Source organism: Eublepharis macularius, chromosome 6, assembly GCF_028583425.1.
Source record: "Eublepharis macularius isolate TG4126 chromosome 6, MPM_Emac_v1.0, whole genome shotgun sequence".
Taxonomy (NCBI): Eukaryota; Metazoa; Chordata; class Lepidosauria; order Squamata; family Eublepharidae; genus Eublepharis; species Eublepharis macularius.
Genome location: NC_072795.1, coordinates 140,865,014 through 141,006,445, shown reverse-complemented (window position 1 = coordinate 141,006,445; position 141,432 = coordinate 140,865,014). Strand labels below are relative to the sequence as shown.

The 141,432-nt window shown below is 47.9% G+C and overlaps 2 protein-coding genes and 1 long non-coding RNA gene across 3 annotated transcripts; 1 reads left to right on the top strand and 2 right to left on the bottom strand.

Moving 5' to 3' along the window:
- Positions 1–7,628: 7,628 nt before the first annotated feature.
- On the top strand, positions 7,629–8,591 carry LOC129332748 (uncharacterized). The gene has a single exon (XM_054983975.1). The coding sequence runs from the start codon at positions 7,629–7,631 to the stop codon at positions 8,589–8,591; it is 963 nt and encodes a 320-aa protein (XP_054839950.1).
- An 11,174-nt stretch (positions 8,592–19,765) lies between these two features.
- LOC129332521 (uncharacterized) lies at positions 19,766–28,371 on the bottom strand. Its single transcript, XR_008597332.1, has 3 exons — positions 28,259–28,371; positions 21,677–21,742; positions 19,766–21,182 (listed from the first exon to the last, which is right to left on the bottom strand). It is a non-coding gene; the product is annotated as an uncharacterized LOC129332521 (long non-coding RNA).
- A 4,338-nt stretch (positions 28,372–32,709) lies between these two features.
- GHITM (growth hormone inducible transmembrane protein) lies at positions 32,710–64,859 on the bottom strand. Its single transcript, XM_054983587.1, has 9 exons — positions 64,761–64,859; positions 61,441–61,593; positions 58,315–58,414; positions 47,469–47,580; positions 45,103–45,244; positions 38,813–38,921; positions 36,381–36,569; positions 35,199–35,376; positions 32,710–33,873 (listed from the first exon to the last, which is right to left on the bottom strand). The coding sequence occupies exons 2-9, from the start codon at positions 61,567–61,569 to the stop codon at positions 33,786–33,788; spliced, it is 1,047 nt and encodes a 348-aa protein (XP_054839562.1). The 5' UTR covers positions 61,570–61,593; positions 64,761–64,859; the 3' UTR covers positions 32,710–33,785.
- Between the last annotated feature and the right edge of the window lie 76,573 nt (positions 64,860–141,432).

Sequence of the window (141,432 nt, the reverse complement as noted above, 5' to 3'; positions counted from 1 at the left end):
GGTGGACTGGACATTTAAGGGCAACTGCCTGGTGTGCCACTCCCTTAGAGGGCTACTGGGTGGCTGAAAGCAAACATAAACGAGCTCTGGCCAGTTCCCTGTGGGTGAATTGGCTCAGCCTCTTCATCAGTAATGGCAACTGCTGTCCGTTCAACAGCTGTGAATGATGGAGCTACAAAACCTCACCATCCTGTCCCCTATGTACCACTGGAGTACTGCGTGCTAGAATGTATCATTCTATTGTGAGATCAAATTCATATCACATTTCGTTAGGTATTAAAAACCCATGCACGCTTTCCCCAATTTTCCCAACAATACTGAATGTGTCATGTCTCCAGTGTCAGCTTTCTGGATGGTGTGGAAATACTTCAAGCAAAGCAGGATACAATTTTGAAGGTCTCGTGTTGAGATGTATTAGTAAGTTGCAAGTTTGGGGATATGGAAGTATAACATTTCAGGGGGTTTGTTCCTCAGAGGTTTCCATGGCAACTTTGATGCCCCCCCCCTCGCCCCCGCCGCTGTGTATATCAGTGAAGAGCGCAGCAAATCTGACAGGGTCATATCCAATCAGACCACTGCTGGTTTTTTTTTTCTGAAATGATCGAAATGCAGCACAGATTTGGGAAGCTGAACAGATCCTGCTCCCCTGCATTTTAGCTTGGAGACTGCAGTGATCCAAAAATTATCATTGCTGAGAAAATACCAGGAAGGAGAGCCACAGCCAGAACTTAAGGGGAGGGAGGCCTGAAGTTGGGGAGGCTCTGGGGAGGCATTTTAAGTTCATGCGAAACAGGAAAAACAGGTATATGTTTAAAATTACTTTATACATTTAAGCACAATTCAGTTTTAAATACCAGCTGGCCAAGCAATCAGCTATCCCCCAGATTTTAGGGTGAGTTATATTCTGTTGAATACAGAGAGGTTATATATCTGTCCAACAAAGCATTATCTAGCCAATTTTTTTACTTCACAAACATAACACCCCAAGGTCATAGATCCAGAGGAGTTAGCCATGTTAGTCTGTAGTAGCAAAATAAAAAAGAGTCCAGTAGCACATTTAAGACTAACCAATTTTACTGTAGCATAAGCTTTCGAGAATCAAGTTCTCTTCGTCAGATGCATGGTACAGAAACTGGTCAAATATAGAAGAGGAGAGGGGAGGAGGGAGAAGATGCAGTCAGGGGGGGAGAGGGATGGTCTAGCTGTTTTACTGCTGCAAACTAACAGTGCAAACTCCCTTGAAGCCTCACCCAAGCCAACTGACCCCAAAAGGACACCAAAAGGAGATGTTTACATTTGCTAGCAAAGGAATGTTCTGATTGCACCCTCCCTCTCTCCCCCCCTAACTGCATCTTCTCTCTCCTCCCCTCCTCTTCTATATTTGACCAGTTTCTGTACCATGCATCTGACAAAGAGAACTTGATTCTCGAAAGCTTATGCTACAATAAAATTGGTTAGTCTTAAAGGTGCTACTGGACTCTTTTTGATAACACCCCAACTGTCTTAGAGCCGAAACAGACGTGACGCATTTCACGTGCCGTCCACGCGATTGCACTTACACGTGTCTCCAGCGGGTTTTGCTGTTCACGTGCTGCCCGTGTGTTTCGGCACCCCCCCTACACGCGTTCGCGGTCGACCGTCCACGGGTTCTCGGCTGTACTTCTGTGACGCGCTTCCCTTGGCGCATGCTCACAGGAAAATGGCCGAGAAATAGGCCATCAGTTGCTGCACCTGAAGTGGCCGGCAGGTGGCGTCATGCATTGATCGTCACTATAAGTTGGCATCGCGTCATAGCACTCTATGCGCGCTGTCCGGGTTTGCCGACGCTTGTTGGGGTTTGCTGAAAGGGCTGTTCGAAGTGACGCGGGGTGCCAGCCCCAAGAGCAGCGGGCAGGTCCTGCACCCGGCATGACCAGAGCCCGCCACACGCTGACTGGCCGCATGTGTGCAGGACCCACGGCTGTGCAGACACCTGTTGGCGTCTCTGGCCTGAAGGACTGGGCTCCCCGGTCCTGTGCCCGCCGATTCTGTTACGTCTTGAGGGCCGGCTCCCCGCCTGCATGTCCGCCCAATGAACATTTTGCTGACATTCAATTCCCTGGATGGTCCAATCCACCTTTCTTTGTGGTGGGGGCGGATCTTGGGGTTGCCGAATCGGGGCGCCTCGTGATGATTGATGTGTTCCGCATCCCCTCGGGGTGCGTGGAGTGTGGCTGTGGACCGTTCGCCGAGGGGATATAACAGTCCTTCCAGACGCGAGCGCGCCGCACAGCGTGGAGCGATGCCGCCTCGTGTCCGAGCGCGCAGCCCCTGGCGTCGGTTCGAGGTCCACATGCTGCTCACAGCGATCCTGCGCATGGGCTACGCGGGGGAGCTCATGCGCGGGGCGCGGGCACGTGCACCGCACGCCTGGGAGGCGCTCTCCCGCGGCCTGGCGGTGTCGGGCGTCGCGCGCTCGCCACAGGAATGCCGTGGGAAGTTCCGCCAGCTCCGGGACCGCTTCCTGCGCTGGCGCCAGGGGGGTCAGCTCCGACCACCGCCACACCACCGCGCAATGGAGCGCCTTCAGGAGGAGTCTGAACGGTTGGCGGCGGCGGGACAGCAGCCGAGAGGTGAGCAGCTTTTCCGCTTTGCGCGCTTTGCGCCGGCCCTGACTTTCTTCGCACGCCCCCTTTGCCGGTGGGGGACAAAAAAGTGCGCGGTGCGCCGGCTTGGCGGGCCAGGGGAGCGCGGCGCTGGAGCTCTGTGTCTTGACTGTTTGCTCTTCTGCAGGGGAGGAGCACGGGGCAGAGATCATATCCGTGACCAGTGGAGAGGAGGCGGAGGAGGTGCCGGGCGCGGTTGTCCTCCGTGCGCCGCCATCATCGCCCACCGGAGTGGTGGCGGATAGCCCGATCCGCCCTGAGTCCGCCACAACCATGGAGCAAGGTGGGTCTGCAGGTGTGACACGGATGTGCGGATGAGGGCGGGGGAGGGCTCCCCCCCTGCCGCGGCCAGGGCGCTTGATGGGCCTGGCGTTGGCAGAAGTGAATCTTTTGCCCGCCCTTGAAATCCCTGAACACATAACGTTTTGTACCGGCACAGACTCATCCGGTTCCAGCGCGGGGACTTCGCGGGAGGAGGGGCGCAGGGCAGAGCTGGAGCGGGAGGCTGTGCCCATAGCAGTGCGTGGGCAGGTCACGGTGGAGGCCTGCCTCAGAGTGTGTAAGCGGGGTGCCATTTCTGCTTCGAGAGGCGGGTGGGCCATCAGGGTTTTGGGCCACTGGCGACGGCGAAGATCTGTGGCTATGTGGTGGCCGCGGTATTGATCACCGTGCCGGCAAGATCCATTGTCCTATGTTTCCCCAATGGAGACAGGTGGGGGGGGAGGGAACCCATTACTGGAGATGGGGTGAGCTGCCGGGATGGCGGGTGCGTGGCTCTCATTGTGCTCTCTCCTGCAGTGAACCGAACCGAGGCGGCGGTGACCAGGATGGCGGAGGAGATCACGGCTATTGGTCAAGCGGTCCAGGACATGCGCCGGGACATGGCCACACTGCTGGGGAGGGGGGGGGCGGGTGACGGTGCACACTCATAAAGAGAGCCTGCTGTGATTGGGGTTTGTTCAAGCACGGTTGCGTTGTAAATAAATGTTTCTTGTATCCCTGTTTACAGTCGTTTCGTGAGGAGACCCCCCCCCACCCCCCACCTCCAGGGGCCACACTACCCTGCGCGTGCCTGGACATGTCCCGAGCTGAGAGGGACAAGGGGCTGGGGAAGCCTTCAGGTGGCTCTTGCCAGGCAGAGGGGGCACACATAGCACCCATCTTTGGCATGCAGGCTTGCTCCCTTCTCCTTTGAGGCCTACTGGCTCTTGCCAGGCAGAGAGGGCACACATAGCACCCATCTTTGGCATGCAGGCTTGCTCCCTTCTCCTTTGAGGCCTACTGGGTGGGTGCCTGGCGTGGGACGGGCGAGAAGCGTGCCTGGACATGTCCCAAGCTGAGAGGGACAAGGGGCTGGGGAAGCCTTCAGGTGGCTCTTGCCAGGCAGAGGGGGCACACATAGCACCCATCTTTGGCATGCAGGCTTGCTCCCTTCTCCTTTGAGGCCTACTGGCTCTTGCCAGGCAGAGAGGGCACACATAGCACCCATCTTTGGCATGCAGGCTTGCTCCCTTCTCCTTTGAGGCCTACTGGGTGGGTGCCTGGCAGAGGGGGCACACATAGCACCCATAGCGAGGGGTGCGGCAATGCAGCCTGCATGTTTGTGGAACGGGACACGCGGCTTGCAAGCTTGCTCTTTTCTCCTCTAGGGCCAAGCTGGGCACCAGGGGGGGGGCATGGGTGGACCTCCGTCAGGAAAGGGGGGGCTCGTGGGACTGGGTGGGTGCCTGGGTGGGGAAAAGGACAAAATGCGCATGCGCGGTCGGTTGATCAGTACTCCAATCGCCCACGTATGCGCACACCGGGTTCGAACGCGGGGTGCCATAGGCAGTGGGCGAGCGCCGTGCGCACTGCCCGTGGGGCCCCGCTAAGGGTAGCTGGTGCTATTCGGGCTTATCTCTCGCCCTGTAAGGGGGGGGCGGCCTCGGCCAACAGAGACCCCGGGGAATGGGGGGGCGTGGCCTCGGGGGGAAAGGTCCAATCGGTTTGGGGGGGTGGGAGGGTCTGCAAAACATTTGTTTGGATTGCCGGGAATTTGGGGGCGGGAATGAAGTGAACCAAAAATGTTTCCTGCAGCTTAAAAGTGGCAACCATTGGGCAAATAAACGGGAAAGGAGCCAATGGGCAATGAGCCCGAGGAAGCCATCACATCACCCCGTGATGGGGCTTTTGGGGGTCGGTGTGTGTGCTTGCTCTTTATTCTCCCAACCGCGTTCCCTCACTGGCCCGGGGGGGGGGGCCGTCACGGTGCAGGGTGGCGACTGATAAAAGTGCACACGCGTGGATGACTGCTTGAATGTTGCGATCATCCACGTGTGTGCACTGCGGATTCGAACGCGGAGCACCGATGACAGTGAGCGGGCGACTTGTTCACTGGCCGCGGTGCCCCGCCAAGGGCAACGGGTCTATTCGGGCTTATGTCATGGCCGGGAAGGGGGCCGTTCCCTCGGCGAAGTAGGAAACATAACTTTACATGTATTGTTTTCTGATAAAATGGGCAGGGAATGGGGGGGGGAGGGCGCGCTTCCTTGCAGAAGGAGGTGAGGCAGCGTAGTTTGGGGTGGGGCGAAGTGAATGTAAAAGGGAGGAAAAACTTGTTCCCCTTTACCAATCCCCAGTGTTTGCTAAAAAGACAAGCAAAGCGGTCGTGAAAGTGTCTTTATTCAGGAAAAAAAACATGGTGCACTCAATTCAAGCGAACATTAGAAGTGCTGGAGCACAAGTCAACGAGGGTGGTGCTGGATAACAAGCAACCGCCCCCCAACCAACCCCCGTGGACCGTGACCGGCACAACTGGCCGCCACCCCTCCCCGGCCGGATCTCTCGAAAGGCCGGCGTCTCCCACCGCCCAAGCTCCCACCCTTATGCGTCCGAAATCCGCCCCACAGCCGACACCGGTTAGAAACAAAAAGTAACCCCCCCAACATTGGGAAAACACATTAATAGGAATGCCCGATCAGACGATTAGACCCCGGTGCAGAGGGGCCTCATACACCCTACAGCCGGTAGCGTCGTGGTGGGCAGCGCTGCCTTTTTGCAAACAGGTAGCCCCTAGGAAGGGGTTCGGGGTCGGCCCGGACACGGAACCTCTTTGGGCGTGGAGCGGGCGGCTCCGGCGGCCGGTTCTCATCTGCGGCGGGATCCGCCGTGGGAGCGTGGTCGGGAGCGTCGGCTGTGGGGGCCTCACCGTCTGCGGAGTCCCTGGGGCCGGCAGTGCTTGATGGTGGGGCAGCGGGGGCCTCAACCGCGGAGACCATCCTCTCCAGGAGGCGCACCATGTCGCGCATGCAGCTTTCTGCCGTGGCTGCTTGGCGCTCTGCCGCTTCAACCGCCCGGCTAAACAGTTCTTTTTGCTCGCCTCGGTCAGCAGCCTCACTCTGCCGCGCCTCCTTCTCCACTGCGCAGGAGTCGGTCAGCTCCGACGATATTTTCTCCACCGCACGCCGAGTCGCCTCCATGCACACGATCGCCTCGTTGCGCGGGCGCTCCCGGCGCCGAAGTCGGAGGTTCGACATTCGCTCCGCCGGAGACAGACGGCGTGTCCCGGCGGCCGTGGTGTCGGCTGGGTAGCGTGTGAAGAACGAGGGAGACGGTGTTAGATGGGGGCCTCCCTCCCGCAGGCACCCCGCATTCCCGACCGCACAACTGCCCACGGGACATTACTCACCGACGGTCTCTGCCGCGGAGTGGTCGCCGGCCGCTGCTGCCACAGATCGTTCTGGGAGGCAATTGCCGGCGGGCTCCTCGAAGGTGTCCTCGGTGTCCTCCGTTCCAACGCCGGCCACATTGTCGGTATCCCCCTCCGGTTCCCCCTCAGTGGCTCTGGCCGAACGTCGACGCCGGTCAACGACGGTTGGGGGGACGCCAGTGCCCATCACCCGTGGCACCACCAGATCCTGCTCCAGCCGCAGGAACCGGTTCAGTTCCTCAAAGAAGGGCCAAACCCTCCGCCCGTGTCCCGAACGACTGTTCCCGTCCACACACTCCTTGTAGCCCCTTCTCAGAGTCTTCGCCCGCTCACGACACTGCTCCCAGTCCCTGGGGAAACCCCTGGCCGCCATCTCGTTCGCGATCCACTGGAACTGGCTCACATTCCTGTAGCTTGCGGAAAGCCTGCTCTGCACAGCGTCGTCCCCCCAAATCTGGATGAGGGCTCTCGTTTCCTCGTCAGACCAGGGGGCGGCCTTTGCCTTCTTGCCTCGGGCCGCCGGGACCACCGAGAGTCCGGCACCGGTGCAGGACGTGGGGCTGGTGCTGAGGGTGATCAAGAGAGGCAGACTGCTTGCGGGTTCGGGAGGCGCGGTGGAGTCCATGTTGCGGTTGGCCGTTCTGGGTGTCCTTTGCTGGGCTCGGGAGCAACAAACGATCGTCAACGGCTGTCTTCGCGGTCAGTTTCGGGCTGCCTTTACAGTAAGTTGGAGGGGGGCGCGACGCTGACGTGGCCGGCAGGGGACCAATCGCCTGTCGACTCGCTGCAAGAGACGGCTGCTCGAGAGCGTCTGGGCGTCACACTCGCGCGGCATTGGACAGTGTCGGCCACGTCACGAGGGGGCGGGGGGGCGGACGTCTAAGGAGAAGGGGCCGTTGTGGGGCGGGAACCGTTGCGGTCGCCGTCACGCCATGGCGCCCGCTCACGGGAAGAGGAGCAGCAGGGGCCAGCCGCCGAGAGAAACACTCCGTGCCTTTGCGGTCGCGCTCTCCTTGTTCGCGCGGTCGGTCATCCGCTCTACGGCTGCCACAGCTGACACTGTGGCCCTGCTCGGGAGGCGGCTGGGAGAGGAAGTTAACGGCCGCCGCGCGCGACAAAGAAGAAGACTGCGGCAGTTGGTGGCAACACTTGCGTCCGTGGAGGAGATGGCGCAGTGCTTCATTGTTGCTTTCCCGCCGAGGAAGGCATGGGTGCTTCCCCGGGCATGCCCTCACTGGTGGCCGTGGTGGGAGCGCTACGAGTTCAGTGACGGGCAGTGGCTGCAGCAGTTCAGAATGCGACGTGCCACGTTCGAGTACATTGTTGGGGAGCTTCGCGAAGATCTCGTCCGCGAGACGACCCACATGCGCGACCCAGTCCCTCCCGAGGAGATGATCGCCATCACCATCTGGAAGCTTGCCACGGGAACCACAAACTCCGCGACACTGCCCGCATTTGGCCGTGGCGTCTCTACCGTCTGCGGGATATTCGACGAGGTCTGCGAGCTCATCGCTGCAAAGCTGACCGAGAAGTGGATCTGCATCGATTACCTCGAGGACATTATCTCCGGGTTCGAGGAGAGGGGATTCCCCAATGCCTGGGGCGCCGTGGACGGGACACACATCGAGATCCGTTCTCCGCCTTTCTCTGGGGACAAGTACATCAACCGCAAGGGATACTGCTCCATGATTCTCCAGGCGGTGGTGGACAGCGATGCACGATTCCTGGACATTTTTGTGGGCTTCCCGGGAAGGGCGCACGACGCGCGTGTGCTCCGTAACTCGCCCCTTTTCAAGAGACTCGAGGATGGCGCCCGTCGCCCGAAGCGGCCGGTCACTCTGGAGGGGGTCACATTCGACCCGGTAATCATCGGGGACCCCGCCTATCCTCTTCGGCCCTGGCTCATGAAGCCCTATCCGGCGCCATCAACGCGCGCCCAGGAGCGCTTTAACTACAGACTGAGCCGGGCGCGCATGAGTGTGGAACGCTCGTTCGGAATTCTGAAAAATCGCTGGCTTTATTTACAGCGGCCCCTACTTGTCAGCGAGCGCCTCATGGTCGCGGTAATCACCACCTGCTGCATCCTTCACAACATTTGCCTCTCGCGCGGGGACATCGTTTACGGGCCGTTCCCGCGCGAGCCGCTGATGGAGCCCGCGGATGAGCGGCCGCAGATTCCCTGGTCCGAGGCCGCTCTTACCGCGCGGGCAGTATCGATTCGTGCCGCCATAAGTGCGCACTTCCAGCATGGCCGATAATCCAATAAAGCTGTGACCGGTACAGCCGGTTTCAGACTGTGTGTCTCTATCCAGGGCGGGGGGGTGGGATGGTGGTGAGGCGGGCGGAGGGACAGCATCTGTGTGTTTGGGCGAGCACGGGGGAGGGGGGCCGCGTCGAAGGTGGTGGTGGGCGGGGGGCGGGCGGGCGGAGGAACAGCATCTGTGTGTTTGGGCGAGCACGGGGGAGGGTGGCCGGGTCGAAGGACTGCTCTTTGGTGCCGTTCGGTGCCGTTTTAGGCAGAGGACCCCATGGGCACGAGGATAGAACGACGGTTTTGTGCTCATGGGGATCCTCGCTCGATCCTGGGCGACCCATCACGTTCGCGGTTTTTTTGTTTATTGCCGGGGAGGGGCCTCTAGAGGCTTGGCTGGTGCTTGGACCGCCCGCCTGACCGGAGTTAGGGCAACCCTCTACATGCTCTGACTTTTATTTTTCAAGAGATCGTGCTGTTGCAGCCTGGCGGTTGCTCTGGCCTGGGGGCGGGAACCGCTTCGAGTTGGGGCTCACACGGCATACCCCGGGTTTGGTTTGCTGTGTGTTCCCTATCCCCAGGTCCCATTCCGACCGGTGCATACAAATGGAAAGAGGCACACAAAAAAAAAACCATCATGGAAGACTTCACCCCAAAATGTGTCTCAACCTATAATGATGTTTAAAATCGTCTCTTGCTAAGCAAAGTCCAGCTCCTGGGTAGCCGTTCTTAAAATTACCCCACCCCAAAATTGCTTCTAGTCTGGCTTTCACTAGATTCCAACAATTTCCTGAAACTTTATATACCATTGATAAATATCTAGCAGTCACTCTTTATAACACCTAATGAGTTCATTGCGCTGTTTGGTCACCTGAATTGAACATGACCCCCTCATAGGGTTGCGGCAAACTGTTGTGTGTGTGTGTGTGTGTGTGTGTGTGTGTGCGCGTGCATGTGACATTTTGGTTTAATAAAACAACTATAAAGAATTGGCTCAACTGCATGAGGAAATCATATTTTCTTTGGGCAGAATCTCCCACATTTGGTGACATGGAAAACCAGCAGACTCCTCACTAAAGGCAAATCTGGAAGCTGCTTGCAGGGAGAGTTTTCACAGGAAGGGCCCGGGGGGAGCCTTGACTGTGCTCTGGGCCGGGAGCGGGAGCACACGCCTGGGATATTTTCCGGGGAATAATACAGAGGGGACCCTGGTTGGCAGGCCTGGGAGCAGGGACACAGAGCTGGGATTACTGGGGGTGGCACATACAGCCTACTGGGCTTCGCTTTGTGTGCGCCTTTCAGGATGCCTGGTGCTCTGCTAATGTCCTTTACCAAGAGATCGGGAGGGTTGCGTGAGGGCCCTCCCTTATTCAGAGCCAAATTCGAAGGCCAGGCTATTGGATCTTTAGTCTAATCCGGCCTGGTCCGGGCATTGCCGCACACAATTTAACCACAAAGGAGTGCAATGGTGAGAGTCCCGGTTCCACGTGGAATCGGGGCCCTCCACCACCCTGCCGGCCACAGTGTGGCAGCAGGGCCATGTGGGATTTCGGCGGCGCCCATGGAGATGTGGCGACTACGCCGCCAGCACACCACGCAGCGATCGTGACGTTTCAGTCATGGTGGGCGCCAAGGCAAACCGCAATCCAGCCTCTCCGCAGCCTTGCGAAAGCCCAGGTGTGCTTGCAGCGGGGAAAGAATGTGCTGACTGTGCCTGCTCCTGCCCGGCGCCCGCCCAACCATTGCAGCTACTCTGCTCCCATGCTCTCTGCTCTCAATTTACATACGAATAAGCGGGTTGGCCAGCCAGTCATCCAGGCTCCGCTCCACCCACAGGACTTCCCCACCCAGGCCTACTCATGGTGATGGCTTGCCCATTGTCTGCGCCCTTCCTTTTGTCACTGTTTTGTCGGGCCCCCGCGGGGGCCCTAAGTGTTGTATCGTCTCAGCAGAAGCTGAGTTCATGGGTGGGCATATGACCGCAAGCATTTTTCGAGCTCGCGAGAAACCCTGCTCCACGTGGAAACGGGGCTCTCACCAAACCGCCACATTGCGCGGCGGTCGAACTTGGCTCTGAATAAAGAAGTCGCCCTCATATTCCCGGTTTTATCGCCCACAGGCTCCATCCCAGCCCTCTTGCGGTCAGGTCACGGGTGCTCGACGCTGCGTGGCGGATGCCAAGTTTCAGCATCGGGCGAAGACGAGGGGATGGTGCTTGGTCGGTTATGGGCTGAAAAGCCTTACTTTTCGGGGCGCACACCGGTTAAATACCGGCAGTACCGGGCGGATAGGCGTGCACAATAGGAAAAATCTGCATATTCCTTCCCAGCCTGCCGTTTCTCGGGGCAGGGGGAGGACTTTCCCCACCACTGTTCCAACGGAGCAGGTTTCGTTCGGGGGATCAAATGGGCGCGCGGCAAGAGGGATGGCTTTGAGTCCATTGTGATCCCCGTTCGATCCTTGCCTGGCCCGCGTTGCCTACTTCTTTTTTTCTGGGGCCCAAGTTGCTGTGCAGGCAGTGTGATTTGCACATGTTTCCGCGACAGGCATGCCCTGGCCGCGCCCCGGGGACCTCTCTTTTGTCCTTCAGATCACTCCTGCGAGAAAACACTAGCCTCTCATTGAATTTGAACGACTGGCCAGCCGCGGCCTCTGTTCTCCAAATCTTCCTTGTGTCCTGTCCTGCTTCTCCCTCCCTGCCCCCCCCCCGATCTCAACATGGAGGACACAGGCCACTTCGGGGAGACTTGGCGAAGGACTCCCCAAACCCCCCTGCCGTTTCTGTTCTCCTGACTTTGTGTTTGAGGCACAATTATAGGACTTGCAGGAGAGATTTGCCTTGTGCCAAGAGTGGCGGAGGGTTTCCGGTGAGGCCTGCCGCGGGGCTCCACCATGAATAAGCGACCTGGCACCTGGTTCCAACAGAGCAGGTTTCGTTTGTGGGATTCAATGGGCGCGCGGCAGGCCCCGTGGGGGCAGGTTTTGCATGTTCTCCTCTCAGGGCCCCAAGTTGGTTTGCGGGCCGTTTCATTTGCACATGTTTGCGCGACAGGCATGTATTCGACGCGCCCCAAGCGCCACTCCTTTGTCCTTCATATTTCCCTTTTGTGCGATGCAAGGGTGAAGTCATCCGATGTTAAGATGCGCTCTGCCTCCCCCCCCCTGAATTCCCTCCCCGAAGGTCGCAGCCGAAATATGCATGCTATCAGAGGGGGCTGCCGCACAGGAGTCCCGTAGAGCAACAAGCAGGAAGGCCTGCTTAGTGCCCTGGGACTCCTTGTTCGAGCCCCGCATCGCCGCCCGCCCGGCCCGCCTCCCTTTTTCGCGTCTGCTGAGACCGACGGGTGGGAACCGCGCTGGCGGCCGCCGGTGTCCCCATGAATTTTTCACCGACCGGGGGGGGGGGCGCGACCTGCGAGATCACTCCTGCGAGAAAACACTAGCCTCTCATTGAATTTGTACGACTGGCCAGCCGCGGCCTCTGTTCTCCAAATCTTCCTTGTGTCCTGTCCTGCTTCTCCCTCCCTGCCCCCCCCCCCGATCTCAACATGGAGGACACAGGCCACTTCGGGGAGACTTGGCTAAGGAGTCCCCAAACCCCCCTGCCCCCCCTCATGTGTCAATATTGAGCCAGAAAAGGGTTTGCTCCAGGCCTCCCCTGCCTGTGGAGACACGGCAGGGCCGTGCATGGCTCTTCCCAGCCATGGCCCAGCGGAGAAAGGAGCAGCCCTGCCAGATCTGTGTTCCTTCCCCCCCCCCCCGCCCAAATCCAGGGTGCTGGTTCCAGGCCCTTTGGCCAGATCACCCCCCAGGTGTGCCCTGGACCTCATGTGTCAATATTGAGCCAGAAAGGGGTTTGCTCCAGGCCTCCCCTGCCTGGGGAGACACGGCAGGGCCTTGCATGGCTCTTCCCAGCCATGGGCCGGAGGAGAAAGGAGCAACCCTGCCAGATCTGTGTTCCTTCCCACCCCCCGCCCAAATCCAGGGTGCTGGTTCCAGGCCCTTTGGCCAGATTTGCACGTTTCCGCGACAGGCATGCCCTGGCCGCGCCCTGGGGACCTCTCTTTTGTCCTTCAGATCACTCCTGCGAGAAAACACTAGCCTCTCATTGAATTTGTACGACTGGCCAGCCGCGGCCTCTGTTCTCCAAATCTTCCTTGTGTCCTGTCCTGCTTCTCCCTCCCTGCCCCCCCCCCGATCTCAACATGGAGGACACAGGCCACTTCGGGGAGACTTGGCTAAGGAGTCCCCAAACCCCCCTGCCCCCCCTCATGTGTCAATATTGAGCCAGAAAAGGGTTTGCTCCAGGCCTCCCCTGCCTGTGGAGACACGGCAGGGCCGTGCATGGCTCTTCCCAGCCATGGCCCAGCGGAGAAAGGAGCAGCCCTGCCAGATCTGTGTTCCTTCCCCCCCCCCGCCCAAATCCAGGGTGCTGGTTCCAGGCCCTTTGGCCAGATCACCCCCCAGGTGTGCCCTGGACCTCATGTGTCAATATTGAGCCAGAAAGGGGTTTGCTCCAGGCCTCCCCTGCCTGTGGAGACACGGCAGGGCCGTGCATGGCTCTTCCCAGCCATGGCCCAGCGGAGAAAGGAGCAGCCCTGCCAGATCTGTGTTCCTTCCCCCCCCCCCCCGCCCAAATCCAGGGTGCTGGTTCCAGGCCCTTTGGCCAGATCACCCCCCAGGTGTGCCCTGGACCTCATGTGTCAATATTGAGCCAGAAAGGGGTTTGCTCCAGGCCTCCCCTGCCTGGGGAGACACGGCAGGGCCTTGCATGGCTCTTCCCAGCCATGGGCCGGAGGAGAAAGGAGCAACCCTGCCAGATCTGTGTTCCTTCCCACCCCCCGCCCAAATCCAGGGTGCTGGTTCCAGGCCCTTTGGCCAGATTTGCACATGTTTCCGCGACAGGCATGCCCTGGCCGCGCCCTGGGGACCTCTCTTTTGTCCTTCAGATCACTCCTGCGAGAAAACACTAGCCTCTCATTGAATTTGTACGACTGGCCAGCCGCGGCCTCTGTTCTCCAAATCTTCCTTGTGTCCTGTCCTGCTTCTCCCTCCCTGCCCCCCCCCCGATCTCAACATGGAGGACACAGGCCACTTCGGGGAGACTTGGCTAAGGAGTCCCCAAACCCCCCTGCCCCCCCTCATGTGTCAATATTGAGCCAGAAAAGGGTTTGCTCCAGGCCTCCCCTGCCTGTGGAGACACGGCAGGGCCGTGCATGGCTCTTCCCAGCCATGGCCCAGCGGAGAAAGGAGCAGCCCTGCCAGATCTGTGTTCCTTCCCCCCCCCCCCCCGCCCAAATCCAGGGTGCTGGTTCCAGGCCCTTTGGCCAGATCACCCCCCAGGTGTGCCCTGGACCTCATGTGTCAATATTGAGCCAGAAAACGTTATACCTCAGCCTCCCTTCCCCCCAAATCCAAGTTGTGTGTGTGTTCCAGCCCCCCGGCAAGAGCACCCTCCAGGCTTCCCCAGCACCTTCTGTTTAAAGACTATCCCAGAAAATGGGTTCCCAAAACATGCAGACCTGCTCAAAGCGCAACCCGTTTCCGGATCCAGGACATGTGTATTCAGTGTGCGGAGCCTGTTAAGTTTAAACAAAGCTTTATTTTGCCGACAGACAGGGCTCACCATGGCAGGCGGGAACCCCAGGCCCCCTGTGTCCATTCACTCAACTGTCCATCGAGCCAGACGGCCCCCCCCTTCGACGGCCAAGCACCTGGGCAAAGCTCGGGACACGCGAGAATGCCCTCACTCTTTTTGGCGAGGGTGGACGCGGGGTCGAAGTCCCAGGCTCTTCGCGGAGTTGCTCGGGTGCGTGCGGTCTTCCACGCTGAGTTGCCGTGAGAAAGGCGGCAGGAGACATCCCACCATCCAGCAGGTCAATCTCCTCCTCCTCCTCCTCCTCTTCCTTCCCCGCAGTGGGGCCTGCTGGCGGGAAACCAATTGGAATGCAATAAGCAGTCTTTGCCCCGACCAACCATACTACTGAGCATTGTGGAAACACCGACCAAAGCCCCCATCTAGGCGCCCTCTGTCGACCCAACAGTGACCTCGCAGCGCCCAGTGGGCCGCCATTAGCCACTTACTCCAAAACTGGTCCCGGCGTGCCTGGATTCTCTCATGGGCCAACCCCACAGCCTCCATCCGTCGCTCGGTGTCACTGGCTGAAAGACAGGCGGTGTAACGATTAAGGAATTTCAATCGATTGGTGATGCCCATCCCCAAACCTGCAAGCCGTGTGTCCCTTCTCCCTGGCAATCGCCACCCCCAGCCTTCCCCAGCACCTCTTCTGTCATATTGGGGGATGACCGGGCCCGCTTCTCTACTGACCGTAAAATTGTCTGGACACGCTTCTCGCCCGACCTATGCCGAGTGCAAAAGTGGAACTTGCCCGGGCATGCTGCCGGCCAAGCCCATGCTCCGCTTTAGCCAGCTAGGCCTAGAGAGGAGAAAGGAGCAAGCCTGCAAGCTATGTGGACCCTCCCCAACCATGAGTGCTATGTGCGTCCCATCTCCCTGACAGTTCCCCGCTCCAGGCTGCACCAGGACACACAGCGTGCATATCCGCTGGACTCTTGTTGGTCATATTGGGACGTGTCCGCGCACGCTGCTGGCCCAGCCCATGCTCCCCTTTAGCCAGCTAGGCCTCAAAGGAGAAGGGAGCAAGCCCGCAAGCTGTGCAGCCCCTCCCCAAACATGCGAGCCGTGTGTCCCTTCTCCCTGGCAAGAGCCACCAGTAGCCTTCGCCAGCACCTTTTGTTGACCTATCCCCAGCACCCAGAGTATAGAAGTGGAACTTGCCCGGGCACGCTGCGAGGCCGCAGGCCAATGTCCCCCTTTGGCCAGCTAGGCCTCAGTGGAGAACAGAGCAAGCCTTCCAGCTGTGCGTACCATCCTCAAACATGAGCGCTGTGTTTCCCAGCTCTCTGGCAGCTCGGCCTGCGCCTGGCGCCACACAATCGGCTGTACAGTCGGTTTGTTGATGTAATATTGCCTCTGACAAGCAGAGCTGCAACCTTTTGTTTATGTTCACTTCTGTATCACCATCAATTGCTGACCATAATCATTATAACCATTAGATATCATTTTAATATTTCACAGTTTATTCAATCCTGTTAAGAGCAAGCACAAAAAAATCAGCTCTTTAAAAGTTCTCCTTTTGGAGGTTGGGTGTATAAAAAACATATAAAACCTGCATTGGTACTGCTGCATAGTCCTTTACCTAACCTCTTTCCAAAGTGCAGAATCTTGTGATCTCAATCACATTCTTCAGATGGTAGATGCTAAAATAGCATGCCACACTCCAGAACTTCCTATATAGCAAAATGCACACAAAAGGTTGAACACTGGAAGCTCTCTATCTTGCTTCAGGAGGTAGAACCATGCAGGCAATGTACTGTGCACTGAGCCCGGCTTCTACTGAAATCAATAGAAATGCTTTTCTAGGTTGTGGGACACTTGGGTGCAGACAGGATTTCTAGAACTCAGAGGAGAACCTAACTTTGGAGTGCTGACCAGCCAAATACCAGCTGGTAGAGCTGTGACTGACCCAAGGCCATGCAGCTGGCTTCAAGTGGAGGGGTGGGGATTCAAACCTGGTTCTCCAGATTAGAATCCCGTGGCTCCTAACCGCGCTGTGCGGCCGTAGGCCAATGTCCCCCTTTGGCCAGCTAGGCGTCAGAGGAGAACAGAGCCGGCTTGCAAGCCGCTAGGCTAGGCCTCAGAGGAGAATAGAGCAATAGAGCTTGGGCCGCCCAACAGAGAATATAGTTTGGGCGGCCCAAGCTCCTGGAGTTCAAAGGTGGAACATTCCTGGGCCCGCTGCAGAACACTGCACCCATCGAGGAACAGCTTCCGGGGGCCGCCGCCCACTCGTTTCTTGACAAGACTTACTTCGTGGTCGCTCGCCCAGAAACTCCTTCTCCACCATGTCGACCTCGATGTCCTCCACAACAGCGGTCAAGTTCCTGCGGACCGTGTGGGCGAGATCGACACGGTCAGGGAACAGCGACTCCAGGCGGAACGGCACCATGGTCTCCTCCGCCGCCTCCCGCTCGTGCTCCGTCAGCCCCTTTTCCTCCATGGCCGCGGCCGCCTGCTCCGCCCACTCCTCACGCCAGTTGCTTGGCACCCACTCCGCCATGCTTTGCGACGATGGCGGAGGCACGTCTGGTCGGCAGGGGAAGCCTCACGAGTTTGCGGGGGTTTGCGCGGGCAAACCAACTGCACAGCCAATTGCGTTGCACCACGCGGAGGCCGAAAGCTGGTTGGTCGTAGCCGAAAAAGCGGGAATCGGAGACACCGACCGGGTCAATGCGGCAGGTCAAGAGCTGATCAAGCCCCCCCTAATTCCTGGGGCCTCTGAACGGAAAACCAGACGCAGCCGTGATGGGGTCCACCCGGAGGCACCAGGGGCAGTGCGCCCCTGGATTTTTGGCAAGAAAATTTTTTTTGACAGACATGTCTTAGACCTCGCCCGTGCACTCCCCCCAAGCCCTGGGCGGGCCCTGGGATTTCGGACAGTCCCGTGTGTGTTTCTCACAAACATGTTCCCCCCTCCCCAAGTGAAGACATGTCTGTGTTTGCCTGTGTTTGTCAAAGGCATGCCCTCCCCCAGTGGACAAGCACCAACCAACGGACAGGGCCCCCCGCCCCGCTTCGAAGCCCTCAGGCAGCCGGGCAAGATCCCGGAGTGCGGGGGGGGAGCCAGGGGGGCCATCTCTGACACGAAGCCAAACAGTCATCCAATCTTTTGAGGCCCGCGTTGGAGGCCCCCGGACCAGTCCATTGCGCGTCACCTGCTCGCTCGCAAGCTGCAGGCAATAGCGCCATCTAGCAGTCATTGAGAGGTCCACAGCCCCCGGGATGGTAAAAATAGCCGCTCTGTTCTGGGAACTCGCTGGTCGTCAGGAGGGGCACGTGCAGACGCGGACACACAATCACAGGTCTGGTGCGGGCAGGACACGCGCCGAAATTCTGAAACAGCCACGGGCGGGCCGAAACAGACGGGAGCGCGGACACGTGCGCAACCACGTGTAGTTCTTAACGTGTGTTTTGGCTCTTAATTGCAAAAATAATGTGATGATCCATAGCAATAATGTAATGTTTAGAGGCAGAAATAAAGAAATAATCCAATACATGGTAGGTAACTGTGAGGCCATTAAACTGCTAGCGGAACGACAATAATGTTGAAATGGAAATGCCTTGTTCTGAATTCTTTCTCAAAAGGAGAAAGATGGGGGATGGAGATGAATGAGTCATACAGCTATACCTTATTCAGTGAACCTTGGGAAATTGCTTAACTGATGTCTTGATGTTTAAATTTCTAAAGCAGTATTTGTTTGGGGTGCAGTACCGTGAGACCACAAAGTGTATTGGTGGCCAGAAACCTGAGTTGGTGTGTTGTATATAGCATTCAAGGTATGTTGGGAAAGGGTTGTGTGTGTTATGTGTAGGAGCAGGGCTTTTTTCCTGGGGAAAGAGGTGGTGGAACTCAGTGGGTTGCCCTCGGAGAAAGTGGTCACATGGTTGGTGGCCCCGCCCCCTGATCTCCAGACAGAGGGGAGTTGAGATGAGGCCATCTCAACTCCCCTCTGTCTGGAGATCAGTGGGCGGGGCCAACAGCCATGTGACCATTTTCAAGAGGTTCCGGAACTCTGTTCCACCACGTTCCTGCTGAAAAAAAGCCCTGTGTAGGAGATAGTTAATAATCAGTTTTTAATGACTAAAATGAAAGACAGCAGAGTTGTCTTCTGATCCCACGATATCAGATAGGTGTGAGGTTACTTTGTTGTAAGGGGAAGTACTTGGCATGTACTCACCATCATCCAATCGCATGTCAAGTGGCAGGAAGATTAGGCCTTCCATTTACCCACCCAAGGCAGGGAATTGCCAGCCCCCAGCCCCAATTTCCTGCCCATGAGGAGCTGAGGAGCAGGAGGAAAAATGGCCTCCACACAGCAACACTTTAGGCAGCCTAGAGCATCACCTGGAAGTGACATCATACTCTCCCCAAACTCCTCCCTCCCCAGCCACTGCTCTCTAAATGCCCTGCCATTTGCCGACACAAGTGTTGCAACCCGTAAGGAAGGTACACTTGGTAAACGTGAACCCAGTGGACCAAAGTTGACTTGCTCTTCCATATCTTATCAAAGCCATCAACATGTCAGATAGTAGAAAAAACCCCCAAAGAGCATTGCAAAGTCCAGTGGGTTCCACAGCATGAAAAAAACCCCAATGTAATGATTTACAGCAGTATAACAGCATAGGGACTTTAACAAACCAGCAATCACTCTGCATTCAGGGCAGCAATGTCAATTCTTCTTTCTTACGATTAATGTATAAATTGTACAAAACGAAGCTTTGATACGTGCAAGATTGCCACACAGCTACACACCGGGTTCAAGCTGGATTCCCCCAATCTTGTCCCTGAATAGCTGGAACGGCTGCCCTCTGCTGGTTTGTTTTTGAAGTTTTTATTTTTGCTTCCACTTACGGATGGAAAAAAGCTTAACCATGCCTGACTCACAATTAAAGGGAGGGGAGTTAAACAAAGAGATAAGTGACTCAATTCCATTTATTTCAATCGGACTTATAACTCACTCCTGAACAGCTTACGTTAAAAGTGATTGAATCCTTAGACAGCCAGCATGGTATAATGCTCTTTGTCAGGTTTTGGAAAGGGATACCTGGTTCACATCTCCATTTACCAGGAAACGTGCTTGGTGGTTTTGAACCAGTCACTTTCACTCACCCTAGCTTACTTCAAAGAGCCGTGGTGGAAATTAAATGGAGTAACCCACCTGTGTGCCATCTAGAGCACTTTAGAAGGGAAACATAGATGTAAGAACAATAATCCATTGACTACGCTTTCTTCCCGGTAAGTGTTAAGTGTTGCTAGCTTTGCCCCACCCCCACCCCCACACACAGTGGGGGCAGAAGGCAGAGAACCTGATAGACTTGGGGGGGGGGAGTCAGGAAGGCCCAAAGCAAAGGAAAATAGCAAACATTGTTGACTATGCAAAGTTCTAGACATTCGGCCCTCACTTCTTGTTCCCGTCTGAAAGCCTCCATGTCAAGGAAAATTGTGACGAAAGCAGAGAGAGATATGCTACCTTCACCCCCCTTGGAAGCCAGGCCTATTTGCCTCCCAGGGTCTCCACACCAATAGCTGTATTCAAAACCAGGAGTGCTAATCAAGTTGCACTGAGACAGGGAGACCTGCTCAGATCAGGAAAACACTGGCCAGCTAGCATCCCCTTGACATGCGCTTCGAATTGCAGCCTTAGATGTGGCCGACTTCCCCTTGGCTGAATCCAACAGCAAGTAGAAAATCAAAACGCACGGCGTCTTCTTCACCTCCACCAGGATGATTTGAGAGCGCACAACTGCACCAGCCCAAGGGGCCATCTGGGATCCTTCACGCGGCCTCGTCTTTAAGAAGGGCTCCAGATGGAAAGCTGTCGTGTTGTGGGAGAGCTTGTGGGAGAGAGCTCCGTACCCTGTATTATTTGGCTTGTAGGGCGAGGCTACATAAACAATGAGACTCCTCAAGTCCCACTGTTGGTCACCACGTGCTCAATTCAAAACAGGAGTTGCTATTGCTAATGCAGTTGCTCTATTCCCTCCCCATCTGCTGCGCAGTGGACAGCAAGGTCAAATCCACATTACTCGTTCTAAGTCGCATTGGATTTATTGATTATGCTGTTTCTGAATCAAATCTGGTAGTTTGAAAAATCATTTTGGGGTGAATCCACCCTCAGAATGGACTCGCAAAACTTCCTTTTTAACTTTTTTTATTTTATATTACTGTAATATCGAAATTATGAAATATCAAAATAATGACACTCCAAGGAAGTGAAACGTCAGTAAAATTCAGACACTGAACTGTCCTGCATAGGAAATGTCCACGAAAGCTTCCCACATGCTTCCAAATTTCCAAAAAAGAAACGGGAGAGAGCCATCAGTGCTGTCAGTGGGGGAAAGAGAGGCATCATTATATTCAATGATGTTTCTTTATAAGGCAAGATCGAAATAACGGAAAAGTGCGCTAAAAATTTTTTTAAGAAATGGGCGGGGAAAAAAGGTCCCGCCCAAAAAAGCGGTTTTCGAGCGGCCGTGTGACCGGAGGGACGCACGAGAAAGACGAATTGGAAGCAGGAATGTGAACGAAGAGGAAAAAATTGCGGATTGGAGGCAAACGGAAGATATCCGATAAACATGCGGGTAATGGGTAAATGTGGATTCGACCCCGGGCTCCTGTCTGGGGAAATATTTATCTGCCATACTTGAAGGTCAGCAGTGGGGAACAAATGCCAACCAACAGCCTGAAGTCTCTGGAACCCTTGCTGGAAAAATCAGGCATACGCTATGAACGAACGGGTTTTAGTGAGTCAGGATCATTTGAGAGACAAAAGAGAGGATCTCAGAGCATGGGCATTTCTTCTGGAACACGTGTCAACTTTCCTAGGTCATTTGAGGAAGAGGTCCTGGAAGGAATTTTACTTCAAATTTGAGGAAGTGGTCCTGGAAGGAATCTGTGTGAATCTCTCTTCTTGTTGCAAGGCCTACAACTGTATCTCTTGAAACGTCCAATATTTTCTGTAAGACAGAATGCAAGGTAAGGTGGGAGATAGGGTTCAACTCTGAGAATATGAGAGACATTAATCTTTACCAACTGGTACATTTCAAGGATGATCCTAGAGAAAGGCATCCTGTTTCATACAGTGGCCAACAAACAGGACACAGAGGCCAAGCCTTCTTCCCCCTATTGGTACCTCCTAGCACCAGTATTCTGAGGTGTACTGCCTCTAGATGTGAAGGTTCATTTAATTATCATGGCTAATAGCAGTTGATGGACCGCTTGTCCACAAATCTTTAAACTCTGGCTATGTATATTGTGGATGATCATTGCATCAGTTCAAGGTGTCTGCTACCACAAAATACACAATAAGGAATTGTCCAGAGTTTCAAGTTCTGTTTTCCCAGAGCAGACTCTCAATGAGATTTGCATTAAGAAACACCAGCATTAAGAAACGGACCATCTTCAATCCACCTTCACCTACTGATAATGAAAGGAAAAGTAGGAAGCGTACTTTTTTCCATCACCCAAATGCTTGACCTCTTCATCTTGCGGCAGCAACGTCTTCTAACTTTGTGACCTAAAGGGTTATAAACAAAATGTCATTGATAAAGTAGAAGGGGAAATAAATCTTATTTAAAATAATGCAATTGTGAAAACGACGTGCCAACTTGAACAAATATTATCCCAACTGAATCAAGAGACAGAAGGTGTGAACCGTTACAACGTGGTGAGGGGTTTTTGTGTGTCAATGAAGCTGAGAGCATTAGCATCAGAAGTTAGACTTGGTCAAGAGTCTACTCCTAGCAGAGTCACTCAAGGTGGAATGGTCAAAGCTGAGACACCAGACCAAGATGCATTCACCACCATCAGGAATCAATGTTCACATCATCAGAAGAGAATTGACCATTTCATTGGTGATGGAATGGAGAAATCCTTGAAGGCTAGCTACTGGACAGTTGCAGCAGTGGAAGATGATACCAGTGGAGGATCTTTCACAAACAATGGCAGCGACACTTCAGCTAACCTTGGTTAGTACTACAAAGAAGAAGGCAATAGTAAACCACTTCTGATAATATCTTACCTTAAAAACCCTACAAAGGATAATCCAAAATGAAAGAAGATATAATGCTGGAAGACAGGACCCTCAGGCTGGAAGGCACTAATTGGCTACTGGGGAAGAGCAGAAGACAAGTACAAATAGTGCAGTTTTTATTAATGGGACTGGATTAAAGCTGAAAGGCCGTCCAGTTCCTGATGTGATGCAAAAGGGACGTCCAAAAGCTGTGTGACACATCTAATAGGAACATGGAAAGGGAGTAGTATGAAGCCTGGAAAGCTCAAAATTGTAAAACAAGAAATGGAACATTTAAACATTGTAATACCGGGTGTGAGTGAACTGAAGTGGACTAGATTAGGACATTTTCAAATCAGAAAGTTACAAAATGTTTTACTCTGGAAATGACATACACAGAAGAAATGATGTTGTTTTAATGGTGAGGCGAGACATAGCTCAGGACAACGAGGAGTTGTAATGCAAAATCTGACCTAATGATATCAATCAAAGTTCAGGGAAGGCCTACCAACATAACCACCATTCAAGTTTATACCCCAACTATTGATGCTGAAAAAGAAGAAATTGAAAGCTTTTAGGCAAATGTCCAGGAAGAAATTGATCACACGCCTAAACAAGATGCACTGAGGTGACTGGTAGGAAAACAAAGGTAAGAAACAAAGCAGAATCAAACATTGTTGGAAAATTTGGACTAGGATTACAAAATGAAGCAGGAGAGTGACCCATAGAACTTTTTGAAGCCTACAGTTAGTTCACTGCAAACACATGCTTCAGGCGACTGACTAGAAGATTGTATATGTGGACATCACTGGATGGCAAATACAGGTAACAAATAGATTACCTAATCGGAAGCAGAAGATGGAGAAGGTCTGGTCTCTTAAGCAGGAGAAAATAAAGAAGAGATGGAAACAAAACATTGAAGAAATATAAAGAAGAGATGAAAGGATGACCGATTCCTTCGAAGAAGAATCTTTTGATGAATATCCTACAACAGAGGTCCCCAACCCTTTTCAGCCTGCAGGCACAGTTGGAATTTTAACAGAGTGTGGTGGGTGCAGCAACAATATGGCTGCCACAAAATGGCTGCTACAGCTTACTTTTGGTCACACAATGAAGATCCTTGTACTGTGGAAAAAATGGGCACAGGTAATCAGCACTCCAGTAGCCAATCAGAAGCCCTGCTGGGCAGAAGCTTCACCTGGCCACACCCACTTTCTAAAAATACTTGATGGGCACCAGGAAAGGTGTCAGAGGGCCAAGCTACAAGTGACGAATGACACTTGAACGGCAAGTGTATTTCTCCCTGTTCACCTGCCCTCCACTAAAACCACTTGACGTTCAAGTGTCATTCGTCACTTGTAGCTTGGCCCTGAGGGCACAATTTGCTCACAGGCACCACATTGGGGACCCCTGCTCTACAATTTGAGAAAGTGAAGTGAAAGCTGCACGCAAAGCAATTGGGAGAAACAAGTCACCTAAAACACATGGGATATCAATAGAGTTATTTCATTCTCTAGAAACTGAGCCCATCAGAATCTTAACAATAATATGACAACAAATATGGAAAACAAAAAAAGGAAGTTAATAGGATTTTAAATTGAAATGAATAAAACATTATTTACAGAGAAATGAGAAATGAGGCAGAGGCACACACACAGACACTCACTATACTATAGTACATCCTTAAGAGTTAAGACCTTCCCCTTCCCATAGCACAAAATGGATATAGATGCAAACAGGGCTTTTTTTCAGCTGGAACGTGGTGGAACGAAGTTCTGGCACCTCTTGAAAATGGTCACATGGCTGGTGGCCCCGCCCTCTGATCTCCAGACAGAGGGGAGTTGATCTAAACTCCCCTCTGTCTGGAGATCAGGGGGCGGGGCCACCAGCCATGTGACCATTTTCACCAAGAGCAATTTAAACTTTAAAAAACTCCCCCCTTGTTCCAGCTGACCCAAAGTGATGTCATTGTGCGGTCCTGAGTTCCACCACTGAGTTCCACCACCTCTTTTCCCAGAAAAAAGCGCTGGATGCAAACCTTACAACTCCCTAAGATCTATATCAAAAGAACATACAGAAACAGGAGAACAGAGCCAGAGAGCAAATTAGAATAAACTACAATGAAGAAAACATCGGCAAATATAGGGAGGGGTTTGACCTGCACATATTCTATAACACAAGCAATTACAGATTTAGTTCCTCCATACACCAGTGATTTTGCAGTCAGTACAGGCTGTAAATTGTGAATCTCCTAGTGTATGTTTAGATGTGGATGCAAAAGAGAAATCACAGGACCTGTACCGAAGCAGGAGCAGACGGGATACTCTCCGTAGGAACTCCAACGGAACTTATCAGGATGGAAGGGAGGGATCCCAAAAGGGGAAGAGGGTAGTGAGCAAAGAAGGGCCCATCAGCTAAAAGAATCTGCCGCAGCAGAAAAGTGGAATAGAGCCTAGAAAGTACATGAAACACAGGAAAACATGAACGAAGGGAGAAAGGGATGGAAAGAAGCTTAGAGAAAACAATTGCAACTTAAGGATAAAGAGAAAGAGCACACACAAGAGGGAGGCTAGTGAACTGTCTCCAAAACCTGTTTGGGGGGTTCCCTATATACTAGGTTTCCCTACACCCAGTGTAAATGAGGCTAATTAATATGAGCACTTGGTACACACCTCAGTTCCAATTGGACACTTAGACTTAATTTGGACTGAGATTGGAAGTTGGAGTGTTTGAGATTGCTGCGGAAAAACAAGCCGTAAAAGATGGATTGACTATAGGAGTTCCAGGAAGACAGATCTGGACATCAGGAGATCAGGGTTGAAAGATCTCTTTAATGTAGCATTTTAGGTGTGAGTAACAGGATTCTGAGGGGGTGCAGTATCTTGAGTTCTCAGAAGAAGTCTGTACCCGGGTAGCTTTGATGTACAGGAGAAATCAGAGCGATGTAGAGTTCATCGGTGCAAATCACTAGGACTGCGTGACCTAATCATGTTTACACTGACACCTCTCCCCTTTGGCATGTTTGCAAGAGGGGATGCTATAAATGCAAAGACCTTTCTTTCCTCTGTGGCTTTGGGAAAGTGGATTACCTTTGACATCCATGTACTAGTAAAGTAGGGAGAACTGTGATCTGCCTAGACCAAGGCAGAACCACCAGTTTATTTTGGCATGGGATCTGGCATAGAAACCATTAAATCTTACAGAGTAATGTCAGCTATCTATTTCTAAGAGACTGATTTTTGCGCCCCGGTGCAGAAAGGATGGCTGTGGACAACGGAGTAGGTGGGCGGGTGAGTGACGGCATCCTTGGCTTACAGGCCTGGAAGCAATTCTCCTCCTGCAAAAGCAAAGGTGGGAGGGCAGAAGCCCCTGCACTTGTCTCTACAGTGCTGAATTCCACTGTGGATGTTAATAGGGTTGCTCGATGGGGTCTGGAGAAATACGGTTCCCGGAGAAGTGGGTCGTGGTGGAACTCACCTTTTAAAAAAATGTAGCATGCATGCAAAGTGCAAGTGGCCCCGCCCTGGCATGGTGACATCACTTCAGAATGACATCACGCCACCCCATTTCCAGGTGGGTGGCCAACCAGCCACTCCGGGGTGGCACCTCAGAGGAGACCAGGTAGCTGGCCAGCCACTCCCCAGTGGCGCTGCCCAGGCACTAGGGTGAGTGGCTGGACACTCCCTAGCCGTACAATGCAGCCACAGAGTCTGGCCAGGCACCCAGGCTGGCCACTCTTGCTGGTGCTGCACAGCCACAGGAGGTTGCCTGGGCTGACTGGCTGTTTGTCCAGGCTGGCGGCAGCACTGTGCAGTCTCAGGAGGCTGCCTGAGTGTTTGGGTTGACTGGCCGCTTCTCCAGTCCGGTGGAGCTGCTGTGTGGCCAGAGAAAGGAAGAGGGGAGGGGATAGGGGAGGGGATAGGTGTCCGGTTTGGGTGGAACGTTTTCCCCGGACAGTCATCCGAGATACTGGACTGTCTGGGTGAAAACCAGATACCTGGCAACACTAGATATTAACGAGCAGGGCTTTTTTTCAGCAGGAACGCGGGGGAACAGAGTTCCGGAACCTCTTGAAAATGGTCACATGGCTGGTAGCCCCGCCCCCTGATCTCCAGGCAGAGGGGAGCTTAGATTGCCCTCCGTGCCACTTGGAGATCGCCCTCCGCGCCGCTTGGAGATTGCCCTCCGCGTCTGGAGATCAGGGGGCAGGGCCACTAGCCAAGTGACCATTTTCTCTGAGGGTGACCCACTGAGTTCCACCACCTCTTTCCCCAGAAAAAAGCCCTGTTAACGAGTACATTTGGGGGTCCTCTGGTCTTAAGCTTGTAAATCTCTGGGTTAAGGCGACACAGAATGGCCTGTCTCTCTACAGCCCCGCGACTGCATTGTGGACAGGGTTATGCTCTGAAGGTGTCAGCTTCTCAGTGGCATCTTTGTATAAAAATGGCTGCTGCGCAGTGACAAGACTTCTGAGGATGATCAAATATTACAACGTGGTTTGGAATTCAAATATCCCCAAACAGACGTGGACAAACTACAGCTCAAATTCTCCAACCGTCTTAGGAAAGGGCTCACGCCCTGAAGACTGTTGGGAGAAGTCCTGCCTAAGACACGCGAAATGCCGGGGCTGTCCTTAGTGCCTGCTTCCTTTCCCCTCTCTCTCTTGCATATTCTATTCAAGACGAGAATGTCAACCAAGGCTAATTAAAAAAAAGGACGGATTCATAGCCATCATGGGCAGCATGGTCAGGGGTAATTTAATGATTAATTAAAATATCCAATCATGCGTTTTTTGCACCACATCTCTCACTCGCTTTGATTTAAAAGATCTGGGCACAGCCCAATTACTAGGATTAAAAATCATAATTAATAGAACAACATGCTGATGGATGGGAGCCCACAGAGCATTTCTTTCCATGCTACGTAGGGTCTTTTAAAAACTAGTTTCTCCCCTCCCAGACCTATTCCTCCCAGAAAGAGCATTTCAAGGGGCATTTTGGGCCACAACAGGAGGGGGAAAGCAGAGAAGTAGTTGTCTGCAGACGGAAATCCTTCCATCGGCAGAGAGTCTGGGTTGGATCCAAGCCTATATCTGTAAAGCTGAGTCCAAAAAACAACTTCTCATAAAGTTGTCATAAGAGAAAAAGCTAACCTCCTTCAAACGTCCTCTTGGAAAATTCAGCTCTGCAGCATTTTCTCAAAATTGCCAAGATTTTCTTCAGGAAAAGATGATCTTTCTTTGGTGATGATCTAGAGACAGCGGGGCAGAGCTGAGCACCTGCAAATGGAAGACTGACTTACTCTGCTTCCAACCATGTGGAGTTGCTCGACAGCCAGTTATTAGGAGGCAGTTTTTCAAAAGCTGCTTTTCAACTACACCACCTTTATTTATTTCATATTTATATCCTGCCTTATCTCCTTAGACACAAGGTGGCGGAGAAAGCAGAAACACGCTGCAAGAATGTAAACACAACAGTCTGCTCACAAAGTGAAAAACACTTTTGCCGTTTAATCGAAAGCTGCTTAAAAAGCTGGCATTCGAGCTTTGCTGTGAATCTCATCAGCTCATCGTGACTGGTCTTTTGGGGCCTGAGGGGGTGGGACACGGACACATTTCACTCTAGTTGCCTACCACACTGGTGGGAAGTCCTAGTCAGGGCTTTTTTTCAGCAGGAACGTGGTGGAACGGAGTTCCGGAATCTCTTGAGAATGGTCACATGGCTGGTGGCCCCACCCCCTGATCTCCAGACAGAGGGGAGTTTAGATTGCCCTCCGCGCCGCTGAGCGGCGCGGAGGGCAATCTCAAGCCCCCTCTGTCTGGAGATCAGGGAGCGGGGCCACCAGCCATGTGTCCATTTTCTCCAAGGGCAACTCACTGAGTTCCACCACCTCTTTTCCCAGAAAAAAGGCCCTGGTCCTAGTAACAGAATGTTAGATTAGTTGGATCCTTGGCCTGAAGAAATTCTCACGCCGATGAAACTATCTTGAGTAATTTCAGTCCCAGCTGGGCCGATCGCTTACCTGTCCCTTCAGCAGAAAAGACTGCAAGGCAGAGGATCAAGACGAACAGCAAACTGAAAAGGTTCGAGAGCTTCATGGTTTCGCTGAGCTGGTTGTATACTGTCTAAGAAGTCTGAGCAACAGATTCCCTTTACCTCCAATAAAAGCCTCATTATATAGCATATCAAGGGTGGGAGTGGGAGGAAATTTGGCCTTTGTACTGTTTCACAGTGTAAGTAAAGAGCTAACAGGCACTCCCATTTCAAAAAGCTGGCTGACTGCCCAAAAAACAAAACCACCGACCTACCGGATATTTGTACTTGGCAAAATCAGGACCTGCCTTTATGGCCTGCGTAACTTAGTACTATTCAATTTTGTGAGCTCCCATCATGGGGAAGGGGACCGGGGGCTGCGAGGGCAGTTCTACTGTTCAGAACAAGGAAGCCTGTCCCCGAAACTTAGGCGTGGGTCCTCCTCACCTGTAGCAACCTGGCCTCTGATGCACGGAGACTTTCTTGGTGGCTCTCTCTTTTGTTTCTGCTGTTCTGCCAAGTATTGCCAACTTGTACATGGCGCAGTGGGAAGCCCTGCATACAGTTAATATTACGAACCCCTACTACGCAACATTTGCGTCTTTAAAAGATTATAAATGACTTGTTCTTTTTGCTGGGAGCACCAATCCGAGTGGTTGATTTCTGTGAATGGATTAATTCAAGGGATGAGAACATTCAGTTCACCTGGCAGTATAGTGTTAAAGAGGTACAGTATTTAGATGTGACAGTGTATACGAATGATGGTGGTGAATTGTCTATCCGGCCCTACAGGAAGGCAACTGATAGGAACTCATATCTTTGATTCCTTCCATCCGGCGCATTTAAGGGAAAATATGCCCTTCGGACAACTGCTTGAGATTGAAACGCAGCTCCTCTAATGTAGATGAATACAATCAAGGGAGGGAGGGAGATGTGCATGATGTTTTCTCAAAGAGGATATCCGGAGAGGGTCATCAAAAGGGCAATTCAGTGAGCAGAGGAAACCTCGAGGGATCGTTTATTTGGGCAAAAGTCTCGGGTTCAAATTGAGAGAGTGCATTGGGCACTGGACTTCACCCCTCTATCGAGATCATTGAGTAGGATTATTTGTAAACATTGGCCATTAGTGACTGATATTAGAGGATGTGCATCCCCACCCTCCGTGGGATACAGGCGCACTAAGAATATAAAGGATGTTTTGGTGCACTCTGATACCGGGAGGCCAGAGACCTTGGGAGTAAGGGCCAGAGGTAACCATAGATGTGGGCACTGCTCTATTTGCAACTTAATTTGGGAGGGAGATCATATAGCTATACTTGGGAGAACTGAGATAAAAATTGATCATTTCTCCACATGCCAGACGGGAGGTGTGGTGTATTTAACTATGTGTCCATGCCTGAAAATATATGTGGGCAACACTTCCAGACCCCTCCAAGTACGTGTGTTAGAACATATATCCAGGGTAAGGAATAGGACCATGGAAGCTCCACCTATGGAGCATTTCCTGGAGCTGGACGAGGGTGAAGGAGAATTTAAAGTGGCAGTCTTATTTGTGGCACAGAAAAGCAACAGTCAACAAATGCAGAAGATGTTACTTAGGAAGGAGGCATGGTGGATATATAAACTTGGGAGCATGAAACCCCGTGGACTTAACAGTGAATTATGGCTTAATTGCTTCTTGGAGTGAAAAAACAGTTTGCGTTTCCTTTAATTAGCCACAGCAAGTCCCAGCACACTAAGATAAGAGACTCATGCGGTTAACTTGCTTCAGTTATGTGGAGTCATGTCTTTATTTATGTAAGAGTGAGCATTTGTTACTTTGAAAAAGAAAAAAACTTTTTGACCCAGCTGGGGTGTCCCCTTTCTATTGTTACAACCTTCAGGTGGTGGCTGGAGATCTCCCGGAATTACAGCTGATCTTCAGGCCATAGAGATCACTTCCCCTGGAGAAAACGGTGACTTTGGAGGGTGGACTGTATGGCATTATAGCCTGCTGAGGTCCCTCTCCAGGCTCCACCCCTCAGATCTCGAGGAATTTCCCAACTAGGAGCTGGCAACCACCTGGAGAAGTTTCAAGTGATCGATTCAAAACCTACAGCTATTTGAGGTCAGTTTGTATTGCCCGTCTGGAGATCTGCTCATACGGCTGTCTGTAAGGACAGTCACTTTCTGCATGCCTCCGTGTCATTTGATCTGCCCATTTCAACAGCAGTCGTCACCTGGGGGCAAAAATGGGTGTCTGGATTCATGGTGCACACATGCACATGCATACATATCCAGGCAAACAGCACTGTGTGAATGGATGACAATCTCTTTGTCAGTACTCACATGGCATATGCAGATCCAATCCAGAGGAGTGATTTGAGCACAGAAATTTAATCCAAGCCAAGATTGCCTTGCGGGATCAGATAATTATCAGTTCTAAATAAGTAATGTTGAGATTTATGATTAACTTCCTCACACCTTCAGAACTGAGTCATTGCAAACATTTTTGTGGAATACCGGCTAAGCTAAGAAGTAGAAGTCAAGGTAGTGACACGGTCCACATATAAAATACAGTGAATCCTGCTATGTTTTTAGGCAGGAATTAACTGTGCTTTGCACTACACTTTATTCAAGGAGCTTAAGAAGACCCATCCAGAAAAGGATGCCAGAGACCTGAGTATAATGCTCAACCAAAGAAAGCCATAGACTTTACATCTATGTAGCTGTTAAACCACATGCATATTATTGGTGTTGTATGTGTAAGTAAAGCAAACTGTAAAAAAAATTAGTACCATCAGAAGTAGTATTTCCCACACATCTAGCGGCATGCGGAAACACACACAATCATAGCAGAATGTCTGAACCAAACTGGGGGAGTGAATTAAGGTAACATTATTGGGATCCTCTGATTGGCATGGGCCTTCCCGTCTTTCCCATCCCATCCAGCAGCCACAGCCATACGAAAATGGGCTGCTTTGGAGGGTAGACCATATAGGATTATACCACACTGAGGTCCCGTCCCTTTTCAAACCCCACCCTTCCCAGGATCCACTTCCAAATCTCCGGGAATTTCCCAACCCAGAGTTGGCAATTGTAACTGCAGCAACGAAGGGTGAAATCGCTCCTTCTTCCTTCCATGTGTGAGCATTGCTCCACTGATCAGAGAGGCAAAGAGTCATTTCATCTTCTCCCCTCTTCCCACTGCAACTGACCATGCCTGTAACTCTACGGGGGCTCCGCAACTCATTGGATGGGTGGGTTTTGGACAATGTAGTTTTGGGTTAAGTGTGAATAGAGCCTCATTTCCCCCATTCCCCTCCTGAAAAGAATAGTGTGTGCGTGCGTGGCTGCCCAATACTCGCCTGGATGCTCACCTTCCCCAAGCATTCCTCAGGGACCATAAACAGAACACTGTTGCTGCCTGCTCTCCAACTTGGTGGGTTGACGATTTAGAGGGAGGATGTTGTGCGTGATTTTGGCGCCACTGAACGCAAAAACAGCCACACCAAAGCCTTGTCTTTCTACCCCGACCCCCGAAAAGAATAATGTGCATTTGTGCATGTGCGGCTAACACCCACATGTGCAAAGGGCCCAAACTCATGAAAATGAAAAAAACAACAACCCTCAAACGGATCAGATCTGAGCTGGCATTGCTCAAGCCAGAACAAACAGTAATGGAATGGAATTATTCTGGAACGCCCCAGAACCAAAACTGAAATGGGAATTTCTCGGAAATTTGAAAACCCTGGGGAGAGCCAACCCCATTCCCTTATAGGTAAAGGAGTGTGGGCATACATAGAACCAACAGGAAAAACCTGCCTCCAAAAAGCATAGGGCTCAGAGGTGCAGGTTTATCATCTCTGTTAAAACAGAGATGATATTTAAAAAAATTCTGATTGTTATGGATTTTTAGTTGAGCATTGTTTGTGTCATTATTGTAACCCACCTTGAGGCTAGGTTCCAGAGAAAAGGAAGTTAGAAGCGCCCCCAAATCAGGGATAGTTAGTGTCTTGAAAGCCACACGTGGCTTCTCTGGTACCGTTCCCAAATGCCGTGCCTATTTTCATGCCCCAGGAGAGCAAGCAAGGCCACTGCCCTCCAGGGCTTGTGGTTGGCAGGTGGTTCCCACTGTGAAACAGTCACTGATGCAGGGATTGGGAGGCATGTAAGATGTGAGCTGCAGGCTTCATGCCGGTGACGAAGGGCCCGTTCTCTCCCAAAGGCCTCTGCCTGCACCACCTCTGCACTCATTCTAGTCCTCAGGGAATGGTCAGGAGAGCGAGATGGCTGCAAAGAGACAGCAACTGCTGCCAATGCTACTTCTCGCTGTTGCATTCTGGATTTTAACCTGAACACAAGTCGCCATGAAGCCCTTTCTCAGGTACCATGGAACCCCTGGATGCCACACTGGGAATCCGCAACTCTAGCATGTCAGAGAAAACAAGCGCCGCCAAGTGCTGGGCTAGGACTTTATTGTTTTAGAACTGATACAAACATAGTAAAAATTAGCCAAGTTAAAGGAAAAATGAAGGAGCTGAACAGCTTCATCCCAACAGGTCAGTACTACACTGCCTCAGTAAGTTCCCAAATCACTTTCATTGTGTATCTGATAAATTCACAACCCTCTATTTCCTTAGCCTATAAGATACTGCAAATCCCTCAATATGTTCTCAAAAATAAAGGCGATTATGCTTAAACTCCAGTTTTAAAAAGCAGATGTTCAGGTAAGGAAAGCCAAATCAAGATTCCGTCATACTTGACCTTTGAGGGGGGAAAAGGTTTGGAATTCCCAAGTAAGTCTATTTCCCCTTTGTGTTGTTAATTTCAGGACAAAAACACTGTTAGCAGCTTGTCCCCACCACTTCTCATTTAGTGAGATTTTGGCATTGTTTCTGGAATGTTAGGAGCTAGCTGCTCTTATTAAAGCTGATGGTGTAACACCAACTAAAAAACTGCCTTGCTTGCTAACCCCCATACTTTTTGCTACAGCACAGAGGATTCTATCAATTATCCATTTTTAGTCCTAATTTTTAAGACCAATTTATTTTGTCTCAAGTCGTACGAGTAGCTTTGTTGCTACTTACACATTTCAGCACAAATCAGTTGCCTGCTCTGTATAACAAGCTCCTGAACTCACAATCCTTGCTGCTGGAACTCAGGCTGTCTTAAACACAGCAGGCCTCCCTCTGTGGCTGCTGTTAAAAAGATTATAGTACACTCTCAAGCTTCCTTTTTTGGAAAAAAAAAAGGGTACAGCTATACACATACTGAAATGAGCTTCTTCCCCATATCAAAAATCCCAGACTGGGGAGAAGCAGTTGTATGGTAACACAACCATTCAGTTTCCATTTATTTATTTTAAGTTAACTGGAAACTACGATTCCAATCACATTACACTGAAGCTGTCTTGATGATCATGTTGAAGTGTTTGGAAGATCCGACTTCTCCACGATGGCTGCTGCAATATTTTTATTCGATATTATGCTCTAAGCAGATAAACCAAAGCATCGAATGATCTGCCAAGTCACCAGTTACTTCCTCCGGCCGCTGCCGCCAGTGGCAAGCATGGTGGCCACTCTGATAAAGATGTTGAGGGTGTCCATGTAAATACCCATGCACCTAGAAGGCAAGGAAAAGCCATTTAACGGATGGTTGAAGCCAACAGCTACTTCGGGATTTTCTGCATTCACTCCAGGTCATCAAGCAAAGATGACAACACTGGAAAGTTGACATGGAATTGTACCAGCAGAGAGTCAATTCACAACAGCCTTGCAAATTAGTCCTCAAAAGTTACTCATCCACTTGACTGTGCCAGTCCAAAAGAATTTTTATAAATTTCCTTGACTGATTGCCGGGAACGATTCCCCCCCACCCACCCCCCACACAGACACAACCAGGTGAGTGGCTACTGAAAGGCCTGCAACACACAGTGGTGTTTCACAGGTGACCAATTACAGTTGGGATTCACGCGTGACATTTAAGTCTTCCACTTAAGTATGTTCCACCCAGCTTCTGACAATTAAAAGCACAAACAATGGGGATAATGAAACACAAATCAGGAAGGACTGGATCTTCCCTGTACGACGGGGGATTTGACTGAATGGCCTGTTGAATGAAGTTGGTGACTTTTGAGGAGCCAGACCTCAGGCACAGAGGAGAAACGGTCCACCCTCCCTTCCTCTTGCCTGAGGGGTGGACACACAGCAGATATTGGTCCTCTTAGTCTTCTGAAACCAAAGTGTTCCTTTTCTTCAGCTACATACCCGCACCAAGGGAGGAAGTGCCTGGGGCAACGGCGCACCTCCAAGGCCTTAATAATGTGGATAATAAATGTTTGGGGGAGGGGGCGGGGGAAGGATAAGCCTGGTAACAGGGACAAGTGTTGTGGCTTTTAATGCACGTGCATGGATTCCTAGAGATGGGGGGTGGGGGGCAGCATAAAGCTAGTCTCCCGCTACAAAAAGCTTCTCCAGTCGTGGAGCTTCCTAATGTGCATTTCTGCATGAAGTTGCAGACTCTGGGCAAACACCTGTAAACGTATCATCTGGATGACTGGATCTCAGCACAAGTGTAGCGGGCAGGCTTTTGCGTAAGCGCAAGGGCTCTCAAAGTCCCCTTCCCACGGCATCCTCCACACTTTCCAAGAAGCTGCTCTCCAAATACGAGAAGCCCCCCCCCCCCAGTAATATTTCCTTATGGAGAAGAGGTTGTCTCCAGAAAAGGCAGGACGGAACAGGCAACCACGCGGAGGGTTATGTGGAACTGCACCTGGGCCCTTCAAGATACCAGAAAAGGTTCTTAGAAGATGACATACAAATTCTGAAATATATCCATAGCTCATTTTCTTGTACTCCAGAACACTGGGATTCTTCTGATGCTATTCTACGCGTTAATGTCAATACACTGTTAACTCAGAGTTATGGTTCCCACAGAAAAATACTTACGAGTTTATAGGATCATACTTCCTTACACCTATGCCGTACAATGGTTGAGTTTCTGCACGCTTTATAACCTTCTGGGTATCATAGAGCAGGAACAGGCTAAACAGTACCAATCCACCATAAACAGCGACAGAATACAGGCCAGCCCCAAAGGCAGACGTTGGAGGAAAGAACATTGATCCTGGAAGAAAGACAACATGGCGATTAAAAGGACTGCACACACACATGCACAGCACTTTCAAATACTTTATAGACACAACAGCCCGCCTAAACACCATGGGTTTCTGGGAAACACTCAATGAGACATGGTACTTGTGCCAACCACCCTTTTGATCTCTCTTAATCTGAAGTCATAGATGCAGGGGAGTGAGCCGTGTTAGTCTGTAGTAGCAAACTCAAAAAGAGTCCAGTAGTACCTTTAAGACTAACCAACTTTATTATAGCATAAGCTTTCGAGAATCACAGTTCTCTTCGTCAGATGCATAATCTGAAAGATCAGATGTTATGACTTCACTGGAAAGGGGTGGCAAAGTTACATGTGAAACTGGGCAGTTCCAATTGCTGCCTACATTTATCTAATAGGATGAGAACCACACACAGGCAACTGGTAGTTTGTGACAGATAAGCGGAGCCTAGCAGAGTGCATTTTTATGCTTTCAACTTTTAGAACAGTTTACATATATTCTAGAGGAGAATCAAGCCAGTTTGATTCTAAGCACTGCTGTTAAAGAGTCCCCAACTGTTTTGCGCCGGTGGGCACCTTCAGAATTCTGACAGAGTGGTGGGTGAAGCCACAAAATGGTTGCCTCGGGAGACAAGAGTTGCCACAGAATGCGTGAGTGAGGTCAAGCATAACTAATAGTAACTCCAACATTTCAGGCAGAAGCACTGTTTAACAAGAGGTTTTAAAAGAACATACTGTTTCAAACTATTTCCTTGCATACACACAGCCCTTCAGTCATGCAGTAAAGATCTTTGTCTTTGTGGTTGCAGCTGCTGCCAAAGCAACTTTTAAAAATTTCTGTACAGCCAATTAGCTCTCCAAGGGCTCGTTGGAAGACCTGCTGGGCAAAAGCCCCACTTTGCTCCAATCACTTTCTAAGAACACTGGGTGGGTGCCAGGAAAGGTGCTGGCAGGCACCACGTTGGGGAAGCCCTGTTCTAACAGCACTTCATTCCACTTACCCACAGAAGAGGCGAGCACAAGACCGAAGCCGACTCCCAAGGGTGCGCCCATGTTCAGAAACTTCTCGCTCGGCGCGCACATGGCGACGGTTGAGAGACCACCTACGATTCCTGCTGTGTACCAAGCCGCTCGGATGAGCAGGGGGCCGCCCAAGAGAGTCAGGGGAGCCACCACCGCACCCATAACGCCTACGTGAAGAGAGAGAGGGTGAGGCCTGGAGAAGGAACGGGGTGCTTAAAAATCTCGTGCTACTATGCAGCAGTTTCTTAAGCACTAAGACTAGCTCATACACGTTAACGATTAAGTTAGTTTGTGCAAGAACGGGTAAGGTAGTTCCATACGACTCCCCTATTACAGATGAGGGTGGGTTGAGATGGGCTCACTGCCAGAGGAAAAGTTTCTTTTTTTAAAAAAAAAATTTTATTGGTGAGTACATACAATGTTATTCAATACACAAATTCCCCGTCTTATCTAAATTATATCAGCCCCCACCCTTCCCCCCCTCCTTACTGACTTCCAACAGCTTTCCAACCCCAAACCCCTCTTATTACTCAAATTACTCTTAACCATAATTTTTCTAAATCCTATATATGTTATATCACTTATTCTAAGCATGTTCAAATTCTTCTATATCTCCAATTTTCTAATATATCAATCTACATTTCACTGTTTAAACTATCTATTTTTTAATACAATCTCCTTATTACTAATGTTAGCTTAGATTAATTAATAGCTAAGTTTCCCCATTAATGGTAAAGTTACTTCTCTCTCCCCTTTGTAAAATCACATATTAATAATTCTCAAACTGCCACAATCCTCCTTTCACATCCCATTTTTTGCTAGATATTGTTTCAATTTCTCCCAGTCTGCAATATATTCTCCTGGATCAAGATCTTTCAGTTTTCTTGTCATTTTGTCCATCTCAGCCATGTACAGCAATTTGTAAATCCAATCTTCTATAGTTGGTATTTCTTGCACTTTCCATTTCTGCGCATACAAAAGTCTTGCTGCTGTAGTCATGTAAAACAGCAATGTTCTGTACTGCCTTGGAACTTCTTCCATTCCCAAGTTCAGTAGCAACAACTCTGGGTTCTTATTTATTTGGGTTTGCAAAACCTCATTAATTATTTCTATTATATCTCCCCAGTATTGCTTAGCTACCTCACAAGTCCACCACATATGATAAAATGATCCTTCATGCTTTTTACATTTCCAGCATTTATCTGACATATTTGCATTTCCATGCGCAATCTTCTTAGGCGTTAAATACCACCTATACATCATTTTGTATACATTCTCTTTAATGTTGGTACAAGTTGAAATCTTCAAAGTATTTTTCCACAAATCAGAGGAAAAGTTTCAAATAGGGGCATTCCCATAATTGGATGGGATCCAAAAACATTTGTGGGCTTCTGCACAGGTAACAGCAAATGATTTTTACTCCTGGGAGCAGTCTCTCGTCCCTTCAGTAATTTTGCTCTAGATGGCCTTCGTTCTTGGGAGGGAGGCTGCATTCTGGATAGGGGGAAAAGCCAAACTGACCCCGCGTGCCAGCAGAACTGAGGTGGTATGTTCTGGATCCTGGCCATTGTGTATTCAACACCCCAACCCCCCCCCCACCTCTAGGGCAGCTTTTCTCAAACCCTTTCAAACCTGGGACTCTTTTCCAAACTTATTCTGCCTCCCGGGTCCTCCTAGCTGAGCAGCCTCCCTTCACCCCATAGCAGAGAGGGTGAAGATCCTGGTCCACAGTCCGCTACTATATGAGATGTTATGGAATAGACTACTAACCCACAGAGGGGAAATGGGGAAAAAAGGAGGCATCCATTCTTAAAACCACAGAGGGAAAAACTCTCAAAGCAGTAGCTTTTTCCAAAACCCATCTGTGGTAACAGGACAAAATGGGAGCGGTCATCTCCACAAATTTAGTGTCACTTTTGCTAGCGGATCCAACCCATCACAACATGGGCGGTAAAGGTAGAAATCCTAAGACAGGCAGAGCCTGAAAAGGTCTCATGAGAGTCCAGGAAGCACCCAGCTGGCCCTGCTGATTTCCAAGAGGCTTAGGGGAGTGGAGGGGTGGTAAGCGTTAGTGCTTCTAGTTCCCAGGCTTCAGCAAGGGAGGGAGGGAGGGCAGATCACCTTGTCTCCCAGATGAGCCAGCCTGCAGGAAACCACTGCTCCCACAGATAACGTATTAACTGAAAGCTTGCCACGATGTTACATTTGATCCCAAACGTCATGTTTGTTTTAAAACTTTTTTTTTTTACCACAATGGGTTTTAAATTAGAAGTCAGCTTCCTTGAGTGATTCAAAGCATATATATTCCAGTGAGCTGTCCAGACTACCTTCTCAGTGATTTCTTGTTTGTAAAATATATATATATATATATATATATATATATTGCACAGGAAAACTAAAAGCCCCATACCTGCATGCAGCATCCAAGCCAGATGTTTTGAGCCAGGGCTGTGTTCATAATCGATCGATCTAACCAACATCCCAGCCCCAATCATCGCTGCAAAGGTGGCACCAATTGCCTGTATAAGGACAGAATTATTACTGTCAGCAAGTTGTTCTTCTACCTGTTGCTCTGTTAGGTTCTTATACAGTGCAGTCCAAAGCAGAACTACAGCCTTTGAAGTCAACGGGTTTAGAATGGTAAAACTATTTAGGACTGCACTGCTGGTTATCCAAGGTGAACTTATTATATTCTCTTGGGGCCTTTCCACACTTTCCGTGGTAGCAGACTTGGTGACCGAGGGGTATACGTGACATGGAACAGCATACAGTTCAGCTTCTCAAACCTGCATGATGCGTGCATTTCCAAACCAGTGCTCTGCTCAGTCACGTGCTACACTTTTCTACTGAAAAAGTGGATTCATGTTAAAGGTTATACAAATACCTAATTTTCACTGAAGTAGTTCTCATATCAATAATGTAACACAAGCTTATAAATCAATAGATGATTGTCAGACGCTTGAAACACATGGCCACCAGAGTGGAAAAAATATTTTAAAAATGGATTTTTAAAATTTTAATTAGAATCTATCTAAAGATAGTTTTCTATTTAAGATACATTATAGCCCAAAGGTTTTTCATCATGAAATAAGGATTAATTTGTAATTATGTTTAAAAGTTGTTGTAAGTGAATTCCATTAATCCACTCATTAGGGTCCCAACGCCATGCTCTTCTGGAAGATTCTTTGGGGTAATTTTTCTATCTAGAAGATACCATCACAGATGCTAGGTTCTGCATTTCTCAACACCGAATTTGTGTTTGCAGAGATGATGTGCCTCTTCTTAACTGCAAAAATATTTTAAAAATAAATATATAGAGTTAAGAAAGAGACCTCAACCCTACTCTTCTTCTGGAAATCTACGTACACAGAATCAACCCTTTACCTCTTAAGTGCTAAGTTTCAAGAAGTTCAATGAACAGAAGATTGTTTGGGGTGGAATAGATCCGGAGCAGGAGACGTTAAGAGCTAAGTGTGAGGAGAGGAGCAACCAGCACAAATGAAAAGCGGAGCTTTTTGAGTAGAATGCTCCAGAAATCTCGAGATTTCGTATTATTCTCACCCTTGAAGAGAAAACCTGTAACGGCAGCAGGCCGTAAAAGAGATTCCGTTTGGGAACATTTTTGTTTAACCATGTTAGTTAACTAACAAACATGGATGTTTAACCAAAGACAAGAATATGTATGCTATATAATGTTATTGCTTTAGTAAAATAAAACAATTTAAACGGTTATTGTTAGTGATTATTTTTCTCCTTCCAATAAAGTCCAGCAGAAAAGTTGTCCAGATATGAATAATTAACCTATTAAACTGGAGATGGATAATTATGAAACGATTGCCAGGTGAACTATTTCAAACGGTAAGTAACCAATCATTAGTTTTCTGATATAACTGTAAAACTAACCTGAAAACTTACTGTCCTAAAAATGAAACCATCTGAGTTGCAAATATTAAGGTTTTAACAACCAGCCATAATGAGCCTTTATGTAGAAAACCGTGATTTAAATCGTGTCTTACTGACTAGTGATTTATAATGTGATTTTAAACCAAATCCACCCTGCATGTTACATTCAAAAAGCATTCATCCTAAAATTATTGAGTGTGAACCACTCCAAAGAATACGCCTCCGGGCAAGTTCCATGGCAAAAACCCGAATGCAGGAGGAACTTAAGGCCCCAAATGGGCTCAGCGTTCTGATGGCTTGCGAGTGACGTGAGCTGGATCTGGCAGAGCCTTACCCAGGATTATTCAGACACAAGTTCAACGGGACTCGGTCTCAAATAAACAGGCACCGCTTTGCAGCCCTAAGAGAGGCATTCCAGAGAGGAAAGACCAGGCAGCACCCAAAACCGTATCCTTGATCTTTGCTCAGTGCTCCCTACTGGGGGGGGGGGGTACTACAAGAAGAAGAAAAAATGGGGGGGGGGTTGAGTATCTGAAATCCCATATATATTTGGTATTGCCAATATGTGCATCCAAAATACTGGCACAATATTCAGATTCAGAGTTTACTTGGAGTTTCAAATATATTTGGTCAAGGAGAGGCCAAATTACACAACTATTAGTAGTAGTTGTTGCTAGAATTTGGTCAAGGAGTCCAAATTACTGTTAATTATTTCCTATAGGGGAAAAACATTATCTAATTCTCCATGTCAAAGACAGCAACCTAAAAAAGAGCCGTAACTAAACACCCAAGAGCAACCACACTGGCCAAGCCTTCCAATGCAAACAAGAACAACGTAACCCACCAGAACCTCCATTAGGCCAGAAAATCCCAGCAGAACCAAATGAAGCAGGGGACTCTGTTACAAGCCCAACAGAACCTGCACCACTCACAGGTGTCAAGCAGAACCCAGGGCCAATGCAAGCCCACAGAACCAGCGTTAGACCAGAGAATCCCACCACCCCGACTGGCATAGTAGCAAGGCAGCCGGTCAGACCTGGCAATGGCATACGGTAAGCAAGCAACAGTGGTAAGCATAGGACATATGGTAACACTGCCTCCCTTCCCCCTTGTAACGTTTCGCATAAAATCAGGCTGAGTGTTTTATTTCTATTTGCTAACGTGTGTTTCTTTTAAATTGCTGCTGTAAGTTTAAATGTAGGCCTCTGAGGAAAGAAAGAAGGGGGCTGGATGGGTGAGCAGAATAGAACCTGACTGGACAGTTGCTGTACCCTAGGGGGTGGAGGGAACTGCAGTTTTGGTCAGAGAGCTGAAAGAAAAGTGTTCATGCTGATCAAAACAGGCAAACTGTGTGGAAGCCTGACCGGGGTCTCCTCTCCTGTCAAATTCAATGAACTGGCGTGGGGTTCTGAGAAATTCTAAGTCAGGCTAGCTGGGCACCCCAAGGGCAGTCTCTGTGCATCTCAGAGGCAAACTGCTCTATTTAGGTCAGACAAGCTGTGTTGAAAGGCCTTAGTGAATCCATGTCTGTGTGGACGAGAAGAGAGTTCGGCCTGCTAGAGGAGATCTGTGTGGGAAACCAGCGTGGCCGAGTCTTTGAATAGACCTTTAATAAGGTAATTATTTGTGAAACCACCAAGCTTAAGAATGATTCTGAGACCAACATACTTATCAAAACTCTGCAACGATCACGCTTTTCTTATAAATAAATTCTGTAAATAAATAAATAAAAGGAAAGATCCTTTTTTTTAACCTCAAAACTATCCTCACATGTTGACTGTTCTGTCAAACTACCATCTATAACAAGCCTTCCTATATTACCATTTAAACTGAGGAGTTCTAAGGCATAAGTCTTTTGAGGGAATCAGGGAGGCAGCAACATAAAGGTCACACTCCCCCCAAAGGGAAGGTATTCTCGAGGTAAAAACTTGAGTAAAGTAGAGAACACCTGGAGCTCTGCACGGATGGAAATAAAGACTATCGGTTGTGGCCAGAGCTCCCATGAGGAATACGTTTAAGGCTAAGTAAGGAGCTGAACCATAGGTCCAAAGGCAAAGGCTTACAAAAAGGTTATAAATATAAAAAAAGTTTTAAAAGGTTATCAAACTAAGGAATTATACCCCTCCTCCCGTAGCCTGGGAAACCTGCAAAATGGGGGAAAAAACAACGTGCTGCAACCTTAAAATGAGACTCCCGGATATTCCTAGATGATTTGGGAATGTAAATACCAGTTTATCAGAATATACCTCAATAAAACACCTAATAGCCCAGGCAACCCGGATCTTGTCAGATCTCAGAAGCTAAGCAGGGTCGGCCTTGGTTGGCAAAGACCAGGGTTGCAGAGACAGGCAATGGCAAACCACCTCTGATGGCCATGAAGACCCCATCAGGGGTTGCCGTAAGTCAGCTATGACTTGACAGCACTCTCCACCACCAAGACAGTTATATCTGGATGTACCCAAATAACAGGCATTTTTTAGGTTTATTTTTAAACCAGATATACCAAATTGCACATCCCAGCTCTCTACACTTCCTCAATTTCCCACCTACCATAGCGTCGCGGAGGGGGCTGAAAAAATACACGAAATAGGGCATGCACTCATTTTGGGATGTAGATTTAAAGCAGAATCCTAGTGTGGGAAGAGGCTCTGTCATCCAATTAAAATCTAGAGCATCCTCACAGATCGATGCTCAGCCACTGCTTGAGAACTGACAGTGAAGGGAACCCCGAAGTGATTCCATAACTAAGAAGGGTTGCAAAGTTTTAATTAAAAAAACACCAGCCCCTCAAAATTATACAGAGGACAGACTGAACCAGTTCAGAATCTGGTGAATGAGGGAGATGCCATTTACAGGAAGACCGTGAGCCACGGGCAAAGCTTAACAGAATGGAACATTTACAGGCTTTTATCGCGCAGGTTGCCTGACAGTTTTACAGGCTGGATCAGAAAAACAGAATAGAAAGAATTATCCAGCCTGAAAAGGACAGAAAGAATTACCAAACCTTAAAACTGATATATTGTTTAGATCTAATGTGTTAATTCTTATAAAGTGGGGCAAGCTATTCCAGGACTTTGACATGATCTTAAAGGCTCCCATGTGACAAGCAACAGACGTTGCAGCCTCTAGTGGCCAATACTGGAACTTCTCATGACTTGTTATGTGCCAGCAAAGCTTTGCATAAAGGCAGCATTTCATTAAATGTTAGTAAGAGCTCCCTCTAGTGGGCACAGCAGACCTTCAGCAATATTTCTGGTAAAACGGCCAACATTTTAGCTTCAGAAGAGACAGAGCAAGCTAATTCTCGCTTTTCTCCCTGCCAAGACATACCAGCATTCAGCTTGCAATATAGTTTAAAGTAAGAGGTATTAGAAACATCTTCAAAAAGCCGTGTTAGTCTGTAGTAGCAAAATCAAAAAGAGTCCAGTAGCACCTTTAAGACTAACCAATTTTATTGCAGCATAAGCTTTCGAGAATCAAGTACGAAGAGAACAGTGATTCTCGAAAGCTTATGCCGCAAGAAAATTGGTTAGTCTTAAAGGTGCTACTGGACTCTTTTTGATCTTCAAAAAGGACACAAACATTGTTTTGAACTTTGACCTCCTTGTAGTTCTTCCACCATAAATGGAATCTGCACATTTAAATGAAGCTATATATATCATCTATATATTTCTGCAGGCATTTAAGTAGTAAGACCAAAGACTTGACATACGAGTTTTTTTATGGACATCCAAGAGGAACTGCAGGGGATCGAGTCCCCTCCCTGTACCTGAGGGAGTTTCTAATCTTTAAAGAGAAGCCTTTAAATAGCTTAAATGGTTGCTTTTCAAAAACAAATTTTACATTCCTACAAATTTTCTATCTGTAGAGAACACTCCTCACCATTACAGGACCAGCCTCAACTTTTACGGTGCCAATGCAGGCGTTACAGGGGTGTGATAGAACTGGGGAGGGGAAAACGGGGGCCATGGTGGAACATGATGGGATTTCCCCAACACAATGAGAAGAAAGCACCAGGAAATAAGCTCTAGACAGGATGTGTGCGTCGGTATGGAACTGACTCACAGGCCCTTTGCTTACTAGCCCTAATGACACAGCCCCTATTTAATACAATACAAAGTCCATTGCTAATTGGAGTACAGCAAGCCCATGTGAAGATAATCCAGCTGCACCTACCACCCACAGATCACCAACGAGAGAAAAATAAATACACTGATTTTGCTATCAGCAAAGCTGCTGAACCAACATATGGGAGAACTGTGTTAGGTCTGTTCAGCTAGAATCTGTATAAAGTTCTAATGTTTATTGGGCTGTAATTATCTTCCAGAGAGTTAGTCAAAGGTATGCAAAGAGCATGTACTGGGAGAAGAGTAACGTGTGACTTTGAAGGGTACATAGTTTGTTCGCCACTTAACAAGTAAAGGAAGACGAGGCTACAGGACGTATCTGTGCTGTTGTTGCGAGGTTCCTTGAGGGAAGCCGTACCACTCAGGTTAACAGCGCCAGGTTGGATCCAACAAACCATTCCCACTCAACCTCACCAAACTTCCCTCCTTATTACAGCCTGGGTCTCGCATGGCTTTTGTGCAGGCAGGTCCCAGGATTCCCAGCAAAGCCTTTTTGGTAGCGAGAGAGGACCCCCCCCCCCTTTTCACCAATAATAAAACTGGCTGGATCTAACCCACTGCCTCTCTCAGCTATCATTTAGGGACCCATGGAAGATTATGAGTCAAGGTGATGTTGAGGATTTCTCAAGAAACGTTCTGGCAAATTTGAGAGAGAAAAGAAGGATCTTACCAGCCAAGAGCCCCTCATCATTAGACTCATGAGGGCAGGCGTCCTACTGACTGCTACTGCAGACAATGCAGTCAAGCCAACGCTTCCTGCAAAATACATGTAGGTGGAATGGATTCTGTCTTTCACATACTGTGGCCAAATGCTGGAAGCAAGAACAAAGAACATAATATGAATGCATCAGAGTACAACTCGCCAGACAAGTGGTTCACTGCTTGACTGAATCAGATCTGCTCTCCATTGTTCTGTATTTTTTCTTACTGTGAGCAGCCTTCAGCGCTTTATGAAAAGTGGTACACAAGATATCTACAGACAACGAATCCCAAAATGTAGGTTTCTAACATTCCAAGACTTGGGCCCCCATTTTGTGGAAAGCATGGACACTGGCTTTCTGAGGATAGGGAATGGGGTGCCGCCACAAAATGGCTGCCATGAAGTACTGGGGCCAATCAGAAAATGCTGGGAGACTGCAAGCCAAGCTTCCTCCTCTGACGGAGGCAGCTCTTTCAGAATGGGTGATCCCCGCAGACACAAAGCTTCGCAGACTTCAGGGAAGGAACAAATGGGCGCTAGTACACTAGTGGGTACCACGCTGGAAATCACTGCTTTAAGATCATGATGAACACAGTTGTAGGCTGATTTCTTAACTATGCACATTTTGCTACTGTCTAACTTATTAGAGCAGAGCCCCCCCCCCCCAAAGTGGCACCCATAGGCACCTTGGTACCCACTGGTACCTTTCTTGGTGGCAATCAAGTGTTTTTAGAAAGTAGCCAGGGCCACGAGGAGCTCAGCAAGGCTGCCGATTGGCATCTGGACACCTGACTGTCTGAGCAGGTTTTTTAAAAGGTTGCTTCCACAGCAGCTGCCAGTACACCACAGGTAGCTCATTGCATGCCTGAAGACAGGCTTTGTGGACATAAGGAAATATTTCTAAACAATATGATCCATTTAAAAAGGTATCCTGTTAAGCCCAGCTTCTGCCTGAAATGTAAGATTCAAGTTCAACTGCATGGTAAAGGCCAACAAGATCAATGTGTGAGCTTTCAAGACTCAAGCTCCCTTTGACAGACAGAAAGGAAAGCGTTAAGGCATGACTGGACTTCTGATCTTGATGTTCTACTGCATACCAACATAGCTATCCACCTGAAACTGCCTGAAATGTGGAACTTATTATTAGAATTATGCACGACCTCACTACCTAACCTTTTGTGACTGGTTCCGCCTCCTGCGGCAGCCATTTTGCAGCTCACTCGGCTTCCTGCGGCAGCCATTTTGCGGCTCACTCGGCTTCCTGTGGCAGCCATTTTGCAGCTGCTCCTACCACCCTGTGTCAGAATTCCAGAGGTGCCCACAGGCTCAAAAGGCTGGGGTCCCACATACAAGAGGACTGTCAACAATATTTATTTAGGGAATTTCAATGCTGCTTGTCAGAGATCTTTCAAGTTCTCACAAAGGAGCCCTACTGTTCCTAGTAGGAGCTGCACCCTGAGGTTTGTTTAAGTTTTTCATTCAACTCAAGAAGTTTAGTTGACCCAAGTGCCTTCTTTTACACAAGTAAACCTAAATATTTATTTCTGAATACAGTTTTCTAACATATTGAAGTAGTCAGTAAATATTGGCTGGCCAGAGGAAAGACCCTCTCTAATATTTTCTCATTACCCATCACAGTTATAACAGATGTTAAAAATATGCTGCAGCAATAATGATTAAAATTATTTGAGTTATTTGATTTATTGGTTTTATAGTTTGTGCTCCCCCAAAATGGGCTCAGACTGGATAGACATCAATATTAAATTAACATTAAAGCCATAAATAAGCATAACATTCGGTAAAAAAGAATTTGAGGTGGCAGCCTGTATTACTCAACCCCAACCAACATATCCCCATGGGGTGTGAGATGGAAAGTAAGGTGAACCAATAGGTGGGAAAACCAGAGGGGGGTTATAAAACTCCCCCAACAGGAGACTGACAAGAAAGCTCGCTCATAGTCGCTTCCCAAGGCCACTGTATGTCTCCCTGTAGTATCTCAAATTGACAATAAGGTTAGTACAACCATTTCAAACATTTGATTTTTTTCCCATCTGACTTGAAAAATTCAAAATCAATTATTATGATTGTAGTCACAATTTGTTTCCCCAGAGTTCTGTTTTAGTTATTGCTTTCCCTCCTCCAATCCTCAAGATAAATGTAGACAACAGAGGTTAAAAAATAGGACAGAAATACGTGCTCACTACTGACTCACAACCCAGAAGGGATAAGTACATTTAAAATAATCCTATAAAAACAAGACTAGTGAGGCTCCTTGTGTGTTTCACCCCCTCCCCATGAAATGTAAGGTTAGAAAACGTTTTAGGTATCTTGCTTACACCGCTTTGTCAATGGCTCCAATCTCGTTCGACAGTCCCAAACCATAGTAACAGAGAGCTCCAAGACCGACAGCAGCGCCTCCAGCAACAATCCATCTTCCCATCTGATCAACTGGCAAAGAAGAACCAACAATTATATTCCTTAAATGGATTTCCCACTCCCGTTGGCTTAAGGATCAAATGAATACAATTTTTTATTTTCACATTTTTTCCTGCCTCACACACATGACTAAGTAATGTAGCGATGCATTTATTCATAGCTTCTACTCTGAGACAATCAAAGTTCAGGTGATCACAACGAAGAGAAAACAATTGAAGATGGCCTTTAGGATTCCTCAGGCAGAAACCAATGCCTACTGTAACGTTCAAAATGATGCAACCAGGAGGAGGTGAACATCTGGGCTGCCTAAGAACAAGCCCTCCTTTCTCGATTCTAAAGGATTTAATATTTTGATGAAATACAACAAATTTTAGGCTTAGTATTTTGAATTGTCCTACTATATAAAAGGCTAACCGTGTTCCAGACAACTCACTTCCTACCTGGTGCTCCTCCAGAGGGTGCTGCCGTGGAGGGAAGCCCAGAGCAGCAGCCAGTCCCTCTGAGAGAGCCCCATGGAGGGAAGCCCAGGCCGGAATCAGGCATGGAGCAAGCAGCAATGCCCGCCCCTGCCTTCACCCAGCTGGTATCAGGAGTGGAGCAGGTGGCAATGCCCGCCCCCCCTTCACCCAGCTGAGATCAGGAGTAGAGCAGGTGGCAATGCCCGCCCCTGCCTTCACTCAGCGGGGATCAGGAGTGGAGCAGGTGGCAATGCCCGCCCCTGCCTTCACCCAGCTGAGATCAGGAGTGGAGCAGGTGGCAATGCCCGCCCCTGCCTTCACTCAGCGGGGATCAGGAGTGGAGCAGGTGGCAATGCCCACCCCTGCCTTCACCCAGCTGGGATCAGGAGTGGAGCAGGTGGCAATGCCCGCCCCCCCTTCACCCAGCTGAGATCAGGAGTGGAGCAGGTGGCAATGCTCGCCCCTGCCTTCACTCAGCGGGGATGAGGAGTGGAGCAGGTGGCAATGCCCGCCCCTGCCTTCACCCAGTGGGGATCAGGAGTGGAGCAGGTGGCAATGCCCGCCCCCCCTTCACCCAGCTGAGATCAGGAGTGGAACAAAAGAGGAACCTTCCACCAGAGGCTAATTAGTCACGAATGTGGCATATACAAGCTTATAATAATTCTCAAAGAATATAACAAGGCAGGTACACCAATGGTATGTCTAACAAAACATGAGCTTTATCTCTTAATTACAAAGTTCAGTCTTTTGCAACATAAACTTAATCTCTTTATACAACAATGTTGTCTCATGGGTAAATTGCAAAATCAAAAGGAGAGTTCCCCCGAGGGAGGGGGGACCAGGAGGGTTGAAGCAAACCGAGAATGTCCATTAATAAATATTTATAAGGGCGCACAGTCCCAATTCTTATGGACCATCCCTCGTTTGTGCAGACGTGTAGTTTCAGGTTAGCCCGAAGAGACGTTGTTGGCCAGATGATGCAGTCAACTTTTCATTCAAAACTTCCTCAGGGGCAACCGTCTGGACTACAGTACAAGATAAATCATATGCACCTAACAATCATTCCTTCATTTATCACACAACAGATTTTCCAAAAGCACTTCTCACATAACTGGAACAGCAACAGACTCTTACCCATACGTGCAAGCTTTAGGCTTCTCAACCTGCTCCCAATTCCGACGCCGATGCTATCTGACGTACTCCAAGAGGGGCTGATCTACCTAAATGTGAATCTCATCTAACAAAACTGTAACAGCTGTGTCCAAACCACCCCTGTAAGGTTAATCCAGAAAACACTTAAGAGCAATCTCGTTGTTAAGACCCTTAGGAGGCAAGGTGTCAAGGGTGTGGATCCAAAAGGCTTCCTTACGTAACAGTTCCTTTTGCGAGCCCTCACCTTTACTGGCCTGGAACAGCCCGATGACACTGATGGCCTCTGCACCATGACTGTGTTCCAAAAACTGAAGAGTGAGGGGAGCGTCCAGCACCTTATTGCGAGTCCTAGATACATGCTCTAAAATAATTAATGACCAATGTTTCTGGACAATCCTGCTGATCTGTTTAGAAAATGGAGTGTAGTCAATGGCCCATCTGACAGCTTCCCTCTGTCCTCGCTCCGTCCTGAGTAACAGTTCCTCCCTTGATCTTAATAATGCCCTGGATTCTGCCCTATAAATAATATTCGGGGGGTAGCCTCTGCTGCGAAAGGCAGCCAGCATGGAAAGGCTCTCTCGTCTGTAGTCATTGTAACTTGAAGAGTTCCTCCTCAACCGCAATAATTGACCATATGGGATATTTTGCTTTAATTGTGGTGGATGGAAAGACTGATATGCCAGATATGAATTACGATCAGTGGCTTTATGAAACGGTCTAACACTCAAGCTGTTCTCACTATTTTTATACACCGTGACATCTAAGTAATCTATACTGGTGGATGCCACCCTCCACGTGAATTTAATATTGGGATTACGGGTGTTAAGCCATTCACAAAAGCTATTGGCACTGCCTCCATCGTAATACAAAAAAAATAAATCGTCAATATAGCAACAAAATTTGCCTATTTTCAATCTGTACGGGTTCGCCTCTCCCCTAATATGAATAGCCTCCCATTTGGCCATAAAAAGATTTGCCACACTTGGTGCTGCCGCGCACCCCATGGCCACCCCTTTTGTTTGTAAATAAAAGTCATCCAGGAACTGAAAAAAGTTATGTTCCAGCATTAAATCCACTAGCTGAAGCAAAAATCCTGTAGGTAGGTCATTAGTCTCCCTTAGTTGTAAGTTATGCTCTATGACCATCCGAGCTTCATCTAAGGAGATGGATGTGTACAAGGAGGCCACGTCCATGGTAATAAGGGCGTGGCTATCTTCTATTGCCATTCCCTCAATTGTTTTTATAAACATACCCGTATCCCTAATATAAGAAGGAATCTTAAACACCTCTGGCTGCAAAAACGAATCAATGAAAATAGACAAGGGTTCAAGAATGGACCCACACCCTGAAATGATGGGATGGCCCGGTGGTGGTGACACATCCTTGTGTATTTTTGGTAAATGATAGAAAACTGGAGTGCGTGGTGTCTGGACTGTGAGTGCCATCCTCAAATCCTCACTCATCTCCCCCATTGCGCTGGCCTCATTAAGAATTGTCTTAATGATGTTCTGAATATGTGCTGTAGGGTCGCCCGCCAATTTGCGGTAACTGCTCTCATCTTGCAGTTGTCTAAGGGCCTCATTAACATATGTATGATGATCCATTATTACAATTCCTCCCCCTTTGTCCGCTGGCTTGATGACAATGGAGGGGTCAACAGATAACCCATGCAATGCATTCCTTTCCACCCTACTCAAATTATTCCATTGGTTGCAGCCCTTGGTTTCCATAGTAGACAAGTCCTGCAGGACCATGCCTTCAAACGTGTCTATTCTATGACCACTCACATTAGGGATAAAGGACGATTTTTTCTTAAGTTTTTTGGGGATCAGGTCTGTGGCAGGACTCAGCTGTTTCCCAGTTTCTGCAAAGTATTTTCTCAATTTTATCAACCTAATGAGTTTATAGTTATCTATCCTCGTCTGAAAGGAACTGTAACGGGGTGTGGGGACATAACCTAAGCCCATATTCAACACCCTCTCCTCTATGGGTGTGAGAAACCGTGAGGAGATATTAAACACTAAACTTTGTTTTTGCGCTTCTGGTAGGGGCGGCGGCGGTCTCTGCCTAAAAAATCCCGCTGACTTAAAGGCACAGTTCTGTTTCTTAAGTATCGGCTGCTGGTGCCTTCATCCCCCGAGCTCTTGGCCCCCGAAGGTTCTGATGTCTCAAGGTCAGACATAGTTTCCAGTGGCTTAGACCACGAGAATCTCTTCCTTCTAAGTCCCTGTTGGTTCTGATCCCACCAAAGATACACCCTACCTGAAGAATAATCTGCGCGGTCCCTATGAAACTTTCTAATCTTTACTTCCTTAGCTTTTTTCTCAAAGGCAGCCACCTCCTCCCCTATTTCCTTCAGACGAGTTTGAAAAGCGTCTGCAGGGAGCGCGGTTTGGATGGAATTGCTCACCCACTCCATTTCCTTTGTTAGAGTCTCAACTTCTTGTTTGCAGCGTTTAATGGCGGGGCCCCCCTTCACCCAGCTGAGATCAGGAGTGGAGCAGGTGGCAATGCCCGCCCCTGCCTTCACTCAGCAGGGATCAGGAGTGGAGCAGGTGGCAATGCCCGCCCCTGCCTTCACCCAGCAGGGATCAGGAGTGGAGCAGGTGGCAATGCCCACCCCTCCTTCACCCAGCTGAGATCAGGAGTGGAGCAGGTGGCAATGCCCGCCCCTGCCTTCACCCAGCAGGGATCAGGAGTGGAGCAGGTGGCAATGCCCACCCCTGCCTTCACCCAGCTGGGATCAGATGCAGAACAAGTGGCAATGCCCACCCCCCCTTCACCCAGCTGAGATCAGGAGTGGAGCAGGTGGCAATGCCCGCCCCTGCCTTCACTTAGCAGGGATCAGGAGTGGAGCAGTTGGCGATGCCCACCCCCTGACTTCACCCAGCTGGGATCAGGTGCGGAGCAGGAGGCAATGTCCAACTGCTCTTTACCTGGCCGGGATCAGGAGCGAAGCAGGCAGCAATGCCTCCCTGCCCCCACCCCCACCTGGCTAGGATGAAGTGCAGAGCAGGAGGTAATGTCTGCCCCCCCTTCACATGGTCAGATCAGGTGCAGAGCAGGCGGCAATGCCCCCCCTCCCTTCACCAACGCAGGATCAGGAGTGGAGCAGGTGGTAATGCCCGCCCACTTCACCCTGCTGGAATCAGACGTGGAGCAGGATGCAATGTCTGCCCCCCATAACTCGACCAGGATCAGGCCACGGAGCAGGTGGCAATTCCCACCCACCCCCTTCACCCGGCTGGAATCAGGCACAGAGCCAGAGGCAATGTCCATCCTTCTTCATCTGGCTGGGATCAGTAGCGAAGCAGGTAGCAATTCCCACCCACCCCCCTTCACCTGGCTGGGATCAGGAGTGGAGCAGGTTGAAATTTCTGCCCTCCACCTTCACCCGGCCGGGATCAGTCACAGAGGAGGAGGCAATGCCTGCCTGCCTGCCCTCCCCTTTCTAGAGCCTGATGTATTTTCCCCACAACAGGCTTTGTCACTAGTGCTTCATAATACTCTTTCTAGAGATAAGATGTCTTGTTTAATATTATATTGTGGCTGCATTCAAAGTCACAACAAACAGAATTCTGTCTCTAACAGGTACCCGTAAAACTCACTGTTGTGCTCAGATACTTCCCCGCCTCCGGTGTCTGAAGGTTTCTGATTCTGGGACCTTGAATGAAACTTCAAGCTGTTGGAGGTGCCTGGATAAACTGGAGATGCCTGGATAAACTGGTGTTTGTTTTCCTCAAAGCAGGATTCTATAGTTTACTACTGTAACTCTGTGTAGGGCTGCTCTAACTCAGAAGCTTCAGTTGGGGACCCCTGCAGTGGCACATCTGATAACTAGAACATCCTAGTCTGAACATATTGCATCTATTCTGAAACTGGTTAATTAGTGACTAGGGGTGTGCAATTCGGGTATATGATACCCGAAAAAAACCCGAAACAACCTGTTTCTGGTTGTTTCGGGTTTTCCCAAAACGTTTCAGAAAACCTGAAACGTTTCAGGTAATCCAAAACAGCGATTTCCGAAACGTTTCGGGTTGTTTCAGGTTTCTTTTCAATGGGAAAAAGCCTCCCCCAGGCTTCCCGGACGCCTGGCGGAGGCATTTTCCCACCGAATCAAGCCAAAATTGGTGGGGACCTTCATCTAACTCCTCTCTAACAAACCCCCACGTTTCAGACCGATTGGACTTTGGGGGGCCATGTTATGGCCCCCCAAACCAGGTCCCCCTATCCTTGCCTAAAAGGGAAAGGTTTTTGTTTGCTGCTGCTGATCTCTTACGTTGTGGATGCTGCTGCTGATCTCCATGTTTCCTATGGGGGGAAAATGAAGAGGCAGGCTTGTCTTGCCAGGGGTGGCATTCTGCATGCAAAATGCCCCCAACCCTCAAGGGCCCTTCTCCTACCTTTCCTCCCACCCCCCAACAAAGCTCAGCCTGCTCCCACTTGGGGGGGGGGCATTTCATGGCCTCCCAAAGTAGGTGCTCCCCCCCCTTTCTGCACTATTTCCAGCTGGGAAATAACAGAGGCTTGTCTTGCCAGGGGTGGCATTTTGCATGCAAAATGCCTCCAACCCTCAGGGGCCCTTCTCCTACCTTTCCTCCCACCCCCCACCAAGGCTCAGCCCCAAGGCTCAGCCTGCTCCCACTTGGGGGACATTTCATGGCCTCCCAAAGTAGGTGCTCTCAGCCCCCAAAGTCCACCCCCTACAGCCCCACACATACCCAATTCTCCCCCAGCTGCCACACACAGATCCAAATCCCCACAGTAGCTCCTCACAGGCCCAAATCCAGCCCCAGCAGCCCCACACAATCCCAGGAACAGGCTGGCCAGCCTTCTCCCTTTGTTTCCTATGCTGTGAACTATAACACTCTGTTTTCGAGAGCAAATGTGCACAGCCCAGGGATGCCACAATGGTGGACACACTTCTGAGTACCAGCTTGTCCCTGTGAAAGAGCACCTGAACCACAGCAACCTAACCACAGACACCCTCCCTCAAATTCCCCCACCACCTACAGAGATGGCTGGCCAGCCAGCCCCATTGTTCTCTATGGTGGGAACCAACTGGACAACAAAGAATAAAACACGAACAACACAAAGTTATTAAAAAAACATTTCTCACTTTCAAAGTACAAGTAGGCAAAGCATTATGACACATTACACCAGCAATCCCCCACACAGAAAAATAACATGACTCACTTAAGATCAGAGAATCACAAAAACACAATTCCTGTCAAAAACACTTTATTTCTTGAACAGCTTTATGTTACACAGCAGGGGGGCACACCAAAGGGCATTCCAGCATTCCACCTCACAAAAATAACACAACTCACTTAACATCAGAGAATCACAAAAACACAATTCCTGTCAAAAACACTTTATTTCTTGAACAGCTTTAGGTTACACAGCAGGGGGGCACACCAAAGGGCATGGCTACAGTATCTTACACAAAAATAACACAACTCACTTCACATTAAAGAATCACCCCAAAAATTGCTGTCAAAAGCACTTTATTTCTTTAACTGCTTTAGGTTACACAGTAGGAAGGCACAACAGGGCGTAAAAGCAGTGTACTACACAAAAATAACACAACTCACTTCACATCAGAGAATCACTCAAACACAATTGCTGTCAAAAAAGGTGAAGTGGGCTGTACTATTTTGTGTAGTACGCTGCTTTCATGCCTTGTTGTGCCCTCCTACTGTGTAACCTAAAACAGTTAAAGAAATAAAGTGTTTTTGAAAGCAATTGTGTTTTCGGGTGATTCTTTTTTTTTTTATAATATTTTTTATTTTTCAATATCTAACATGCAACTACTACATACGTACATAACCTACAAAACAGTAACTATAAAAGACTACAATAACACAAGGGATGGGAAAAAAGGGAGAAAAAAGAGAAAGGGAGGGAGGGGTGGAAAAAAGGGGAAGGTGACCTACAAACACTAAACACTACATTTCAATGCTTTCCCTTCATACTGCCATAGTAAAAAAAAATAGCTTAATAAAATAGTGACGGAGTGGTTGATCATACAAATTACAAATTACAGTTCAAATTAAATCTTTTTCCCTCCCCTGGGCCTCGGGCACAATTCCCTCTGCGCAGCTACCGTCAGAGCGCCCATTGCCTCCCCCCTCCCTTCAGGCTTCAAATCCTCTTCTTTTTGCTTGGTGTCTGGTCCCAATTCTGAATTTTTATCCACAAAATCCCTTAGCTGATCTTCCGAATTAATCTTGTAAGCTTTATCTTTATAACTAAACCCGATTCCTTCCGGGAGTAGCCATTTGTACTTTATGTCCCGTTCCCTCAAAAGAGCTGCCAACATCTTGTACTTAAATCTTTTCTTCCGCGCTAGAAATGGAACGTCCTTCAATATCTTGACTTTATTTCCCAGAAAGTCCAATTCCGCATTGTATGAATTATATAGGATACTGTCCCGGACCCTCCTAGATGAAAACTCGATAACAATCTCGCGAGGCAGCTGCCGCTTCGTTGCATATTTTGAAGATGCCCGATGGACTCCCAAAATGGCGCTTTTCACTTCTTCTTTAGTTGCCCTCGCGGGTGTCGCTAAAAGTTCCGAGGCGAGATCCCATAAATCCTCTTTTTCCTTCTCTTTAACATTCTGGAGACGCAAAATGGTTTGTGTTCGCTCCACTTGCAGTCCGATCAGCTGCTTTTCCACCAACTTTAATTCCCTGTTCGTTGCTCTCGTAAGTGACGCACTTTCCCGGGCAGACTTCTCTGCCCCCCCCCGCTGCTTCTTTAATGGCTTTCACCTCACTTTCAATTAAGCCCACCCTTTGATCTGTTTCATTCAGCTTGTCAACAAAGGGTTTTATGGCTTCCATAACCGCTCTTTTAACCAGTTCCTCAAGCATCTTGCCCCTCTGCAAGGCCGCCGTAACTGACTTGCCAAGAGGACTCTGCTTTTTTGCTGCCATTTTAGGGGGGGGGGAAACCGCCAATCTTCCGAGACTCTATGAGGGGGGAAAAATCCGAGTCTTCTAACCTTCAGACCCCACCACTCCTCACATACGCTTGTAGTAACAGAAGGGATTCGCTTACTTGCAGGCTTTCGCCTAATCCTGCTCCTTGCTGTTTTCCATAGCCCGGCAGCACACTAGGTGCCGCGCTCGTCTGCCGGCCTCCATGGGGACAAACGGGTGATTTACCCCCTGCCTCGATCTGTCAGAGGGCTCTTCCCGCCGCGTCCCGGACTCAGACTCCCTGCCTGAGAGTCTGGGGGCTAACCTTTGCAGATCAGCCGCCCGGCCAGGCGGCTCGGCCGCTTCCTCTCGGACCTGCCGAGAGGAGCGTCCGACATGGCTGCGAAAACGAAACCGAATCGTGTTTTCGGGTGATTCTTTAATGTGAAGTGAGTTGTGTTATTTTTGTGTAAGATACTTCTGGCATACCCTTTGGTGTGCCCCACTGCTGTGTAACCTAAAGCTGTTCAAGAAATAAAGTGTTTTTGACAGGAATTGTGGTTTTGTGATTCTCTGATGTTAAGTGAGTCGTGTTATTTTTCTGTGTGAGGGACTGCTGGTGTAATGTGTCATAATGCTTTGCCTACTTGTACTTTGAAAGTGAGAAATTTTTTAGAAAAATTTATTTTGTGTTGTTCGTGTTTTATTATTTGATGTGCAGTTGGTTCCCATCATAGGAAACAGTATGGCAGGCTGGCCAGGCTTCTCTGTAGGTGGTGGGGGTGTCAGGGGGTGGTTGTCTGTGTGTCAGGTCAGGTGCTCTTTCCCAGGGACAAGTTGGCACTCAGAAGTTTGCCCACCATTGTGGCACACCTGGGCTGTGCGAAATTGCCCTGGGAAAGAGAGTTTAGAAGTTCTCAGCATAGGGAACAAAGGGGGAGGGCTGGCCTTTGCCAGCCTGTTCCTGGGGTTATGGGTGTAGGGCTGCTGGGGGTGGATTTGGGTCTGTGAGGGGCTAATGTGGGGAATCGGGATTTGAGTCTGTGTGTGGCTGCTGGGGGGGAATTGGGTTTGTGTGGGGCTGTGGGGGTGGACTTTGGGGGCTGAGAGCACCTACTTGGGGAGGCCATGAAATGCCCCCCCAAGTGGCAGCAGGCTGAGCCTTGGTGGGGAGTGGGAGTAGAGGTGGGAGAAGGGCCCCAGAGGGTTGGGGGGCATTTTGCATGCAAAATGCCACCCCTGGCAAGACAAGCCTCCCCCAGGTGGAATTGGTGGAGAAAAGAGCACCTACTTGGGGAGGCCATGAAATGCCCCCCCCAAGTGGGAGCAGGCTGAGCCTTGGTGGGGGGTGGGAGAAAAGGTGGGAGAAGGGCCCTTGAGGGTTGGGGGGCATTTTGCATGCAGAATGCCACCCCTGGCAAGACAAGCCTGCCTCTTCATTTTTTCCCCATAGGAAATAATGAAGATTAGCAGCAGCAAGCTAAAAAGACGTTCACGTTTCCCTTTTTTAGGCGAGGATAGGGGGACCTGGTTTGGGGGGCCATAACATGGCCCCCCAAAGTCCAATCGGTCTGAAACATGGGGGTTTGTTAGAGAGGAGTTAGATGAAGGTCCCCACCAATTTTGGCTTGATTCGGTGGGAAAATGCCTCCCCCAGGCGTCTGGGAAGACGGAGGCATTTTCTCATCGAAAAGAAACCCGAAACAACCTGAAACGATACCCGAACCACTAAACCCGAAACGGCTTGCCATTTCGGATTTAGCTGTTGCCGAAACAGATTCTCATTTCAGGTATACCCGAAACGAGAATCCCGAAACAGTGTGCCTTTGCACACCCCTATTAGTGACCCATTTGCTACTGGGTTAAATATTCAAGATTCTGGTTCTTACTCTTAACATGCTTCATAACCACAGATCCGAAGGACCATTTTACCCTATATGAACATGCCATTTTTGCCACGATTCAGGCATTTCCTGCCCCTTCCTAGGGATTTGCACGCCATGAAGGGAACCACCACAGAGGAGAGGCCCAGGCCACAAGCTACTACCAGGGATTTACAAGCCATTTCATCTTGAAGAAATATGATTTTGTTATTTTACATTTCTCCCTTAATTTTTAACCTCCCTGACGTTTGTTCTGCCCGATATGTGCCCATGACATAACACTTAGCGGGTGTCAGAGAACATACATATATAGAGAGACAAGCATACCTTTGAAGGCCCTTTCCGCTGCAGGTTCAAAAGCGGCTTCCTTAATTTCTTGACCACTTTTCCCCCGGCGTAAACCCATTCTGGCTTTGGTGGCATATCCCTGATGCAACCAAAAATCAAAGGAAGAACAGTGAATTCTAATGTTGTTGTCAAGTAAACAGCATGTGAAAAGACAGGTGGAAACAGAACTTGTTACATATGTAGTAAGCAGTAAAGTACACCAACAAAAAGACATGAAATTCTAAGGGTTGGCTCCAAAGTTACTGTATAGGGGAACCCAGCACCTCACCTCCCAGTTCTGGGCACCGATCACAGCCACTCCAGCAATCAGGCAGGCAGGACACATTTCCTTTTTGTTTTGTGAGACTGAAAGCTCTTCCTTTCCCAAGGCCAGGCTTTACAATCTCAGTGTACCCAGGCACAAGATAAGAATTCCAGACTCAATTTAACAAAAGATACGTTTATTAGTTGTCTGCAAGAGCATGGAGCACTCTTACACAAATTAAAATAAAACTTGCTAGATAATAAAACTGCCTATCTAAAACCTGAGAGCTAGCTACCTAAGCATCTTTGAATGGTTTCCATTTGTAATATCTTACACACTCGTTAGAATGTGAATTCTCTCTCATGCCTAGTAGGTTTGGCATAAGGACATGCTGAGGTAATGAAAAGCATATAGCTTTCAGCTTCTCTCTGGCATACTTGCATCATGGTGAAAGCTAGTCGAACTTGGTGAGCTGAGAAGCCATCTTTTCAGGACTCAGTGAATCACCTGGCAACTCAAGCACCAATCAGGGCTAAGCTGTCAATTGGCATTTCAGCTGTGTGAAAAACTAGGGAGTTAACACAGAGCTCTGAGAAACGTCTCTCCAAGGTTGAATCTCTGGGGAACTCAGAGACTGTTTCTAATCAGCTCAGTAACCACATAACTGAGCTAGGCCACAACCTGACAAAACTTAACAGTCTGGAACCTAAGTTCAGCCATGGATGAAAACAGGAGGGAGTGGAAAAGAGCAGACCTTCATTTATTATTCTTTAGTTTCAGCCCCAACTGAATAATTTACTTTTACATCTCTCTCCAAAACTCTCTGCAAAAGCCTCACTATCTTAAGGAATATGGAAGTCCATCCTATCAAGAAAATGATTTCAAAAAATGCACAGGACATACAGGCAGGCTACTTTAAGAAACCCACAGAGGCAAACAAGCAATTTTCCTGTGGTCTAATCCATCATGATTGCAACAGGCACATAAGTAATACCATCTATGGAGGAGATCAATCATATAGGTAGAGATCTGGAGATAGGTAGGGATATGAAGGCTCAGAGAGAGCACAACGGAAAACCACAAATGTTACCCTCCCCCACACACCCTCTTGGACCCCCCCTCCTCATTTTTTCCATGGGGAAGTTTGGGGAAGCATTGAAAAAAATGCAATCAAATGTTTCCGTTTTGGAATGAATGAAATACTTCAAGACTATATTTAAGCTCTAATTTTTTTAGCATAATTTTTTATGTGAGATCATCTACAACGTTAATGATAATTCCTATAGTCACTATAGACATACATGTTTTCAAATATATTTTCAAATATTCTGAACATATTTATTGTTTAAATGTGAATAAGACTGGTAACAATTACAACACTAGGTGTTTTAAATACTGACCAGTTCATTTTTTCCGATGATATAAGCAGGGGTCATTTTGTAGAAAAAGAGCTGCAGGAACTCATTAGCACAACTCATTAGCACAACTCATTTGCGTATGCCATGCCCCTTGACATCACGGGAAGTGTGTCATTAGCATAACTTATTTGCATATGCCACACCCCCTGACATCACCTATCCTGGCTGCTTTGGACCCAACCCTGGCCATTCAGGGCCGAAATTGGGCCCAAAATGGCAAAAGGGGGCTGAAAATGGTCGAAAAGGGGCCCAAGATGGTCAGGATTGGGCTGCTGCTGAGTGGGAGAGTGATCCACCACCCGTCAGAGGCCCGATTTTGGCCGTTTCGGGACTAATCCTGGCTGTTTTTGGCCTGATCCTGGCCATTTTGGGCCTGAATTGGGCCCTTTCGGCCCCAATCCTGGGCGAAATGGGCCCCAAATGGCCAAAAATCAGGTAGGCGGGGCCACCTGACATGTGCCCTTTTTGGAGAACTACCGGAACCGCGTTCCTGCGCATTCCCCCTCAAAATGAGCCCTGGTTATAAGTATCCTGCTAGACTGCAGGAAATGCATCCTTGTGTTGACTGCAATGTTTGTGTTTCCTATTTTCAACTTTTATTTTTTCCTACCTCACATGTATCAAAAATTGAAATGCATCTGTGGGACTAAGGTACCACAAGATGCAGCAATTTGCAGTTCACTTGCAAGTACTAGATGTATTTGAAATGTTACTTGTTGAAAACTAAAACATTTTAACTTTTCAGTTCTATAAGTGTGCCAAATAGTACCATTTTATCTCTTAATTAAGTTAGCAACAATGCATTTTATATTGTTAAAACAGTAAAGTAAGATTATGTTTGATAAGAAAGGACTGCATATATGCAACTGCCTTCAAAATTCCTGCTTTTTAAAAACAAATAAAACGTGTCGTGGCTTCAAAATTCGTGGACATTCTCTCTCTCTACACACGTGTTTACCATCTGACTGTGACCTTTCTCTCTAGCCATGAGTTGTACAGGCGGGAAAACCCAAGTGACGGGCCCCTCTAATGTGGCTGTCATGTACCACCATCCCTGTAACTCCATGTACCCATGGTATACCTCACAGGGAAGCAGTTCCCAGAGCAGTAAAAGTCTTTCTGCAGGGAAGTGAAAACAGTGCCGATTTTGACCCAGCCACACACAGCACGCCAAGACGCACTGCATTTTCTGTTGTTACCCATGTCACATGACGCAGGACGCAGGCTGCTGAAGTACCATCCTTGATTCTAACCCCATCCAACACAGTTTCTTTCTCCTCTGTTTTGGGTAGGACAGCTAGAGATGGGCCCTGTTCCGAGCCGTATGCTCAAGGCCGTATGGGGTTTTGAGCCAGATGCACGCACCTTTGTTTTTTAAAAAAGCAGTTGATTCATGCTGTCCTCTAGATCCACGTGGTCCTTTATAAAACAAACAGCACTTACCTGATAAGGCTGCAAGACACACTTTGCCTTCAGAGTGGAACTTCTCAAAGCTGGTGAAAACTGAGTAAGTACCGGGCGAAGACTTTGGGATGGAAGTGCCCGAAGGCACACCAGCCGCGCAGCGAACATGGCTGTGGTAGTCAAGGGCAAACCCTGTAACAACATCGAAAGCCAAATGATAATCTCACAGCAAAAGAACATCAAAATAATGGAGCCTACTTCTGAACAACAAAACATAATAGCAGTTGAACATACGATGCTGCCGCGTACCCAAGGTCCCTCTTCAAGGTCTCAAACTGAAGAGCGCTTTCAGAGGACCTCAAATGTTCTGCACTCAAAGCATATACCCTGACACTAGGCCACAGCTCTTCATTTTTAACATATAAACAGTACAAAGTTAATAAAAGGTACTGCTGATAAAACAGAATTAGACAGAAGGCCTAATGCCATGCTAGAAAAATGGCTCTACTATGTGTCAAAAGAGTATGGCCCAGTCACATGAGAAGAGAAGAAGTGGGTAACTTTCAAAAGAGGAGGACAGAAAGAGGCACTTTGGTTCCTTTTCCTCCTTTGAACATTGAAAGACTGCAGCTAAAAAGGGATGCTACTCTCTTCTCTTGCAAAGCACAACAATTGCGGTTCTTACCACAACTTCAGGGATAGGGTATTCCTCAAAAGGAATGATTTCCCACAGTCTGGCTGCTCCAGACATTGCCAGAAAGGACAGGAACAGAACAACTCTTTCCTCTAACAGGGGCTTCCTCAGCCAGCAGATCACGTTCAGAGCCCCCCCGCCCCATTTCTCCCCATCAAATAAGGAGGTTCCTGACCCACAGACTGAAGATCGACACTAAAGAACAGTACAGTTCTGCTTGCATTTGCCGCTTCAAACAATCAGATTTAAGCGCACATGAAACTGCCTTGTCACTAGTCAGCCCATCAGTCGACCACGATCGGTATTGTTTACTCTGACTGGCAGCAGCTGTCTGGTCTTTCACATCACCTACGGCCCGATTCTATTAACTGGAGGTGCAGGGGGCTGAACCTCGGACCTGCTGCACACAAAACAGACGCTTTGCCACAGAGACACGGCGGGGAGAAAGGCAAGTGGGAGGCCTTAATTATTATTCCGAATTGAAGCTCATCTCTTAGTGCTCCTTCCAGCCTATTTTGTGTGGGGGATGAAAGAGGAAAAGCCAGGCAGCCACTTCACACGAGAACGTTTCTCATGCTGACTCCCTAAACCAAAAAAGCCAGCAGCGCATTAAGGAAACCATACACAGATCCTTTGAAATCAGGAAGCACGTCGTGCAGCTTTTTCAACTGATAACTAGCTGATCCCTTTCTATGCCGTGGTATGAGAGGAACAGAAGCTGGACAGTAGAGTCCAAGCAGCGTGAGGGATTGCTGCAGTGTCTGGGAAGTGGCTGGATACCTTTTCAAAAGTTCCACGCAGGCACACCTTTGGCGTCCTTGATGAAACAGGCAGCAACAACTCAGTAAGCAGTTGACATGCATAGCTGTCATTCAGCTGCGACACCACAGAAGAGGCCAAGATAGAGGGAGCCTCTCTCCAGTGTATTATCCGCTTTAAACATAATCTTGCCACACGGCATTTCCTGATGCAAGACAGGGCAACAATTCATGCTACAGGATCCTTTGTGAGGTATCATTCCGTGGCAGCCAGTAAGTGCTGAGTCAAAGGTGAATGATGTCACAATACATTAAAAATTGAAGTAGTGGGTGTTGGGGCACACCAGTTCTTTTAACATTGGATACAAGCAATTAAATGAAAATTAATATAAAGTGATACAGTTTCTTGGCACCAAGACCAAAGCATTATTGCAGTCATGATCCAATATATCGATAATTTAGGCAGAAATGTATTACAGTGGACTTAATAAACACATTTTTAAAAAAAAAAACACTTGTAGTTTCTATATTGATTACTGCCACCATAAATATGTATTTAAAATGTTATTCTTTTTGACAGATGCATTATACCCGCTTGATTAGAAAGTATTATTATTATAAAGAATGAACTTTGAATTAAAATTAACATATATAATTTAGAAGAGATTTTAGTATGTTTTAATGCCACACTCTCCAAGAGAAACTGTGCACAAGGCAGTTTATCACAATATAACAAAACACAACAAACAATCAAAAGCTACATGAGGCAACGTACTATCTTGCATATTCTTATCTCTGCCTTTCTCCACAAGGCAGAGAACAGCAGCTACAGGGTTTTCCCCCCTGCCTTTTTTAACCCTTACAACACCCCTAGGAGGTAGGTTGGGCTGAGAAAAAGGGCAACTGGTCCAAGGTCAGCCAATAACTTTCCACAGTCAAGCAAAGCTGCAGTGAACATACATACATACATATACAGTAAATATGCATATATATAGCAAATATATATGTATGTGTATAAATATGGCAAATGTGTGTGTATGTGGTGGAAGTGCCCTCAAGTCATAGCTAACTTATGGCCACTCCTGGCTGGGTTTTCCTGGCAAGAGACTAACAAAGGTGGTTTGCCATTGCCTGCTTCTGCAATCCTGGTCTTCGTTGGAGGTCACCCATCCAATTACCCTGATTAGCTTGACAAGATCACACACACATATACGCACACACACAAATACATATTTTTTTGCTCTCTCTATACGTATGTATATAAAGCAAAAGAAACTATGCATTGGGCAGCTTTGTGTAGTGGTTACGAGCAGCAGGACTCTAACCTGGAGAACTGGGTTTGATTCCCCACTCCCCCACTTGAAGCCAGCTGGGTGACCTTGGGGCAGTCACAGCTCTCTCAGAGCTCTCTCAGCCCCACCCACCTCACAGGGTGTTTGTTGTTGTGGGGATAATAATGACATACTTTGTAAACTACTCTGAGTGGGTGTAAAGTCGTCCTGAAGGGCGGTAAATAAATCGAGTGTTGTTGTTGTTGTTGTTATTTGTGTATATCTGTATGTATGTGAACACACAGCCAACAGAAAGCCAAAGTTCGCTTATAAATATAAGTATAGCAAATAAAAAGCCAAGCCTGGCTCTCCTAAACATCAATCTGCTATTATAACTACTAAACCACACATCTTGTCACACCCTAAAAACACCACAGCTTCGCAATTTCTTTGTTTTTGTTGGGGGGGGGGAACAGAAAGAAACTCGGCCTCTCTCCCTCCCTCACAGGGTTGTTGTAGAGATAAAAGCGTGGAGTGACGGAGGCCTCCCTGTGCTGCTCGGAGAAAGGCAGGCTCAAGCTCTCCCGGGGTCTCTCACCCGGGGCGCAGCGAGGCCGGGCCGGACCCCCCACTCACCTCCCGATGCAGCCGCCGCACTTCGTCACAGGCCCCTCCTGACTCCTCGCTGGCAAGCAGCGCTTCACTTGCCCCTAAGACGCATGCGCGCGCGAAGCTTCCCGGCGTCCCTCTTGAGCGAGGGCGAAAGGCGTTCCGGGGACGGGAAAGGGGCGGAGGCAGCGAGCGGGCGCCATCTTGTGCGGAAGGACGCCGAGGAATCTTCTAGAGCGTCCGACCTTGGCGGCGGGGAAGCCGTCCTTCTCGGGGGACGGGAAACGCAGGGGCGGCCATTTTTGATGAGGGCCCTCATCAAAAATGGCCGCCCCCGCGTTTCCCGAGAAGGCTAGGCCTGTGGCGGTTGGGCGGATACGCGCGCGGCCTGCCGGGTCTTCAGGCGCAGCGTCGCTCCCGCCGAAATCCCCGTCCCATCAGAAACAAGCAAATCTCGCACAGCTATGGAGGTGTCTATGAAACACCCCCCAAAGGTCCCACCCTTAACAGACTTGCTCAGATCAGCCCCGCCAACGAAGGGATTCTTCTTGCAGACGAGCTGCGACCTTTATCGCCATCCCAAAATGTGACAGCTTGTCCCTTGTTCCTCACTCCCATCGCAAACATATACCTCCACACTTGCTGAATAGAAGAAGGGTTGCTATAATGTCTCAAATATAAAATCATTCCACACACCTCCTGAACTCATTACTTGCTTTTACAATTTCTCCTTTACTGAAGTCTTTGTTTGCCACATGTAGTTCTAAAGCAGTTTACAATGCCACAATGAGTATTAAGAACAAGACAATCCGGTCGTGCTATGCTGGTACCTGTGGAGCTTTTTGATTGACAGCTACTACTCGTGCAAGCCCAGCAAGTGAAAATGCAATGAGCAAAGCACCTCCTGAGTTCACTGACTCGCAAGAGAGAGTCTTGCAGCGGCGTTTGGGATCCCGCCCGTGCTTATTGTCGTTTGTGTAGAAGATAGGGTTGCCAGCCTCCAAGTGGTGGCTGGAGATCTCCCAAAATTACAACAACATTTGATTTATATTCCGCCCTTCAGGACCACTTAATGCCCACTCAGAGCAGTTTACAAAGCGTTATTTTTATCCCCACAACAAACACCCTGTGAGGTGGGTGGGGCTCAGAGAGCTCCAGAGAGCTGTGACTAGCCCAAGGTCACCCAGCTGGCTTCAAGGGAGGAGTGAGGAATCAAACACAGCTCTCCAGATTAGAGTCCCGCGCTCTTAACCAATAACCACTACACCAAACTGGCCCTCCCAACAGAGATCAGTTCCCCTGGAGAAAAAGGCTGCTTTGCAGGGTGGACTCTATGGCATTATACCCAGCTGAGGCCCCGTCCCTCCCCAAACCCCACCCTTTCCAGGCTCCACCCCCCAAATCTCCAGGAATGTCCCAACCTGGACCTGGCAACCCTAGCAGAAGATGCATTCCCCTCCCTTTCACATGCCCAGCCCATGCCCAGCCTGAATGCAGGAGAACTGGAGAGCGCATAGGTTCATTCACCTTGCTCTAACCGTTTTTGTTTTAAAAGCCCCAAACTTCCTCCAAGGAGCAGGTGGCCATCTAGGCAGGTCTATCCTCTATCCCTACAACAAGGCTGTGAAGTAGGATAGGCTGAGAGAGGGTGACCTGCTCAGCCACCCAGCCAGCTTTACGGCTCAGTGGGGATGGCAAAGGCTCCCATGGGCCTACAACTTGAACCACTGTGGCACACTGCTATCTCCCCAAAGGCATCTCTCAAACTCTTAGGCAAAACAACGGTTGCCAGCCTTCAGGTTGGGCCTGGAGATCTCCCAGAACAAGGTTGCCCGGACCCCTTACCCTCCCAGTGGGAGGGGGGACCCAACACTCACCTTTTTAGATGTCTTTGCACACACAAATTGCATGTGAGCTCCCAGAAAAGCACGGTGACATCACTCCTGGGAACTGATGGGTCTGGGAGTGGTTCTGGGATGGTGTGATGATGTCACTCCCGGGAGGCCTATTCCCTTGCTGACTAGGTGAGTGGTGGCAGCGGGGCAGAGGGTGGGAACAGGGGATCCCCTGCCCCCACCGGGGGACCCAAGATTCCTACCCAGAACTACAAAGGATCTCCCCACTACAGAGATCAGTTCCCCTGGAGAACACGGCTGCTGCTTTAAAGGGTAGATTCTGTGGCATTATAACCTGCTAACATCCCTCCAAACCCCTCCACCCCAATGTTCCAACCCCAAATCTCCAGGAATTTCCCATCCCTGAGTGGGCAACCCTATGTGCCAACTACCCCCAAAGTGGAAAACCCACCCATACTATGTCTGTATTTTTCCTGGATAAGTTGGGAACCCTAGCAGCGTACTGTAGCCTTTATTAAAATTAATTTTAATCCCCTTCAGAAAGAAGTTACACTAGCAGGGAGGAAGAGAAGGAACTGTGAATGTTCTTCAAAGGAAGTCTTTCCCCTTGATCCATAAGTAAATAAAGCAAAGGAAGAACCAGGACTGGTGAAAACTGTAGATAGGAGGGCATTCTTCCACCAACTGGTGTTGTCCCCAGTTTCTAGCATGGGGAATGTGTATGCTGGCACCGTCTTATTTCAGATCCTACTAGCAGCTAATTATACTTGCCTGTTGAATTGGGCCGCACTGGGGTCGCAGAGTGTTTAAAAGTAATGGGCGGTGGGGGGGATTCCATTAAGATAAGCAAAGCGATCCCCTAAATGTTGTGAAAATGATATGGATAAGTTCAGGGCTTTTTTTCTGGGAAAAGAGGTGGTGGAACTCAGTGGGTTGCCCTTGGAGAAAATGGTCACATGGCTGGTGGCTCTGCCCCCTGATCTCCAGGTGCGGAGCGCAATCTCCAAGCGGTGTGGAGGGCAATCTCCAAGTGGCACAGAGGGCAATCTCAACTCCCCTCTGTCTGGAGATCAGGGGGCGGGGCCACCAGCCATGTGACCATTTTCAAGAGGTGCCGGAACTCCGTTCCCCTGCGTTCCCCCTGAAAAAAAGCCCTGGTTAAGTTCCTCTATCAGCCTGTGAACTTGGAAGTATGATCCAGAAACGTAGCAGTGAATGTTTTCTTTACCTTGCCCTTTGATAGGGGATATGTTTGCTTTAACTGTGAGGGATTTCCCCCATTTCAAACTGTAAAATATTTATTCTTTTGTTCCCAGAAGATGGCATCAGCTGTATAAAAATAAAGAAGCTTAATGTACAATACACAGTGTATTGTTAATGTACGCAAGTACAAACACCGATAATGAGATATATAAAGTTTGGTTTCTAACCTGTTCAGGGAAGGGACAGAAAGGAAAGTATTCTCTGGCTAGAAAGAGCAGCAGTTTGCTGTTTGCAAAAGAAAGGCCCTCTGTATATGCTCATAGGTGCTCATGGGTGCCAGAATTTTTGGAATGGAAAAGGTGGCAGCTGGTTCCAAGAAAGGCCTTTTTAACAAGTAGGTCTAGAGAACCACAAGAGCTGTTCTTGGAAGCAGCCTAAGCTAGGGGTGCTATTCCCCCCGCGTGGGGCAGGGGATCCCCTGCTCCCACCCTTCCCCCCTGTGCCCACTTACTTGGCCGGTGGAGGGGCACGCTCCCCGAGGCACCCCCACATGGGTGGTGTGGCATGCCCCTGGACGGTGCAGCACGCCCCCACGCCCACAGCGGCCCAAATTGCACCCAGCAGTGGGTCCGTTTCGTGCCGAATCATGCCCACCAGGGTGTGTGGGGAGCACCCTTTGACATACAGGACCATGCTTCCAGGAACGTGTGAATTTATTCCTGGAATCCTCTGTATAGTTATAAAGTCAGCTGGTTTAAAGGGGCTGCAAACCTATTATAGACCAGTAAGCCAGCCACTTTCCAGCAAATACCATGCTGAATTCTTTTTCTCGCCATCACTTGGCTGAATTCTTGCCAGTCACTCCAAAAAAGACAATGAAGTATCTTTCAACGTTGTTGAATGCTGCAGCTGTCAGCCGACTGACAGCCACGAGTACCACAAACAAACCCATAATTGCATTAACAAATGGGATGATTATGAAGTTTGAAGTTTAAGCTCACAACTCGGCAATGCCGGTTAGTTCCCTCTGCACGGCAACAGAGGGGGTGGGGGACAACTTTATCAATTGTTCACATGGCTGTGTTCATCAGCAGAAAATAAATGAGTCTGTGCTTAGCGCAATTTCTCCTCTGAGCAAGCTGGCTCCTGAAGTTTTTTCAAATTAGATCTGAAGCAGGGAGTGACCAAATGGGAGCTTTCGGCGGCTCCAGTGACTCTTTAGTATTCCAGACTTCTCCGCCAGCATATTACACAAGGCTCAAGGATTTATCTATTGCTGCTATATATATTATCAGGGCCCATTTAATAAGAAATTCAGTTCCTATTTTAAGCTAGATAATAAATAATATGATATGGGGATTTGATGAGACAATAGCAGTATCTATTGCCATCACTATATTTCAGAAATGGGGAAAGGATTTTCTATTAAAAAGACTAAAACCCTTCAGAAGTGTTCCTCTCTTGTGACAGAACGTTTTAAAACTGAGCCACTCACGTACCCTGGCCAGGGCAATTCTGCAGACAGAGATCTGGGTTCTTTCTTAGTGAGACAATGGTGGAGAATGCCCTCAAGTCATAGCTGACTTATGGTGACCCCTGGTGGGGTTTTCATGGCAAGGGATTAATAGAGGTGGTTTGCCATTGCCTGCCTCTGGTCTTCGTTGGAGGTCGCCTATCCAATTACTAACCAAAGCTGACCCTGCTGAGATCTGACGAGATCAGGCTCACCTGGGCTATCCAGGTCAGGGCTAGTGAGACAAGACTGGGCAATAATAAATTTTATGGTTTGGGGGAAAGGTTGTCTAGTTCCCAAAATGTAAATAGGGATGACAATGCAATGTTGAGGGTATGAAGAGGGAATACGACCCACCTGAGCCAGGTTGATAGATCAGGCAAATGTTTTGAAATGAAATTCGGCCCCACTGTAAATGGCCATTCCGCAATATGCATCCTATGCTGACAGGAATCGAGTCTGTTCCAAAATCACACGACGAATCCTCACTGAATGGCTTGGGAGTACTTGGTCCGGTAACCCTGGTGAGGCTAAGGAGGTGGGCTCTCAGAGCTCCCCCTGAGCTGGCCTGAACTTTCTAAAGGAGAAGAAGACTATTAGTTAATTAAGTAATTTTATGCAGGGCTCATTTCGAGGGGGAACGCGCAGGAATGCAGTTCCGGCAGTTCCCCAAAGAGGTCACGTCAGGTGGCCCCGCCCACCTGACTCTCGGCCATTTTGGGCCTGTTTCGGTCTGGATTGGGGCCGAAACGGCCTGGATCAGGCCTCTGACGGGTGGTGGATCACTCTCCCACTTAGCAGCAGCCTGATCCTGACCATTTTGGGCCCTGTTTTGGCCATTTTCAGCCCCCTTTTGCCATTTTGGGCCCAATTTCGGCTCTGAATGGCCAGGATTGGGTCCAAAAAACCAGGATAGGCGATGTCGGGGTGTGACATATGCAAATCCTTTATGCTAATAACACACTTCCGGTGATGTCAAGGGGCATGGCATATGCTAATGAGTTATGCTAATACGTTCCTCCAGCTCTTTTTCTACGAAATGACCCCTGATTTTATGTAATAATGTCTCATATGTCTGTCCATCCACTTGAACTTTGGCATGGGCGAGAGAAGTACAGTTGGAAAGCTGACGGAAAGATAAAGATATCAAATGCTCCTTCCCCCTAAGAAGTCAAACCAGCTGTAATGTTTTGCAAGTAATTAAGTTTGTGTGTTTTATTTTCTGCTTGCTAATATTTTAAATATTTGTTAAAGTGGGTTTAAATGCAGGCCTCTGAGGAAAGAAGGAGGGGACTGGATGGGTGAATGGGGTGTGCTATAATTGGCGGGTAGCTGTACCCTAGGAAGTGTCGTGAACTGCAGTTTTTTAGTCAGTGTGCTGTGAGAAAGTGTTCCTTTCGCGTGAGTCAGGCGCACTGTATGGAGGTGAGAAAGAAAGAGCCCGTGTCTGTTTCAGGAGGGGAGCTGTGTTGATTGGTAGTCGAAGAGCAAGATTCAGAACCAGGAGCACCTTAAAGACCAACTAGGGTCGAATCCACATTCACCCATTACCCGCATGTTTATCGGATATCTTCCGTTTGCCTCCAATCCGTGATTTTTTCCTCTTCGTTCACATCCCTGCTTCCAATCCGTCTTTCTTGCGCGTCCCTCCGGTCACATGGCCGCTCAAAAACCGCTTTTTTGGGTGGGACCTTTTTTCCCCGCCCATTTTTTAAAAAAATTTTTGAGCGCACTTTTCCGTTATTTCGATCTTGCCTTATAAAGAAACATCATTGAAGATAATGATGCCTCTCTTTCCCCCACTGACAGCACTGATGGCTCTCTCCCGTTTCTTTTTTGGAAATTTGGAAGCATGTGGGAAGCTTTCGTGGGCATTTCCTATGCAGGACAGTTCAGTGCCTGAATTTTACTGAAGTTTCACTTCCTTGGAGTGTCATTATTTTGATATTTCATAATTTCGATATTACAGTAATATAAAATAAAAAAAATAAAAAACAGTTAAAAAGGAAGTTTCGCGAGTCCGTTCTGAGGATGGATTCACCCCAAAATGATTTTTCAAACTACCAGATTTGATTCAGAAACAGCATAATCAATAAATCCAATGCTATGAAGTCAAAAACAGTCTTTGCAGACTACGGAGCACTTGCAAGTTGAATCAGCCAATAGGAACTCTCAAAACGGCCGGAGAGACAGGAAGGGGGGGTGGTTTTTAAAAAAACCCACATAAATTGCGCATTGGCCCGTTCACGGCCACCGTGAAACTCCCGTTGAAAACCTGTAACCACATATTCGGGAGAAATGCGAATGAAATGCGTCTGTTTAATGAGGTAATGTGACCGGCACTCGGGATTGCGTGGGGAATGCGGGGAACATGCGACTTAGAATGAGTAATGTGGATTCGACCTAGATCTCCAAGGTATGAACTTTTGAGAGTCACAGAGTTAACCAGCCAGGAGATTCTGGTTAAGTCAATCTTTGGGTTTCTCAGAGAAAGGATTCTGGCAAAGTCAGGTGAACTTTGTGGAAGCTGGAGTGTCAGACAAACCATGTGTGTGCCTGGGTTACTCTGTATATCTGAGAGAAAGATTGTCTAGGTCAGGCAAGCTGTGTGGAAAGGCCTGAGTGAATCTATGTATATATGGATGAAAAGATAATTTATCCTGTTAGTGAAGACTTGAGTGGAAGATTGCTCTGTGTGACTGAGTCTGTGAAGATATAATTATTTTTGGAACCACCAAGCTTAAGAACTATTCTGAAACCAATACATGCTGCAAGTATCATGCTTATGTTTTTATAAATAACTTCTACTTTTGTTTAAACAAGAAAGATTCTTTTTTATTTCACAACCACACTTACGTGCTGACCATTCTGTCAAATGACCATCTATAAGAAGCTTTCCCATGTTACCATTTAAAGCAAAGAAGTCTAAGGTAAAAACCTTTCATGGCAGCAAAAACCTTTTGACAGAGTCAGAGAAGCAGCAATATATAGGTCACACGAAGAAAAACATGGAGGTGTTCTCAAGGTGAAAGCTTGGGTAACGTAGAGAACACCTGAGGCTCTGTGTAAGTGGAAATAAAAAGAGTCTCTGAATATATTTCAAAAGAAGACCTATATACGATGATGCATTACAGTAGTCACATTTTAATTTTACCATGGCATGGATCCAGGTGGCCACATTTGCTGTGTCAAGGTATACCCTGCCTTTCTCCCCAGTGTGAATCCAAAGCACCTTACACTGTTCACTTGTCCTCCATTTTATCCTCACGACTGCCCTGTGAGGTAGGTTAAGGGGAATGTATGTGTCTGTCCTGAGGTCTCCCAGCAAGAACTTGTTGTGTTGTAGTCCTAATTTTGGGGTGCTGGGGGTATGTAACTGTTCCAGTTCCTTATTCACATATCTTGCCAATACGAGCTTCTTGGTGGCAGCCCATATAGGAGCTCTTTGCTCGGGACCCAGTCTTTAGATTGGCACCAGCACATGTCTTCTTGTAGGGAAGTCTAGAGTTGCAGAGCTGTGTGATTTGATGTGACCCAAAGATTGTCTGGGGTCTGTTTGGAGGGCAGAATGTCCTGAACATGGAGGTGTATGATATGTGCTCCTCCAAACCTTATTTTGGGGTGCAGAGCATTTCAATTTTCCTCAATATTTGTGTTTGGAGTTGCAAATAAGGAACTGGGAACTGCAAATAAGCAACTTGGAACCAACTTCAGCTTTGCATAGAAAAAGCATGTAAAGTGACGCCTGACACAGGCTGGGCACTTGTCAGCTTCCCTCAAGTTTTGATGGGTAATGTAGGCATCCTGGTTTTGCAGCTGTAATGGAGAGCCAAGCTGTAAAACCAGAATGCCTACATTTCCCATCAAAACTTGAGGTAAGCTGACAAGTGTCCAACCTGTGTAAGGCGTCACTTGTAGCTTGGCTCACATCGTTTTAAAGGGTGGACTTTGGCTCGGTGGCAGAACACCGGCTTGGAGTGCAAGTGGTCTCAGATTCAGTCCCTGCCACCTTAAGTTAACAGAGTCAAGTTGAAGGTGATATGAAATCCCTCTGCCTGAGGCTCTAGTCTGGAGAGCTGCTGCCAGACAGAGTACATAATGCTGACTTTGATGTTAGTGGTCACACTTGCCCTCACAATATTAAGAATACTTATGAAAATGGCAATATCAGAAGCCCCTCTCCTCATGTGTTTAAAACACAAACTGCCTGGCCAGGGCTTTTTTTCTGGGAAAAGAGGTGGTGGAACTCAGTGGGTTGCCCTTGGAGAAAATGGTCACATGGCTGGTGGCCCCACCCCCTGATCTCCAGACAGAGGGGAGTTGAGATTGCCATATTCTGATATTCTTCTGATATTGCCATATTCATAAGTATTCTTAATATTGTGAGGGCAAGTGTGACCACTAACGTCAAAGTCAGTATTATGTACTCTGTCTGGCAGCAGCTCTCCATACTAGAGCCTCAGGCAGAGGGATTTCATATCACCTTCAACTTGACTCTGTTAACTTAAGGTGGCAGGGACTGAATCTGAGACCACTTGCACACCAAGCTGGTGTTCTGCCACCGAGCCAAAGTCCACTCTTTAAAACAATGTGTCGCTCTTCTTCCAATACATGCCTTTTCTATGCAAAGCTGAAGTTGGTTCCAAGTTGCTTGGAATCTCAACGCCCCTCTGTCTGGAGATCAGGGGGCGGGGCCACCAGCCATGTGACCATTTTCAAGAGGTGCCGGAACTCTGTTCCACCACGTTCCAGCTGAAAAAAAGCCCTGTGCCTGGCTATGCCGGGGATGGAAAAGTACTGGAATGTGAGAGGTGAAGTAAGACTAACTCTCAGCCCCACACTCCAGAGGTGTGCAAAACCATAGAACAATGGCTGTCTCCAGAAGTACTTAAATGAATCCATTCACACACCTTTCCAATTCTATCCTTATCCACTCTCCTATTATAGCCTCACCCATCCAGCCATCATGGGTCATCAAATAATCTTTTTACTCCTATAATTCCTCTCAGGAAGGCACAATCAAACCTTCCCAGTCTTATTGACTCACCCCAGAGACAGCTACACAATCCATTGTCCCACCCCGGGAACAACCATTAAGGCATTGTTTTAGGGCAGAGACTCTCAGTCCTGCCTCAGGGCATGTTTCACAGTATATAACAACAGCAACAACAACAGCAGCAGCAGCAGCAACAACAACAACAAAACAAATTTATATACCGCCCTTCAGGACAACTTAACACCCACTCAGAGCGTTTTAGAAAGTATGTCATTATTATCCCCACAACAAACAAACACCCTGTGAGGTGGGTGGGGCTGAGAGAGCCCTGAGAGAGCTGTGACTGACCCAAGGTCACCCAGCTGGCTTCAAGCGGAGGCGTGGGGAATCAAACCTGGCTCTCCAGATTAGAGTCTTGTGCTCTTAAACACTACACCAGACTGGCTCTGTGCTGCCACGTGCGCAGTATATGTTTGCTCTGGATCTTCCACGTGCCCTCAGATGGCATGTCTGAGCCCCTCTCCCTCTTCTTGCTGCGACACGATGTGCTGGTCACTGAAGCTGCTCTCCCTCGGAACTCCCTGTTTTCTGGACCTCTTACTATAAGCCCAACTCTGCAATTCTCTCCGACTTTCCTCCCGGTTTTTCTAGTTAGCTCTGCGTGTGTGCTGTGTGTTTTGTGTGGAATTGATCTATAGTATTTTAAATAAAAACCCCTTTTTGATTGAACATCTGCTTGCTTATTGAAAGGGTTCTCTAGAGGAAGGGATCCTTGTATACATAGGCACAAAAGATCCCAGTTAACCCCCCCCCCCTCACTGCTAATGCCCCCAGACTCACAAGGAGACCTGCCCTTTGGGTAACATTGATAGACCAAGGGTCAGACTCAGTATAAGGGTACTTCATATGTTCATGCAACTGGAACTTCTGTCTTTGCTACTGAAAAAGTGGAATCTATAGTAACAATGTAAGACAGGTTATCATATGTGTAATTGCTATTTATTTTCCTTCAGTAAAACTAATGTTCACTTCCTTAAATGGCTTGGTACACTATGCTGCAGGAAAATGACCTGGGATTGTTATTTTTTTTTTTTGAAATTGTGTTTTTTAATTAATTTTAGCATCTAGATCACTGTTCTCCCACAGCTTTACCAGCCAAGGAAGAAAATCCTCTTTGATATTCATTAGGCTTTGATTTAAAGTGATTGGCTTCCACCTGGATGAAGGGAAATTTCTTCTTGGGAGGTTTATTGGTACATTAATACATGCAAATGCATGCATGATTCTTTTCAGTTTGGCCTCCTGGGAACAATTACACAAACAAAGTATTTAATACCTAAGAAAAACAACTGTAAAGCTCCCAAAGAATAGCAGAGGTGTGGAATATTTTAAAATATATTTGTATATCTACCATTTGAATTTGGCAAATAGAAAAAACACTTCATGAATCAGTTTATATTATTCTTAGGGAGTTTATTTATTTGTATTATGGAAGTGCAAAAAACATTGTGAACATTGTTAACAGCACACAGAGATCCCTCAATTAAACAGACAAGAGTCTTTTTTGTACATTATGCAAAGGCAAATCTATGTGTAATAGCAGGGTGGTTTATACTCAGCAGGGAATTGCAGCCAATAACTGTCACTTGATGCAAGTACCCAGGGCTTTTTTTCAGCTGGAACGTGGTGGAACAGAGTTCCAGCGCCTCTTGAAAATGGTCACATGGTTGGTGGCCCCGCCCCCTGATCTCCGTGCGGCGCGGAGGGCAATCTAAACTCCCCTCTGTCTGGAGATCAGGGGGCGGGGCCACCGGCCATGTGACCATTTTTGCCAAGGGCGATTTAAACTTTAAAAAACTCCCCCTCCCTTGTTCCAGCTGACCCAAAATGACCTCATTGTGCAGTCTTGAGTCCCACCACCTCTTTTCCCAGAAAAAAAGCCCTGCAAGTATCTGACTCTTAACAAGTTGAAAATTTACATTGTCAAGAGAAATTCTCTTCAGTCCTCTGTACCTAGTTTGTCCCTGAACCCCAACAGCCTGTTTCTTTTCCTCTTTGGGGGAGTGTGGAGTCCGTTTCTAACTGATTCATTTTTGATCAAAGAGATATTTGAAGAGAGGAGGGGACGGGAGGAAGATTCTGCAAAAATTTCACGGCTCTTCTCCGTAGATGCTCAGAGGCAGGCAACATCTTCCCAAGCCTTCCCATCTTCCTGCTAGAGCACCACCGTGTTGTTTACTACATAAAACAAGCACAAGAGCTGAATTTACAAAGAGGTGCATTTTATACACGGGTCAAGAGGGTGCATGAAGGGAGGGGCCAGTGCTTGGCCCTTGAGGCCCTTTCTGATATAGCCAGGGTAATGCTGAGCTGATTGCCACTTTGGGAGGGGAAGGAATTTTCCTCCAGATCCTGGAGGTTTTTTGCCTTTTTCTGGGCATAGAGCAGGGGTCACTGAGGGTGGTGGGTGGGTGGGATTTCCTGCGTTGTACAGGGGGCTGGACTAGATGACCCTTGGGATCACTTCCAGCTTGATGTTTCATAGAATCATAGAGTTGGAAGGGGCCATACAGACCATCTAGTCCAACCCCCTGCCCAGTGCAGGATCAGCCCACAGCATCTCCGACAAATATTCATCCAGCCTCTTCTTGAAAACTGCCAGTGAGGGGGAGCTCACCACCTCCCTAGGCAGCTGATTTCTATGATGTCTTTTCAAAGAGAAATAAAAGAGAAATGGAAGTGACATCCCTCTTTTAAAAGAGAAAAAAGAGAGAATAAAAAGAACCAATGGCTATATCTAAAAAAGTGAATTTTGGAAAAAGAAATCCCCCTCCCCATAACAATGCTATTGCAAATACAATATTTGTCCCACTCAAACTTCTAAATATTGTTTTGAAATTTTAAAAAATCTAATGTAGAACTGATCGAGCATATCATAGCATTTAAGCTAATAACACTGAAGCACCAACTCCACACATACAGCATAACAAATTAGAAACATCCATCACATTGCGAAGTGACCATTCAAAACAGCCCCATGAAACATTAATTGAAATCATATTTACTGTAACCATTCCCTTCCCTTCCATTTAAATCTCAAAATAAACACACTTCCTCATAAATAGAAATCTGTATTGTCTCACTCTCAAAAAAGATCAATTTAATGGAGAAACTCTTTTGCTAACTCCACGTTTTGTGTCGCAGTGCAAAGGTGACCTTGATAACCTTCATTTCTATAACATTTTGATTGACGTGCAATCTGTTGTTTTGTGCTATGCTGGTCTAAATACCTTAATAAATTCTGCTGGACTGATTTATTGACTGAATCAGTTTTTGGAAACCATTATCAAACAATTTGATACAAATTTCTCTGGAATGGCTGACCATGGGGTTGCTTCCACACAAAGGCATGGCTCCTAGATGAATAATTTGAATGGGAAATAGCCATCCAAAATACACTAAAACTCTCAACCCTCCCCAGCTATAGGATACAATACCTTCAGCGATGAATTAAGCAAGGAGGAAGAAGAAGGAGAATCAAGGAGGAATAGAAGAAGGAGAGGACTCAGAGACTAACTCCTCTTATCTGGATGTGAAGAAACAAGATAAACAGAAGAATGATTCTCACAAGGCATTTCTGCCGAAGATATAGAAACTGTATACGAACTTATGGAGAGGGGTGGGAGGGCAATGGGTATATATGTATGGGAATAAGGATGTTTTGAAGGAATGGAAATAAAATATAATAATAATAATAATAATAATAATAATAATAATAATAATAATAATAATAATAATAAAAGCATGGCTCCTGTTCTGGAGCATTCACACAATGTTGTCCTTTAATTATCCACTGCCTGAGTTTTTCCTTTGCTTTTCTGTAGTCGTTCCCAAACTTGTTTTGATATGGTCTTTTTGGAAAGATTGCAGGGATAGAGACTGGCTTTTTTTCAACAACAACAACAAAAGGAAGCTGAAAATTCAGAGGAATATGGCAATAAGTTGTTAGAACATTGTGCTGTAATATCTAGCAATTGCCAATTTTAACCTCCCACTGAAAAGCCCTCCAGGGTAATAGGGAGGGGGAACACTGGCCAGAGGGCACTGAGGCAAGGAGAGTATGGGGGGAACTGCCATATGGGTGTTTTGTTGCCACTGCGAACACATTACAGTGGCAACACAACTACACAAGAGCTACACAAGTCTCATCCACAGGTTACAATGAACCCATGTATAATCCATGTACAGTATACACTTAATTTTTCTTTATATGTGTATTTAGTAATTCTCATGTTACATTCAATGCATGTACAGCTGAAAGTTGAAACCACACATTTATCCAGATTCTGGTCTCTGATATCATTTGTAAAGTGAACACATGCTGGATCTTTCTTACACACAGATGTATGAATGTATACGCATTCCAGTTGCTGTGGGGGGCCAAGGAAGTTCATAGCCAGATTCGTAGGTTAGATTTTCGTAGGGCCAACTTCGATGAACTCAGAGGCTTGATGAGAGTCATTCCGTGGGGGAGTGTGCTGGAAGGGAAAGGAGCGAGTGAAGGGTGGGCCATTCTCAAACATGAGCTTTTGCAAGCTCAAGCCCTCACTATCCCAGCAAGACGGAAACATGGTAAGGGCTCCAAGAAACCGATGTGGATGCACAGAGAGCTCCAGAATAAGCTAAGGGAGAAAAAGGAAATGTTCAGGAAATGGAGAGAAGGACAGACCTCTAAAGAGGAGTATATGAGGGTTACTAGGTACTGCAGATCAGCCATCAGAGAGGCCAAAGCTCAGTACGAGCTGGGTCTGGCCAGGAGGGCTTGCTACAATAAGAAAAACTTCTACAGATATGTGAGAAGCAAACGCAAGGTAAAAGAGGCAATTGGACCACTGTTGGGAGTAGATGGAGAAACTCTGGTGAGGACAGAGAAAAAGCAGACAGGCTTAATGACTTTTTTGCCTCTGTTTTCTCCCTGAAGAACTCAGGCACATCTAGAGATAGTAGAAAATGTGGCAGGACACCTGAGTGGCTAATTGACATTGACAGAGAGGCCGTGGAGAGGCATCTGCCTGCACTGGATGAATATAAATCCCCTGGGCCGGATGGGGTGCAGCCAGGAGTGCTGAAAGAACTTTCCAGAGAACTTGCAGAACCCCTGTCCATCATCTTCAAGGCCTCCTGGAGGACTGGGGATGTGCCACAAGATTGGAGAAGAGCGAATGTTATCCCAATCTTTAAGAAAGGGAGGAAGGGTGACCCGGGAAACTACAGGCCGGTCAGTCTGACTTCTGTTGCTGGGAAGATACTAGAACAGATTTTAAAGGGATCAATCTGTAAGCATCTGAAGGACCGCTCAGTGATCCGGGGAAGTCAGCATGGTTTTGTTCCTAACAGATCCTGCCAGACCAACCTGGTTTCCTTCTTTGATCGAGTGACCAGCTTACTGGATTGGGGGAACTCTGTTGACGTGATTTATCTGGATTTCAGTAAAGCTTTTGATAAGGTCCCCCATGACATTCTGATGGGCAAACTGGAAGACTGTGGAGTGGACTATAGGACAGTTCGGTGGATAGGGAACTGGTTAGAGGACCACACTCAAAGAGTGGTGGTCAACGGCATTTCATCAGATTGGAGGGAGGTGTCCAGTGGGGTGCCGCAGGGCTCGGTTTTGGGCCCAGTACTTTTCAATATTTTTATCAATGATCTGGATGAAGGAATGGAAGGGCTGCTCATTAAATTTGCTGATAATACCAAATTGGGAGGAGTAGCAAACACCCAAGAAGACAGAATTAAAATTCAACAAGTCCTGAATACTCTGGAGAAGTGGGCAGCTGTGAATAGGATATAATTCAACAAAGACAAGTGCACAGTATTACATCTGGGCCACAAAAATGGGAAGCACAAATACTGGATGGGGGATACACTTCTGGGCAGTAGTATATGTGAAAGGGATCTTGGGGTAAGAGTGGACTGTAAACTGAATATGAGCAGTCAGTGTGATGCGGTGGCAAAAAAGGCTAATTCAATCCTGGGTTGTATCAAAGGGGCCATAGCATCAAAATCGCAGTAGGTCATAGCTGCTCTCTATACTGCCTTGGTCAGGCCACACCTGGAGTATTGTGTGCAGTTCTGGAGGCCTCACTTCAAAAAGGATGTGGACAAAATCGAGAGGGTGCAGAGGAGAGCGACGAGGATGATCAGGGGTCTAGAGGCTGAGCCCTACGAGGAAAGGCTGCGGGTCTTGGGAATGTTTAGTTTGGAGAAGAGGAGGTTGAGGTGGGACATGATTGCTCTCTTTAAATATTTGAAAGGCTGTCATTTGGAGGAGGGCAAGGAGCTGTTCCAGTTGGCAGCAGAGGGTAGGACGCGAAGCAATGGGCTAAAACTACATGCACAAAGGTACCAGCTGGATATTAGGAAGAACTTTTTCACAGTCACAGTAGTTCAAAGGTGGAATCAGCTGCCTAGGGAGGTGGTGAGCTCCCCCTCACTGGCAGTTTTCAAGAAGAGGCTGGATGAATACTTGTCAGTGATGCTTTAGGCTGATCCTGCACTGGGCAGGGGGTTGGACTAGATGGTCTGTATGGCCCCTTCCAACTCTATGATTCTGTGATTCTATGCAAAATCAAAAAAGCCCAGTAGCACCTTTAAGACTAACCAACTTTATTGTAGCATAAGCTTTCAAGAATCACAGGTATCTTTGTCAGATGCATCTGATGAAGAGAACTGTGATTCTCGAAAGCTTATACTACAATAAAGTTGGTTAGTCTTAAAGGTGCTACTGGACTCTTTTTGATTTTGCTACTACAGACTAACACGGCTAACTCCTCTGCATCTATGATTCTATGTATTCAAGTAACTTGTAACTTGCTTATCCGCTATTAATGCCCAATATCTCTTGATGCAGAGACACCCCATTGCATATAAAGAAAGTCCACATTTGAATGATTACAGTACCAACAGCAGTCAACGGTTAGTTTATAAATCTTGGCAATTCTGGGGAGGGGCAGAGCCGAGCCAGATAATGGTGGATGTTTAACTTGAGAGTTCCATGCTGGGATGCCTGAAAACCTCTAAGAACAAGCATAATAGCAGCAGACATAGGAAAAACCTGCTGGAACAGAAACCAGATGTTCCAGAGAGCTAAAACATCCAATATAAGCAAAGCCACATCCACCAGATACTGGAGAAAAACAAGTTTCGTATAGTGGCATGAGCTGATAACTTGGCAGCTGACTCAGCAGAGGCTGATAATGAGACAGCAAGAATCCTAAAAGATATAGAAAGCCAATTATTACAACTAAAACAAGACTTGAAGTAAGAATTAATGGATGGGTGGAAGGAACTGTTAGTTCCAATAAACCAATTAAAGGAACTTGCTGATAATGTGAAAAAATGCAGAAGAGACTGTTGAACAAGCACAAGCATGACTAAAATGCATCATATAAAAATTACAACACCGAAGAACCAAAATACAATTCTGAGGTCAAAAATAGCTCACCTGGAGGACAGAGGTCACCATCCAAATATTCTTATTTGTGGGTTGAAGGAGCATGAAGAGGGAAAAGATATGGTTGGATTTCTCATCAATTGGTTTAACTCCTTCATGCCAGATGCCCCTTTAAACAAAACAGATTTGGAAAGGGTGCACGGATCTGTGACCTTAAAAGCAACCGGTAGTCCAGTTCATTGAGATATTGTTATATGTTTTGCATGTTATGCTGTGAAAGAACAATTTCTTAAGCAAGTCTGAAAACTCCCATCTCTATATTACAAGGAAAATAAAGTGATGTTTTTGCAAGATCTAAGCTCGGAAAATATCAGGACAAGACATTCTCTGTGTCAAGTTACAAAAAAATTACAGCAAGCTAAGATAAAATACCATTGAGGACTCCCTCAATGGAGCAGGTGGCAATGCCCACCCACCACCTTCACTGAGGTGGGAGCAGGTGGCAATGCCCACTCCCCCCTTTACCCAGCTGGGATCAGGAGCAGAGCAGGTGGCAATGCCCACCCCCACTTCACTCAGCTGGGATCAGGAGCGAAGCAGGTAGCAATGCCTGTCCCCCTTCACCCCGCCAGAATCAGACCTAGATCAAGTGTGGAGCAGGTGGCAATGCCCGCCCCTCTTAATCTGGCTGGGATAAGATGATGAGCAGGTGGCAATGCCTGCCCCCTTCACCTAGCTGGGATTAGGAGTGGAGCAGGTGGCAATGCCGGCCCCTGTGCCTTCACCTAGCTGGGATCAGGAGCAGAGCAGATAGCAATGCTCACCCACCACCTTCACTGAGGTGGGATCAGGCGAGGAGCAAATGGCAATGCCTTCCTCTCTTCACCCAGCCAGGACCAGGAGCGAAGCAGGTAGCAATGCCCGCCCCCTTTCAACCACAGCAATCAGACGTGGAGCAATGTAATAATCAATGAACAGGAATACCTATAAATATAATAATGTAACCTTATATGAGAAGACTATGTAACAATCCTTCCTGTCATCACATACAATCAATATTACAATATTACAATAAGTTAACGCTACAATGAAATATATAGTCCACAAGTCCAATAGGTGAAAAAGGTGTCCTCAAAGTTAATCCTGTTCATTGATTATTACATTGCACATTTCAGTAATTTGCACCTTTCATAACAAGAAATATTTAAAACATATACACAAAAATTTTTATATCTATATATCCCCCCCTTCAGAGGAGGGTCTTTCCCCTTAATTGTTACTGTTCCTGATCCCAGCTGGATGAAGGCGGAGGATGGGCATTGTCACCTGTTTTGCTCCTGATCCCAGCTGAGTGAAGGCGGGGGTCAGGCATTGCCTCCTCTCTGCTTGTCCTGATCCCAGCTGGGTGAAGGTAGAGGGAGGGCATTGCCACCTGCTCCGCTCCTGATCTTAGCTGGGTGAAGGTGAGGGATGGGCATTGCCACCTGCTCCCCTCTTGATCCCAGCTCGGTGAAGGACAGGCGGGCATTGCCACTTGCTCTGCTCCTGATACCTGCTAGTGAAGGCAGAGTGTCATGGCCCAGTCTGAGAGTGAGGTCTCCTCTGGAGGAGAGGAGCCTCGTGTAGCCAGCCAGGACTCCTCAGGAGAAGAGGAGCCCTGTGTAGCCAGCCCTAGCCCTGATTCAGCAGAAGCCAGCAATCAGGAGCAACAGCTGCTGGCTGACCAGAGCTTGCAGCCAGCAGCTGAGACACCAGCACCCTCTAGCCCCTACACCACAGGGGAAGCTCAGCCAGGGACTTCTACAGGTGCAGCGCAGCCAAGAGCCTCCACCCCCCCAGGTTCACCCACGCCCAAGGAACGCCGCAGGCAGCGCCAGAGACTGGAACTGCAGGAGAGACGGCGCAGTGCTCGCCTCTTGAGCCAACGCCAGCTGCTGGAGAGTGATGATGAGTAGTGTCAGGATGGAGCCCCAGCAGCTGGCTGAAAACCACGCCTGGCTATAAGAGCCAGTCTGGAGGAACTGCCGGGCGTGGAAGCAACATGTCTATTGCCTGCAACCACTCCGTGTTCTGTGAACCTTGCCCGTGCCTGTGCCTGCTTTTGGACCTGACACTACCGGTAAATGACCTTGGATTGTACCTGACCTTGCTCTTGGACTCTGGACTCACTCCTGGCGTTATCTCGTGCTCTGACCACCGGTTTGACCTGGCTTTTGCTCTTAGAACTCCCCTCAGACTCTGCCATTAAGGTTTGGACTTGAACCACCCTGCTTGGGCTGGCCCAGCCCGTGACAGATTGCTTCCACCCAAACTTCCCGGCATGGATGTGGCAACGCCCACCCCGGGGAGCCTGGCACTGCTGCAGGCCCAGGTACTGCAACTAACTCAAGCACTGGTGACTCTGCAGCAGCAGATTGCTGCACCTGCTGCACCTCTGCCTGTAAAGTGCCCAGTGAAGCCTCCTGACAGCTTTGAGGGTGATGTGGAGGAATTCCCAGCATTTCTTGCCCAATGCCAGCTATATATTGAACTCCGGGCCAGAGACTTCCCCACGGATAAAGTCAAAGTCTGCTTCATCCTCAGTCTGTTAAAGGGGCAGGCAGCAAGATGGGCCACACCCTTGTTACTGGCCAAATCCCCTCTGCTAGGGGATTTTCCAAGCTTTGTGGCTCACATCACTGCTGCCTTTGCTAACCCCCTGAAAGCCATCAAAGCTAACCAGAGGATCCGTGCCCTCACCCAGGGGGATGGGACTGTAGCCCAATATACCACCGAATTTCAGTTACTGGCACAGGACTTGGACTGGAATGAAGCGGCCCTGGTCGACCAGTACCTGGAAGGGCTGTCTGAAGAAGTGTTGGATGAAGTGGCCCGATCCGAACGACCAGGAGGACTGCAGGCGCTCATTCTTCTATGTCTCCGCATAGATGGACGGCTGGAGAGCCGGAGACAAGCGCGTGCGCTAAGGCATCCACCTCCACCCCGGTCCTTGCCTGAAAAGCCGGCTGAGCCCACGCCAGTGGGGGTACCTTGTAACCGCTTGCCCCCAGAGGAAAAGGAGAGGCGCCGAAACCACAACCTCTGCTGGTATTGTGGTGGGGTGGGCCATTATGCTGATGGCTGCCCTGCCAAAAGAAGGACCCTAGCCATAAGCCTGGAGTCGGCGCACCCTAAACCACTTGTGGGAACAGCCAGTGACTCCGGTGACCCCCCAGAACCATTCCTTGTGCCAGTCAAGTTGTTCCTGCCTGATGGACGTTGGCTATTCGTGTATGCCATGATAGACTCGGGGGCCTCCCGCTGCTTCATGGACGCCAAGTTCGCTGCACAACACCAGATTCCCTTGCGGGCAAAGAAGAATCCCACTGTTGTTGAGGCCATCGATGGGCGGCCCCTGCGTTCTGGGCCAGTGGTTGAGGAAACCCAGGACCTCCTGTTGCAGATCCAGCGGCACCAGGAGCGGCTCTGTTTTGATGTGGTGGGCATTCCCCAGTTTCCGCTGGTCTTGGGACTTTCCTGGCTCTGCCGCCATGATCCGATTGTTCGGTGGGGCCAGTTAGACCTTTGTTTCCGGGAACCATGCCCACATGAAAATCCGTGCCCAAGGCCTATGGTGGCCGCTGCACCGGAGGTTTCGGCACTGCCAGAGGAATACGTGGATCTGAGAGATGTGTTCGAGGAAAAAGGAGCAGACCAACTCCCCCCTCATCGGCCGTATGACTGCACCATTGACTTGATTCCCGGCGCCCCTCTGCCGGTGGGACGCCTGTACTCGTTGTCTGAGCCAGAGTTGGCAGCACTCCGGGACTTTCTCACCACCAACCTGCGGCGAGGGTTCATCCGCCCCTCTACCTCACCTACCTCTGCCCCAGTCCTCTTTGTTAAAAAGAAAAACGGGGAACTCCGGCTGTGTAATGATTACCGGGCCCTGAACAAAATCTCCATCCGAGACCGGTATCCGCTGCCCCTGATCCCTGACCTCTTGGAGCAAGTCAAAGGAGCCCAGATCTACACCAAGCTGGATCTCAGGGGAGCCTACAACCTAGTGCGCATCCGGGAAGGTGATGAATGGAAAACCGCCTTCAGTACCAGATATGGGCAATACGAGTATCTGGTAATGCCCTTTGGCCTGACTAATGCACCAGCTGTGTTCCAGAGACTGATGAACGACATCTTTCGAGATATTCTGGACCAGTTCGTCATCGTTTATCTGGATGACATATTAATTTATTCACGTGACGCGTTGCAACATACTCGGCATGTGCGCACGGTGCTGCAAAGACTCCGGCAGCATGGCCTGTTCGCCAAATTGGAAAAGTGTGCATTCCACCGGCCTACTGTGGAATTCCTTGGCCATGTATTATCACCCCACGGAATCCGACTGGACCCAGCTAAAGTCGAGGCTGTACAGACTTGGCAAGCCCCCCGTTCTCGGAAGGATGTACAGCGGTTTCTAAGGTTTGCCAATTACTACCGGCAATTCATCCCCCAGTTTGCATCCATAGCCGTCCCTCTCACTCGACTTCTCCGGCCTCGAGAACCTTTCCGTTGGACACTGGAAGCCAGCGAGGCATTCCTGACCCTAAAGACTCGCTTCACCATGCAACCAGTCCTGCGATACCCGGATCCCCAGCTACCCTTTCTAGTCGAAGCAGATGCCTCCAGCACCGCCATCGGAGCAGTGCTCTCCCAACGGGCAACCCCCTCCAGCACTCCACAGCCTTGCGCTTACTACTCTCGCCAGCTGACCCCCGCCGAAAGGAACTACACCATCTGGGAGCGGGAGCTGCTGGCAATAAAGGCAGCCTTCGAGGTTTGGCGGCATCATCTGGAGGGGGCTCGGTACCCAGTCCAAGTGCTCACTGACCACCGGAACCTTGAACACCTCCAAACTGCCCGCCGTCTCAACCAGAGACAGATTCGCTGGTTGTTGTTCTTTTCCCGTTTTGATTTCAGGATCACCTACGTTCCCAGCTCCCAGAATAAGAAGGCCGATGCTCTGTCCCGGAAGCCGGAGTACAACACATCCCCCGACCTGGAACCACCTCCAATGACCATCCTGGCTCCAGAAACTTTCGCCGCCACGCAACCCCCTCCGGGGCTGGTGGAGGAGATACAGACTCAACAGTTACTGGACCCAGTTGCCCAGAAATACCTCCAGAACGTCCGGGGGTCTCCCCAGCCCCAGGCAGATGAGTTTGCAGAGGAAGAGGGGCTACTGACCCACCGAGGCCAGATTTATGTACCCCCAGGCGCATTACGAACAAAGGTACTGCAGCTGGTCCACGATTCTAGACCTGCCGGGCACTTCGGCCGCCACAAGACTACCCACCTCTTGATTCGGTTTCGTTTTCTCAGCCATGCCGGACGCTCCTCTCGGCTGGTCCGGGAGGAAACGACCGGGCACCCTGACCGGGCGGCTGATCCGCAAGGATTAGCCCCCAGGACTCCCAGGGAGGGAGCCAGGGTCCGGGACGCGGCGGGAAGAACTCCCCGAAATCAATGCGGGGGGGGAATTGCCCGTTTGTCCCTATGGAGGCCGGCAGATGTGCGCGGCGCCTCGAGTGCCGCCGGGCAACGAGAAACGGCAAGTAAAAGAAACAGGCGGAAGCCTGTAAACAAGCGAATCCCTTCTGTTTTACAAGCGTTTGTGAAGGAGAGGTTGATCTGAAGAAGACTCGCTCTTCCCCTTCGTTGAGTTCCAGAATTTTGTTGGCGCCCCCCCCCCCCAAATGGCAGCAAGGAAGCAAAGTCCCGCTCTCGGTAAGTCAATCTCGGCTACTTTGAAGGGGGAGTCGCTCGAAGAGTTGGTGCGCAGGGCGGTGGTGGAAGCCATAAAACCCTTTGTTGACAAGCTGAACGAAACTGATCAAAGGGTGGGCTTAATTGAAAGCGAGGTGAAAACCATTAAGGCAGCAGCGGGGGGGGGGCAGAAAAGTCTGCTCTGGAAAGTGCGTCACTTGTGAAGGCTACAAAAAAGGAGCTGAAGTTGGTGGAGAACCAGCTGATCGGGCTACAGGTGGAACGAACGCAGACAATTTTGCGTCTCCAAAACGTGAAAGAGGAGGAAAATGAGGATCTGTGGGATTTGGTCTCGGAACTACTGGCGACACCCGCGAGGACGACTAAAGAAGAGGTTAAAAGCGCCATTTTGGAGGTCCGTCGGGCTTCTTCAAAATATGCAACAAAGCGACAGTTGCCTCGTGAGATCATTATTGACTTTTCATCTAAAAAGATTCGGGACACCATCCTATATAACTCATACAATGCGGATTTGGACTTTATGGGTTTGAAAGTTAAGATCTTGAAGGACGTTCCATTTCTAGTCCGGAAACGGCGTTTTAAATATAAAAAGTTTGCAGCTCTTCTGAGGGACCATGGAATAAAGTACAAATGGTTATTCCCGGAAGGAATATGGTTCAGATATAAAGATCAGGCCTATAAGATATTATCAGAAGATCAACTAAAGGATTTTGAGAATAAAAACCCAGAACTCTGCTGCACCGAGAACGAAGAAAAGGAGGAGCCGGAGGGGGGGGGAGGAGGAGGAGGAGAGCACCGCAACAGCGGTTGCACAGAGAGAATTGCGTCCGGGACCTAGAAGGGGGAGGAAAGTTTAATCAGAATTTGAAATGTTTATTCTCTGTATGATTAACCACTCCATCATTATTCTATGGAGCTATTTTTGTATTATGACAGTATGAAGGGAAACATTGAAGTGTAGTGTTTAGTGTTTGTAGTTCATTCCCCCCCCCTTTTCTTTTTCCACCCCCATTTGTCCCTTCCCTCTCCCCTTTCCTTGTGATAGTCTGGTGTAGTGTTTTGTAGTTATGAAAATAAAAAAATTTATAAAAAAAAAAAAAAGACTACCCACCTCTTGACCCGTGACTTCTGGTGGCCCCGGGTGCAATCGGATGTGGCCCGGTATGTGGCAGCCTGTGAAACATGTAGACGGGCCAAAGACGTCCCCGGCAAACCTTCTGGTCTCTTGCATCCACTCCCCACACCCACTGGCCCATGGAGGACTATTTCCATGGATTTCATTACAGACCTGCCCTGCTCCAAAGGCCACACCTGCATCCTAGTGGTGGTGGACTTGTTCACAAAGATGGCTCATTTCATTCCCTGTTCTGGACCCCCCACTGCTCAGGAAACAGCGCACCTGTACCTTCAGCACGTCTTTCGACTCCACGGACGTCCAGATCATATAATTTCTGATCGGGGAGTTCAATTCACCTCTTGGTTCTGGCGGGCCCTGCACTCCCTCCTTGGCACCCAAGTTCACCTATCCTCAGCACACCACCCCCAATCTGACGGGCAGACAGAGCGCACCAATGCGACCCTGGAGCAGTATCTGAGATGCTACACAAACCATCAACAGGATGACTGGCTAGCTCTACTGCCTTTGGCCGAGTTTGCATATAATAATGCAGTGCATTCCTCCACCCAGCAGACCCCCTTCATGGCAAACTATGGTCACCACCCTCGTTTCTTCCCTACCGCAGCAACCTTGTCGGGAATCCCAGCCGCTGATGATCACCTCCAAGAACTCCAATCCATGCATGAGCTGTTACGGGAGCAACTCCAGCTTGCCAAGGAAAGCTACAAGGAGGCTGCGGATCGGAAACGGCAACCTGGTGTTCCCCTGTCCGTGGGCGATCAGGTCTGGTTATCCACCCGCCATATCCGCAGCCAACGGCCCTCCAAAAAGCTGGATGCCCGGTTCCTCGGACACTTCGTAATCACAGACCAGGTGAATCCTGTGGCCTATCGCCTGCAACTACCACCAACCCTCCCAATCCATCCTGTGTTTCACCGGTCCCTTCTAGTCCCAGCTTCACCGCCAGACCCGCACCATCCCGGGCCACCACCCCCTCCGCCTCCAATTACCATCGAGGGGCACGAAGAATATGAGGTTGCCCAGATTCTAGACTCCCGTCGCCGGCGGGGGCAAGTACAGTACTTGGTGGACTGGAAGGGGTATGGGCCGGAGGACCGCTCTTGGGAGCCTGCTGTGAACGTCCATGCCCCCCGCCTGGTCTGACAATTCCATCAGGCCTATCCGCAGAAACCGGGGCTGCCTGGACCACAGAGGAGGGGGGGCCTTGGGAGGGGGGATGGTGTCATGGCCCAGTCTGAGAGTGAGGTCTCCTCTGGAGGAGAGGAGCCTCGTGTAGCCAGCCAGGACTCCTCAGGAGAAGAGGAGCCCTGTGTAGCCAGCCCTAGCCCTGATTCAGCAGAAGCCAGCAATCAGGAGCAACAGCTGCTGGCTGATCAGAGCTTGCAGCCAGCAGCTGAGACACCAGCACCCTCTTGTCAGACTGTGGCTAAATAAGGCGCTCACTACAGGGTTCCCTTTAGAAGCAAACACAAGTCCATTGTTTGGAAAAGGAAACTTTACTGCAGAAAAGGTCCGTTATAGTCCACTGTCCTGAATAGGAGACTCAGGATGGTACATGATCATTGTTACCAATGAAGAGCAAGCATAAGGTACAGAGTAACAATACCCATCTGGATCAGCCTCCCCCCACAGTTCTCAAAACAACATCTCTCAGTCCTGGGAAGCTGCTCTCCTTCAAGGCCAATGCTTGGTGGAACGGTGTTAGACAAAACAGTCTCCTCCGGTGGGAATGCTGCCTGGGAACTGGTGCACCTGGGAAGAAAACACTCAAACACTAGAAGCATTAGAAAATGGAGTCAGTACAGTTTAGATATACACTGGACCTGACATTCTGCCCCCCTTAAAACAGATCCCCCCCTGGTTTATATGGGTAGCGAGTATGAAAAGCTTTGGTTAATCTAGGAGCATGAACATGTGCAGAGTTCACCCATTCATCGTAACCAGAATCAAAGTCCTTCCATCTAATGAGGTAAAAAAGCTGATTCCGTTTGAGTTTAGAGTCCAAGATTTGTTGTACCTCATAGTGTATTTGGTCGTCAATTAAAGTTGGAATGGGTGGAGCTTTGATGTGCCATTTGTTGTCTGTGGGAGCTTTCTTTAGAAGACTGACATGGAACGTATCATGCACATGGCGCAGGTTCTTGGGCAAAGTTACAGCAACAGTCACTTTATTTATTATCTTGCGCACAGGAAAAGGTCCCAGGAATTTCAGAGCGAGCTTGCGGCTCGTCTGAGCTAGTTTCAGGTTTTTTGTGGAAATATACACATGATCTCCGGGTTGTAATTCCCATTCGGCCACACGATGGCGGTCTGCGTATTTTTTGTAATCCAGTTTGGCTTTTTCAAGGTGTTTCTTAATAAGAGTCCATTGCTGCGCCGCCTCCCCCCACCACGAAGACACCTCTGGCGATTTAGAGGAATGGAGAGGGGGTGCGTCCAACGGGAAGGGATTGAAGTGAGTCCCGTAGACAATTTTGAAGGGGGCCTCTCCCGTTGAAGCGTGTACACTGTTGTTATATGAGAACTCGGCCAGAGGGAGAAGGTCCACCCAATTATCTTGTTGAAAATTGATGTAGCAACGAAGGAACTGTTCTAATATTTGGTTTGTTTTTTCGGATTGCCCGTCGGTTTGTGGGTGGTGGCTTGAACTGATACCTTGCTCAATATCCAACATTTTCAAAAGCTCCCGCCAGAAGTTGGCAACGAACTGTCCGCCGCGATCCGAAATCACCTTGGACGGAAAAGAATGTAATTTTACGATGTGTTTTAGAAACAAATCCGCTAGTTTTCGAGCGGAGGGTATAGCAGTACAGGGGATAAAATGAGCTTGTTTGGAGAACAGATCTACCACAACTAAAATACAATTATGTCCTTTTGAGACAGGTAGATCAGTGATAAAGTCCATGGATATTATTTCCCAGGGTCTGTTTGGCGTTTCCAATGGTTGCAGGAGACCCGGAGGTTTCCCTTTCCTGGTTTTGGCGCTGAGGCAAACAGGGCAGGAACTAACGTATTGGGAAATGTCTTTGCGCATGCCCGGCCACCAGAATTGCCTTTGGATTAGGTGCAAAGTTTTCAGATACCCATAATGTCCAGCAGTGGGAGCATCATGACAGCGCTGCAAGACCTCCAGCCTGAGGCTGTCTGGGACATAAAACTTGCTCCCAGCTAGCCAATCCCCATGTGGGGATTGGGTCAGTTTGTTTCGCGGAGCTTTATCCCCCTCCTTCTCCACTTCAGTTTTAAGTTTCGATTTCCACTCTTGGTTGGCCGGGAGGGGCTGCTTGGCACGACTGCGAGTAGTCACCACACCCCCAAGTTGCGTAGGGGAGAAGACCGTGTCGACAGTCTCCTCCCGTTTGCTCTTATGTTGGGGCATGCGCGATAGGGCGTCCGCCAAAAAGTTAGTCTTGCCCGGGAGATAATTTAGAGTGAAGTTGAATTTGGAAAAGAATTCCGCCCATCGCAATTGCTTGGCATTCAGTCTGCGCGGGCTTCGGAGGGCCTCCAGATTTTTATGATCTGTCCAGACCTCGAAAGGGTATCGCGCCCCCTCCAGCCAATGTCTCCAGTTAGTAAGGGCTGCTTTTACTGCAAAGGCCTCCTTCTCCCACACATTCCAATTCCTTTCCGCCTCCGAAAATTTTCTAGACAAGAAAGCACAAGGTCGCAATCTCCCATCCTCCCCCTTCTGCAGTAAAACCCCCCCTATCGCCGTATCGCTGGCGTCGACCTGTACTATGAAAGGGGATTGTTCGTTGGGGTGGGAGAGGATGGGTTCCGTTACAAATTGCTTTTTTAGGCATTCGAAGGCCGTTTGGCAATCAGGGGTCCATTGTAGTTTGGAAGAGGGTTTTTTAGCTTGGTCCCCTTTATCTTTGGTTTTCAGCAAGTCTGTTAAGGGGAGCGTGATTTGGGCGAAATTTGCTATGAAGTCTCTATAGAAGTTGGCAAAACCCAGGAAGGATTGTAGTTCTTTACGGGTGGTGGGTGTCTGCCAGTCTTGGATCGCCTGTATTTTGGCTGGATCCATTTTCAGACCCTCTTGGGAGATACAATATCCGAGGTAAGTGAGTTCGGTCTTATGGAATTCACATTTGGACAACTTGATGGGCAGCTTATTCTTCATCAAGGTGGCTAGGACTTTTTGTACCATTTGAATATGTTCTTCCTCGGTGTCCGAATAAATTAAAACATCATCAAGGTACACCACCACCCCTTTGTACAGAAATTCGTGTAGAACTTCGTTTATCATGGACATGAATACAGACGGGGCTCCCGTCAAACCAAAAGGCATAACTAAGTATTCATATTGTCCGAGGGGCGTATTAAAAGCGGTTTTCCACTCATCCCCTGCCTTGATACGAACGTGGAAGTAAGCATCTTTTAGATCTAACTTCGTAAAGATCTTACCTTGGGCCACGACGTTGAGAAGGTCTCGGATGAGCGGTATAGGATAGGCGTTGTTGGTGGATACTGCATTCAATCCTCGGAAATCCGTGCACAGTCGGAGTCCCCCATCCTTCTTTTTCACGAAGAGGACTGGAGCGGCGTGGGGGCTAGTGGCTGGGCGGATGAACCCTCGTTGGAGGTTGGTGTCGATGAATTTCCGGAGCTCTTCGCGTTCATGGAGACTCATGGGATAGAGTCGTCCTTTGGGCAGTGAGGCTCCGGGTAAAATTTCTACCGCACAGTCCGTTCGTCGGTGCGGGGGTAGAGTATCAGCTTCCTCCTCAGAGAAAGCATTTAGAAAAGGCCAGTACGGTTCGGGTATTTGGTTGACTTCTGCTTGGGTGAGAAGGGCCTTTTCCATACGAGTTGGATCTTCGCCCCAGTTTTGATTCCAACGGTGATTTTTACAGTTGGTATGACTGAAGGTAATACATCCTTGTGCCCAGTCTATGTAGGGATTGTGATCACATAGCCATTTGCTGCCTAGAATTAACGGGTACTTGGCAGTAGAGCTGATGACAAAGGACCTCTTCTCCCAATGTTGTCCCATGCCTGTGATCACTGGGAGGGTTTCAGTTGTGACAGGATTCATGTTGGTACCATCCATTTGCTCAAAGATTACTGGATTTTGTAGATCCCGAGTTGGTAAGACTAGTCCATTGACTAGAGCTGGGGCAATGATGTCTCTTGAGCAGCCCGAGTCAATAAGAGCTTGCACCCGAATGTGCATTTTCCTCTCTGGGTTGATTAGAGTCACTGGCATGAATAAGATGGACCCAGGCGGCCGGTTCCGTGCAGGGACGGGCTTAGGGCGGATCTGTCGTTTGGGCCCTTTTACGACAGATCCATCTCGTTTCCCGACTGGGGACTTTCTGGATTGACTTCTGCGGTTGGGGAAGCGGGATCGTATTCCATAACCTCTTCCGCTTCCAGCCCTCTCTCTGAGGCTGGCCTTTGGGAAGCGCCGCGGCCTCTATTCGCTCGTGGTGCTGGAGTCGGGCGTTGGAGCGTAGGAAACGGAGCAAGGGTTGGACGCCGTAATTGAAGCGGAGGTCTTTGCACAGGCCGGTAGGGGCATTGCGCTGCAAAGTGACCCGCCTGTCCGCATTGCAAACACAGCCCTTGTTGCCATCTAGCATCTCTCGCTCCACGGGTGGCGTAGCTAGCTCCCCGTGCTCCCCTCTGTAAGGTCAATGGTCTTCTTTGTCCCGTTTGTTGTTGTTGTTCAACCAAACGGACTTCCAAAATGCGATTCTCCACTTCGCAAACAAGTTGTATCCAACCTAACAGCGTGGGGGGATTGTCTTGCATGAGGGCTCTGTCCAAAAGTCTCGGGTTAAGTCCTTGTTTGAACAGAATAATCTTGGTGGACTCCTCACACCTAGGGCACTTGGCTGCTAATTGCCGGAATTTTGTGACATAGTCTCTTGCTGACATGCTGCCTTGTTTGATGGCTTGCAATTCTGTTCGGGCCCGGGTTTCTTCTAAGGGGTCTTCATATTGCGCTCGGATAGCATCCACTAACCCCTGGAGAGTATCAAGTTCTGGGGCCCCAACATTGTATAGTCCTACATACCAATCTGCTGCCTTGCCCTGTAAACGAGATCCAAGATGTTCGATTTGACTGGCCTCACTGCCGAAAAGGTGCCCCCACCGGTTGAAAAACTGTACCACTTGCACCAAGAAAAATCCCAGTTTGGAGGGATCTCCATCGAAGGTGGCTTCCAGCTTCACCCAGCCCATCGGAAGTTCTTGTCTCAGAGCAGGCGCTGGGTAGAAGTCCATCGGCAGTCTTAGTTGCGCCTGGGGCGCGGGAGGAGGTAACTGGAGTCTCGGTCGGGGCAACGGTGCCGGCTGTACTGGCGGCGGTTGAACCGGCGGTGCCGGCGGAGGTTGCCGTGGTTGAGCTGCCAGGGTTGGTCTCGGTTGGGCCGGAGGCTGCAGTGGCGGGCGCGCAGGGGGCGGCAGTCTTGGTCTGGCTGGTAACACGGGAGGCGTTGGCAGTAGCTGTCGAGGTGGAGGAGGCTGGTGTGGTTGAGTGGAGATCGGCCGCTGAGGAGGGGGTTGGAGGTGTCGTAGTGGTGCAGGCCCTCCCGGTTGATTCGGGGGTGGTAAGACGGGCTGGTCCTGGGGCTGCTGCAACGGTATGAGCTGCGGTCGGAGTGAGAGGGGCCGCAGCGGCGAGGGTCGGACAGGTGGAAGGCCGCGCGGGCCTGCCCCTCCGGGCGTTGTTATTCTGGGAAGCAACGGCTGGCCTCGTGGCGCTGGTAGACCGTCTCCCGAAGGTTGCCCGATGGGGACAGTTTCTCGCGGTTGACGAGGGGCTCCCTCCTCGGATGGAGCCGCGTGTGCTCCCGCTTGGTCCGGCCGGACCGTTATAGGAGAAGTATGGGGGGGTATCACCGGTGTATCACTTGGCTTTTCTTCCCCTTCCGTAGGCCTCTCAACGGGAGTCTCGTCTGGCGGCACATCCCCTCCCGAGTTAGGAGGTTCGGTGGGGGTCTCTCCGGGTGGCTCAACCGGGTTATCCCTTCTCGGTGGAATTTCCTGCTGTGTGGGAAGTTCCTTGGGTTGTTCTCCCGATTCGCCAGGGTAGGTGCCCCCCTCGCCGGTAGGTGACGACCGCTGCTGGACTTCCTCCACCAGATAGGAGATGACACTTTGGAGGGTAGCTATCTGTATCGCCATCTCTTCAGGAGACAGTCTTTCTCCTGCTCCCATTGCCGAAATTAAATGAATGGCATGAGCCAAACTTTCTTCCATATCCATCAGTTTAGCTTCTAACTGTTGCATTCGACTTGGCCCCGGTTGCTCGCTTATGGAACCTTCATTCGTTGCACTCACCGGGGAAAAGGGGCCCCAAGGAGGAGGGTCCCCTTGGACGACTCGCGATCTCGCGGCTAGAATTCCCTTGGCCATACCCGTCACGGCCGAGATGCTGGTATCTACCGCATAGGTGCGACCTTGTATCTGCTCCCAACTTTGTTCAGGGACCTCCGTTGGCTCTTTCCACGGAGCAAGTTCGGAGTAATCCCAACTCAGGGCGCCGCGGCGAGACGTGTCCCCCTCCGTCTGCTCGAACGTCCTGTTCCAATATCGCCATGGTTGGCTGCTATCTAGCTCAGGGACGGTTTCTAGGCTTCGGCGCCCGTCCATCGAAACTCGTGGATGGAGTCCACCTGCCCGACGCTCTCTCGTTTCTCGAGGTCTGGCTCCCCACTCCGACGGGGTGGGTACCGAGATCAAGGGGAGAGCGGTCGCTTTCGGCCTTGCCCCGAGGTCGCCTTCGGTCTCGTCCCGAGTACTGAGGTCGATGAGAGGCGGGGTGGAAGTGGAGGCTCCGGTTCCGTTCCCGGCTGCTCCCAGCTCCTGGGAGTCTTGGGCTTGCACAGGTTGACTGTCGGGAGACGCATACGGATCAAACAAAGGATCCCTGTCCGGGACAACCTTGGATTCCGCTGGGCCCGACTCAGACATGATTGGTAACAAAATGTCAGACTGTGGCTAAATAAGGCGCTCACTACAGGGTTCCCTTTAGAAGCAAACACAAGTCCATTGTTTGGAAAAGGAAACTTTACTGCAGAAAAGGTCCGTTATAGTCCACTGTCCTGAATAGGAGACTCAGGATGGTACATGATCATTGTTACCAATGAAGAGCAAGCATAAGGTACAGAGTAACAATACCCATCTGGATCAGCCTCCCCCCACAGTTCTCAAAACAACATCTCTCAGTCCTGGGAAGCTGCTCTCCTTCAAGGCCAATGCTTGGTGGAACGGTGTTAGACAAAACAGTCTCCTCCGGTGGGAATGCTGCCTGGGAACTGGTGCACCTGGGAAGAAAACACTCAAACACTAGAAGCATTAGAAAATGGAGTCAGTACAGTTTAGATATACACTGGACCTGACACCTCTAGCCCCTACACCACAGGGGAAACTCAGCCAGGGACTTCTACAGGTGCAGCGCAGCCAAGAGCCTCCACCCCCCCAGGTTCACCCACGCCCAAGGAACGCCGCAGGCAGCGCCAGAGACTGGAACTGCAGGAGAGACGGCGCAGTGCTCGCCTCTTGAGCCAACGCCAGCTGCTGGAGAGTGATGATGAGTAGTGTCAGGATGGAGCCCCAGCAGCTGGCTGAAAACCACGCCTGGCTATAAGAGCCAGTCTGGAGGAACTGCCGGGCGTGGAAGCAACGTGTCTATTGCTGCAACCACTCCGTGTTCTGTGAACCTTGCCCGTGCCTGTGCCTACTTTTGGACCTGACACTACCGGTAAATGACCTTGGATTGTACCTGACCTTGCTCTTGGACTCTGGACTCACTCCTGGCGTTATCTCGTGCTCTGACCACCGGTTTGACCTGGCTTTTGCTCTTAGAACTCCCCTCAGACTCTGCCATTAAGGTTTGGACTTGAACCACCCTGCTTGGGCTGGCCCAGCCCGTGACACAGAGTGTCTGCATTGCCACCTGCTCTGCTCCTAATCCCAGCTGGTTGATGGGCACTGCCACTTGCTCTCCTTCTGATCCCAGCTGGGCGAAGGCATGGGTCAAACATTGCCGCCTGCTCCGGGACTGACCCTGGCCTGAGCTTCCTGCCATGTCAGGCTCTCTGGAGGTTTGGCTGCCTCATCTGGGCTTCCTTCCACAGCAGTAAACCCTGGTAGCCCAACCCACCACCTGGTAGGAAATGAGTTGTCTTCTTGAATACACTTAGCCTTTTATATAGTAGAATGCATATCTTATCTCCTCGCTTTAACATCCTAGCTCCACATGTTAACATAACATAATCATTAATTTATTTTTCTTCTCCAGGCACAGAGAGTCATCAAGGGCTTCCAATTTGCTATGTATACAAACCATATTTTTATATCTCTTTATAACTATAAGTTTGGCAATCTCAATTTCAACCCACATCATCCCAATCCAATCCCTCCACTATCAGCAGACAAGCCACTTTAATATTTTCCCACATGACATTTAAAAAAAAAAAACCCTCTTCCCCCACACCCCCGGTCACATTTCCCCACGCATAGAACTCGGGCCCAATCTAAAAAATTATCTTTCAAATACACATTAACCACCCCAAATAATAAAATAATACTTCTATTCCCCTTTCTAATCTTTAATTTACAAAATTTTAATCCTTTTTAAAGCATATGTCCTCATATTTTCATTAGAAATTCTCTTTAAAGAATTTTACAAAATAAATTTGTGGCCCCTTTATTTACCTTTCATCCCTTTTTTATTTATACACAATGTTCTTTATTCACATCTTCATGACTGTTCGAATCTTGATCCTCTTCCCCTTCTGGTCCGGAATAGTCTTCTTTCTTCCCATTCTTTCACCTCTTCACAACCTAAATTATGGCTTCTCTTATTAAATTTTTATTATTATTGTGTATTTCATTACCATATTTAGTTTGCCAATCTAGTATGAACTTTATATATTCCAACTTCACAATTGGGTTAGCCAGGGATTTTTTTTCTGGGAAAAGAGGTGGCAGAACTCTCAAGAGGGAAATGAGGAAAAAATACACAGGATTCTTTGAAATAATATTATTTTCCAACACTATTGCCAAGTATTTTCAAGAGGTTCCGGAACTCCGTTCCACCGTGTTCCCCCTGAAAAAAAGCCCTGTCTGATGTAATCTTTGAACAGCCCTCCATTCCATTTCCACTCTTTAGGTATATATCCCATTCTTCTTCTTCTTCTTTTAACTTAGTCCCATACATTAAATTCCTTCTGTGTTCAGCTCCAATAAAATCCTATTATTTTAATGTAATTAAAGTCCAATTTCATAATATTTTCACAGTGTTATCACTCATACATCCAGAAAATAATATTATTAAGCCAGAGTCCTATAGCCAAAAGCATAGAATAATTTCAGAAAGAAAAAATGAACAAAGAGAGACAGGGACTTCTCAGAAAGACTTGTTATTATTCTGTCGGCTTATCTTCCAGGGCTGTTTCTTCACACTACATTCCAGGTTCCCATGCCAGACTGTTTGTCTTACCAGATCATAAAAAAGAAACATAGGCTTCCACCAACATAGCAAAAAGTCACCCTACGTCCATTTGAAACTTCCTTTTTCCAGTATAAATCAAACAAGCTCCTGTGAGTATATTCATTCCTTTTAATTCTTATTTTTCAACATATAAAACACATCCAAGTTAGACGAGTGTTAAGCAAGAGAAATTTTCTCACCAAGCTGAATTAACCATTCTGTATCACAGGTTCCAAACTGTAGTTAAAAGGTCAAAGAAAACGATTAGTAGATCAGATTGGGAGGGGTCGTCCTTCACTCCAATGCAGCTTTCAACGACATTGTGTTCCTGGTCCCCAGCACTTCAACATTGGACACTGCCCTGACATGGTCCAGGCAGTAACTCTTCTGTCAAACTCACCAAATGAGGCACAAATAGGTATCTTTGATCATTCTCTTATCAAGAATGATAAGCAGTTGGAGAAAAACTGTCCAGCCACAAAAAAACCAGCTGTGTTTTTATCCCACAGAGCAGGAGCGTCAGGACACCATTGCCTCCCGAAGGAGCAAGGCCTCCAGGAAGTCAGATGGAATGTTGGAAACTGACTCTCAAGGATGTTCCAATTTGTTTCTAGTATACTTTGCAGTGGCTTTCAGCACATACTTGCACTATACAGGAGTGACTGGGACAGACTGCATCATGTAAATGCATGATTATGGAATGGTCCACAAGCGTAGCCAGTCCAAGACCATGAGATGATGGGGCTATATTTGCACTGGGGCATGCTGGTCAACAACACCTGCAATGCCCACCACAATGGCATGTGGCTCCTCTCTCCCCAGGTTGCAGCTCAATAGTGGTGCCTTTGGGTGCCCTGGTGCATGCCATAGTGCTTCTTGGCACTATACCTGCTTCTTCCTTGAAGTATCTCTTCCCTAAAACAGGAAAGCAAATCCTGTCTTTCCGCCTTTTCACTGGGGTAGGAGTAGAGTTGCCAGATGTTCGCCAGTAGCGGGCATGTCACCTGGTGATCACCTTCCATTGGCAAGCAACCTGGGAAATGTGCAGTGTATGCGCTCCCAGCTGGGCACAACAACATCACTTCCAGAAGTGACATTGTTGCATTGGCCATGGGAGTGCACCCATGCTTCGTGCAGGGCCAAAGCAATTCCACAGCCAGTACAATGTTGTGACTTCTGGAAGTGACATTGTTGCACCTCATTAGGGAGTGCGTATGAGTTTCACATGCAAAGAAGAAGAGGGACACAGGTAAATACTGGGACCCTCCCACTGGTTGCTAGGGGGACCTGGCAACTCTAGGTAGGAGGTGTACCAGAAGAGCCCAGGAAGCATCACCTTTGAGTCTGTGGAGAGGACCCATTTGAAAACAAGATGCTTGGCTTGAAACTTCCTAACATTCTGTGGAACCTTCAACACTTTTAAGACAGGACCTGTCCCAGCCGCCCCCCGCCATGACAGCCATTTTGGGATTGCTCTAAGTCCTCTCATTGCTGCTGTTTTGTTATGGTGCCCACCTGTCTTTTCCAAAATCCCCAAAATGTCCACAGATTCAGCATGGTTGGAAACTCCTGGACTAGATTGTAGAGAACAAGCAGTGGATCTTATCAGCTTTGGGTCTACTTGGTTGCCCAAACAGGACACACACATCTCTTTTCCAACTAAAAGGGCTGCTTTTTTAAAAGTAGCGTTGTTTTGTTTCCCCTGCCCCACTAACAAAACAAATGACTTGCCTTTACTAAAAGCTTTGATGTCTCTTTCATGAAGCCTATATAGAAGCCTCCTGAAGATTTCCTGTTCACTTTTATGGGATTGTTCGTACCATTTCTTCCATTTGCAACGTATTTAAACCTTTGGTTATACATATCCCTTCTGCTATAGGAAGTAATTTGTGACAAATTTTATTTTGTTCCTTTTCAAATAGCATTATATTTTCCTCCCATCTCACAGTTTGTGATGACAGATCATCCTATACAGAAAAAACAAACCCATTCTTGTTACAGGAGATAGAACATCTATGTTCATTGACATTTAATGACTCCTCAAACATCGTATTTGATTATATTGGGTTCTATTTACATTTTTTCCTCACCTATATATATATATATATATTGCAGTAGAATTTTCTTTATTTAAACTATAAACTATAAATAATAATAACTATAAACAATAAACATAGAGGGTAAGATAATGCAGACAGGAATGATGTGTAAGTTCAGAGCTAGAGTTACCACTTAATTTCATCACGAGTGAGGTTTGAGATTTCTGATTGGACAAGGGATTTTGAGAGAAGTGAGATCTCTTTTCAGAAGACCTATGAAATTTAATTGTAGATGTGTGGAGGGCAGCACCTGCTTGCACATGCCTAGAGAGTCACCAGATTCCATCTAAGCCAGTTTGGCAGATCTCGCAACAAAGGTTTGTTCTGGAAACCTGAACTAATCCTTTACATTACAATAGTTCTTTAGCACAAACAACACTTTCTCCCTCTCTTTATTTCCTGTAAACCACAGATTAGTTTCTTGGCTACCTTAACCATCAGAAGGCAGGCATCCAACCTACATTCCTGAAGACATTCAGTTTGTAAAATGAAAAAGAATGTTTTAAATAGAAGGCGTTGTTAAACATAGAATTTTTTCTTCTTTATGAAGATTTTTTGATTGAGACAAATCACAAATGCAGGCATGATTTTCTGGCCCGCATCCATTAATCGTCTCTTCTCCCTTTGTTTTAGTCGTGTAAAAAGAACAGTAAATTAATTTACAGGACACTGCTAAGATTGGCAATTGATTTAAGTTGGTGAGAGGGTTCCTCACTCCAAAGAAGAAATTTCCATTACTTATGCCCAAAGGAAGACAGGTTCCTGCAAGGCAGATTTATTGAACTCCACCTCCTTGGCAAAATAAGAGCCACGAAGTGCACAGCAGGGCACACCAACAAGCATGTGAAGAATATATTCTGTTTTGACCAGGATTTTGGGGCTTCTTTAATACATTTATTTACCTCAAAGACAGACAGCCTACCTCCAAGTTTAAGCTCACCAGCACTTTCTTCCTTTTCTGCACATGAGAACAGCAATTTTTTTTGGTAAATATTTTTTTTTTCAGAAACAAATAGGGGATACAGAAAAAAAAGCGGGAAAGGGAACAAAAGTTTACATTGAAAAGAAAATTAAAGATACACATTACAAGGACTATCAAAATGCACGAACCATATAACATTTAAAATATAGTTTTCTAATATTCAACACAAACATATTCAGAAGTCATAGATCCAGAGGACTTAGCTGTGTTAGTCTGTAGTCACAAAATAGTAAAGAGTCCAGTAGCACCTTTAAGACGAACCAACTTATTGTAGCGTAAGCTTACAAGAATCACAGCTCTCATCTGATGAAGAGAGCTGTGGTTCTCGAAAGCTTATGCTACAATAAAGTTGGTTAGTCTTAAAGGTGCTACTGGACTTTTTACTATATTCAGGAGTATTTCCTCTCTCCATCCTTATGAACCTCCTTATTAGATTAATTGATGTTTAATAAACTATATAATTGAGCTGGTTTAAAATGAAAAAATTAAAATGAAGTATTATAAATTGTAAAATATTTAACATTGTATATTGAATAATTTTACAACGACATATCTATACTTGATGATTGCTAGTTCAGAATAAAATAAGCATTTTAAAATATTTCAAAAACTTATCTTACATCTAAAACTAATTAGAGAAGAGCAATATTTTGTTCCCTTCACCACTGCAGTATGGAAAGTATTTGGCAAACAAAACTGGGAAAGAACAGTAGGAGGCTTGCTCTGTTCATCCAACAGGATGCTATTAAGACGTTGTCATTTTCTGCCTGTTACTTCAAAAGTACCTTGTCCATATGATCTCTCTTTCATCCCCTAAAAGAGACATAATCCGGGCTTTTTTTCTGGGAAAAGAGGTGGTGGAACTCAGTGGGTTGCCCTCGGAGAAAATGATCACATGGCTGGTGGCCCCGCCCCCTGATCTCCAGACAGAGGGGAGTTGAGATTGCCCTCCATGCCGCTCAGCGGCGCAGAGGGCAATCTCAACTCCCCTCTGTCTGGAGATCAGGGGGCGGGGCCACCAGCCATGTGACCATTTTCAAGAGGTTCTGGAACTCCGTTCCACCGCGTTCTAGCTGAAAAAAATCCCTGGACATAATAATTTTCTCATAGTTCATAGAATCATAGAATCATAGAGTTGGAAGGGGCCATACAGACCATCTAGTCCAACCCCCTGCCCAGTGCAGGATCAGCCTAAAGCATCTCTGATGCTTTAAAACACCATTTTCTCTCGCCTCTCATCACATTACGTCTTTCCCATATTTGTATACTGTTTTTGTAACTAAACCCATCTTGGATAGATTTTAGTTCCTTCCAAAGCACACATATGGTGTACTTCTCTAGAAATATACAATTGTTGACTTACTCTGCTCCCCACCAGTCGTGAGCCCCTGATGAAGCTCCCTCTCCCTCTTCTCCACAACAGAATCAAGGAAGATACCATCCTCCCCGAAATCATTCATCGCTGATGTGGAATGGTGAGTGACTGATGTAGACCTGCCAGTGTCTCATCTCACCATATCTGAAAAGCCTGACACTTCTGGCAGGCTTGGATGTGGCCTGTGATTTAATAAGTGGCCCTAGCTGACGTGTGATGCACCCCAACGGATTGGGAGGCAACAGTTGCCTGGCATGGCTCGCGGCCGTATAACGCTTGCTGCGGTGTGCCAGCATGGGGCTGACGAGATATGCATCGGTCAGCAGGCAGGCTCTCCGATGCCAGCGGGGATCCGTGCCCAGATGCCAGGCCAATGCTCCATTCAGCTGTAAGCAATAAAGTTGTGGCCATTTTCCAACCCATATAGGTGTCTTGTGTGGTTATTTAGCTGGAACGCAGACTGACATAACACATAGGTGATAAGACAAGCCCGCTGACTCACTGGCGGGCTGCATTGGCGCTGAGGTGCAGGATGCTGTGGAGGCATGGTCGAGAATGGGAGGAGCGCCCATCCTCCTTAGTTCTAGGCTGCATGGTCAGCGTCATTCCTCTCCGGAGCACTAGCAGGAGCAGCACGTTCCCCTCCCACCATCCGCCTTCTTGGACTGTAAGAAGGACTGTCAAAACTTTATGGGTTTGGCGGGTTTGCGGCATTAGACCAGATCCCAACAGGGTGAGTAAGCCATTTGGACTGCTTACTCCGACAGATCAAGAGGCAACGGTCGTCTGGCATGGCTCGCGGCCGTATAACGCTTGCTGCGGTGTGCCAGCATGGGGCTGACAAGATATGCATCGGTCAGCAGGCAGGCTCTCCGATGCCAGCGGGGATCCGTGCCCAGATGCCAGGCCAATGCTCCATTCAGCTGTAATCAATAAAGTTGTGGCCATTTTCCAACCCATATAGGTGTCTTGTGTGGTTATTTAGCCGGAACGCAGAGTGGCATAACACGTAGGTGACAAGAGGAGGGCATGGATTTTTCTCAGAGGAATTCCATACGAGGCTCCTTGCAATATAAAGGCCCTGCCTGTCAGATGGGGTTTTTCTAGTGTCGAATCACCCATAAACTATATTGTGTCCCTAAAAACACAAACAATATAATATAAAACTGGTTTTGTCTGACTTGGATTTTCTTTTTCCTCTAAACATCTCTCTTCACATTTATCTTTTGATCTGTCAGAGCCAGTTAGAAAGTTTGGACGTGGATTGAGAAGGCCTGGGTTCCAATTAGAGAGGGGCATGAACAGGAAAAAAACCCAAACTTGATGTTCGTTGTTCATTGCCATCCACAAACAGGGACTCACGAACAACCATGGACATGGCCCTGTTCATGAACATGTTTGTGGATGGCTGTTCGTGGGGGCCAAAAAAATCACAGGGACCACAATCCAACAATGAAGTTTTATGTTCAGAAGTACAGAACTAAATTTCACACCGCACAGCGAAGAATAAATCAATTTGGCCGGTGAGTCAAAAAAAAAAATTTCTGTAAACTCCCGGCTGGAGGTGGCAACCGGCTTGCCAGCTTCAAAATATCCCGTTTCGCACCCGTGTGCTTCTTCTAAAGCCACTATATCGAGATTAAGTCATCCACAATTTTCCAGTCACATTTAGTATGGTCTGTCTCCAAAGTATTTTTTTTACCCAAGTTAAAATGTGCCCAGTGCAGCACGTTCGGTAAATTAAACATCACTTAGCAATTTAACAGCAGTTGAAGGCAGTATCCCATTACAGTGGAAGAAGTAAATGACTTTTCATTCAAATAATTTATTCCATGAGGCAACAGGAGTTCTGGCTATGGAGGGGAGGGAGAAAGAAGTGATGGTTTGTACATGTGTATGTATTATTAGACCACTCAGTACTGTGCTGTAGCACAGTGGTTAAGTGGTTCGGCTGTGAATCAGCACTCCCCTGGTTCAAATCCCACTACTGCTTTGAGCTCAGTAGGTGGCCTTGGGTAAGCCACGCCTCTCAACCCCAGCTCCTCAACTGGAATGTGGGGATAATAATAACACTAACTTGTTCGCTGCTCTGGGTGAGGCACTAATCTGTCTAGAAGGGCCGTATATAAGTGCAGTTATTATTATTATTCATTACTTAATGACATAGAGCACTACGTCTGTGGGACCATCTCTCCCTATATATACCCCAGAGACACTTAGTTCTACACACAAACAACTTTTGGTGGTCCCCAGTCCTAGGGAGGCTTGCCTAGCCGTGACCAGAGCCAGGGCCTTTTCGGTCCTGGCACCGGCCTGGTGGAACTCTATGTCTGATGAAACCAGGGCCTGGCAGGATTTATTATCCTTCCGCCGGGCCTGTAAGACAGAGATGTTCCGCCAGGCATACACACACACACGGATATATGGGCCATGTCTGAAATGAAGTAACTCTCCCATCGCCATCTGAGAAGTTTTTATTGTATGTAGTGTTTTAAATTTTATTGTAATGTTTTATCTGCTTTTATGTGTTTTTATGTAAATTAAAATGTTGTACTCTGCCCTGAGCCTGCTCGGCAGGGAGGGCAGACTAACACCCCCCCCCCCCACTAACAAATAAATCATAGAATCATAGAATCACAGAGTTGGAAGGGGCCATACAGACCTTCTAGTCCAACCCCCTGCCCAATGCAGGATGGGCCTAAAGCATCCCTGACAAATATTCATCCAGCCTCTTCTTGAAAACTGCCAGTGAAGGGGAGCTTCCTAGGCAGCTGATTCCACCTTTGAACTACTCTGACTGTGAAAAAGTTTTTCCTAATATCCAGTCGGTACCTTTGTGCATGTAGTTTTAGCCCATTGCTTCGCGTCCTACCTTCTGCTGCCAACTGGAACAGCTCCTTTCCCTCCTCCAAATGACAGCCTTTCAAATATTTAAAGAGAGCAATCATATCCCCCCTCAACCTCCTCTTCTCCAAACTAAACATTCCCAAGGCCCTCAGCCTTTCCTCGTAGGGCTCAGTCTCCAGACCCGTGATCATCCTCGTCACTCTCCTCTGCACCCTCTTGATTTTGTCCACATCCTTTTTGAAGTGAGGCCTCCAGAACTGCACACAATACTCCAGGTGTGGCCTGACCAAGGCAGTATAGAGAGGGGCTATGACCTCCTGCGATTTCGATGCTATGGCCCCTTTGATACAACCCAGGATTGAATTAGCCTTTTTTGCCACCGCATCACACTGACTGCTCATATTCAGTTTACAGTCCACTCTTACCCCAAGATCCCTTTCACATCTACTACTGCCCAGAAGTGTATCCCCCATCCAGTATTTGTGCTTTCCATTTTTGTGGCCCAGATGTAATACTGTGCACTTGTCTTTGTTGAATTGCATCCTATTCACAGCTGTCCACTTCTCCAGAGTATTCAGGTCTTGTTGAATTTTAATTCTATCTTCTTGGGTGTTTGCTACCCCTCCCAATTTGGTATCATCAGCAAATTTAATGAGCAGCCCTTCCACTCCTTCATCCAGATCATTGATAAAAATATTGAAAAGTACTGGGCCCAAAACCAAGCCCTGCGGCACCCCACTGAACACCTCCCTCCAATCTGATGAAACGCCATTGACCACCACTCTTTGAGTGCGGTCCTCCAACCAGTTCCCTATCCACCGAACTGTCCTATAGTCTACTCCACAGTCTTCCAGTTTGCCCATCAGAATGTCATGGGGGACCTTATCAAAAGCTTTACTGAAATCCAGATAAATCACGTCAACAGAGTTCCCCCAATCCAGTAAGCTGGTCACTCAATCAAAGAAGGAAACCAGGTTGGTCTGGCAAGATCTGTTAGGAACAAAACCATGCTCACTTCCCCAGATCACTGAGTGGTCCTTCAGATGCTTACAGATTGATCCCTTTAAAATCTGTTCTAATATCTTCCCAGCAACAGAAGTCAGACTCACTGGCCTGTAGTTTCCCGGGTCATCCTTCCTCCCTTTCTTAAAGATTGGGATAACATTTGCTCTTCTCCAATCTTGTGGCACATCCCCAGTCCTCCAGGAGGCCTTGAGGATGATGGACAGGGGTTCTGCAAGTTCTCTGGAAAGTTCTTTCAGCACTCTTGGGTGCACCCCATCCGGCCCAGGGGATTTGTATTCATCCAGTGCAGCCAGATGCCTCTCCACTACCTCTCTGTCAATGTCAATTAGCCACTCAGGTGTCCTGCCACATTTTCTACTATCTCTAGATGTGCCTGAGTTCTTCAGGGAGAAAACAGAGGCAAAAAAGTCATTAAGCCTGTCTGCTTTTTCTCTGTCCTGCATCAGAGTTTCTCCATCTACTCCCAACAGCGGTCCAATTGCCTCTTTTACCTTGTGTTTGCTTCTCACATATCTGTAGAAGTTTTTGTTATTGTAGCGAGCCCTCCTGGCCAGACCCAGCTCGTATTGAGCTTTGGCCTCTCTGATGGCTGATCTGCAGTACCTAGTAACCCTCATATACTCCTCTTTAGAGGTCTGTCCTTCTCTCCATTTCCTGAACATTTCCTTTTTCTCCCTTAGCTTATTCTGGAGCTCTCTGTGCATCCACATCGGTTTCTTGGAGCCCTTACCATGTTTCCGTCTTGCTGGGATAGTGAGGGCTTGAGCTTGCAAAAGCTCATGTTTGAGAAGGGCCCACCCTTCACTCGCTCCTTTCCCTTCCAGCACACTCCCCCACGGAATGACTCTCATCAAGCCCCTGAATTCATCGAAGTTGGCCCTACGAAAATCTAACCTACGAGTCTGGCTACGAACTTCCTTGGCTCCCCACAGCAACTGGAATTCAAGAAGGACATGGTCACTTCCCCCTAAGGTCCCCACCACCTTCATCTCATCTACCAATTCTTCCCTGTTGGTTAATATCAAGTCTAGTATGGCCGAACCCCTTGTAGCTTCCTCCACCTTCCTCATAAATAAACATGTGAAGAAGCATCTTCACTGAAAAGAACAGTGTTTGAGTCAAGATCAGTTGATATAGTAGTTCTGTTGGTGCAAGCTAGCCCAAATAGGGTAGGAAGATACTGTACAAGTGAATAGGAATAAAGTGTCAGAACGTACATTGTCAAAAGACTTGAAGGTCCTTTAATTTCAGCTATAATATGTTTTAGACCAAATTCACAGATTATGTGCATTTTAATAAAGCAGGCTTGGAAATTTTTCTCATTGATATTTATTCAGAGAGCCAGAATAGTGCTGAATGGCGATTTGGGATAACCAGGTTCCAGTTCCCACTTTGCCATGGAAGCTTGTCAAGTCACCTTGGGCTAGTCACACACTCTCAGTGTAACCTACCTCACAGGGTTGTTGTGAAAATAAAATGAGGAGAATGATGTGCACCCCCATAGAATTGAAAAGTGAGATATAAATTGCATTAAGAAATTAAAATAAATATCTGTGTATTACCATCACAAAGTGGCTTACAGCCTGATTCTTCCCTTCTCCATTTTATCCTCACAACAACCTTGTGGGGCAGCCTAGGGTGAGAAAGAATAACTGGCCCAAGATCAGCCAATGAGCTTCCATGGAAGAGTGGGCATTTGACCCTGGCTGCTCCACATCCTCCTGACCTGACACTCTTAAGAGCTACGTTCAGTAATCAGTTAGGATCTTTATTAAAGAATATGTGCAATCATTTCTGTTGATTATTTTAAGTTCTTTGAGATCCTTGGAGATGTCTCTCTCATCTCCAAGAGACATGCAATCATGTCTCCTATGTGGTGCGACTTTCTCTTCATTTTCTAAATTTGGAAGTTCTTCATCAAAAGATTCTTCTAAGAAAGAGTCCTACTATATAAAAAGCTAACCGTATTCCTGACAACTCACTTCCTACCCTGGTACACCTCCAGAGGGCGCTGCCATGGAGGAAATCTCAGAGTGGGCAGCCCATCCCTCCAGAGGGCGCACCCTGGCAGGAAGCCCAGGCCAGGATCAGGTGCAGAGCAAGTGGCAAAGCCCACCCCCACCATCACCCAGCTGGGGTCAGGAACAGAGCAGGCTGCAATGCCCACACCCCGCTTTCACCTGGCTGGAATGAGGCTCAGAGCAGGAGGAAATGCCTGCTCCCCCTTCACCCAGCTGGGATCAGAAGCAGAGCAGGTGGCAATGCCAGTCCCCCTTCACCCAGCTGAGATCAGGTGTGGAGCAGGTGGCAATGCCTGCTCCCATTCACCCAATTGGGATCAGGAGCAGAGCGTACGGCAATGCCCCCTTCATCTGGATGGGATCAGGCCTGGAGCAGGCAGCAATGCCCGCCTCCCCTTCACCCAGCTGAGATCAGGCCTGGAACAAACGGCAGTGCCCACCCCATTTCACCCAGCTGGGATCAGTAAAGGACCAGTTGGCAATGCCCACCATTTTCCTTCACCCAGCTGGGTTCATGCATGGAGCAGGCGGCAACGTCCAACTCCTGGTTTCACCCGGCCCGGATGAGGCACAGAGCAGGAGGCAATGCCCACATCCCCTTCACCAGGCTGGGATCATGTATGGAGCAGGGAGCAGTACTTGCCCTCCCTTCACCCACCCAGCATCAGGAGAGGAGCAGGTTGCAATGCCTGCCCCCCTTCACACGGCCGGGACCAGATGCAGGTCAGACGCCAATGTCTGCTCCCCCCTTCACCCACCGGAATCAGGTGCAGAGCAGGAGGCAATGCCCACCCCCTTCACCCGGCTGGGGTCAGTCATGTAGGAGGAGGCAATGCCCACCTCCCTGCCCTCCCCTTTCTACAGCCTGTTGTATTTTTCCCCACAACGGGCTTTGATACTAGTCTTTCATACTTGCGTATATTCTGTATAGTTCTTCAGTGTTTTGTTTGTGTCTTTTATTTATTTTGTCCTGATTGGACCTTGTATTTCTGTGTTGATCTTTCAGCATCCCTTGCCGAGGTTTAAACATTTCTTTGATTTCTTGTATCTTGTGGAACAGGTCTCTTGTTCTTCCTTTTTTTTGTTTTCTTCTATTTCTTTATGCTGGTTATTATAATAGTTCTCTTTGTCTCTGCAAACAAGTTGCTGAAAAACTGCATTTAGAATTCTGAATCTATTAATCACTTTTAACTTTTGAGTCTTGTCTATATTGAGCAACTTTATCAGCCATCCATCAAGGATTCTCCTTTATTTCAGCTACAGGAATAATCTTGGCACATTTTTCCTTTGTAATGTCTCTGGTTTCAGCACTCAGTTCTTCTAGTTCACTATCAATTGGATTTAACAATGCAAATACGTTCTTTATATGATCTTTAAATTCTTCAGGAATGTTATTTAGATTATATTTTAGTACTATGTTTCCCTCTGTGGCACTTTAAAAAGGCAACAGCGACTAGGTAAATTCCTAGAACATCATGATGTTGGTTCAGAGTACAAACCAGAAGTGATGTCATGATGTTGTCTGCTGTTGCTTCCCACCCACTCTTTTTGCCCTCAGTGGAATGAAGAGGTCAAGTGTGGTCTGAAACTTCTGGGCAAATGGTGGTGGAGAGTGCCCTCAAGTCATAGCTGACTTATGGAGACCCCTAGTGGGGTTTTCATGGCAAGAGACTAATAGAGGTGGTTTGCCATTGCCTGTCTCTTCAACTCTGGTCTTCGTTGGAGGTCTCCCATTCAATGACTAACCAAGGCTGACTCTGCTGAGCTTCTGAGATCTGATGAGGTCAGGCTCACCATGGCTAACTGGGTCAGAACTGGGCAAATAGGTAAAGGTAAAGGTAGTCCCCTGTCCAAGCACCAAGTCATTACTGACCCATGGAAGTAAGTGTGTGTGTGTGTGTGTGTGTGTGCAGGAAAGAAAAAAATAAAACATACACTTGCTTTGAATTTAGAAAAGAAATAAGAGTGCTTTATTGTAGGAACTCCATACTCTGATAGGAAAGGAGGAGAGAGATTCTAACTACCTATCTAGTCTAAGGATGGACATGGAAGCTAGGACCAGGCCTACATCCATGCTGCCAAGATAAAGAGAGGAGAAGAGAGAGATATTGTCTGGAACAATGCTAGGAAGAGAAGAAATGAGAGGGAGGAAGTTAGGAGGAGGAAATCCTGAGAACAGCAATCTACATATTAAAGGATAGTCAGAGCAGTAAACAGAGTGCCGTGACCTCTCTATCTTTCTAACTCTTTGGTTTGTCCCCCTCTGAAACTGGAGGAAAGGGACAGCGCTGAATCCTCCTCTTCCAACACCCAGTTCCCCAGAAGCAGCATTTCAGGGGGCATTTGGGGCTGCAGAAGAATGGGGGTGCTGAGGAAGGTACGTTCCCTTCTGTCTTCAAAAATCTTCCGGTGGATCCAAGCCACAGTCTTCACTCAGATGTAACAAACTGTGGCACATTATTAGAATGAACAAGGCTTGGAAATCTTTGGGCTCTTGACTTTCAGAGCTTGTTTCCATAATGACAAACCGAAGTTTGTTATTATATGTGCCCTTAGGTTTATGTTTTGACCAATGATTTATTTGTCTGTTATATGGTTGTTGGCCCCCTGCACAGAAATTGCCCCATAATAACCCTGGCTGTTTCTGCTGCAATGTCTGAAGTTTTGTGTTGGGAAAATAAGCTTAACAAAATCCTAAATTGAACATGGTTGGCAGAAAGCTGTCTTGTGTAAGTATGAGACGTTGAGAAGACTCCGTTGAGTACAGGCATAAAGTTTCTTTCTCTTGTAAACAATAATCCAGATGGGCTTAGATTGAAGAAAAATATCTATTCAGGGAAAGGCAAGTGCGAAAGAACAGTGGCTAAGGTGATGCCGACTACTCAAAGCAGGTCACTTTCCCATCTAATGAGGTGCAGGAGATCCGTTTTCTATTCATGGGAGAGCACAAAAAGTCAGATCCCCTTTGCCTTAAAAGTTCAGCCTTTGAGATTCATTTTTGTTGATTTTCCTTTTCAATTTTAAACAAATCTCAGGACAAACCTTAAACCCGGCTATTTTAACAATGTGTGCAGTTAGTGAAATCTTCTTTTCTCTGCGATGTAGCCCAAAGTTTTCCATCTGTTTCTAACTGGAATTCTAAAATAAACACAACATACAGAGAGTCCATTTTGATACCAACCCCCTTTAAATTAGCTGGGCAGACATTTAATTGATTTGAAGAACATTTAGATGGATTGATGTTGATCAAAATAGCAGTCATTTCTGTTTGGGATCTCATTAGTAGTATACTCTTTCATTTTCAGCTATCTGTCCTGTACACCAGAATTGCTCGCTTCAAAGAAGCCTAAAGGAGAAGAACTACAAAAGAACACGCAAACTGCAAAAGAACATACAAATTTTGCCTTGCTGGAACAGACCAAAAGTCCATCCAATCCATTGTTCTGGTTCTAGCAGTGGCCGCTCAAATGCCACTGCAAGCTCACACCCAAGGCCCTGAAGATGAAGAGTGTCTCCTGTTGTGTCTCTCCTTAGCCCATGGATACTCAAAAGCAAAATCCAGAATTAAGCAAAGGGTTTGGGATATTTAATTACAACATCTTGCCATGGAATATCATTTCTTCATGGACAAGAAGTTCATGCCTTCTAATTAGCTGGCCAATCTACTAATTGTCAAAGGCTTTCACGGCTGGAGAACGATGGTTGTGGATTTCGGTGCCAGTCACAGCTGCTGGAAAAACGTCAGGAACTACAATGCCAAGACCACGGCGATACAGCCCAGAAAATCCACAACAACAGTCTACTAATTCCCAAAGCTTTTACTTTGGTCTAATTAAATGTACTACCCTCTGTACTCTTGGAATGGGCGCTATCCTGGTGTACTGTACCAGGAACTTTTATGCTCTTTTGCAAGTGGGGAAGTTGAAACTGTCGGGCATGTCTGTTTGCATTGCCTTTTTAATTGCAATGACATGATTTTGGCACTCCTGTTCCCCCAGAAATGCCAGGTAGATCATAGGAATCATTTTTTCCCCCTTGTGGGACCAGGAGCCTTTGATCACAGATAAAGTGGCCAGATTCTGTTCAGCTGCTAGAGTCTATTGTAGTCCAGTATTACTTTGATGGATTATATGTGCTTATTTTAATATAATTTATGTAATCGTTTTTATGTAACATTTCTAACTAGGTATTTACCTTTGTGCTAGTCTTTGACCATAATAAATAATTTAATTTGATTTGATATTCAATTCAGTTCAATACTATCAATTCAATGCTATCACTTGCCTGTGGCGCTGGGTCATTTAAGTATCATGGCAATGATATTCCCAGATCTGCTATATGAGAAAGGAAGATGTTTTGCCTCCTGCCCAGGAAAGGGATGGATCTCAAGGCACGAGGGCAGGCTGGTCTTGCACCTTGGCAATTGATAGGCAGTAGCAACAGTCACCCAAATCGCTATACACCGGAAGGCCCTGTAACAAGCATAGTCACAGAACAAACACATGTATGGTGGGGTGTGTCAGACAATATTTTGGGGTCTTTAACCTGTGTATACCAAGATCCAGATTCAGCACAGCACCTGAAAGAATGGGGGATAAGTGTTCTAAAATAAAGAAGTTTTTTTAATTGACTTAACACAAGCCAAATTAAACAACTGTTGCAAAACAGAGAGAGAGAGAGAGAGAGAGAGAGAGAGAGAGAGAGAGAGACCAAGCATGGAGTTGGGGTAATGGGTTGAGCTTCAAACCCTCTACAGATATTGGGGGCTGAGGGAGGGAGAACTTTTAATACCTTTTTTGCCAATAATGAGGAGGGGAAGAAACATTGGCATCGGAATGGGAAAGTGATGAAGATTCAATTTCCCGGGGCTAGACAAGCTGGAATGATGAAGACTCAGGGTGAAGCTACAAGTGACGAATGACACTTGAACGGCAAGTGTATTTCTCCCTGTTCACTTGCGCTCCACTCAATCCACTTGCCGTTCAAGTGTCATTCGTCACTTGTAGCTTGGCCCTGAATCTCCCAGAGAAGGTCAAATTTGAGTGATGGAGTTATGTTAATATCGCAAAGGGGAATTTTTCCTGGTTTGCATAGGGAAGAATGAATTAAATGAACAATAAGCGCAAACAAGAAAGACTAAGGATAGAAGTATGCTCCCTTGAGGAGGCAAGGAAATCATGGCTGGGTGAGGGATAGGATTAGGGAAGGGCAAGAACGTGCTGGCTGGAATCTGTCCATTGCTTATTGCCCCCCTAGTTGGAATGAAGAGACAGACACAGGTGTTGGATCTAAGGGGCACTTTATTAAATTAACCTCAACAGTGAACATTAACCCATAACTGCGGCAAGGGTAACAGTGGTACAGGTCAAGCCACAGGGTCACTCCTGGACCTCCGCCCTGACCTGTCTGGGCGAGCCCCGAAGCCGCCGGGTGCGAGGCCTCCATGCGGATGGCTAGGAGACCCGGCCGGCCAGGCAAATGGGTTCCCCCCTTTGCTCCTAAGCCTCAGCCGTACGGCAGTGAGGGAAGGACTTGCACATGGGGTTCCCCCAGGCAGTCTGTCCACGCGCGCTGGCAGCCGTCAAAGCAGTACCAGCCGCTTCTAGCAGACCCCTCTTCCCTACCAATAGGGAAGCGCCAAGGGTGCTCACCGGCCCGCTCCCTCTCACTAAAATCTATCCTGCCAGTGACACCACTAACCGGCACCACCCAAGCCAATCTCCCCAACGCCAGTCAAGGTGCAAGGTAGGCGAAAAACCCCTCGTCCCCAGGTCAATTCGGGATAAGGGGGAAAAATTCCTACCTGGCTCTGAATACAGCAACCGGCTAATCCTGCACCAAAACCGGGTGAGGAGGGTGGGCCGAGCAACTGAAGCGACTGAGGCTGGGCGGGCGGAGCAGCCTGAAGGCTACCGGCTCCGCCCACCCAGCAGAGACCCAGATGCCCGGGAATTGCATTGCTCTCCCTCCTTCCAGGGGAGCAATGCACGGCCCCCTCCTTGAGCAGCTGAAGCTGCACAGAGGTAGGGTTGTATTGTTTGGAGGGCTGGGTTGTTCATTAGGAAGGGGATTCTGAAATCTGGGGGAGATGGCTCTCCGGTTTAATCTCTTTTGGGATGGGCGTTTGCATGATTAACGGACAAGCTGCCCTACTTTGCATAACGCCCTTGGTGTGACATGTTGGCTTTATTGCAGGCTCCATCTTTTCCTGCCAGGCCCAGGCTGAAACAAGATGGGGATTAAAAAAATGGGGCTCAGGATCCCAGGGGCTATGCATCCTCCCTGCCCTGTCCAGTTCATAATAGCTTCAGCTGTCTCTCATGCACCCTCTTGTTGACAGTGCAGGTGTAACTCGGCACTGCTAGGTTTAGGGGAGGAATCTCTTATTCCTGATGGCTAAAGCGAGGGCTTTTTTTTCTGGGAAAAGAGGTGCTGGAACTCAGTGGGTTGCCCTCGGAGAAAATGGTCACATGGCTGGTGGCCCCACCCCCTGATCTCCAGACAGAGGGGAGTTGAGATTGCCCTCTGTGCCTCATGGCACAGAGGGCAATCTCAACTCCCCTCTGTCTGGAGATCAGGGGGCGGCGCCACCAGCCATGTGACCATTTTCAAGAGGTGCTGGAACTCCGTTCCACCGCGTTCCAGCTGAAAAAAAGCCCTGGCTAAAGCAATGGAGTTTTTTCACAATCTCTGATCTAAATAAACTGATCTACAATGCAATCCTCAGCAGACTTATCCTTTCCTAAGCATTGAGCTTAGCAGGGTGTATTTGGATTGCGCAGTTAGTTCCCAAGCGTAATTCAGTTCACAACTTAGCAGATTTAACGGGGTTAAAAGGGAAAAGAGAGATGTGAGTCACTTGGAACACTGGACTGGTGGGAGGGAGGCTTAATCAACCCTTCACAGCTTATCAGTTGGAGGGGATCTTGCATGGGGACTTCTCCTCGGGCTCTGATGATTTCAAGTCATTTGCTGGGGAGGGTGTGTGTGATGCTGTGTTGCAGAGAGGGGATGGAGGGAACAAAATTTGCAGGGTCCATTTTGCTCTGGGAGCCCTGAGATTCCTGTCTGTCCCCCTGCCGCATTTTCACTCTCACCCAGCCCAATGCTTGTAATCTTGAGTCCCTCTAGGAATCCTCAGTCGCTCATTTTAACCCTTTGCTTGATTTGAAATGCTAGCAACAGCTCTTGTGCAGCAAGAAAGCACTTGCTATGTGAGTGACCACTTAAAGCAAGCAAATTATGGCTTTCCGGAGAGGATTTCCCCTCCCTCTCTCCCTTGTGTGGGGTGACTCCCCACCCACCAATGTACGTAAGCCTTTTAAATGTATGCCTGGGGTGGGGGCACCGAAGGAGTCTTGCCCGTAGTAACTCTTGGTAGTCCTGGACTGGTAGTAGGACTTCCTCAGCACACTTTTATGGCATGTGAGTAGTGAGCAAACATTGCATATTACAAATCTGATATGCCTGGATGGGTGTTTCCCCCCTCCCTACCGGGGTTGAGCTTTCCTGATCAATCCACAGAGAGCTTCCCCTCCATTAAACTGTTAAAAATAAAATCTCCCTGGCAAACAATGATAAATAGATCCCTTTAGGGAAGCGTCAGGCATCATTGGACAAATGATGTTTTTACAGGTTGAAGGAGGGCTCCAGTCCTGAGAAGCTCTTTCACTCCTCTTAGTGTATGTACAGAGCATAAAAGCAGGGCTTTTTTCTGGGGAAAGAGGTGGTGGAACTCAGTGGGTTGCCCTAGGAGAAAATGGTCACATGGCTGGTGGCCCCGCCCCCTGATCTCCAGACAGAGGGGAGTTGAGATGGCCCCCCGCGCCGCTGAGCCATGTGACCATTTTCAAGAGGTCCCGGAACTCCGTTCCCCCGCGTTCCCCCTGAAAAAAAGCCCTGCATAAAAGAATGCAGTTTGCACCTGGTGGGCCTTTAGATTTATGCAGAAAAGCTGCGGCTTGCAATAGCAGTTGCCCCGTCCATGTCTGTATTTGGTACAGATGATTCTTTCCAGGTTGAATGAGGGTTACATTTGCCAGCATTGTGGAAGATGTACCCATGAAGCCTAACAGACAGCTCCGAGGGGCCCATCTTGAATGGATAAATGATGAAGGTTCTAAACTTGAATGCCTCGTTCCTTTCCCGTCCGTGGACATAAAAAGCCTGGTTTAAAACATAGCCTGTCTTTAATAAATTAGCCCATGTCATGCCTTTCATTAGGACCAACCAAACTGACACAAAGTATTTGGGCAAGCTCACCAGAACTCTTCATTGGGCCAGATGTTACAAAGGGAAGCTACGTGCTTTCTGAGCATATTAGAGAGAATGGAAACAAGGCCAGGTCTCTTAACATCAACATCATGACCTGAAAAATCTGTTGCTCTCCCCCTTCATTTTATGTAAAAAAAAGAGGTCATTTACCCCCTCAGCTGTAGAGCTACACACACCCATGGGCAGCTGTAGCCCTGTGCAACAGGGGCAGCTGCCCTGGCCCCACACTGGAGGGGGGGGACAGACCACCCATGGCCCCATTCCCCAAAGGATGGGGAAAGAAGATTCTGAGCAGGTTCCTGTCACATCTGGGACTCAGGCATCTGGGCCACACAGACAGCTGGTTCGGCTGTGGTGGCCTGCCCAGGGCTTGGGCTGCTGGATTTGTGGCAATGGTCACTCCCCCCCCCCCCCCCAAATCTGGGGCTTGAGAAGCCAGTTCTACAGTGATAGTAACTTGTGGTTTGGAAAGATAAGAGAGAGATTTACAATTAGCCGGCCACCTGTGGTATAACAGCGAACTGCCCTGGGACTGTTTTATGGGGGAGTTTTGCTCGGAAGACAGCCGTGCATTGCAGTATGTACTGCCTATCTTGGGCAGGCCTTTAAGAAAATGTTTTGATTTATACAATATTTGTGAAACTCAACTGGTTATGTTAATGCTGGCAACTTTTGAGCAGGTATATTATGAAAAGGCAATTTTGTATATTTAACATAAAGAAGTATATAGACACAGCTGAATTTCATAAGAGAATTTTAATTAAATTGTAGTGGTAGTTAGATTATCACAGCGGTTGTCCCTAATTCTTCTTATGTCTGTGCTTTGGGCAGCTGACTTCTGGCATTTGCTCCCTCCTACCTTGCATTGGGCAAAGGCTGCACTTGCTTGGCCCTAGCGGGGGAAGGAGGGCAGCGATTCTGGGGCCCCAGCCTAGATTTTTGCCCAGGGCCCGAGAATCACTAAGACCACCCTTTATGCACCTTAAGATGCATTTTGGGGCACTCTGAAATGCATGTAGTGGCCACATTAACGAATAAAAGGAAAGGTAGGTGAACCTTCCTGTTCAGGGAAAGGGTGCAACCTGTAAATGATTGTGCCTAGTTGAGAAGACCAAGTTTACCAACTGTGTAGCTGCAAAAGCTGCTATAAGCGGCAAACTCAATTAAACTTATCTAGCAAAGCATAACTGATCCACGAGCCTCCCGATGCACGAGGAGTTACTGTGCAGCTGTGAAGTTGATTGGCGCAGCATTCAAGTTGGACATTGAACAGCAACACTATGATCTAGAAAGGGAGTTCAACTCATTTATAACCAAACAGTTCTATTAAGGTAAGTTTGGCGAGTTACTACATTTGCTCAGAAATTCTCTGCACCCCTGGGGGAAAACAGTTGATTTTATTTAATTACTTATTTTGTTTATACCTTGCCTTTCTTCCCTTGGGGACCCAAAAAAGCTTACATTGTTCTCCTTTCATTCATTTCATAACCACAACGACCCTCTGAGGTAGGTCTGACTGAGACGGTGTGACCTAGCAAATTTGCATGGTGTTGGGGTTCAGGCTTGCCCCAGTGTTGGCTGGTTTCTCCGCCATGGTGCTGTCGAGCCTCCGGCCTCCTGGGGCGTGACCCTCCTCCCCAGACCACCTGGTCGGCTTGCTCTTGCCCAGGCAGATGCTCCCTTAAGGCCTCAGATGTGATGGGAGAAGTGCCAGGGTGAGGACCCCTAAAGCTCCTCTCTGGCCTGGGAGGATGGCCCTTTGCAGCAGGGACAGCACCTCTACTATCCTCCCCGGCCAGGAGCTTCTGTCTGCCTTTTATCCCCCCCCCATCCCATGCTCCTCCCCCCAGGGCCAGACCCAGCACTTGGGCAATGGGCGGCCAGACTGTCCTTCCCCAGGGCCAGTCAGAGAATCCCTTAGGGAGGACCTCTCTTCCCCACCCCTTGTTGGAATAGGCGACTCAGCCTGCCTTTGGACACTGGGGGGCACTGCATGTCTCTTTGAATGTAATGTATAAGTCTAGCAATCTGCCACTCTCTTGTCTAAGGTGGGAACGCCTACTGACTCCTCCTCTTGCCTCTGTGCCTCTTGGGAGATTTCACACCTTCCCTCATGCTCTTCCAAGAGAAAAGATGTGAAGCCACCATGCTCCTCATGGAGCCCTTCTCTTTTCTTTGTCCACAAACCTGCACCCACAACCTCGCTGCCTAGTTTCAGGCCGTGGTATTAGCCTAGAGAATGTAACTCTTTAGATAGGATCTTTCCCTTGTTATTACCAGAAGATATTGCTATGGAGAAATCTGCTACAATAAACTGTAAGTTCTATCTTTCTATGAATTTTGTCTGAGGATTAATTAATGCACGTTTGTGAGGGTTTAAACGCTTCTGACTAAGTAACTCTGCTATGTTACTCTGCTAAATTACTAAACTAAATATATAAAATACCATAATACTTCTAACACCCCTTTGCCCGCTTCCTCCCATACCCGCCTTTGGGCTTGCCCAGCTGTGGGCCAGAAGAGCCCAACACCCCTCTGGAATCATTGGCTGCAGCAGCAGAGGTTTCCGCGGCAGCAACGAGGCTCCTCCTGCTGCCTTCCAGGTTGTTGACCTGTCTCGTCCCGCTGTGCTCAACTGTGTGGCACAGCTCTGCCCTCTGCCCTCCTGATCCCAGCCTGGGAGCTCCCTCGGCATTGCACCATCCTGCTGCCCACTTGCCTTCTCAGGCTTGCCACCATCTGTCCTTCTTCCTGGCGGCTTCTCATGTCGCTGCCAGCTGTTCTCCAGGTGGGTGCTGGGGCCATGGGAGGGTGGTGGTGGCATTGCTGGAAAGTCTGGGCTGAGCCGCAGGGCCAGCTCCTGGCACATGGCAGAGCAGGGATTCAAACCAGGGCCTCCCAAATCCGCACCACATTGGCTCTTATAGTGGAAAAAAATGTACCGATGCCAACTGCATTTTAGAGAAGAATGCTACCTTGTTTCTTCCTTGTTTCTTCTCATCTGCCTTTTCAAGTGCTGAAAGAACCACGGTGGGAAGATGACCTGGTTCCACTGTGCCATGGACCCAATTGCGACTGGGCCTTGCAGAGTTTTAAAATGGCCGAAATGGCTGGATTCGTCTCTAAAATGGGTTGGACCTGTGAATGCTGTGATGTCTAGTTTGGCCTACAGACCACAGGGTGAAGTGAGGGAACTGGGCACAGCAGCCACTTAGCTTGAAGGACAATAGCTAAGGAAGAGGCAGCCTGACAGGGCAAGAGCATTTGGTGGATGAAGGAGGGCTCGGCATCTGGCGGGCAGGCGGGCAGGCGGGCAGCAGGAGGAGAACTTTGAGGTAACCTTGAGGCAGGTTGGCTTGGATAAGGGATAAGATTCGGAGAGCAGTAGACAAGCAGGAGAGTGCAGACTGAAAGGGGGATTTGGTACAGCAGGGAAGGGTTAGAATACCTCCCACAGGTGTGTAGTGCTAGTGGCTACAGCTTGCAGTCAGTCAAGAAAGAGCCTCTCCCCCTCCCCCTAAGAAGCAGAGTTTATGCTGTTGTTAAGAAAATGCTGGCTGCCTTGTAAAAGTGAAACTAGTCAAGTCAGAGCCAAGCTACAAGTGACTTTTTTCACGTGGAGAACACTTGATTGTTTTCGCAAGTTTTCCTGGGAACTGAAGTCCGAGTGTCCTTCCCCTCTCTGTTAGAATCGCTGCCTGAAGAGCCAGAGAAAGGCAGCGGCAGCAACAGCTTTTGCAGATCATTTGTCCAGTCACAAGCCTGCCGCTCTGGAGAAAGCCGCCATGTCGGTGAAGCTCCCTGGGAGCAGGACGCCCGGGGAGAAAGTAGCAGCTGCCCGCCCCAAAACGATCATTGAGAGCCTTCTTGTCCCGCAGGCTTGTGACTGGAGGAATGATTTGCAAAAGGGAAGGACACTCGGACTTCAATTCCCAGGAAAACTTGCGAAAACAATCAAGTGTTCTCCACGTGAAAAAAGTCACTTGTAGCTTGGCTCTCTGTGAGGGGAAAAACTGTAACAAAATAAACAACAAAACAAAAAAAGCATGGGGGGTCCATTATAGGCTACTTGGATGGAAAATTTCTTTCATTAATCACAATAATTATGGAACAGCCATTTTTTGTCATTATTGTAATTAATAATGAAAGAAACACACAAGTCTATTTGTAATTCCAGACGAACGCCAGGTGCTACTTGGAAGTTGGTAACCCTACCTCTGTCTGATTTTCAGGGGTGCCATTTTCAGCATATCCTCCATGTCGGAGATGTGATGGTGCCTGTACTTCTGGCCAGCTCGTGGGCTCTACATGCTGTGTCTTACTGTGTTTTTTCCAACTTGTTTTATGGCCAGCAATGAGTCAGCAGAGGAACGCTGCTTTGCACTGCACCAGTGTGGCACAATCATCAGAAGATTTTTGGAAGTAAGTCCAAAGCTAGAAATAGACAAGTGTTTACTAGTTCTTGATGTGTTCTAAGTTTTGCCTTCCATCTTGCAGGTAGAATTAAAAAATAACAATAAAGGCTTGGATCCAAAAGCAACTGGAGTGCAGTTGTGCAAGAGGAAGAGAACTGCAGTGCCTTCCCATCTGGCTGCAGCCTCCCCAGTAGTGCACCTGACTGTCAGTGGATCCAAAGGGACCGTGTGGAGAGCAAATCTGAAGTCTGTGTACCAGGAGGCGGGAATCAGAAATACCTTCCTCCCCTCCTTCGCAGACAGAAGAGCCGCTCCGTTAGAGTTTCGGCAGTTGTGCAGATGGAATGGCACCTTAGGATCCAAGCGAAATAGTTTACAATTAAATACAGAAGTGTCTGCTGTTCTTTCCACAAAAGGCCACACGTTGAGTGACAACTGTTATAAACAATTTAATGGGCATGTAATTCGGCAATTATGCCAAAGATGTATGTCATTTCGTTTTTGGGTTTTTTTACGAATGAATGTTCCGCATTTTAGCAGCTTTACTTCCCCTTTCTCAAATGGAAAGGTATTGTACAAAAGCTGCCTTATACTGAGTCAGATCTTTGTTCTATCAAGTTCAAATATTGTCGCAACTTTTTATCGTATGTGGTGGACGCGTAAGAAGACATGAAGACATTGGCTAAAAGATGCAAAAGATATTGAAGTTCTGCTTTGTGCTGGATCCTCAAAATACGTTATTAAATATTTTACCAAGAATATAATACAGTAAACTTTTAAAATATATGGTGACAGCGGCGAGAGCAGTATACGCGAGAGTAGTACATGCAACAAATATGCGAGAATAGTATATGCAACAAAATGTAAGGCAGAATCGTATCCAGACATGACTGATTGGATGAATCAGGGGCAGGGGACGATCGACATGGTGATTTCAATGACAAAGTGAAAACAGTGGGGACCCACCTGGGTAGGAAAAGTCAAACAAAGGTACAAGGCTACAAGTGTCTATATACCAATGCCCAAAGTATGGGCAATAAGAAAGAAGAGCTTGAGCTTCTATTGCAAACTGAGGGCTATGATATAGTAGGAATTACTGAGACTTGGTGGGATAATTCCCATGACTGGAATGTGCTAGTGGATGGGTATGAGTTGTTTAAGAAAAACCGGAAGAGTAGAAGAGGAGGTGGAGTGGCATTGTATGTGAGGAGAGGGCTTGATTGTCAAGAAGTTATGGAGAATGGGGCGGACAGCCCAGTGGAAAGTATATGGGTAGATGTATTGTCGAAGGCTTTCATGGCTGGAGAACGATTGTTGTTGTGGGTTTTCCAGGCTATATTGCCGTGGTCTTTGCATTGTAGTTCCTGACGTTTCGCCAGCAGCTGTGGCTGGCATCTTCAGAGGTGTAGCACCAAAAGACAGAGATCTCTCAGTGTCACAGTGTGGAAAAGATGTAGGTCATCTGTGACACTGAGAGATCTCTGTCTTTTGGTGCTACACCTCTGAAGATGCCAGCCACAGCTGGCAAAACATCAGGAACTACAATGCCAAGACCATGGCAATACAGCCCGGAAAACCCACAACAACCACCTATATGGGTAGAAATAAGGGGAGGAAGGACAAAGGGTATTATTGTTGGAGTCTGCTACAGACCACCTGACCAGTGAGAAGAAATGGATGCTGCCCTCTTTGAGCAGATTGGCAGAGTATCCAGACATCAGAACCTTGTAATTATGGGTGACTTCAACTTCCCCGATGTGTGCTGGGAGACAGGTTCAGCAAAGCGTCATGAATCACAAAATTTCCTGACCTGCCTGGCCGATAACTTCCTTTTTCAAAAGGTGGAGGAAGCTACAAGGGGTTTGGCCATACTAGACTTGATATTAACCAACAGGGAAGAATTGGTAGATGAGATGAAGGTGGTGGGGACCTTAGGGGGAAGTGACCATGTCCTCCTTGAATTCCAGTTGCTGTGGGGAGCCAAGGAAGTTCGTAGTCAGACTCGTAGGTTAGATTTTCGTAGGGCCAACTTCGATGAACTCAGAGGCTTGATGAGAGTCATTCCGTGGGGGAGTGTGCTGGAAGGGAAAGGAGCGAGTGAAGGGTGGGCCATTCTCAAACACGAGCTTTTGCAAGCTTAAGCCCTCACTATCCCAGCAAGACGGAAACATGGTAAGGGCTCCAAGAAACTGATGTTGATGCACAGAAAGCTCCAGAATAAGCTAAGGGAGAAAAAGGAAGTGTTCAGGAAATGGAGAGAAGGACAGACCTCGAAAGAGGAGTATATGAGGGTTACTAGGCACTGCAGATCAGCCATCAGAGAGGCCAAAGCTCAGTACGAGCTGGGTCTGGCCAGGAGGGCTCGCTACAATAAGAAAATCTTCTACAGATATGTGAGAAGCAAACACAAGGTAAAAGAGGCAATTGGACCGCTGTTGGGAGTAGATGGAGAAACTCTGATGCAGGACAGAGAAAAAGCAGACAGGCTTAATGACTTTTTTGCCTCTGTTTTCTCCCTGAAGAACTCAGGCACATCTAGAAAATGTGGCAGGACACCTGAGTGGCTAATTGACATTGACAGAGAGGTAGTGGAGAGGCATCTGGCTGCACTGGATGAATACAAATCCCCTGGGCCGGATGGGGTGCACCCAAGAGTGCTGAAAGAACTTTCCAGAGAACTTGCAGAACCCCTGTCCATCATCTTCAAGGCCTCCTGGAGGACTGGGGATGTGCCACAAGATTGGAGAAGAGCGAATGTCATCCCAATCTTTAAGAAAGGGAGGAAGGATGACCCGGGAAACTACAGGCCGGTCAGTCTGACTTCTGTGGCTGGGAAGATATTAGAACAGATTTTAAAGGGATCAGTCTGTAAGCATCTGAAGGACCGCTCAGTGATCCGGGGAAGTCAGCATGGGTTTGTTCCTAACACATCTTGCCAGACCAACCTGGTTTCCTTCTTTGATCGAGTGACCAGCTTACTGGATCGGGGGAACTCTGTTGATGTGATTTATCTGGATTTCAATAAAGCTTTTGATAAGGTCCCCCATGACATCCTGATGGGCAAACTGGAAGACTGTGGAGTAGACTATAGGATAGTTCAGTGGATAGGGAACTGGTTGGAGGACCGCATTCAAAGAGTGGTGGTCAACAGCGTTTCATCAGATTGGAGGGAGGTGTCCAGTGGGGTGCCGCAGGGCTCGGTTTTGGGCCCGGTACTTTTCAATATTTTTATCAATGATCTGGATGAAGGAGTAGAAGGGCTGCTCATTAAATTTGCTGATGATACCAAATTGGGAGCAGTAGCAAACACCCAAAAAGATTAAAATTCAACAAGACCCGAATACTCTGGAGAAGTGGGCAGCTGTGAGTAGGATGCAATTCAACAAAGACAAGTGCACAGTATTACATCTGGGCCACAAAAATGAGAAGCACAAATACTGAATGGGGGATACACTTCTGGGCAGTAGTATATGTGAAAAGGATCTTGGGGTAAGAGTGGACTGTAAACTGAATATGAGCAGTCAGTGTGATGCGGTGGCAAAAAAGGCTAATTCAACCCTGGGTTGTATCAAAGGGGCCATAGCATCGAAATCGCAGGAGGTCATAGCCCCTCTCTATACTGCCTTGGTCAGGCCTCACCTGGAGTATTGTGTGCAGTTCTGGAGGCCTCACTTCAAAAAGGATGTGGACAAAATCAAGAGGGTGCAGAGGAGAGCGACGAGGATGATCAGGGGTCTGGAGACTGAGCCCTACGAGGAAAGGCTGAGGGCCTTGTGAATGTTTAGTTTGGAGAAGAGGTGGTTGAGGGGGGACATGATTGCTCTCTTTAAATATTTAAAAGGCTGTTATTTGGAGGAGGGCAAAGAGCTGTTCCAGTTGGCAGCAGAGGGTAGGACGCGAAGCAATGGGCTAAAACTACATGCACAAAGGTACCGACTGGATATTAGGAAACACTTTTTCACGGTCAGAGTAGTTCAAAAGTGGGATCAGCTGCCTAGGGAGGTGGTGAGCTCCCCCTCACTGGCAGTTTTCAAGAAGAGGCTGGATGAATACTTGTCAGAGATGCTTTAGGCTGATCCTGCACTGGGCAGGGGGTTGGACTAGATGGTCTGTGTGGCCCCTTCCAACTCTATGATTCTATGATTCTATGAATAAATTGTATGAAAATGGGTCAATAGCAAAATTAACTTCTTATATACATAATAAACCAATCCAAGAATTTCATTAAAAAAATGAAAGCTTTTTTTGTTATGTAGCTGTAAACTAAGGAAAATTAAGAATAATTAATATTAAAATAGATCAATTGTTAAATAGTTAAATTAGTAATCTAATATGCTGAACATAATAATGTTGAATATAAAATGTAAGTATTTATGGGGATGGAGAGGGGAAATATGTAGTTTGACTACTCTTATATATATTCTGTTTTTATCTCTTATGCAGGGCTTTTTTTTCAGGGGGAACGCAGGGGAACGGAGTTCCGGCACCTCTTGAAAATGGTCACATGGCTGGTGGCCCCACCCCCTGATCTCCAGACAGAGGGGAGTTGAGATTGCCCTCTGTGCCACTTGGAGATCGCCCTCCACGCCGCTTGGAGATTGCGCTCCGCGCCTGGAGATCAGGGGGCAGGGCCACCAGCCATGTGACCATTTTCTCCAAGGGCAACCCACTGAGTTCCACCACCTCTTTTCCCAGAAAAAAAGCCCTGCTCTTATGTATTGTTTATTCTTCTTTTAAATAAAGTATTTAAGGAAAAATATGAAAAATATGGTCTACTCTGCCTTGCAATGGTTCTTCAGGGTCTCTCAAGTGAAAGTCTTTCCCATCAATTACTACCTGCTTTTTTACATTGGAAGTGCCAAGGATCGAACTTTTCTGCATCCAAAGCTAATATTCTACTTCTGGCCGCTCCCAGAGCCACACAGCTTTGTCCTCTGATGTAATAAAGCCAAAGCCGTTAGGTTTAGTATGGTTTGGTCTGTGATCTGAGCTAAAGGAAAGAAACATCTGCAACTGGGAAGACCTGGCCCCTGAAGACCCAGTCGTTGTAATGATTTCTAGCTATCTATGGTGGTGGCATTGAATAACAACAACAACAACAACATTCGATTTATATACCGTCCTTCAGGATGACTTAACACCCACTCAGAGCAGTTTACAAAGTATGTCACTATTATCCCCACGTACAAACAAAGTCACTGTATCAAGAGGGAATGGCCTTCAGCTGAATAACATCAAAGAAAGGAGAATGCATTCCAAGAAGACCATGTAAGATAATTTATATCAACCAATGTACAGTCCTAGAATCTTTCTCAACGATTAAATTGCAGCACTAGAAATTACAATGTATTCCACTCTATTTTTGTGGTGTGCACACGATCTTCATTACCACAACACCCCTTCGGTGTGGTTTCCCAACCGGCGAGTTACCCCTGAGGGGGTGAGCTCCCAGCGGGAAGATGGCAACGGGTTTGCCGGCCGTGGTGTTTTCCCGTTTCGCAGCACCTTGCTTCTTCACCAGCCTTCACTGTGTGCAGTATCCTCGTTTCCTTTCAAATTCAATGCGTCCTCTTTTGCATTATTTCACAGTGTGCACACCACAAAAATAGAATGGAATACAAAGTAATTTCTAGTGCTGCAATTTAATCGTTGAGAAAGATTCTCGGACTGTACATTGGTTGATATAAATTATCTTATATGGTCTTCTTGGAGTGGGTTCTCCTTTCTTTGATACTATTATCCCCACAACAAAACACCCTGTGAGGTGGGAGGGGCTGAGAGAGCTCTGATAGAGCCGTGACTAGCCCAAGGTCCCCCAGCTGGCTTCAAGAAGAGGAGTGGGGAATCGAGCCCGGCTCTCCAGATTAGAGTCCTGCCGCTCTTAACCACTAAGCACAGCTGAGCCACCATTACTTTTAGCAAAGTAACACCATGGCAAACAGACATCGGGGCCTGCTTGCTTGAGAGCCCCTGGTTCAGGGAACCCTGCCGAGATCTGAGCCGAGGCTGTCTCCTTTGCCAATTGGGGCACTTGATCCTCCAAGCACATAACCCTGGATCTCATGGGGCTCATATTCAAAAGGGATTTCAGTGCAAGCTCCCTTGGGCGATACAGATCCAACCTAAGTGAGATAAAAAGTGGTGTGGAGGGACTGAGTAATAAAAGCCATGTGCAAATAAATAGCTTCCGCCATTTCATGCTGGCACATTTCTCCCTGCAGATGCCAGAGGTATTTATGTTGCTGAGGGGAGAGTTACTACTGAGAGCACTCATAAAGCAGAGCTTTTATCTCATTGCTTCTTGCCCACATCCAGTGATGTCTAAATAATTTTTACAATATCCACAGAAACAGAGCTTGCCGGTGCATGGAGTGTATGTGTGGTTGTGAAATACACATTCTGGAACATTCAGGAACATCAATGCTCTCTCTCCCCTCAATAAAGTGGTGATTTTTGGTTCTAGCTTTAAATAGACAATCTTTCATCCAGACGTAGTAATTTGCCAGTCATACGGATGATAACAGCAGGAATATGAATATAATAATCTCCTGTAATTACATCCCACATTTTTGTGAGCTAAATTCTGCTTCTACACCTCTTCCTGAACTGGCAGAGTGTGTCTTAAAGCTGGAGTTAGGAGGAAGTGCTAATTGAAACAGGCCAGGGCTTTTTTTCTGGGAAAGGAGGCGGTGGAACTCAGGACCGCACAATGATGTCACTTTGGGTCAGCTGGAACAAGGGAGGGAGTTTTTTAAAGTTTAAATCGCCCTCGGAGAAAATGGCCAAATGGCTGAAGCGGTGCGGAGGGCAATCTCAACTCCCCTCTGTCTGGAGATCAGGGGGAGGGGCCACCAGCCATGTGACCATTTTAAAGCAGTGCCGGAGCTCCGTTCCACCACGTTCCCGCTGAAAAAAAGCCCTGAAACAGACAATACTTGACCTTGAAAGAAGAATGGAGAACCTGCAACCATTCGAAGAATCTGGAGCCCAAGAGCAATCCTTCCCCCACAATGGCCTTTCCTCCAGGAGCTATGTATGGAAATACCATTGCTCTTTTCTGCTTAAGGGATAAAATCAACAGCTCTTAGACCAATTTCTACCTTTATCTCAGGCCTATTTGCATGGATTACCACAACCCAAAGAAAGAGGCAATGAAACTGGACTAAACAAGCTTATAACCAAGGAATCAAGAATAGAGCCATGGTTTTCTTAGGCAGTAGCCAGAAAGTTCAGTTCCCATCCTAGAAAATGATACCTCTCTCTCAGAAGTCCTGGGTGGAAGACCTTTCCTTGCCTACAGACAGCCCCCCAATCTTAAATGACTTCTTACGTACAATCATGAATCGGCCAGCAGGGTCACCAGCACAGGTACCAGGCCCTGCAACAGACCCAGATGCCAGCTCTGCCCCTATATCTACCCAGGGAATACAATTACAGGACCCAATGGCATCAACTACACTGTCTCTGGCTCTTACAGCTGCTCATCCTCCAATCTGATATATGCCCTCATGTGCCAACAATGTCCTTCTGCTCTGTACATTGGACAAACCAGCCAACCTCTACGCAAAAGAATAAATGGACACAAATCTGACATTAGAAATGGAAACGTCCAAAAACCAGTGGGAGAACACTTCAATCTACCAGGACATTCCACCAAAGACTTAAAGGTCGCTGTGGTTCAACAGAAACCTTTCAAAAACAAAATCCAACGGGAGGCTGCTGAATTGGAATTCATATGCAAATTTGACTCTGTCAAGCTGGGACTGAATAGAGACTATGAATGGTTATCACATTATCACAGGTAACAGATTCCCTCTACAGAGGCGTGGTCGGGGGGAGCCCAGTGTCGCCTGGTGTGGGCTTTCGGGGACCACAGTTCTCTTTGTCAGATGCATCTGGCAGGGAGAGCTGTGGTCATCGAAGGCTTATACTACATAGGAATTGGATACTTACAAATGAATATGGCAAACTGACTGCACACCAAAAGGAGATGTTTACATTTCCAAGCAAAGGAATGTTTTGACTGCCTCCACGCTAATTGCATTCTGTCTCCTTGTGATATATGTCCCCTTCTTTCTCCCCTCTCTCCCCTCCTCTTCTGTATTTGACCAGTTCGGATCATGCATCTGATGAAGAGAACTTGATTCTCGAAAGCTTATGCTACAATAAAATTGGTTAGTCTTAAAGGTGCTACTGGACTCTTTTTGATTTTGCTACTACAGACTAACCCGGCTAACTCCTCTGGATCTATGGGGAAAGTGTGAGGAGGCAACAGGCTGCCCATTAATTGTGGCTACAGTGGAGAATTACACAATTTTAAAGTTGACAGTGAGGAAATTGAAGTTCTCAGAGGGCAACTGCATGCCCTCTGTTGCTCCCCTCTTCAGCTCAAAGCTAACCTTTTGCCACTCAATGCCATTGCCCAGGAAGCACTGAAGAAAAAATGCAAGCAGAGCACATCCCTTTCCCACCTTGTGAGTTAATGGTAAGGGCTCAGTCTCTCCCCTTTGGCTCCAGTTAGTTATGTAATGAGTGCAGAGAGACTTGCCATTAAGGAAAACAAGATGCTGCCGGACAGCCCATCACTGCCTGGCCTGCTTGTACAGCCTCTGCCTAGTAAGAACCAAAATGAAACACATAATTTTTTCAGTGTGTGTGTGTGGGGGGGGGGGGGGACTCATTACAGCCTCATTTCCTGAATTTGTTCCACCGTTCTGGAAGTTGCTTTAACAAGTCAAACCAGCAATTTCTGTGTGTATTTTTAGCTTTTTTTTTTTTTTGGCATGCATTGCACACTCCTAGTAGGGATCACAACAGAATACCTGGCTGCTATGTGGACCACCTAAAATGGATGCCATGGGATCCAACCTCAAATTGTTGAGAGGTTCTACAAAATGTTAACAGGTTCCAAGGCAAGCATCCTCCTCTGATGGACGCAGTGGCTCCCAAATGAGCGCTCCCTGAAGACCCAAAGGTGATGGCTCCTGGACTTTCCTAAAGTACTTCCTGCTCCAGCATAGTAGAGGAAAGCAAGAATTGGCCCCGTGGAAGAGATGCTTTAGGAAACAATCAAGTGAGCAGAGCACCAACAAACACATTGTTGGGCATCATGGCACCCATGGGTGTAATCATACTGAGGTCCACTGGTTTTAGAGTTCATGCAGGGGGCAGTTTTAGAGTTCATGCAGAGTTCTGCCCAGGGTTTCTGGAACTAACCTTCACAAATGAAGAGAGAGAATACCCGAGGATGCCCTCCATGACTTCTGATGCTACAGTTCAGGTGTGTACTCCATCACGGAGTTTGGCAGAAGTGACAATTCAAATCAAGCAGTCTCTGTTATAGTTGATTTTCCCACGCTCCAAATGACAGTTAAGGTTTTGGCATGCAAGCCCACATGAGTTCTGTGAGAATCTACTTAGTTATGACTATGCATCAAGTATACAATAAAGCATTCCCAGCATCTGGGAAGAGTAGTGAAAGCTGGCATCTAGACACACCAAGGTCACGGTTAGCCGAGACTCGCATATTTCTCTAAGATCACTGGGGAGGCCCGTTCTGGGTCCCAAGCAAGTAACATCTGTAATATGGTTATGAATGATCAGAGAGAGTACACATCAAGTTAGCAATAAGGCAGTATAGCTTCAGCATATTGTGGCCCAAGCAATACAACAAACAGACCACCATGGCATGGCTGTACACAGACATGACATTAGGCGCACCTTGGCATCTCACGAGGCCAGTGTTGCTCAAGGTGTCTCTATGGCCCATTGATCTCAGCTGTCCCTGTTGGCCGAGCCAGTGGGCTTGATTGCCACCTCCACCCTATCGCTGATGACGAGCAGGAGCCACCTGGCGCCAGTGGTGTTGCTGTGCCCGGGTGAGGGAGCTGCTGTGGAAAGGGCTCCCTCATCCCGGAGGTGCCCTTGTCCACGCCAGCCAGCCTGGCCGCTGGGTTGTCCCCTGACTCCAGCCTGCTAGGAATGGGGTCACCTGGAGATGGTCAGACCAGGAGCAGGGACTCCTCTGACCCTGGACAGGACCCGGAGCAGTTTGCATCTTTCTCCCTTTCTCCGTTTCATCCTCACAACAATCCCGTGTGGTAGATTATTGCGATAGTGTGCGACTGACCAAGGTCACCCAGTTAGCTTCCATGGCAGAGAAGGGACATATTTTTAATGCCCTCTCAGCAGATAGATTTGGACAAGGAGATGCTGCTCAAAAATCTGAATTGAGCCTCCTTGTACAATTTTGATTGGCCTGCATGGTGGAGCAGATAGAACTTGTCCGCGTTTCTGTTTGCAGTGCTAGGTGTCCTTTGGAATCCCTGGCTACAGGGTTTTCTCTGCTATGGCACATTGTTCATGGAACAACCTCAGTGTGCTTATTTGGAATGGAGCCTCTTTTTAACAAAAACAACAACAACATTCGATTTATATACCGCCATTCAGGACAACTTAACACCCACTCGGTTTATGTTATTATTATCCCCACAACAATAATCACCCTGTGAGGTGGGTGGGACTGAGAGGGCTCCAAGAAGCTGTGACTGACCCAAGGTCACCCAGCTGGCTTCAAGTGGAGGAGTGGGGAATCAAACCTGGTTCTCCAGATTTTAAATTTTGGCATTAGATAGAAATATATTTTTTCCCCAATCATTTTGTTTATTCAGATTCTAAAACAGTTGAGGTACTGTTTATTAAATCATAAGTTTAAAATCCTGGTAAGATTATGTTCCTTCCTATTAAAGCAGGCTTTTTAAGCAGCTGACAAACTTCAGTATTATATTTGGAAGAGGTTTATTTTTTTTTCACGCCAGTGCATGGATATAAGTAATGTTATGTATATGCGTTCGTCAATGTAGAGTTGCAACTGGCTATGCAAGTTGTCTGCACCATGGTGTTTATTTAGCCTTCTTGAACTGGCTTGATGTGCCTTTTGAGATGTGTATGCAAATGTGGGGCTACTGTTTTTTCTGTCTGCCTAGTGCTTCAGCTCAGTTCTTCAGAAGTTTCAGTAACACCCAGATCAGGGCCATGGGGTGGGGGGAGCTTCCAAAATTCTATCCCCTAACAAATTTCTTCCCGTTCTGAAATGCCTGGTCTTTCCCCAAAACAGAACCCATGCATTGGGAATCTAGAAAGTTTTCTTTTTTGTCTCCAGTCTTGTACACAGGTATATCCATGAACAGTTTGCAACAGCTTTCAGTTCCTTTGTGCTCTTTCGCCTTCTCTGTCTTACTGATATGCAAATGCACATTGATAATGCACTACAAAAAAAAATGTGATGCCCGTGTCCATTTGTCTGTGACTGTATCAGGATTCTTTTTGTTGGTGTTTTGTCAACATGCAGAAGCACAAGCCATTCAATACAAGTGAATATACAGTCATAAAATTGCTTTTTTGCAGTGTTTTACCATTGTAAAATACTGCACATGTCAGAAAGACAAAAAGTGAGGGAGATACATATGAACTGTAGGAACTAAAAGCAGCAGCAAGCTGTTCCAATTACAGAGTTAATTTTAGAAATGATCCCAATCAAGCTGGTTGTCAGGTCCTGGCAGTTAGGTCCCCGTAGTACTCCACTGCACACACTCCAGTGTATGAGTTAAAGTTACTTTATTAGAGATCCATCAGTATCAGCAAACACAGACAAGGGTATTTGCAGAAGTGACATGTGTAAGATTGGAGGGGTTAGTTATAGGGAAAGTTCCTGCCTTTAGGATATGGACGGTTAGGATTCTGGCGTGAAGGAGCCAGAAGGGGGGAGGGGGTTTGAGACAGGAGGAGAGAAGAACTGGAGGAGAGATGAAGTCACTTTCAGTTCCCAGACTCAAGCCGGCACTCAAGGACACATTCTCAAGCAGCTGTGAAAATGAAAGTAGACAACACATCAGGCACCTGTAAGATAAGCAACTCCCAGCTAAACAGGCCACCAATGTGCAACTTCACATACTCTCAGAGGATCAGTACAGAACACAGAGCACAGAGAATACTCATGGCAGATACGTAGACAGACATAAATGACACTGGTTTTAGGAAGGTGTGAAATACAGGCCACAAAAAACCTCTAGGACTATAAAGGAAATTGAATGGGAGAAATCTGGCCGTGCCTTATTTGCAGGGCTGGTGTCAGCAGCACATGGCAAAGTAGAGTGGCTGCCAGGGCCCCTGGCTGACTCCCTAGTACTCATGTATCACCTCTGGTGCCTGCACTCACATCCTTCCACAGCCTTCTAGGGAATGCTTTGTCCCCCCTGCTCCCAGCTGCATGGGCTGCCCAGGGCTGTTGGAGACAGGCATAGGAGTGGTGCCCAAAGCATCAGCATCCCTGGTGGCCATGGCAGTGGCACCCTTAGCTGCACTCACACCACCCAGCACCATCAGGGAAAGAGTGTGCAGGCAGAGTGGACAGCTGGGACTGCACGTGGTGGTGGTGGTGGGATAGTTTTGGGAGTGGGCAAAAGAAGGATGCACAGGCAAGGGGGGGGCGTGTGAGTGGGAGAGCCTAGGAGTGGACATAGGAGCCCTGCTCAGTTGCAGTGATTATTTTTAGCTAGGAACTCATCCTGTTTTTCTTATGTTTCAGCTGCCTACTTAGCATTGATGCCCACTGGCCGGTCTGGGGCCAATCGGTCTTGCTGTTACGTGGACCAAGAAACGTTTTAGGAGTTCCAGAAGCCGTGTGTACAATGCAAATTGCCGTAGAACTGATACCCCAATAGGATAAAAAATAAAGAAGGGCAGGGTTTAATGAGGCAGCATCGTGTCTGAGCCACAACCGATTTGTTTCCAATGTTTAACGAGCCTTGTTAGCAAGGCAATCGGCCACGAGATGTCAGCAATAAATAAAAACAATGAACAGATGCCTTCAGCGGATGCATTTTTTCAAGGCCCTTTGGCTTGTGTGACTTAGATGCTGCTGAAAGGGAATGAGTAGGAAGACATTAATAAAAAAAATCCCATTCTAAAACCTGATTAATAAGATCTGGATGAAATCCAAACACTTACTAATTTTCCATGCCCTGATGTTTCACTGGCTAATTACATGTTGATTTTCGTGACACGGAGCAAAATGATACATGATAAAGGAGAATTTTGCACAGAAACAGTTTGCCACAATGGCTGCTCGTCGGATTATAGATTGGAACATGCAGCGCCTCAAGGCTTTTGTTTCCGCCATGCTCCTGAAGAGATAAACAAGGAATTAAACAGGGACCAAATCTCAAAACAGGCAAGTCCACACTGATTTTTTTTTCAAAGGAAACTTGGCTTGGAAGCTGAAAGGTAGTGAATTTCTGATGACATCTGGGCCGTTTTCACACTGCTTACCGGCCACAGGACATCACACCGAGCTCCTGGAACGACAGCGTCTTCCTGGCGCAATTTCGCACAAGAATTGTTGTTCTCATGTGAAATCGCGGCAGGAAGACGCTGTCGTTCCGGGAGTTTGGTGTGATGTTCCATGTCTGGTAAGCAGTGTGAAAACAGCCCTTGTTGCCCAATGAAATGCTGGCCAATTGCTGTTAAGATGCATAAGATGTGTGAAAATTTCTGAAGGGACAGCTATGACTCTAACAGTGAGCACTTATAACACTCCACTGCAGTCTTTGTGTCAAACTGCCTCGGTCAGACACTCACGTCCTCTTCTCCCCCTATCCTGAATTGCTGTATTAAAGACTTGGAGTATTTCACAATTCAAAGCTCACCTCTTCCAGGAACATACTAGATAGCTATAGGGCAGAGGTCCCCAGCTTGTTGAGACGGTTGGCACTTCTTGAACTTTGAGATACAACTCATCAGAAAATGGCTGCCATGGTGTGGCCAACTAAAAATGGCTGCCATAAAGGCTGAGACCTTTCTAGAATTGTCTAGCCAAGCCTGGAAACCAGCTGGAGGCTTGTGGGGGGGGGGATTGGCGTGGACATGTGACGTTGGTGACATTGCCGACATCACTATGTCACTTCTGAGTACTACCTGGAAGTGATAATAGATAGCTTTAGGAATCAGGGGGACTCTATGGTCGAACTCTGGTTCTTACCAGAAACCTGCCGATCAGTGAACATATCTACATGCCTCCACTCACGATCCCAAACACATCGAACATCCCATCATTTACAGCCAAGCTCTACATTACAACTGCATCTGTTCCAGTCCCTCTGACAAAGATTGTCTCCTGTAGGATCTACCACAGACATTTTTGGAACTACAGTACCCACCTGATGTAGTTAGGAAACAGATCGACAACGCCAGAATGATCCCAAGGGATAACCTGCTGTCAGATAGGCCCAAACGAAACAACAATCAGACACCACTGGTGGCCACATGCAGCTCTCAGCTCAAACCAGTTCAACATATCATCAATGAATTGCAACTTATGCTGGACGATGATACTCTTCTCTCACAAGCTTTGGGAGGCAAACTTTTTCTTGTCCACAGACGGCCACCTAACCTTAAACAACTTCTCACTAATAAAAAAGTCCTTCCCAACAACGGATGCAGACTCTGGGACTACAGCCTGCAATAAACCAAGATGCCAACTCTGTCCCCGTATTTACTCCAACAGCATGATCATTGGACCGAACAACACCAGTTATACCATCTCAGGCTCATTCACCCGTTCATCTTCCAATGTTATCTATGCTATCAAGTGTTAGCAATGCCCTTTTCTACTCTCTACATTGGAAAAACAGGTTAGTCCCTACGCAAAAGAATAAATGGACATAAATCTGACATGAGAAATCTTAACACTCAAAACCCAGCACATTTCCAGGACATTCCATTGCTGACCTAAAAGAGGCTGTCCTCAAACAGAAACTTCAAGGGGAGATTACAATGTGAGATGGCTGTAATGGAGTTTATTTACAAATTTAGAATAATCCCACCCCCACAGGGGCCTGATCAGAGATTTGGGATTCTAATCTCACTACAGATGCTGATTTCTGCTCTGATAAAGCAGCATTGTCCCATTGTCCCATACATACTGACATCTTTCTTTTCTACACCCCTCCCATGTAATCAAGCTGCACTGTAGCTTTATATCCTGATGCCCTCCCTTGTAACACCCCTCCCACCTTCTCAGGGATCTCCATTCCTACTTGTGTCTGAAGAAGGGAGCTCTGACTCTCAAAAGCTTACACTCTGAAAATCTGGTTTGTCTCTAAAGTGCCACTGGACTCAGATCCTGCTGTTCTACTGCAGACCAACATGGCCACCCACCTGAGTATCCCTAAGCTTGTTCTTTCTTTCTTTCTTTCTTTCTTTCTTTCTTTCTTTCTTTCTTTCTTTCTTTCTTTCTTTCTTTCTTTCTTTCTTTCTTTCTTTCTTTCTTTCTTTCTTTCTTTCTTTCTTTCTTTCTTTCTTTCTTTCTTTCTTGTTAAGAAAGTGGAAGGACGAAAGCCCCGTATAGACACAAACTCCCCCCATGCCACCCACCCCGCTTTTTAGAAAAGGCCATGAACAGTAGATTTGGAAACCAATGAGAGAAAAAAAGGGAACCTTTGTTTTTCCAAAGTCAAGTCAAGAAAGCAGTGAGGTGGGACAATGATCCCCCTTGTCAGTCCTTGGCAAGTAAATCCCCAAGTTCTCCGCAGCAATCACACAGTTGATTTGGTTGAAGTAACTTTTATTAGAGATCCATCAGGTTCAAGGTGCTCAGACAGTGGAATTGGCAGAAGTGACGTGTTAAGGGAAAGCAGGGTTAGATATAGGTCAGTGTCCCACCCCAGGTTAGTAGCCCGTTGAAATTCTGGTGCAAATACCAGAGACAAAAAGTATCAGAGTTTAGACTACGATAGACAACAATAGCAAGTTGGGTATGAAATCATCCCCGTTCTCAGGGAAGATATAATTCAGACTAGCTGCATCTGGCCTCAAGGCCGTTGGCTACAGTAGTGAAAGTGTTTAACTTCAAAGCAGAGATAACACACTGAACTTCCACATAACAGGCATTGAAAGGTACTCAGAACCTCATAGTGTCAGAGGATTAATAGGTTGCACATAACATACACATGGCATGTACTGCAGGCAGGCATACTTCCCAGACCTGAGTTCATTTTGCATTGGCATACAAACAGTTCACCACAACCTCTCTCAGTTACCTCCCCTCTTCCAAATGCTGCCGTCATTTCTGCTGTAGTCACCATCCCCCTCACACACGAGCAGGCTCAGGCTCTGGGCCACGTGCCGGAGCATGATGCCCTTTTTTGCTCGCAGACGTTATGTAGGATCTGGTAGGCTGTGGCCACGCTGGTCATGTTTTCCTCAAAAACAGAAAGGCAGGCAAAAACATACCTCTGACGGGCCTTCAGATGGATGAATGCACACTTCACCACATTTCTGGCATGGCAAAATGTATAATTCAAAGTTCTCTGCCAGGTGTCCCTCCCACCCCTCCGCCCCACACCAAACAGCTTCATGAGCCGCTGACACGTAGGGTAGACTCTGTCTGAAGCTATCAAGGGAGGCACCGATATCCCTTCAAGTTCCAGTGTCTGGTTCCTGTGAGAATAGCTCCCTATACTCCAGTTACGGAGATCCTTTCAAACCAACTATCTTACATTTATTAAGGCAGACAACACTTGGTAATTAAAGAAGGAAAAAGTTTATTGAGAGATGTCCTCATGATAAACTGATGCACTCATTAAGCAATAGTGCATACCTCTAAGGGGTTTGGACCTATATTTATACCTCCTCATAAACGGAATAAACAAACAATATTGTGTACAGTAATAAAAGAATTTGCAGAGTCAAGTAAAAATCAAGGGAATTTAAAGTCTTACAATTAATTTGGATGAGTGACGGGGCAGCTTTAGAGAATGCAAAACACAGGGACACGAGGTCCTGTGAAGCCCAAGACAAAAAAGTATAGGAAATATTAGATAATTTAATAGTGACTAGAAACATTAAAGTGCACGTGCAAAGAGCTACAATTCCAAATTTATGCTAATAAGTTTCCTATATACAATATTGGTACAGTACTAATATTTTTTACACAATGAAGTAAAAGAGCCCCAAATAGTTCTCCCAAACTTGTACAACATTCTCAGGGAGAGTACAAAATTCAATACAATGTGACATCTGGAACCAATGCAGTTCATACAGTAGTCAGTCTTTGTCAGTTCATTTACAATGTTATTTCTTTCCTAGGCAGAAGCCCATTGGAAAACCAGCTACGGGGGAAGGTGCTCCAGGACAGTTGGCAACGGGAGTGCCAGCCCTTGTAACATCCCGTTTCGCTGTTGCTTCTTCATAAGCCAAACTTATTCACTTTCTGCCTATAAATATAAACCATAAACTATATTGGTTGTTGTGGGTTTTCCGGGCTGTATTGCCGTGGTCTCGGCATTGTAGTTCCTGACGTTTCGCCAGCAGCTGTGGCTGGCATCTTCAGAGGTGTAGCACCAAAAGACAGAGATTTTTCAGCGTCACAGTGTGGAGGAGATGTTTGCAGGTGATTTATATCTACTCAGAAAGGTGGGGTTGGGCTGAGTCATCCTGTAAGAGTTTCCCAGAGTTTCCTTCCTGTTCACTTGCGCTCCACTCGAACACTACGCAAGTGATCGAGTGGAGTGCAAGTGGAGCGCAAGCGAACAGGGAACAAGTTCTCTGCCAGTTGTCCCCCCCCCTCCACCCCACACCAAACAGCTTCATGAGCCGCTGATGCATAGGGTAGACTCTGTCTGAAGCTATCAAGGGAGGCACCGATATCCCTTCAAACAGTTCCCTGGTTTGAGTAACTAAGGTGTTACAGTAGGCCAGCAGGGTTGCAGCAGAGTGTTTAACTTAACTCAGAGCAGGACCACAAGTGATGCCTGACACAGGTTGGACACTTGTCAGCTTCCCTCAAGTTTTGATGGGAAATGTAGGCAGCTTGGCGGAATGTTGGACAAGTGACAGTTGAAAAGTGCATTGGACAGCAGTCGGAGAGCCAAGATGCAAGACCAGGATGCCTACATTCCCCATCAAAACTTGAGGGAAGCTGACTAGTGTCGAACCTGTGTCAGGCGTCACTTGTGGTCCCGCTCTTAATTAGGTTGTTGTGGAGTGATGAATTTCTTTTTCAAAAATTCATTTTTTAATACATCCATTGATTCCACTTTGGATCGTTTTAGGTGAGTGGCCATGTTAGTCTGCAGTAGAACAGCAGGATTCATTCCGCTTTTTTCTCTTTTATTTTTGAGGAGAAATGAAGGTGCCCTTCTATAACTTCAGCCATTGCAGTTACTTTATGTTATACACCCCAGGGTGGTGCTCTAGTAAGAAGATAGGAAGGCTTTTTACATGATTTATACCCTCAATTGCTTGCTCAGAGCATCTACCGAGTTAAATTCTGAAATTCTGCACAACTTTTCTTTGTGCCCTTCCTCTCTTCATATTTCTCTTTGATCAAAAGGAATTGACTGGCAACTGACTCCAAATTCCTAAAAAGAGGAAAAGAAAACGATTATTGTATTTCAGGGAGAAACTAAGTAAAGAGAAATTATGAGAATTTCTCTTAACAGTCCTAAGTTAAAGACCTAAAGCTGTATTTAAACATTATAAACATGCCAAGGAGAGGGATTTTTCTTGGGCATGTTCTGGGTAAAACTTACCATCCCACAATTCTTGGTTAATTGTTAATACTCCCCTCAGTTGTGTACTTCTTTTTAAATAAATTCATTCTCGTTCACTTTTAAAAAGCAAACGGCCCTGTAAATTTCCCTCATCATCCGTCCCAACTTGGGTGGGTTTACATCCAGGCCCAGATTCTATTCCTACCAACCTTTCTACCCTAACTTAGATAGTCCACTCCAGATAGCCCACTTTTGTCAGCTCTCCAAAGCTAACCAGGGTCAGCCCTGGTTAGTGCTTGTCAGGGCTTTTTTTCTGGGAAAAGAGGTGACGGAACTCAGTGGGTTGCCCTCAGAGAAAATGGTCTCATGGCTGGTGGCCCCGCCCCCTGATCTCCAGACAGAGGGGAGTTGAGATTGCCTTCCAAGCCGCTGAGCAGCGCGGAGGGCAATCTCAACTCCCCTCTGTCTGGAGATCAGGGGGGCGGGGCCAACAGCCATGTGACCATTTTGAAGATGTTCCGGAACTCCGGTCCACCGCATTCCCGCTGAAAAAAAGCCCTGGTGCTTGTGATGGGAGACCAGCAAGGAAGGCCAGGGGATTGCCACACAGAGGCAGCCAATGGCAAACCTCCCTCTGAACGGCTCTTACCTTGAATGCCCCAGTAAAGGCTGCCATAACTTGGCTGCAACTTGAAAGCCCGCTCATAGACACACAGAAACACACCCACCCACCC

Coding starts and splice junctions, on each gene's coding strand:
- LOC129332748 (XM_054983975.1), top strand. CDS start 7,629: ATGCGACGTGCCACGTTCGAGTACATTGTTGGGGAGCTTCGCGAAGAT.
- GHITM (XM_054983587.1), bottom strand. CDS start 61,569: ATGTTCGCTGCGCGGCTGGTGTGCCTTCGGGCACTTCCATCCCAAAGT. Junction 36,570..38,812: donor GGCTTGGATGCTGCATGCAG/GTATGGGGCTTT, acceptor CTCTTCACGTAG/GCGTTATGGGTGCGGTGGTG. Junction 35,377..36,380: donor TGTGCTCGCCTCTTCTGTGG/GTAAGTGGAATG, acceptor TCTTTCTTCCAG/GATCAATGTTCTTTCCTCCA.